The 144,179-nt window shown below is 45.2% G+C and overlaps 1 protein-coding gene across 1 annotated transcript; it reads left to right on the top strand.

Annotated features, from left to right (window-relative positions):
- The first annotated feature begins 36,498 nt into the window (after window positions 1-36,498).
- Window positions 36,499-119,057, top strand: RPS27L (ribosomal protein S27 like). Its single transcript, XM_069222006.1, has 4 exons — window positions 36,499-36,655; window positions 82,244-82,352; window positions 100,963-101,073; window positions 118,855-119,057. Exons 1-4 carry the CDS (start codon window positions 36,650-36,652, stop codon window positions 118,881-118,883), a joined length of 255 nt encoding a protein of 84 aa, XP_069078107.1. The 5' UTR covers window positions 36,499-36,649; the 3' UTR covers window positions 118,884-119,057.
- The last annotated feature ends 25,122 nt before the right edge of the window (window positions 119,058-144,179 follow it).

Below are 144,179 nucleotides of genomic sequence, written 5' to 3'. Positions count from 1 at the left end.
CAGAAATGTGAGGGACATGTGTTTTTTTAGCCAAATTTTGAGGTTTGCAAAGGATTCTGGGTAACAGAACCTGGTCCGAGCCCCGCAAGTCACCCCTCCTTGGATTCCCCTAGGCCTCTAGTTTTCAGAAATGCACAGGTTTGGTAGGTTTCCCTAGGTGCCGGCTGAGCTAGAGGCCAAAATCTACAGGTAGGCACTTCGCAAAAAACACCTCTGTTTTTTTCCAAAATTTAGGATGTGTCCACGTTGCGCTTTGGGGTGTTTCCTGTCGCCGGCGCTAGGCCTACCCACGCAAGTGAGGTATCATTTTTATCGGGAGACTTGGGGGAATGCTGGGTGGAAGGAAATTTGTAGCTCCACTCAGATTACAGAACTTTCTGCCACAGAAATGTGAGGGACATGTGTTTTTTTAGCCAAATTTTGAGGTTTGCAAAGGATTCTGGGTAACAGAACCTGGTCCGAGCCCCGCAAGTCACCCCTCCTTGGATTCCCCTAGGTCTCTAGTTTTCAGAAATGCACAGGTTTGGTAGGTTTCCCTAGGTGCCGGCTGAGCTAGAGGCCAAAATCTACAGGTAGGCACTTCGCAAAAAACACCTCTTTTTTTTTCCAAAATTTAGGATGTGTCCACGTTGCGCTTTGGGGTGTTTCCTGTCGCCGGCGCTAGGCCTACCCATGCAAGTGAGGTATCATTTTTATCGGGAGACTTGGGGGAACGCTGGGTGGAAGGAAATTTGTAGCTCCTCTCAGATTCCAGAACTTTCTGCCACAGAAATGTGAGGGACATGTGTTTTTTTAGCCAAATTTTGAGGTTTGCAAAGGATTCTGGGTAACAGAACCTGGTCCGAGCCCCGCAAGTCACCCCTCCTTGGATTCCCCTAGGTCTCTAGTTTTCAGAAATGCACAGGTTTGGTAGGTTTCCCTAGGTGCCCGCTGAGCTAGAGGCCGAAATCTACAGGTAGGCACTTCGCAAAAAACACCTCTGTTTTTTTCCAAAATTTAGGATGTGTCCACGTTGCGCTTTGGGGTGTTTCCTGTCGCCGGCGCTAGGCCTACCCACGCAAGTGAGGTATCATTTTTATCGGGAGACTTGGGGGAACGCTGGGTGGAAGGAAATTTGTAGCTCCTCTCAGATTCCAGAACTTTCTGCCACAGAAATGTGAGGAACATGTGTTTTTTTAGCCAAATTTTGAGGTTTGCAAAGGATTCTGGGTAACAGAACCTGGTCCGAGCCCCGCAAGTCACCCCTCCTTGGATTCCCCTAGGTCTCTAGTTTTCAGAAATGCACAGGTTTGGTAGGTTTCCCTAGGTGCCGGCTGAGCTAGAGGCCAAAATCTACAGGTAGGCACTTCGCAAAAAACACCTCTGTTTTTTTCCAAAATTTAGGATGTGTCCACGTTGCGCTTTGGGGTGTTTCCTGTCGCCGGCGCTAGGCCTACCCATGCAAGTGAGGTATCATTTTTATCGGGAGACTTGGGGGAACGCTGGGTGGAAGGAAATTTGTAGCTCCTCTCAGATTCCAGAACTTTCTGCCACAGAAATGTGAGGGACATGTGTTTTTTTAGCCAAATGTTGAGGTTTGCAAAGGATTCTGGGTAACAGAACCTGGTCCGAGCCCCGCAAGTCACCCCTCCTTGGATTCCCCTAGGTCTCTAGTTTTCAGAAATGCACAGGTTTGGTAGGTTTCCCTAGGTGCCGGCTGAGCTAGAGGCCAAAATCTACAGGTAGGCACTTCGCAAAAAACACCTCTGTTTTTTTCCAAAATTTAGGATGTGTCCACGTTGCGCTTTGGGGTGTTTCCTGTCGCCGGCGCTAGGCCTACCCATGCAAGTGAGGTATCATTGTTATCGGGAGACTTGGGGGAACGCTGGGTGGAAGGAAATTTGTAGCTCCTCTCAGATTCCAGAACTTTCTGCCACAGAAATGTGAGGGACATGTGTTTTTTTAGCCAAATTTTGAGGTCTGCAAAGGATTCTGGGTAACAGAACCTGGTCCGAGCCCCGCAAGTCACCCCTCCTTGGATTCCCCTAGGTCTCTAGTTGTCAGAAATGCACAGGTTTGGTAGGTTTCCCTAGGTGCCGGCTGAGCTAGAGGCCAAAATCTACAGGTAGGCACTTCGCAAAAAACACCTCTGTTTTTTTCCAAAATTTAGGATGTGTCCACGTTGCGCTTTGGGGTGTTTCCTGTCGCCGGCGCTAGGCCTACCCACGCAAGTGAGGTATCATTTTTATCGGGAGACTTGGGGGAACGCTGGTTGGAAGGAAATTTGTAGCTCCTCTCAGATTCCAGAACTTTCTGCCACAGAAATGTGAGGGACATGTGTTTTTTTAGCCAAATGTTGAGGTTTGCAAAGGATTCTGGGTAACAGAACCTGGTCCGAGCCCCGCAAGTCACCCCTCCTTGGATTCCCCTAGGTCTCTAGTTTTCAGAAATGCACAGGTTTGGTAGGTTTCCCTAGGTGCCGGCTGAGCTAGAGGCCAAAATCTACAGGTAGGCACTTCGCAAAAAACACCTCTGTTTTTTTCCAAAATTTAGGATGTGTCCACGTTGCGCTTTGGGGTGTTTCCTGTCGCCGGCGCTAGGCCTACCCACGCAAGTGAGGTATCATTTTTATCGGGAGACTTGGGGGAACGCTGGGTGGAAGGAAATTTGTAGCTCCTCTCAGATTCCAGAACTTTCTGCCACAGAAATGTGAGGGACATGTGTTTTTTTAGCCAAATGTTGAGGTTTGCAAAGGATTCTGGGTAACAGAACCTGGTCCGAGCCCCGCAAGTCACCCCTCCTTGGATTCCCCTAGGTCTCTAGTTTTCAGAAATGCACAGGTTTGGTAGGTTTTCCTAGGTGCCGGCTGAGCTAGAGGCCAAAATCTACAGGTAGGCACTTCGCAAAAAACACCTCTGTTTTTTTCCAAAATTTAGGATGTGTCCACGTTGCGCTTTGGGGTGTTTCCTGTCGCCGGCGCTAGGCCTACCCATGCAAGTGAGGTATCATTTTTATCGGGAGACTTGGGGGAACGCTGGGTGGAAGGAAATTTGTAGCTCCTCTCAGATTCCAGAACTTTCTGCCACAGAAATGTGAGGGACATGTGTTTTTTTAGCCAAATTTTGAGGTTTGCAAAGGATTCTGGGTAACAGAACCTGGTCCGAGCCCCGCAAGTCACCCCTCCTTGGATTCCCCTAGGTCTCTAGTTTTCAGAAATGCACAGGTTTGGTAGGTTTCCCTAGGTGCCGGCTGAGCTAGAGGCCAAAATCTACAGGTAGGCACTTCGCAAAAAACACCTCTGTTTTTTTCCAAAATTTAGGATGTGTCCACGTTGCGCTTTGGGGTGTTTCCTGTCGCCGGCGCTAGGCCTACCCACGCAAGTGAGGTATCATTTTTATCGGGAGACTTGGGGGAACGCTGGGTGGAAGGAAATTTGTAGCTCCTCTCAGATTCCAGAACTTTCTGCCACAGAAATGTGAGGGACATGTGTTTTTTTAGCCAAATGTTGAGGTTTGCAAAGGATTCTGGGTAACAGAACCTGGTCCGAGCCCCGCAAGTCACCCCTCCTTGGATTCCCCTAGGTCTCTAGTTTTCAGAAATGCACAGGTTTGGTAGGTTTCCCTAGGTGCCGGCTGAGCTAGAGGCCAAAATCTACAGGTAGGCACTTCGCAAAAAACACCTCTGTTTTTTTCCAAAATTTAGGATGTGTCCACGTTGCGCTTTGGGGTGTTTCCTGTCGCCGGCGCTAGGCCTACCCATGCAAGTGAGGTATCATTTTTATCGGGAGACTTGGGGGAACGCTGGGTGGAAGGAAATTTGTAGCTCCTCTCAGATTCCAGAACTTTCTGCCACAGAAATGTGAGGGACATGTGTTTTTTTAGCCAAATGTTGAGGTTTGCAAAGGATTCTGGGTAACAGAACCTGGTCCGAGCCCCGCAAGTCACCCCTCCTTGGATTCCCCTAGGTCTCTAGTTTTCAGAAATGCACAGGTTTGGTAGGTTTCCCTAGGTGCCGGCTGAGCTAGAGGCCAAAATCTACAGGTAGGCACTTCGCAAAAAACACCTCTGTTTTCTCCCAAAATTGTCGATGTGTCCACGTTGCGCTTTGGGGCGTTTCCTGTCGCGGGCGCTAGGCCTACCCACGCAAGTGAGGTATCATTTTTATCGGGAGACTTGGGGGAACATAGATTAGCAAAACAAGTGCTATTGCCCCTTGTCTTTCTCTACATTTTTTCCTTCCAAATATAGGAGAGTGTGTAAAAAAGACATCTATTTGAGAAATTCCCTATAATTCACATGCTTGTATGGTCACCCCGGAATTCAGAGATGTGCAAATAACCACTGCTCCTCAGCACCTTATATTGTGCCCTTTTTGGAAATGCAAAGGTTTTCTTGATAGCAATTTTTTACTCTTTATATTTCAGCAAATGAATTGCTGTATACCCGGTATAGAATGAAAACGCACTGCAGGGTGCAGCTCATTTATTGGCTCTGGGTTCCTCGGGTTCTTGATGAACCTACAAGCCCTATATATCCCCGCAACCAGAGGAGTCCAGCAGACGTAACGGTATATTGCTTTCCATAATCTGACATTGCAGGGAAAAGTTACAGAGTAAAACATAAAGAAAAATTTATGTGTTTTTCACCTTAATTTCAATATTTTTCTTTTTCAGCTGTTATTTTCTGTAGGAAACCCTTGTAGGATCTACACAAATGACCCCTTGCTGAATTCAGAATTTTGTCTACTTTTCAGAAATGGTTAGGTTTCTGGGATCCAGCATTGGTTTCATGCCCATTCCTGTCACTGACTGGAAGGAGGCTGAAAGCACAAAAAATTGCAAAAATGGGGTATGCCCCAGTAAAATGCCAAAATTGTGTTGAAAAATTGGGTTTTCTGATTCAAGTCTGCCTGTTCCTGAAAGCTAGGAAGCTGCTGAGTTTAGCACTACAAACCCTTTGTTGATGCCATTTTCGGGGGGAAATCCACAAGCCTTCTTCTGCAGCCACTTTTTCCATTTTTTTTAAAAAAAACGAAATTTTCACTGTATTTTGGCCAATTTCTTGGCCTCCTTCAAGGGAACCCACAAAGTCTGGGTACCTCTAGAATCCCTAGGATGTTGGAAAAAAAGGACGCAAATTTGGCTTGGTTAGCTTATGTGAACAAAAAGTGATGAGGGCCTAAGCGCGAACTGCCCCAAATAGGCAAAAAAAGGCCTGGCACAGGAGGGGGAAAAGGCCTGGCAGCGAAGGGGTTAAACTAGCTCAAATTATAACAGCTGAATTTCTATGGTTTTGTACGTGTAAATTTAAAACCTAATTATAACATCCCTGTAACCAATATTTTTTTCAGTCATATATATATATATATATATATATATATATGTATTCACTTAAAAAAAAAAAAAATTATAGGGGTGCTATAGTTAGGTGCCGAATTTACTTGCAAAAAAAATATAAACTCAGCAGTTGTAGTTCATATATATATATATATATATATATATTCACTGAAAAAACAAAGGTTACATAGATGTTATAGGGATGTGCCCCCGCCATGCACAGTTTTCTATTTCTATGTTTTTTGTGAGCAAATTCATAACCTAACTATAATGTCCCTATAATCTTTGGTAATTTAATTGAATTTGTATGTTTAAAAAAAAATATATTTCCTAACTAGAATGCCCCGTAAGCTTTGTTTTTTTCATTGAATTTCTATGTTTTTTTAACGAAAAGTAATTGTAATTACTTTGCATTAATCCAACCAATCCTGTATAACCACCCAACCCGCGCCACTCATGGCCTTTGGCCGTGCGCTTTGGGGATTGTTTGCAGGGCCTGGCCACAGGCCAGGTCCTGAGACCCACCCCCTATAACCACCCAACCTCACGCCAATCATGAAGTTCTTTCATCGTTTACATTCATATTCGAGTGCATCAAGAACATGTCTCCAAAATCAGCGGGAAATGCGCTGGGGGGAGGGGTCGTTTTAGTAAGCTGTCCATCATCCTGGGAAAATGGCGGGAAGTTGTTGCATACTAATAATGTATATGAGGTGGAGCCAAAAGAGTGGGGCTTCTAGGCCATTTTTCATACTTGCAGTTTTTAAAAGAGAGAACACAATATTGTCAACACCAGGGCAGTGCGCGCTCTTTTGGCGACTAGAATGCAAAAACCCAGCACTCTCAAAACAACGTAATTTATGCATTGTGCTGATATGTTGTTGTTTAACCTTTTGCATTGCAGAGTTTAATCCTGAAGACTTATTTTTAATGTGTTTACAAATACTGTGCATTTGCAATGTATTGCTGCAGGCGTTCAGTGTGTTAGGGTGTGGTTCCTTTCCAGGGCCTTCCAGAGACTTTCCCTGCAGCATGCCTGGGTGTGGTTGTGGGCTGGGCCAAGACTCTATAAAAGGGAGCCAGCCCAGCTCCAAGTGCTCACTATTCAGAGGTCCCGGTGCAGAGCAGCAGCTACTTCCTGAGCTCCTGTCCCGGTGGCCTATTTGATCTTCCAGGCCTCTGCCCTTCATTCTTCATTGGTGATCCTTGTTCTGGGCGGTAAGACGGTGGTTGGGCTGGCCTCCAGACGCCGTTATCGAGAACTTTCATATTTTTGGCCTAATTCTTTAATGATCAACAGATTACTTTGCACGCTACCATTTCTTGACATTTACATGGTGGCTTACGAATCGGCAAGACGCGCGATTCGTTTCATGATGATTTAATCTTGTTATTCATTGCACGCTGTTATTTCTTGACATTTATATGGTGGCTTACGAATCGGCAAGACGCGCGATTCGTTTCATGATGATTTAACCTTGTTGTTCATTGCGCGCTACCATTTCTTGACATTTACATGGTGGTTAAGAATCGGCAAAAGAGGCGCGATTCGTTTCATGGTGCTTTAATCTTGTTATTCATTGCGCGCTGTTATTTCTTGGCATTTACATCGTGGCTTACGAATCGGCAAGACGAGCGATTCGTTTAATGGTGATTTAACCTTGATATTCATTGTGTGCTACTATTTCTTGACATTTTACATGGTGGCACTCGAATCGGCAAGACGCACGATTCTCTCCTCAAACTTAATTCATGTTGTTCATTGTATGCCACTATTCTAAGACATTTATTAGGTAGTATTTGAGTTGACAAGTTGTGTGATTTGTTTCCTGAATCCATATTGTGTTATTCATGGTGCAAAATCCTTTTATGGTGTTTACTATATATAAGAAAATCTGCAATGTGCGCAATTCCTGTTGAAACATTTCAAGAGAACACAAAAGGCCAGAGTTACTAGATGCAATATTGCATGGTCCTAGTATGCATTCTCAAAAAAGGATTCATATGTCTGGTTCAAAACTTATTCAGAATGTCTTCCTGATTCTCATGTAAAGGAAAGTAATTGAATTTGAAAGTTTCATTTAATCCATCTTGATTCCCTTACAGGTATCCGGCCATCTTGAAACGTAGTCATTTTAAGCCTAATTCTTAGGTTGTTCATGTTTTCAGAATGACTAGGCTAAGAGTCATAGTCTAGTATTGATTTCATGAGATGTAATTTTCATATTGTGTGTTTTAACCTTTTTCTTACTACAGGTCTCCTTCCCAGCTGTTCCCTTCCTAATCCCCTCTTCCCCTCTTGAACTCCCTTAGCCTCTGTGATTTATCTATCAGAGTCTTGGAGCTGTTCAGTGGTGGACGTGTTGGGAACATGCGCAGACCCCGAGGATCTGGTGACTCTGACAGAATAGTGAGCCCACAAATTATTATCCTCCTGTTTTGTGGATGTTCTCAGCATGGCCATGCTGGACGAGTTAGTCAAGGCTATCACCCAGCTCCAGGCAGAGGTGGTATCATCCAAAGAATTGACAACTAGCCTAGCTGAGAGAGTGAGTCAGTTACAAGATAAGGTAGAGAAGAAGGAACAAAGTCCCACAGGTGTGTCTTGGTCAGGTACTTCTTCTCAGACTTCTGGAAGTAATCCGACAAGAATTTCCCTCAATGTCGCTTCCGCAATTCCTTTAGCTCCCCCAGAACGTTTCTCAGGTGACCCTTTGAAAGCGCAATCTTTCCTGGTTCAAGTGGAACTACACTTCACCTGCAGATCACATACTTTCCCAGATGCCCAGTCCAAAGTAGCTTTCTTGTTATCATATCTGTCTGGGGATGCAGCTACCTGGGCAATTCCTCTTGTGCGTAAAGATAATCCCTTGTTGTACAACTGGAGAAATTTTGTTCGTGAGTTTGAGAGCGTTTTCGATCGTAGAACTGTAACACAGTCAGCAGATCGTGAATTATTAGATCTACGCCAAGGGAATCAGGACCTAGTGTCATATTTAGCCAACTTTAACCGGCTAGTTGCCGAGACATCCTGGCCTGAAGAAAAACAAGCGGTCTTGTTTTACAAGGGACTCAAAGAGGAACTAAAAGATATCTTAGCGTAAATCGACCCACAACCTACAGACTGTCAAGAATTAATAAACCTTGTCTTGAGGCTTGATCATCGTTTAACAGAACGTAAAGGAATGCGCAAAAAGACTGAAAAATATTCATGGCGTGTTCATGATAACAGAGACTCAAGAACTTCGAAAGAAAGAACGCCGGAACCGATGGAAATTGGAACCATCAGAAGACCTTTGACCAAAGATGAAAAGGACCTACGCAGAAAAAATGGACAATGTCTTTATTGTGGGCGGAAGGGTCATTTTGCCAAAGATTGTCCAATCAAACCAAAGAGCAAGCAAGGTCCAGTTCAGAAGGTCGCAGCCAATGCACCAGTCGAGTTGGAAAACTAAAACACCCGAGATGCAGAGAAGGGTTGCTCTTGGGTGTCACCGTGGACCCTTCACAATCTAGACATCTTAAACTGGAAATAAGAGTTCAGGTGAAGAAAAAGATCTATTTAAAAAAAGCTCTAGTCGATTCTGGGGCTACTGGGAACTTTGTTGACGCCCAATTGGTTCGTGCATGGGGGATCCTATGTATTGAAAAGAAGACCCCAGAAACCATCCAGGCAGTCGATGGAAAACTCTTGACTGGAGGTCCAGTAACTCTTCAGACTATTCCCTTGTCGATGATTTGTGAAGATAAGAATCAAAGAAAGAAACATAAAGAGAAAATCTTCCTTGACGTGATCCATGCTCCCCAATATGGGATTATCCTTGGCTTGCCATGGTTAACTCATCACAATCCAGAGATCAATTGGGCAGAACGAAAAATCATGTTCTCATCTGCGCTATGTAAAGAACAATGTCTCCAAAAGATTCAAGTACCAAAAGTCTGCAACTCTTACATAGCTACTGCCGCGGAGAAAGAAATTCAGCTGCCCAAACAGTATTCATCTTACAAAGATGTATTTGATGAGAAAGGAGCAGAGACCCTACCTCCTCATAGATCTTATGACTGTCAAATTGATCTAGCCCCAGGTGCGATACTTCCCAACTGTCGTGTGTATGCCCTGTCATAACATGAAAATCAACATTTACGAAAATACCTAGATCAATTTTTGGAGAATGGTTTCATTCGCCCCTCTAAGACTCCTGCAGCTTCGCCTTTGTTTTTTGTTCCAAAAGCTAATGGAGAACTTCGAACTTGTATCGACTATAGGGGATTGAACGAACTCACCATCAAGAATAAATATCCTTTACCCCTAATTCCAGTCTTATTGGAACAAGTAAAGAGAGCAAAAATCTACACGAAGCTTGACCTTCGAGGTGCTTATCATTTGGTCAGAATGAGAGAGGGTGACGAATGGAAAACAGCGTTCAAGACAAGATATGACCTTTTTGAATACACCGTCATGCCTTTTGGTCTGTGTAATGCTCCAGCAGCATTTCAATTTTTCTTGAATGACGTTCTTAGAGAGTACCTCAACATATTTGCCATAGTATACATCAATGACATTTTGATCTACTCAGACAATGAAAACGAACATGTCCAACATGTCAAGAAAATTCTTGCAGCCCTTCGAAAACACCATTTATATTGCAAACTAACCAAGTGTGAGTTTCATGTTACCACAGTTGAGTTTTTAGGGGTTATTCTTACCCCTCAAGGTATGGTTATGGCAGAAAATAAAATAAAAGCCGTATCCGATTGACCCACCCCAAAGACTGTTCGTGATGTACAATGTTTCCTGGGGTTTGCAAATTTTTACCAGAGATTCATAAATCATTTCTCCCAGACAGTGGCTCCAATCACTAAGCTATTAAGAAAGAATGAAAAGTTTGTATGGTCCCCAGAAGCTGACCAAGCCTTCTCTACTTTGAAGGAAGCTTTCTCCACTACCCCAGTCTTGACTCATCCTGATGCGAATCGACCTTTCATAGTGGAAGCTGATGCTTCAGATGTAGCAATAGGAGCCGTCTTATCGCAACGAAATAAAGACACTGGTCAACTCCATCCTGTAGCTTATATGTCTCGAAAGTTGAACGAAGCTGAACAGAACTATGTCATTGCTGAAAAAGAGCTTCTGGCGATTCGTGACGCCTTTAAAGAATGGAGACATCATTTGTTGGGTGCCAAATACACTGTCACAGTATATACTGATCATCGTGATCTTCAATTCATGAGTTCCGCCAGACTTTTGACACCTCGTCAATTACGCTGGATGCTGTTTTTTGCCGAATTTGATTTTGTAGTAACCTTCTGGCCTGGTAAAGATAATCGCAAGGCTGACGCCTTGTCCCGCCAAGAGTCTACCACGTTGCCTGCATTTCAAGCCTCCAGAGCTATCATTGCTCCTGACAAGGTTCTATGTATCATAAAAACTGAAGATTTCTTTGAAGAAATTCACAACTCTTTCACTGTTGAGAAATGGCAAACATGGGCCCAAGCAGACCCCAAAAGGTCAATCAAGGAAGGACTACCCTTTCACGATGCTCGTTTGTTCGTACCCACTACCAAACTTCACAAGATAGTGTTTCATTGGTTGCATGTTATACCTACGGCAGGTCACCCAGGTATTCCTAAAACTCTTGAACTGATCCAACGCTATTTTTGGTGGCCTACCCTAACAAAAGATGTAAAAGCAATGGTAAACAACTGCGAAGTCTGTGCTCGCACTAAAACAAGTCATTCAAAACCAAAAGGGTTGTTACATCCACTTCCAACCCCATGTCGTCCATGGGAACACATTTCTTTAGACTTTATTACTGGTCTGCCAGTGGTTCAACAGCATTCAGTAATTCTGGTGGTAGTAGATAGTCTCACAAAATATGGACATTTCATTGCCTGTAAGAAATTTCCCACTTCTAGTTAATTGGCAACTATTTTACTGAACAGAGTGGTTCGTTATCATGGACTGCCAAAAGTTATCCTCTCCGATCAGGGGTCGCAATTTGCCTCCAATTTCTGGAAGACATGGGGGGTCATTACAAGCTTGGCCACACTCCTGCGGTCCCCATTACAACATCCCCGCTGGGCCGGCCGGCGCAAACCTAGTTTACGTCCGCCGGCCCAGCGGGATTGCGGCCGCAACATAGGAGCCGGCTCCTAATGGAGCCGGCGGTGTTGCGGCCGTGCGACGGGTGCAGTAGCACCCGTCGCGCTTTTCACTGTCTGCTATGCAGACAGTGAAAGCTGCACGGGCCCCCAGGGGCCCCAGGACTCCCCTTACCGCCAGCCTCTTCCTGGCGGTGCAAACCGCCAGAAACAGGCTGGTGGTAGGGGAGTCATAATCCCCAGGGCAGCGCTGCTTGCAGCGCTGCCCTGGCGGATTATCACCGCCGGGGCTAAAACGGCGGGAAACCGCCGGCCCCGGCGGTGCGACCGCGGCGGTCAAAATATGGGTCTCCGTACCGCCAGCCTGTTGGCGGTACAGGCGCCACTTTAGCCCTGGCGGTCTCCGACCGCCAGGGTTAAAATGACCCCCATGGTGTAAAACACTCCAAGTGACATCTACACTACCTACTAGTCACCATCCTCAAACAGATGGTCAAACGGAGAGACTAAATCAGGCTTTGAAACAATACCTACGTGTCTACGCTGAAAAGGCACTTCATTCTTGGACATCTATGCTCTGGTTAGCTGAGTTAGCCTACAATAACTCATTCCACACTTCTATTGGCGTTACACCCTTTTTTGGTTTATTTGGCTATCATCCTGACACCTTGCCCATCACAATTCCTCAAGAAAGTTCTCTTACTCCAGCTGTGTCAGAAACCATTCAGCATTTGCATCAAACCCAGAAACTGATTCAACAGCATTTAGAAAAAGCCAAACAAAAATACAAAAGGCATTATGACAAGAAACACTGTGAGGGACCGCAATATCAACCAGGAGACAAAGTGTGGCTTTCCACAAAACATATAGACTTCAAGAAGAAGCACATGTTAAACCCCAAATTCATAGGTCCTTACACTGTCCTCCAGCAAATCAATCCAGTGACCTATAAACTACAATTGCCCAGATCCTTACGGATTCATCCAGTGTTCCACACTTCCCTCTTGAAGAAGGCAGTCCAAAAGGTCCACCCTCATCCAGCTCCTGTTCTAGTACAAGGGGAAGAAGAATACAAAGTTAAGAAAGTGTTGGATTCTAAACTGAGAGGGCGTAATCTATGGTACTTAATCTCATGGAAAGGTTATGGTCCTGAAAGTAACTCATGGGATTCCGCATCTGATGTTCATGCTCCAGTACTTGTGAGACGCTTTCATCGTCTTAATCCAGGCAAACCAGGCCCTACAGCGCGTCTGGGAGAGGGAAGTACTGTCAACACCAGGGCAGTGCGTGCTCTATTGGCGACTAGAATGCAAAAACCCAGCACTCTCAAAACAACGTAATTTATGCATTGTGCTGATATGTTGTTGTTTAACCTTTTGCATTGCAGAGTTTAATCCTGAAGACTTATTTTTAATGTGTTTACAAATACTGTTCATTTGCAATGTATTGCTGTAGGCTTTCAGAGTGTGTTAGGGTGTGGTCCCTTTCCAGGGCCTTCCAGAGACTTTCCCTGCAGCATGCCTGGGTGTGGTTGTGGGCTGGGCCAAGACTCTATAAAAGGGAGCCAGCCCAGCTCCAAGTGCTCACTATTCAGAGGTCCCGGTGCCCTTCATTCTTCATTGGTGATCCTTGTTCTGGGCGGTAAGACGGTGGTTGGGCTGGCCTCCCGACGCCGTTATCGAGAACTTCATATTTTTGGCCTAATTCTTTAATGATTAACAGATTACTTTGCACGCTACCATTTCTTGACATTTACATGGTGGCTTACGAATCGGCAAGACGCGCAATTCGTTTCATGTTGATTTAATCTTGTTATTCATTGCGCGCTGTTATTTCTTGACATTTATATGGTGGCTTACGAATCGGCAAGACGCGCGATTCGTTTCATGATGATTTAACCTTGTTGTTCATTGCGCGCTATCATTTCTTGACATTTACATGGTGGCTTAAGAATCAGCAAAAGAGGCGCGATTCGTTTCATGGTGCTTTAATCTTCTTATTCATTGCGTGCTGTTATTTCTTGGCATTTACATCGTGGCTTACGAATCGTCAAGATGCGCGATTCGTTTAATGGTGATTTAACCTTGATATTCATTGCGTGCTACCATTTCTTGACATTTTACATGGTGGCACTCGAATCGGCAAGACGCACGATTCTCTCCTCGAGCTTAATTCATGTTGTTCATTGTATGCCACTATTCTAAGACATTTATTAGGTATTATTCGAGTTGACAAGTTTTGTGATTTGTTTCCTGAATCCATATTGTGTTATTCATGGTGGACAATCCTTTTATGGTGTTTGCTACATATATGAAAATCTGCAATGTGCGCAATTCGTGTTGAAACATTTCAAGAGAACACAAAAGGCCAGATTTTCTAGATGCAATATTGCATGGTCCTAGTATGCATTCTCAAAAAAGGATTCATATGACTGGTTTAAAATTCAGAATGTTTTCCTGATTCTCATGTAAAGGAAAGTACTTGAATTTGAAAGTTTCATTTAATCCATCTTGATTCCCTTACAGGTATCCGGCCATCTTGAAACTTAGTCATTTTAAGCATAATTCTTAGGTTGTTCATGTTTTCAGAATGACTAGGCTTAGAGTCATAGTCTAGTACTGATTTCATGAGATGTAATTTTCATATTGTGTGTTTTAACCTTTTTCTTACTACAGGTCTCCTTCCCAGCTGGTCCCTTCCTAATCCCCTCTTCCCCTCTTGAACTCTCTTAGCCTCTGTGATTTATCTATCAGAGTCTTGGAGCTGTTCAGTGGTGGACGTGTTGGGAACGTGCGCAGACCCTGAGGATCTGGTGACTCTGACAAATATCTGGTCTCAGCAGCAGATGACAAGAAAGAACCCACTCGTTATGATCACTACATGATATATTGCACTTGAAAAAGGCAAGGATGCAACACCTCCATCAAGGTTTACAGATAACTTTTCAAAATGGAAATGCAGTGAAAAAATACTTGCTTTACATTGACCATGCGCAAGCATCATGCCAGAATGAATTTTGCCCTGCATATTTATCCAAGAAGAGGCCACCACTGTGTGCAGAATGTCACCCCAACTGGAGTACTTTCTGATGGCTAATTAGTAAATGCTAACTTGTTGGGAAAATGTATAGTGCATCTCCTACACTACAGCTGCTAAAGGACATCGAGATAATGTATCAAGTAACCTTGTGTGTCTGTAATTTTGCCAATGTGATTCTTCTTCAACCATTTTCATCAGATAACTTTTCGAGGTGAAACTGCATCGAAAACACCAAAGTGTGTTTTCTCTGCAGTTCCAACTCAAAAGGTTATGTGATGAAAACAGTTGGGGAACCTTGCCGGGACCACAGTGGGAGCCTCAAGGCCCCTGCGGTCCCGGCTGTCTACTGTCTCCTGCGGGAGCCAGCACTGCTTCTGCAGGCTGGCAGCTGCTTTAAATAGCAGCTTCATGCCTGCAGGAGCAATGTATTAATCTCTTTCCCTGTATGCATGTTAGCGTACAGGGTAAGAGATTAAAACTCTGCTTTCAGCAAAGTGGGAGCTGTTTGACAGCTCACACATGCTGAAAGCAGAATTATGTTTGCTTTTCCTTGGCGGGAGCTGACAGCTCCCATCAAGCAAAAGCAAACAGCTACCTCCTGAAGGTGGGCACCTCGGGAGGTAGCAAGAGCCGGCCCTGGGATGGTGGCAGTCCCCAGGGCCATGTATGGCTCCACAAGGGGGCTGTGCGGCCTCCTCCTTATATTGTATTTGCCCCAGGGAGGTGGTGGTTCTCTGGAGCAGGGGGCCCACACAGCACCCTCCCTGCATGCATTTCTTCAGTCATTGCACTGGGGAGGAGGCAGTCCCCAGGGTGTGGGGGGCCCACACAGCATCCCCTGCATGCATTACTTCAGTCATTGCCCCAGGGAGGTGGTGGACCCCAAGGTGCTGGGGGCCCACATGGCACCCCTCCTGCATGCATTACTTCAGTCATTGCCCTGGGGAGGTGGCGGTCAGTGGGGTGCAAGGGGGGGGGCAGCGCAGGTCCCTGTGGCGTGTGGGGGTCACACGGCCCCCACATACATCTACACACTTTTGCCCTGGAGAGGTGGCAGTCCTGTGGCTTTGATAAGCCTAGGAGGGGGGAACCTGCACCCCCTCCTATATTTTTTAAATGCCCCAGGACGTGGCCCACCTGGAGACAAAATGAAAAGCAAGCATGGGAGACTACGCTTGCTTATTAAAAAAATACACAGTGAAAACTGTGAATATTCATGATTTTTGCCGTGAATTAAAAAATGCTTTTTATCTGGGGGGTGGGGGGGTGGGATGGAGTTTGGGACCCGTGGAACAAGGCTAGGGGTTAGGGTAATGTTTCTTTTTTTTTTTTTTTTTATTTAGCCCCGGCTGAAGTCGAATCTCAAAATGGCTGCCAAAACTTCCTGGTTGAAGTGTTGGCAGCCAGTTAGATCTCTGCACAAGATCAGCAGTATTCCTATATATACAAATTTGGATTTCCTTTAATTTCTCTTAATCTACTGAACGGATTACACCAAATTTAAAAAGTCATCTGCGGACCAAAAGCTACCTTTCTGCTAAATTTGGTAGAATTCCGTCCAGCAGTTTGGGGTGCAGGCATGTCTATGGAAACTAACATGAGAAACACACTTTTTTTTACCACCCGCCTTTCTCTTGACCCGCTCGATGGATCACCTGAAGAGGATACTACTGTTGGAAAATTTCATGAAGATTTGTCAAACGGTGCCAAGGATGTAGGCAAACACTTTTTTTACGGAAACTGGGTCCTAACTATAACTACCTACTAGCAACCACCAGTAGGTAATATATACAGTATGTCCATATCAGGCCTTGAAAAAATCTACTCCCCCACTCGCTATGGTGAGTCATATTTTATCAGGTTGAGCTATTTTTAGGATCTACTCGCCCTTTCTGGTGAGTTGACAAAGAACAGGTGTTCTGTTCAGACAGAAAATGAAAAAGATACCTCTAAATCTTGTTCTTGTCATTTGCTCTGTGTTCAGAGACAGAGGTCAAAAGTCAGTTAGTCTTTCTTTATTCTGACTGTAGAGTTCCAGGATTTTGTAAGGTGACCTGTCTGACCTGATATAAAAAGTGTGAAATTAAAGGCTGTGTGGGTTTTTCCTAACATACAACATTTAAATAACTAAGTCAACTGTACAAACATTTCAAAATACACGTCAGTAGCAGTGAAAGACCATTTTGTGTTGTGTGATGATACTTTAATAGGATGAAAACAAATAAGAACACTTTACTTGGTGATGTGGAAATTATGAATATGTTTTTTGAAACCCAGTTTTCACAGATTATTAATAAACAACATAGTTTTATCAGCAGAGCTGCAAGTTAGTGGGAAGGTTTGTGGAAAGTTTTTGTCTGAAAATGGCAGTGTGCTACCACATCATACTTTAGTAATATATTTATTAAAAGTGAGTGTTTAAACATAAACTGGGAAATACTTCTGCCTTGATGGCAATGCCGTTAGCAAACTAAAAGACAAGCCATGGATCATGTGTACCCTAAATATATGGACTAAATTCTTAATATACATGTTCAAACGTTTAGTCTATTTAATCAAACAAAAGAGCAGAAATGCTGAACTCACATATTTGAAAGTGCACTCATATGTGAGAATAAAGGAAAAGGTGACTCTGTTAAAGCAAACAGGGCAAATAGGATAAGTTGGGTAAGTCAGGGCAGTGATATTGATCGGTGCAGCTCTAGCGCAAAAGGCAGTATCTGCCCAACACACTGCTGAAAAGAACCAGGGGGCACCGCTATTCCTTACTGCTAGCTCTGTTTGCTCTTTAAATCGTTCTACCCATTCTTTTAATCCTATCCAGAGGGGAGGGGGCAGTTATGTGGCCCGGGGGTCAGATAAGACAATCCATGCTGCTTCAATCACCAGTACTGAGGCCTCTGAACAGGATAACATTCCACAAGTGCCCCGTGAAGAGCCCCAAGGACAATCTCAGAGAGCCCTTTGAGAGGGATCAGCATAGAGGCTTTCAACCTGGCAGGATCAGCGGCAAGACCAGTGGCAAGGCCAGTGGGGTTAACAAAACACTGGAAGAGGAGACTGACAAGTACCGGCACTACTGGGAATCCATTATGGGACTGGTTCACGCCTAAGGTGAAATCATTACCTCTTGTTTATCATCGGTCTCAATGCAGATATGCAGGTCTATAGAGGAGCGAAAAGGTACCACGGCATGCAGATTTGCAAGTACCGGCTCTTCAATCTAATCTAGCTCATCACTTGATAACTTCACTGTCTTAGGAGGCTCCCCGCCCTCACCAGCCTCACCGGTGAAAGAAATACCCAAGCCATCTTTATCCTCAATTATGCAGCTGCTTCAGGCTGAGAGGATAGAAGCACAGCAACATTATGTCCAGGTTAGGGATGATAATACGTCAATTCAGCAAGCCCTGCTTGAGGTCAGTTGTAAAGTAACAGCTCTTGCCATGGATGTTTTGGATTTACAACAAAGAGCCTCAAACATGGAGGACTCCAGTTCTATATCTGCAAAAACAGTGGAAGGTCACGATCATCAGCTGGGGTATATTCAGATTGAGGACCTGGAAAATCAACAAAGTAGAAACAACCTACAGGTCTTCGGGTACCCAGAAGGGAGGGAAGGGGTTGATCCAAGTCAATGCATTAGGCAACTATTTGAGAGGGCTTTTCTGGATCTATTAGACTGGGACTTTAACTCTAATCCAGCAGGCACATCAGCTGCTTTTGAGTTGGAGTAGAGAGCCTCCAGGGTAAATCCCAGTTCTATAGCTCCGAGACCAATTCTCATTGACATTGGCAACTATCTGTTAAGACAATCAATGTATTTGAAAGCCTGCCCTGCCCTCCCGGCTGTGATCAATTATATTTCCATTTTTATGCGGTCAGACATGTATGTGTAAATCTACTGTGGATAGAAGATGGAAGATTCGCCAGTTCATAGACTCTTTTAGGGCTGCAGGGGCTCAGGCTTCTTTGCAGGAGCCTGCTAGTCTGAAGGTTATTAAGGATGGTTGAACAAGAATTTGTTTTACAGAGCAAGAAGCTGCACAACTTCTAAGTAGTTAGAAAAGCTCTGGACTTTAAATCTAACACTGTCCCACAAGGTCACTAGAAGGAGAGGAAGTGGAGGGGGTAAGGGATTGTTCTCCTTTCTATAGTAGCGTTTCAAGGTGACTGGGATTCCTCCCTGCTTTTTTTCTCTCCCTTTTTTCTTTCTAGCTCTTCTTTCTGTTCTTTTTTCTTCACTTTGGAGGTGGTAGGCTATGTCGGTTGGCAGCGGACAATAGGTCTGGGGAGGTACTCTGCTGGCTTCCAACGGCAACCTAAAGGGGTGGGAAGGTCCTCCCTGCTTGGTACCGGGATTGGGGGAGGTTTGGGGAGGGAGATCTGGAAGTGAGGGTTGTAAGGGGTGAGAGGTGATGTGAATATGAGCTGTATTCCATCCGATCAGGTCTGGGGGGGAGGTCTGAGTGGTCTTGTTTTTTTGTACGTAGAATTTAAGAGTCTACGGTTCATAATGAGTGGAGGTGCGAGTATGTGCGTGCTCAATAAGGTTTATCTGCTGTTGCGGTAAGGGCCTTTTGATGGGTATCTTTTTTTTTTTTTTAATCAAGTGCATGTGTGGCGTCACTGGTGGGTTATTACAGTCCTCCCTTATTTGGAAATAAACACAAAACTAACATAATACAGACATGGTTTCAAACACTGGTACCCTCTAGTTCTCTTGCCTCAGATCTCGACCATGTGTTCTCTCAGCCGAGAGGAAGGGACGGGATTGTCCCTCAGACCGTACTTCATGCACTTAGCCCGTCCATTTAAATTGAGCGGAAGCTCAGTCTGCCCAGCCTCCTCGTGTCCATTACTAGGGCGAACCCGTGGTCTTCTGCCCTCCTCGGCTCAGGGGAGTCCGTTGATGGGGACTCGGTTGTGGGAATGTTCTCTCTGTCATCTTGATCAAGATCTGGCACATCCTCCGGGGTGTGGCAATGACTTGGCGCGTAAAATATTTTGAAGTGGGATACGTTCCTCTACACTTCCTCTGCGCCTCGCTGGGCATTCACTTTGGTACCATGAATGTGAGTGATGATCCATGGGAAGCTTTCAAAGAGCACCCGGAATTTGCTACCAGGGCACCGGTCCTTCAGGAGCACCTTGTCACCCACTTGAAGGTGACATTTTGGTGCGACAGAACCAACTGGTTCAAGCATTGGTTTGTTGGTGTTTGGTCAGGGATCGTTGATCATTCGCTGGAGAGGGGACCCAGTCAGAGTATGAGTGATATAGTCCTGCACTACCTTGCCCATGAGCAGGAGTCCAGGAGCTCGTCCAGTTGTGGTGTGGAGTGCTTTACGGTATTCACAGAGAAAAGAGTAGACAGCCCAGTCGTAGGGTTGTTAGGTGGCATGAGCAATTCTGACCACCTTGTTCAAAGTCCTCATGAATCGTTCCACCTCTTCCTTGGCTTGTGGCCACCGAGGGGTGGTATTGCAATGGATGACGTTCAGGGAATTTGAGGTACTCCGCTGCCTTTTGACAGTGGAATGGTGGAGCGTTATCAGTTTTTAATTGCGTAGTAACCCATGGGTGGCTAGGACTTTCTCTAGCTTGGGTAGTGTAATGCTGTATTTAATCACCAGCTCCATCTTGATCACTTACTCCATTTTGGTGCTCAGCCTAGCTGAACACACCCTCACATTGGTGGCAAAGGTATTTTTCCGCACACAGCTTGTGCAACGTGTTTTCACTCTTTCTCATTGAGGATGGGCACATAACATGGGGGAGTAGAGATGATTAAATGTACCAGGCTGAGAATGTTTATGGTAAAGCAGGGAACAGCTTGGTCTTGGAAAAACACCTTGAGAGTTGGCCAGTCTCTAGTGTGTTCTTTTCAACAACTGACCTGGTACAGCCAGCATTTGAACAACAACAACTTATTTGATGGGAGGGGAGGTTTCTAGAATTCTCCTCCCCAGTTTGTTTAAAGTATATAAGGGGAGGCAGCTTGACAACCGGGACTAGAATGAACTCATTCTGAGGGGAGGCACATTGCTCTGAAGATAATCTCATTGTGGGTAGTGGTCTCCCTATGCCTTGGTTGCCCGGGTTCCACGACCTGAAGTTGACAGACGAAGGGATGATGTCTGTGTCAAGCCCCATGCTGATGCTTTTTTAATTCTTATTTTTAGCTTTGTGGTGTGCATGCATGAATAAGTAGACACTATATATATATATATATATATATATATATATATATATATATTAGCTCACTGAGGACGGGCACATAATTGGGAAGTAGAGATGATAAAATCTTGCTCAGAAGCTAATCCCATTGTGGGTAGTGGTCTCCCTCTGCCTCAGTTGCCCGTTTTCCATGACCTGAAGTTGGCAGACGAAGGGATGATGTTGGTGTCAAGTTTCATGGTGATGCATTTTTAATTCTTATTTTTAGCTTTGCGTTGTGCATATATGAATACGTAGCCTATATATATATATATACATATATATGTGTGTGTAATAGCCATTGTTGAAATACTGCATCTTCTTTGTTTCTGTGATCATTATTATTCTACTGCTGTGATCATTTTCAGAATTGCACATGTGTTTCTGCATTTGAAATAAAAGCTCACGTTATTCTTTCTGTGCATGAAACTTGGGAAGAGCTTTAATAAATTCATTACTCAGACTAAGAGTGCTGCATTCTTTGCATTCCATTCACTTTGTTTTCCTCTCAATCTGAAGTAGAGCAGAAAAATTTGGCATAGTCGAAGGAGGGGAAAGGTTGAAAAGTGTAAGTTTAAAAGTGAAATATGTTTGGCAAGAAGTCAAAAGCAGTTTCACAAATAATTTCTCAAATTTCATGTGACATTCCAGGGTGGATCAAAGAACCTTATAATGTCTAGGCGAACGAGTGGCCTTGTGTTTCGGGGCTTTCAGAGTCCTCGGATGAATGTCTTAGTCAAGGTGAACTGAAAGATGTACTCATTTGTCTACAAAACGTACCTCTTGAACGTGGTGGTAATTGATCTATTTTAGGTCAGAGGGGATGCATTTTGCTAGCTGCTTATAGAAAAATGCATGAAAAATGTAAGCAGCTGGAACATGAAAACCAGCAATTAGAGAGGCAGCTTGTTGAAACTAGAAATACTGTGATCATGTTATCTTGTCAGAATAAGCTATTGTAAGATAAGGCTGATACCTATCAGTCTGTCGCAGAAAGGGCAGCTGTCAGAGTCGCTGAGAACAGATTTTGGAAATGCAGGGGTAAAATAAATCAAAAGACAGTTCATTTAGCAATTGCTAAAGCTGGGTTAGACTGGAATCCTGACAAATGGGACATGAATATTGTACTGATTTTTCAAATTCTAGTGATGAAGAGGTTAAAAAAGGTGGGGGTCAGTTTGAGTCAGACGAGCCAAAAGTGGTTCACCACAGCCAATATTTAGACAAAAAATACAAGGCACTCCACAGAACCCAGGAGGAGTTGAAATGCATTCTCTAGAAGATTACACCCAGCAAGAAGTTAATGATATTATGGGCAGATTGAAGCAGAAATCTGGAGAAGCACTGCTTCCGTGGATTGTGAGATTGTTTGACATGGGTACTTCAGGAGTGCCATTATATGCAGGAGATTCAAGGAAGTTTTGTAGCACTAATACAAGAACAATTACTCTTAGCACTAATACAAGAACAATTTAGGAGCTATGGGAATCAAGGAGCAACCAATTTGTTACAATTGGCAGTCATGGGATGTAATCAAAAATATCATACTGAATCAGATTGGCCGCGAAATTCTAAGCCTTGGTACACGTTGAGAGATGCTATGCAAAGAATTAAAGAAGAAAGTGTGAAAACTGCTATTTTATTAGATGAAGCTCATAATTTGTTAGAGGCTCCACTAACTATTTCAGTGCGAACTAAAATAATTTGCCTTGCCCCTCCAGTTTACAAGCAAGTAATAATGACTCTCCTAATTAATCATACAGGGCAGAGAATAAAAGAGGTGCTGGAGGCAGTTTGAGAGGTAGGAGAGCTTGGAGCCTGGAGTAAACCAGAGACAGCCTTGAGATCTGAGGGTCGCACAGATAACAACAGAGTATCTAGGAGAGATATGTTTATGGCATTGCTGAAGGATGGTGTCAACAAGAAGCAGATTGATGGGATGGATACAAAAAGTTTGTGGGAGATGTAACGTAAAAGAGGGCTGGACCGAAAAGAGGGTAACAGGAGGGTTAACAAACAAGATAATAAACGGTTGAATCAGGGCCAGCCACAGATGCAGGAGGACGGAAAGAAAAGGGAGAAAAATGTTTCTTCATGAGGGCAAGAGGAGGAAGATCTGGACAGCGAGTGGTTAACTGATGAGAGCAGGGAAGGAAGAGAATATGCTCACAGATCTGAAAGCATATATCCAGACCTGACTTGGGTAAATGTTGACAGGTTTAAATCAGACTAGGAAACTGGCCAAGCTCTGGTACAGGGATGGGCTCGTAAAGATAACAGACCCCATTTTGATTTAGAAATACATTGGAAATACAAAAATGTTCAAAGGGTGCAGGCATTAGTTGACACCGGAGCGGAGCGGAGGCCTCTTTAATTTATGAAATCCAAAAAAGTTTACCTGTCAGCACTACACCATCACAGGGTTGGGTGGAAAACTAACTTCTGCCTTGCAAACTACTGTTCAAATGAAAATAGGAAGAACACCAAAAATAGAATATCTTGCCCCTTCTTGGAATATATATTATGAATTGACATTTTAAAGGGGATGACTTTGTATTTGGATGATGGTTGTTATCAGTTTGGATCAAAGAGATACATTTCAGTGACAGCCATGAAGGTGGGTCATTTAGTGAAGGTGCCCCCAGCAACCAAGGTAATCCTTTTAAAGCAACACCGCATTCCAGGAGGGCATGAGGAAATAAGTAAAACTATACAAGAATTGATTGAGGCTGGTGTGACAGCTCCAACCACCACTGAATGGAACAATCCTTTGTGGCCAGTATGCAAAGTTGATGGACGCTATAGAATGACAGTTGATTACTGCGAGCTGAATAAACATACACTCCCTTTGACAGCTGCCGTCCCCAACACCATCATTTTGATTAAAAGAAAACTAAAACATAAAGGGACCTGGTATGCAACCATTTATATTGCTAATGCTTTCTATTCTATACCATTGGCTCCTGAGTGTCAGGAACAATTTGCTTTCTCACATTGTGGCAGACAATTTAAGATGCAGTCTTTCCATATGGGGTATATACATAGCCCTACCATTTGTCACCAGCTGGTGGCAGAAACCTGGATTAAGTATCTGTCATTCCATGGGTGCAACTGACCCATTACATTAATGATGTTATGATTCATGGAGAGACACAAGAACAGGTTCAGACTCAGTTGGAGCGGGTTGTGGAACTCTTACAGAGTAAAGGGTGTATGATTAATCCAGATAAGACACAAGGAACCTCTCAAAATGTGAATTTTCTAGGAATTCAGTGGAATCAGGGACATAGAGAGGATTTGCTGCAGGCAACAGAAAAGATTTTAGAATTTGACACTCCCTGCACTAAGCAGGAGATTCAGCGATTCATTGGATTATTTGGTTTTTGGAGACAGCATATCCCTCACTTGAGTCAGATTCTGGCCTCTTTGTACAAAATGACACGAAAGAAACTTGAGTTTGAATGGGGTGATTAGCAGAAGTGTGCATTTGACTTGGCAATGGAGGCAATTCAACAGACGTTAGACTTATGGCCAGTACAGGAATAAGACATTGAGTTGCATATGTACCCGTTCAGGGGCAATATGCAAATTGGAGCATGTGGCAAAAACATGGAAGAACGAGGGTGCCTCTGGATTCCTCATCTAAAAAGCTACCTAATGCTGGAGAGTGATATACTCCCTTTGAGAAACAGTTACTGGCATGCTACTGGGCTCTAGTGGATACTGAGCAAATTACCTTAGGTTATGATGTGATTTTGGGACCTGAGATTCCAATAATGCAGTGGGTGATGAGTTCCCCTAAAGCACCCTGCATAGGACATGCACAAGAAGCTAGTATCATATGGTGGAAATGGTACATACAGGACAGGGCCCGAGTGGGACCAGCAGGGACAGCAGCTCTACATGAACAGGTGTCACAAGCCCCTGTGCTGGATGATGAGAGGGTACAGGAGGTACCACAGATAAAAGAGTCACCAGTGAAATGGGGTGAGCCATTTGAATCCTTGTCCTCTGAGGATAGGAAGCATGTATGGTTTACTGATGGTTCAGCCAAGTATGTGGGGGCCAAAAGACATTGGAAAGCAATGTCATATAACTCAATCACCAAGAAGTTGTTAACTACTACAGGAGAATGGAAGAGTAGTCAATATGCAGAATTTTTGCTGTGTATCAAGCATTGAAACAAGAATTCCTTGTCACTTGTCACATTTATACTGATTCTTGGTCCACCGCCAATGGGTTAGCCACCTGACTTCCCACGTGGCATGCACATAACTGGCAAATTCATTCTGAGGCGTGTGGGGCAAACGTTGTCACAGGAAATTTGGGACATGCTAGAGCAAAGTACCATTACTGTGTATCATGTAGATGCTCACTGTCCCACCAATTCACTAGAACGCTAGTTCAATCCCTTGCAGATGACAAAGCCAAAATTTCAGGTGCAGAGTAGCGACAGAGAATTCTGACTTGGTGGGGATGGCTAAATGGACGCATCAAAAATATAGACACCTGGGAGAGAAAGCCGCTTACAGGTGGGCAGAGATTAGAGGGATGCATATTCCCCTAGACTTGATAAAAACTGTGATCATGCAGTGACCAGTTGGGGAGAGGGAAGTTACCAGGGCAGATATAGCAAATTGATTACATTAAGCCACTACCGACTAGTCGTGGGTGTCAATACGCACAGTAATGGGCACTTATTCTGGTTACATAATTGCTGTCCCTTGTAAACGTGCTACTCAGTACAACACTATTAAAACTCTGGACTTGTTAATGTTATAATATGAAGTCCCACTCCAGGTCCAGACTGACAATGGGTTACATTTCAAAGGGAAATTGGTACAAGACTATTGTTTACAACACAATATTGAGTTAATTTATCACATTCCTTATTATCCACAAGCCACAGGACTGATTGAGAGAATGAACGGCTTGCTGAAAGCCCAATTACGAAAACTATCAGATGGAACTTTGAAAAACTGGAGAGAGACCCATTAATGAGAATGTTATCCCCAGCATTACAGATACAACCCCATGTAGCGACCAACACCATCTTGTATTGGAAAATAAAACCAGGAGCCTTGGATCCTTACTGAGCCACACCAGAATCTGCAGTCTTGATCTACAATGCTTCAAAAGCTTACACATTGAAACAAACAGACATGTCACTTCTTGAAACAGGTGTTGGAATACAGATTCCCCCAGAGCATTTCGGATTGATTGCTCCCAGATCTCGGTTGGCACTCAAAGGTATTCAGGTCTTGGAGGGAGTGATTGATGTAGACTACCAAGGAGAATTAAAATTATTCTCCTGAATAGTGGAGACACTGATTTGATGATAAAATCTGGAGACAGAATTACCCAGATGGTGATTATCCCAGTTTATGGAGGAATAGTGAAAAAGGGGACTGCCCCAGCCCTTTTTGCAGTGCGTGGGGAAGGAGGTTTTGGTTCAACTGACAAAAATCCTGGTGCTAAGGTATGGGTAGAATCCCCAAATCATCCTCCTGAACCAGCAGAGATCATAGCCAAGGGCAATGACAACATCCTGCTAGTCAGGAAGCCCAGGAAAGAGAAGTCGGAGCACGTACTAGCTGACAAATGTCTTTTGCGAGAATGATCATACTTGTCTCTTTTACAGATCATACTTCGAGGTGTCTGTGTGGTAGCTGTGCTACGTGATCTCCTTTCGTGTGTGGGGTCAGGAAGGGATTGAAAGCTCCCAGTCCCAAAATGATTTATCTACCACACAGATCGACACCTTTACTGCACTTGACTGAAAATGTTTGGATACATCTGGCACAAGTTGTACTCAACAGGTCGGATTTTTGCATGGCTTCCATGCAGAGTACGGTGGATGTCATAGCCACCTGTCTGGTGGCCACACTGATGCCTACAAAGATTTTACAGGACATTTTTAATGCCACCAACAAGGATGGAGATGTCTGGGAGAGTGATGTGTTATCCCATTTTATTCCCTACGAATACTGTAGGTTTTGCCAAAAAACGATGGATGAAAAATAGGACAATTTGACCCAAGTGATTACTTACAACATCACCCCCGGTGATATATGTTTTGAGTTCACGTGTGATTCACATCAAATTGGAAAATGCACTTAACTGCGCCTAGAGGCAACAATGGAGTCTCCTCAAGTGATACTGTAGGAACAACAAACTATCTCACTACCGAACCTATAAACATTGCAAAAGAATGAAGACCAATATGTCCTGTTTCCACACTGTGACTGCTGCTAGTCACATCAAGCATATCAAACTACCAGTAGGATGGTTATTCTCTTGGGAAATGCCACCTTTACGTACATTCCTGCTAGTATAACTAGTGGACTGTGTTACTTTGCACGACTAGGACTCATGGTGTTTCCATTTCATTCTGTACATACTAGCTATCCAATGGACACCTTTCAATTAGGTGAAGACTGTGACTCTGAAATTCAATTATTATCCAAATCAGAATATATAATATAGAATATATAAGCTTGAGGCTTTCTATTGTGGGAGTACCAGGATTAGCCGTTTATAATACTCAAGTTATTAACAAGGTAGTATGTTTAATGGTTAAAAACATCACTCATACTTCTATTGCTTTAGCTGAGTTGTTGCTAGACATACGAGGTACTAGAAAAGCTGCTTTGCAAAACAGGGCCGCCATTGACTGTTTACTGTTAAAGCATGATCATGGTTGATCAGAATTTAATGGTCTTTGTTGCTTCAATTTGTCAGACCACTCTGAACCTATTCAGGCCCATATTGAGACTTTGCATGAATTGGTGAGAGCAGTAAAACAAGATGTAGACAAAGGGTGGTGGGACCGGTTGTTCCAGTGGTTGCCTGATTTTGGGCAATTATGCAAGGCTTTAGGTGGGATGCTTATAGTGATTTGTATTGTAATAATGCTATGTCGCTGTGTACAATGCATACCTAATTTGCTTATGATGTTTAAACCAAAAAGGGTTACTTTCCAACCAGTATGTTGTGAGAGTCACTGGTCAAAGGGTGGAGTGTATTGCTATCTGTATTTAACCACCAGCTCCATCTTGACCACTGACTACATTTTGGTGCTTAGCTTAGCTGAACACACTGTCACTTTGGTAGCGCAGGTATTTTTCCTGCACACAACTTGTGCAATGTATTTTCGCTCTCTCTCACTGAGGACGGGCACATAATGGGGAAGTAGAGATGATAAAATCTTGCTCAGAAGCTAATCCCATTGTGGGTAGTGGTCTCCCCCTGCCTCAGTTGCCCGGGTTCCACGACCTGAAGTTGGCAGACGAAGGGATGATGTTGGTGTCAAGTTTCATGGTGATGCATTTTTAATTCTTATTTCTAGCTTTGCGTTGTGCATGTATGAATACATAGCCTATATATATATATATATATATATATATATATATATATATATATATATATATATATATATATATATATATATATATATATATATATATATATATATATAGTATCCTTTGTTGAAATATTAAATCTTCTTTGTTTCTGTGCTCATTATTATTCTACTGCTGTGATCATTTTTAGAATTGCATGGGTGTTGCTGCATTTGAAATAAAAGCTCATGTTATTCTTTCTGTGCATGAAACTTGGGAAGTGCGTTAATAAATTAATTACTCAGACTAAGAGTGCTGCATTCTTTGCATTCCATTCACTTCGTTTTCCTCTCAGTCTGAAGTAGAGCTGAACAGGTAGCAAGTCTAGCAAGTCATGTGCACATCTGGACGTGATGAACTATACTTCTGGGTATTTTGAATAGTCATTGATAATCACGATTGTTTAACACCCATCAGGCAGACTACTGAAGTCTAGGCTAGCACATACCCAGGTCCCTGCGGTCCTTTTTCCGTGATCATTGATGCGGGGTGGTGCGATACCAGTTGCTTGGCACCATGGGCACAATCTCACAAGGGATTCCACCTGCTTGTCCATGAGCAGGAACCACAATTGTTGTGTAATCGATTTGTTGTCCATCCCTTGATGGCTGGCATGTGCTAGCTGCACTGTTTGAGCAGTAAGACTGGATGGTATCACCAGGCGGTGTCCGCGGAGTATGCATCCTTCAGGGTCAGTGACCAACTCATTCCATTCGTAATGAGGGCTTTCCATAATGCATGTCCTTTAGGTGTTTTCTGGGCCCACTTGACTTTAAATTGGTGCCACTGGTTGTTGCGTACAACCTCTAGGGCCTGCCGTAGGCAGTCATTTCTTTCGGTGACTTGTCTGATCTGCTGTAGTGATACTGGCAGAGGATGGGAATGATCTACCACATACTGGATGTACTCTTCTGTTTCCCTGGCGCCCTCTTCTTCTCTGGGAGTTGCTGCGCACGGGTGCCTGGACAGGTAGTCCATCGGGATGGTGTGTCCTGGGCGATATTCTACTCGACAGTTGTAGTCTTGGAGCTGCAGCTGCATGAATTTACCACAGTAGTTGACCATCCCCAGGAAGCTGCGAACTTCCAAGACAGTGGTAGGAGGGACTGCTGTCTCGATGTCCTGCACTTTGCTGGGGTTGGGGGGCGACACCCTGGGAGAAGAAGGTGTATCCAAAAAAGCTTAGCTTCTGTTTGAGGAACTAGCACTTGTCTCTGTGGAGGGAGAGCCCCGACTCTCAGATTCTTTGTAGGACACTCTTTAGGCCACTCATTGTGCTGTTGTAAGGATTTTAAATCGCAACGGGGAGACCGCCTAGTATTATCTTATTGTGGTCTACAACACTTTGACAGTGCTGGAAATACCAAAGTTCAGCCTGCGGTACCTTCGTAAACCTATGTGGCTTGAAAAGGGGGTAATGTACCTTCACTCTTTCACCAGTGTGAGCTGATGGTACACAGGCCAGACCTGAGTACACAGGCCACAGGCCAGACCTGAGATCGACCTTAGAGAACCAGTATGCTCCACTTAACTCCCCCATAGAGTGCCATTCCCTTTTGATTGCCACATTAGGCAGCAGCGTGTCCACGCATATGCGCACCTCCCCAGGTTGTTTCGGTTTCTGAGTCACGACAATTGGAGACACTCATGGGGTAGGCCCTGACAATTTTTCTATTATTCCAGTTTTTTCTAGGTTTTCCAGTTCCTTTTCAACTTGGAGTCTTAGGTGGAACACTATCCTCCGGTGTCTCAATGCGATTGGTTGTACTGATCGGTTGATATGAATTGCATTTCCTTTCCTTTTAGGCACCCTATCCCTTCAAACAGTTCTGAGAACTTGTCCAGTGTGTGGGTCACTTCTTCATGGTGTACTCCAAGGACAAAAGTGACAATCCCTAGCGCTTCAGCTGTGCAGCACCCTAACAGCATGCTATTGCCCCCCCTCTGTGACGTAGACCAGGGACTTAATGGACTCATCCCTGTGTGCGATGGGGGTGGGAATTTCCCTTTGATGTCCAGGGGTTTGCTTTGGTCATACGCGAATACCTTAAACACCGTCCTTTGAAGGTGTGGGGAGGTTTAGCTTCTGGTACGCCTCTGCTGACAGCAGGCTGATGGAGGACCCAGTGTCTGCGGTGACCAGTACAGGGTGAGAGCCTCTTTGTATATGGCATTGTGGGAGATTTTGTTGGGTTTGCACCGCAGCCCATACAGTGAATACTGAGTGTACTGCGTGTTCAGTGTCCTCATTGCCATCCATAATGCCGCTGGGTTTGGGTGCATGTCATATGGCGTTGATGGTGGTGCAGCTGTCCTCTTTTTCTCGACCTGTATACTTTGGCGTAGTGATTAAATATCCCAATTATTGCACATTTCTATCCTTTGCTGGGCAGTCAACGGGGGATGTGTGTGTCCTCCACGGTATCCACAGGGCCTCAATAATGGCCCTCTGCTTTGGGTTTTCTTGGGGGAGGTATTGATGCAACCACATTCACTGGCTCTGTTTTGACAGTCTTTTGGAGTGCAACTTCCATATGGGAGGAGGGAGCCTTGGACAATTCCTTCTTCCTGCCCAGTTTTAGGATGTCTAAATTTCCCAGACTCCTCTAGGATTCATTCCCTCAGTTTTGCTGAGACTTATCCTTGAATGATCTGGCCCCGCATTTCTTCTCTCTCATTGGCCTCACCGCCTGGACAACAACGCACACGACAGCAAAGAGCTCTTCAGCATCGTGAAAGAATTCTCCAACCCCAGCGCCAACGTCAACGACATCCCTCCATCCCAAGAACTCTGCAACGTACTGTCCACCTTCTTCCACCGGAAGATCACCGACATCCACAACAGCTTTGACGCCACTCCCATGCCAGACCCCACCCCCGAACACTCCACATGTGCAATCCACCTGACCTCCTGGACCAACGTGAACGACACAGAGACACGCAAGATCATGAACTCCATCCACTCAGGATCTCAGTCAGACCCCTGCCTCCACCACGTATACAACAAAGCCGACTCCACCATCGCCCCCCAACTACGGAAGGTCATCAACATCTCCTTCGAAACAGCGACATTCCCTGAAAAATGGAAACACGCCGAAATCCGCGCCCTCCTCAAGAAGCCCAAAGCAGACCCCAACGACCTCAAGAACTTCCGACCCATCTCCCTGCTCCCTTTTCCAGCAAAGGTGATTGAAAAAATCGTCAACACACAACTAACCAGCCACCTCGAAGACAACGGCATCCTAGACCCCTCCCAGTCCGGCTTCAGACGAAACACAGCACCGAAACCGCCCTTCTCGCCGCCACAGACGACATGAGACACCAAATGGACAACAGTGAAACATCAGCCCTCATCCTCTTGGACCTATCTGCCGCCTTCAACACAGTCTGCCACCACACCCTGAAATCACGCCTCCACGAAACCGGAATTCAAGGAAAAGCCCTTGACTGGATCGTCTCATTCCTCTCCGGCAGAACCCAGAGAGTCCGCCTCCCCCCCTTCCGCTCCGAAGCCACCGACATCATCTGCGGCGTCCCCCAAGGCTCATCCCACAGCCCGACGCTGTTCAACATCTACAAGGCCCCCCTCGCACAAGTGGCCCGACAACACAACCTCAACATTCTCACCTACGCCGACGACACCCAGCTCATCCTCTCACTCACCAAAGACCCGCGCACCTCCAAAACCAACCTCCACAAGGGAATGAAATCCATCGCCGAATGGATGAGAAACAGCTGTCTGAAACTGAACTAAGACAAGACGGAGGTCCTCATCCTCGGACCCACCGCCTCCGCCTGGGACGACTCCTGGTGGCCCACCGCACTAGGAACCCCACCGACACCGTCCGACCACGCTCGCAACCTGGGCTTCATCCTCGACTCCTCCCTCACCTTGTCTAAACAGGTCAACGCAGTCTCCTCCTCCTGCTACAACACACTCCGCATGCTCCGCAGAATCTACAAGTGGATCCCGACAGAAACAAGAAGAACAGTGACACAGGCCCTCGTCAGCAGCAGGCTGGACTACGGCAACGCACTCTACACAGGCATCCCAGCAAAAGACCTACTACGCCTCCAACGCATCCAAAATGCCTCCGCCCGGCTGATCCTCGACGTACCCCGCCACAGCCACATCTCCCACCACCTGAGAAACCTTCACTGGCTCCCCGTGGACAAAAGGATCACTTTCAAGCTTCTTACCCACGCTCACAAAGCGCTCCACGACACCGGACCAGCCTACCTAAACAACAGACTCAGCTTCTACACCCCCACCCGTCAGCTCCGCTCCACCAACCTCGCCCTCGCCGTAGCCCCCACATCCGAAGAAAGACCTCTGGCGGCAGATCCTTCTCATACCTCGCCGCCAAAACCTGGAACACCTTCCCCATCACCCTGCGACAGACTCAAGACCTACTCACCTTCAAAAGACTCCTCAAGACCTGGCTCTCAGACCAGTAACAACAGCTCGTCCCCCCCCACCCCCAGCGCCTTGAAAACCCTCACGGGTACATAGTGTGCTTTATAAATCCTATGATTGATTGATTGATATGATTGATTGGGGAAGCCACATGTGCTCGCTCGTTCTTTCAAACGGGTGCAGAATTTGTCCAGGGATTCATCGGCCTGTTGTCGTGCTTGGTGAAAAATGAAACACTCAGAGTCCTGATTGACCATGGGTGTGAAGTACTCTTTGAGCGATGCGATGAGAGTAGTGTGCGTTTTTGTGGTTGCTTCTGGGAGTGTCTTAGAGATTCTGTGGAGAGCTTTGCCTCCCAACAGAAGAATCATGGCTTGTTTTCTCTCAGTTTCCACTTTCGTTGCTTCAAAGTATAAGTCTACTCTTTCTACCCATTCTTTCCGTCTAGAGGCTTGGGCTGATGGGACTCCTTCAAAAATGAAGGGCTGGACAGGAGGAATGTTGGTCCAGTGGCGCTTCTCATGCCTTAGAGCTGTGTCATTGGGTGAGGAGAAGTCCTGCTGGAAGTGATTCTTGGTACTTGGAGACCTCCCTGGTAAGAGCGTGATTCCTGGGGTTCCTTTTGAGCCCCCAGTATGCGTCTTGGCAGCCGGGGTTGAACAAAGTGCATGGGTTAGGTGTATGTTGTCACCCTTTGTGAGTGTAGCTGCATCAAACCGCTCTTGGACCTGTGAATAAGCAGGCCGTGCTCCTACTGCTGGCAGAGTCAGGCTGTGTATTCCCTCATTTTCCAGCAGGCTTTTCAGCTTTATATGCCAGTAGTAGGAGAGCAGTCCACAATCTCTTGACACGCTTGCAGGCATGTGCGCTTTAGGCGACAGAACATCTGCTTTTGGTTTCATATGCTGCAAGTGTTGCTGTTGGGGTTCCTTGGGCGCTGTGTAAGAGCTCTCTTCCATTCCTGCTTTTCTGCTCTGTGCGGATGCGTCCCTTGACAGCTTGGCAGCCAGGGATTTGGGTGCGACCCACACGGAATGAGCACCGCACTCCTGTAGGGAACGAGCAGCCGCCATCACCAGGTACGCGTGGTTCTCAGCATAAACAAAGGAGGGCTTGACCGCCCTCGTCGCCAATCATATTGTCGGGCAAAGGCGTGTGCTATAGGTGCGCGATACGCACAGCACTCTGGCTTACAAGCCCTGATGACGGCGGTAAGTGACAGACCATTTTTTTTCGAATTTTACGTTTTTCTACTCAGATACCAAGAGTCTGATATTTATTTTTTGTTTGCCCTAATTTGGTGTACATGTTCTTAGAATTTTGGTTACAGAATTTTAGAATTCATCAAATTGAATAGTATGCATTTCCAGTCTGCGGTATCTATGAAATATCTTGGGTTCAATAGGTAATGATTTTTTATTTATTTACGGTTTGGCTTTATGGTCTCCTTTTCTCTGTTGGACGCACCCTGTTAGATGGATAAGTTGTCCACGCTTTGGTCCTTATTATTTTTTTAGGTGATCGAGGGGATTTTTAGGCTCAGTTACCTCCACGTTTTTCAGCATGAGCTTCACATGGGGCACTGCAAGAGTCTATTTGCTATGACACAAAAAGGATTGTTAAGCTTTGAAAAACGTAAGATCATGCTGCCTTTTAAAATTTGTGTTTATTTTCTTGCCTCTTCTTCCTGGTGGTGTGCTGCATTGTTAACTAAAGGTGCTAATATTGACACATGATTACTTCAGGGGCACCTTAAGGATTTTGAAGGCCCTGGGCCAAATATATTTTGGGGGCCCCTGTTCAGAATAGCTTTGAATTTATGATCCAATTTGAGCTATTTCATGCCGTCTTTGCCCAGGTTACTGACAGTGCACAGGCACAATCATCAAAATTCTAAATGTTTTTACATCTAATATTCAGTGATGGTGAAGTGCGTGTTCAATACTGCAACAAAGCAGCAGCTCACTAATGTTGCTACAAATAATCTCTGTGACATCAACCCCTTTCTCATATGTCAGGTACTGTTTAGATATAAAAGAAACTTATTAATGAATGGTGCACAATGCAAAATGTCGGTAATGGATTCAAACATCACCCACATTAAAAATAAATTAAAGGAAAACTGTATTTAAAACAAAATCTTTAAGATTTATTCAAATTCATCAGGGCAAGACTCTCTAGAGGACAGTGCTGGCTCTATCAGGGGCCTCATGAAAGCGTGGGCCCCTGGGTCAGAGCTCACTTTGCGCATCCCTTAAAACGTCTCTGGATTATTTTCCTTTTAATCTGGGCTAGAAAGGGGAAAGGGGACTTTCTACTACGGCAATGCCCTCTACGCTGGCACCTCAACTAGAAACATCAAAAAACTACAACTCATCCAGAACGCTGCCGCCAGACTCATCCTGGACCTCCCAGGCCGAGAACACATATCCTAACACCTAAGGACCCTCCACTGGCTCCCGATTGAGAAACGAATCACCTTCAAGCTACTAACTCACACATACAAGGCCATACACAACGCAGGATCAGCCTACCTGAACCACCGCGTCTCCTTCCACTACCCCCCCGCCAGATCCCTTCGCTCTGCCCGGATGGCCCTGGCCACCATCCCTCACATTCGTAAAACCACCGCCGGAGGATGATCCTTCACCTACAATGCAGCAAAGAGCTGGAACAACCTCCCACTGCACCTCAGACAAAGCCCATCGCTCACTATCTTCAGGAAGAACCTCAAGACGTGGCTCTTCAGATGAGGGCCCTCCCCCCCAGCACCTTGAGACCCTCATGGGTGAGTAGCCGCGCTTCGCAAAAACTGATCAATTGACTACCGTGCTAAGTCTGTGGCGAGGGCGAAACCCCCTTCAGTTGTTAGGACTGGGACGAGGAGGACGCCATGAGGGGGTAATTCCTTTTCAACAGGTTGTCGCTGGGTTTGGGTTCATCTCCAGATGGAACAGCAGGTTAAACGTACGAGACAGTTTAGCAGTTAATCTGCCAAGGGATAGATTTAGCGTAGTGTTTTTATTTTTTCTACTTTTTTGTTGTTTGGTTATTTCGCTTTTATCTGTGTTCTGTATGAATATTTATGTTAAGCAAAGTGATGGGGTTGTAAAATGTGATCTATATAAGACAACTAAGATACTTTTGCAGCTTTAATATTGCCTTTCTAATTATCAATTTCTTTTGGAGCAGAGTTTATCATAATAATTCGTACGTACTCGTAGACATTAGAGGTTAGGTTGCCTATCACTGACTCTACCTTGCTTGACTCCGCCCCCTTTAACTCCAGCTCCACGGTGTCCCTAATTTAGGGTTACCACAGTTATTGTTTTCCAATTCCGCACTACCTGAAAGTAAAGAAAAATAGCGCTATGAAACGGCCAATGCTGTTCAAAATGGCAAAAACAATGAGACAGCCATGAGCTATTTGGCTTTGTTAATGTTTTTAAACCACGTTGTACAAGCATAGTTGAAGGTTAAAAAATAAAAGCGCTATGACGCGGCCAGCGCTGACCGCGCTGCTGTACAGAATGACAACAAAAACACGAAGCCAATAGTCTTTGAGGAAGCCTCTGACTCGAGGGAGGTTGGGGCTGAGGGCAGGCTGGGAGGGCTGGCCTTGACGCCGGGAGATGCCCCGGAGGCCACTCCTAGCAGGCTGATCCTGGCTCTGGACTTGGTGCTGAGACCAGCTTCGAGCAGGGCTGGTCCTGGGGCCGAGGGCTGCCTCCGAGGATGGCCTTAGCGCCTTGGATGGTACTCAGGGCTGTCTCCAAGATGGGATTGGGAGGAGTTACTAAGGTCCGCCTTCGAGGGGGCCGACCCTGGCTCAGGAGAATGCCTCAGATGTCTGGTCTTGGCTGTCCAGGGGTGCACTGGTGTTCGATTGGGGGGGGGGGTGCTCGCAGGGAGTTATGGCACTGAGAGGTGTACCTGGGTGGGGGCTTGCACTAAGACTGGTCACAGCTCTGTGGGGTGTCACCAAGAGGGCAGGTCCTGCATCCGAAGGCTGGCTCGAGGCTGGCCTGGCTCCAGGGGGTGGCGCTCTCCGCGTACACATTACTCTGTTTCCCGTGTGATTTAGAAGCTCCGCCTGCACTGCTTTGTGTCGCATTCACTAACACACTCAGCGCTTGGAAGCAGAGCCGCCTGAAAGACATGCCCGTGAGTGACGGGAGTGGGGGGCTATTTGGGAGGAAAAGATGGGGAGGGTTAATGAGGCATCGACTTCAATTCGGGTCGGGAGTGTGGCTGTGCCTTCACAGGGCCGTTCTGCATCTCACGCTGCAGGGTCCCTCTGGTGACCCTCACTTCGATGCTCGCCCCCTCCGAGGTAACACCTGCCCCTTTCCTTAGAGCACACCTCCGCTCGCGCCCGTTTATATATATGTATGCCACAAAATAGACATATGCCAACTTTTTATAAACTTTGTCCTTCTTGCAATGCCACTCAAGCTAAAGCAAGTCAGTGCCAAAGTGCGATAGCTCGTATTTTTCTGATCCTACGCGCTCCAAGGCTCTTGGCTGAATAATCCCAAATATCTATACATATCATATACATATGCAGTCCCTAAACACGCCCCTCTGCAGTGCCTCAGAGTTCGCACACCGTCCCGAATAATGGCCCTCACACCGACACCCCTATATGTGTTCCTCAAACTGACCCCCCATACCGCCTCTCCTCCACTCAAGTCAGCATTCCCCTTTGCCTCACACCGCGCCATCATCTGCCGCTTCCACCCACAACTAGGCCCCGTTCGGTTCTCCTCGCAGCGCCCAGTCAAAAAACCTTAATACTTGGCTACACCCATTGCCTGGTACTAGGCACCCCACCTCGGCCCTCATACTGGACCTGTATGGGAAAATTCGTGCCTCCTCGCTTGCTTTTTGAAGTTCTCGGACACTCGTTAATCACCTTTTTAAAGGCACATTGAGCAGCTCCTGGGCATGTCTGGACATCTCCCTGCCAATAAGAACGTATGCTGGGAGAACCAACTTTTTATAAGTCCTATTAATGTAGTTTGTAGGATTGTGGTGGGGACTGAGATGCCCTCTTCATGTGGGGGGCAGGTGGGGCGAAGCCCGATTAATGAGGGGGGTATGGGCAGTGTCACTGGAGTTACGCGGCAAGGAAGTATCAAATTATGCGGCAGGGTTGACAAAGTAATGCGGCGTAGTGCGGCACATTTTTTTGATATATAATTATTGAATAATTTTGTAATGTTTACTCATGCTAACGCCGTCTAGGCAAATTGACTCAAGAAATGCGGCACATTTTGTGATATGATTACTTGATTGTTTTGTAATTTGTACACATGGTAACGCCGTCTAGGCAAAGATTTCACTTCAGCCGAACCAGTTCAACCACCAAAAGCTGCAATAAGCAACTGAAACAAGTGTGTGTCGCTACGTTTTTAGTAACTTTTGATCGGTTGGAGCTACAGACACTTTTTTTGTTAACATTTACAGTTATGCTCCATACGATGGATTGTGTGGCGAATACATACAATCCATATGTGTGCTGAAAACGCCATAGAATCGAGCAGGCCCTTCAGGTCATCTACCCTGTCCAGCTCATTCTGGCCCAGTCATTTACTGCGTGCTAAAGAGACATATGGGAAAGACGCAAGCTCCACAAAGGGAGAAAGCAGAAAGCTGCAAGAGTGAGCTGAAGGGGCGAGGAGTGGCTGTAAATGACTTGAAGAGGCCGGAGATGGCTTCAGGATTACGCTACCTCAGTATTCTGTGCTCGCACATTTATTTGCAGCAGCCACATGTTTAACAGGAGAGCTTTGGGCACCGGCACGTTTTTATTTACAAATTAAGCACTGCCTATGGCCTGAGGTCCGCCTTGTCCAGACTGTCCCGGACATGCGCATAGTCTTTCTCTGCCTCCCTCGTTATTTTACTCCTTACTAGGATGAGTGGGCCATATGCCCTGCCTGTCACACACCCCTGCCTAGTGCAGCACGGGGCGCATTCGGACACCTCTCCACAGAGTCGGGATCTCAGCTCCTGACAGAAGCCTGGTGTTGTTGTGTTCCTGCACAGGGCGGAGTCACGTGTCTCTGGCCCACACCCAGCCTTGGGCCGAGGAATGGAGGGCACTGCTCTCTAGTAACAGCTGCTAGGAGTCTTGGGTAGCAAAACCAACAGCCGGGCATTCCCACAGACCCAGGAACACTTCAGGAAGTTAATAATTGTGTATTGAACTAGAAAGCCGCCATCGCAAAACAGGATTTTTTTCTTGTAAATAAAACGATATGTTATCAGTATTTGGAGATCACACTGTCAGTATGTGGCACAGCAGCATTTTCGGATACCGATTCTTTACAATACGGATTTGTTATGTTTTTTATGTACATGTGTGTGGTCACTGAAGATTAGTTTGTCCGTGTTTTTGTTTAGTCTTGGATTGCATTACTGAAAAATACAGTGTTTCCGACTTGGAAACGTACTGTAAATGAAAGCTTGTGCCAAAATGACTTTGTCGTGTATTTGGTGGTGTGGTGGTCCACTAGCGACCCTCATCATTATGAACAGGCGCAGCACCGAGGCTGGGATTGCACGGCGTCTGGTGCACACGCACATTCGCAACCTTTTGGGAGGGGCTGGCACCTGTGTGCTCGTTTGCTGCAGTGGTTGCTTAGGCTGTGGGCTTCGAAAGATCAGTGTCCTGCTAAGTAATGCATGATGTGAATGAAAGTGCAGACACCCAGACCCTTAGGCGCACTGTCTTTTGTGAATGAAAGTGCCTCATCACAGAATACTTGAGCAGTGTACTTTTAGTTTTACACGTGAACCACGCAGTTTGAAATGGACTTCACAACTCCGAACATTTTAAAACATAGCTGGCTAGTGGCTTTATGTCATGTATAACACTTCAGCCAGTTCTGGCATTTTAGCCAACATCACTTAGCATTCTGGGGTTTCGAACACACAATGTATGTCTTAAAAGCAGAACTATAAGCCCCACAATGCAACATGCATTTGTCTGAGACGTCAGGGCTGGCTTATGTTACATGTGGTAATGCCACTTGGCAGACTTGGTAAATACCAAATACAATTGAGATGCTGTTGTAGGAAGTCAAGGATTTACCAAGCTCGTGGGTGAGAGCAGAGATAGCCTTTCAAATGCTGCTGAGAGCATCTCACTGCTAATGGGTTAACATAAACACACCTTGAAAAGCTGGAAACGCTGCAAAAGGATGAACATTATTCTGGCACCTCCCTTCCTACACAGTCCTTAGCCTGGATGATGGTTTGATTTAGGTGTAACAACAATGTTTTGGGCCCTCTTGTACAAGTGCAGGACGTGCTGCAGAATGTGCCCTGCTAGGGTCGCCATTGTGGGGGTGGACGGTTGCCTGCTACCCAGACCACGCAATCTGTTCTATAAACTGGCACCACTGGCAAATTATGTAGCTTTAATGCAATGCTGTGCATGTGAGGGTGTGACTTGTTGAAGGTAAGATGTTCTGATTGATTCTAAGATGTGGGTGAGCTGAGAGGGATGAGCTGTTGAGGTGGTAGCGCATAGCTAACTATGATTTTGGTGTGTATTGTGCTAAAGGAGGTCTAATGTGTACATACAAGTCTTTCTGAATATGAATATTATGAATGGTCGGATGATAAGTGATACTGTGAGTTTGATATGGCATATCTAAAATGATGGGTGTCTGATACAGTCTACTATGGGTTGACTGTGTGTTACGTCTTGGTATTGGGTGCTGTTGTAATAGCAGACGATGATAGACATATGTCTGTCATGCTGTGTACACGCATGAGGATTTCAACATGTTTTGTTGAACGCTGGGAGAGAAGGAGACCATACAAATAGGCACAGCTTTTCAATCAGATCTTTAGATGACTGTACAGCCTGTTCTTTAGGATAAACCATTGAGTAAATCAGATGGCACTTTGCCTTGCATCCGGTGGCGTGAGTAGCCAACCTCCAGTAAGAAAGCATCGTCATAGGCTAGAATTCAGTCATTTAGTGCTGTTTGTCTCTGCTATAAAGATACGAGTTTTTGGAAATAGCAGGAGCATTACAAGGGCCAAGGACTTTGCATCAAGTTCATGTTACTTGGCATGATTATTGTCCTTTATCAGTGTTTGATAACTGATCCTATCACTCTCAGAAGGGTGATACATTGATTGGCCCTGTTGGACTATTGAGCTTGACGTGTTGCTAGAATGGTCTTGTGGCGCATGTTAAAGTTAACTTGTTTTGAATGGATTAGAATGTATGTTGGTGTGAGCAAGGTATTGGCTCTAAGCATCCTTCACTAGCTTGTTCAGTGACACCCACCACCCCCATTTTCAAGACTCGTCTACCAAACGAAATGCCCATAACCTCTTCCTTGATGCGTCAGATGCAATTAAGAATGTAAATAATTTTATCAATGAAATTCCATCCCATATTACCCATAACACTTTGAAAAAGACAACAATGTATTATTATTTAACTGCGTTTTTATTTAAGTGTCATTACTAAATGATATGACTATTGTGAGATCGTATGCATTGTATTTGGTGTATGAGTTATGTTTTGCAAGATTGTTGTACGTGTTATGGATTGAGGAGATAAACATATCTTGAGAATTTCAGTGTTTTTTGTTTTTGTTTTAATTCATAACCATACCTGTACTTTAACTATGCTATTTTTAAATGGCTATCTGAATTGTATTTTTTATTTGTTTAAACATACTTGAAAGTGTTATAGCCAAATGCAACCAATAAACTTTAACCTTGTTTTTCAGTGACTTTTCTGTTTGTTTGATCACATACTGCATCAAACTTGTATGCAATTTAATGGATATTAAGGAAAAGTAACTTTCAGAAAGTTATATTTTCCTTGCCTAAACCTCTGGAGGCCCATATGCATTTGTACTCCCACTTCTGCCAGCATTTGAAGAGGTGTGAAAACTGGCAACAGAGCAGAGAACTACAGACTGGGCGTGGAGAGTGTAGTTGTTCCTTTGACAGGACGGCCAATATATTAAGGCCCAAGAACTGGATTTTCTTCAAAGATGTCCCCCCACATCCTTTGCCCCACCCAGCCTGCAGGCTCCAATTACTGTTGGCCTCTTTTTGACATTACAGTGTTGAATATTGTTGAAGTGTCAAACCCTGCTTGACAGGTCTGTGGGGTTTTACATATAACACACTGGGGTGCACTTCAAGGGTCAATAACACAGTTCTGTTCTACTACTTTGCTGGCTCTGGCTTTATTGGAGGTACAGTGACTGCCCCAAACTGGACTTTAGTGTTAAATGTGGGAGGATACTAGGATTATCATAATACACTCGCCATACACACTCCCAGCCCTCCGAACCGAAGTTGAGTGTTGCCAAAGACATTCACCATCTTGAAAATGCCAAAAGTGTGTAGGGTTAGGCCCGGAAACTTTTACCCTATTGGTTAGGGCAAGCCCAGGATTTATTCTCTCCCACTAGCTAGTGCTAGGCATAAATGTTCCACCTCCAGGCACCTAGTCCAGAACACCTCCTAAACCCGTGGGAGATCAGAAGAGGACTGGACGTGCTGTCTGTGACCTGAGAGGAACTCTGAAGGACTGGACCTGCTCCCTCCTGTACCCACTACACAGAATTTGACTCCAAGTGTCATATGGCTGACCCCCTGCTCAATCTACAGGGAGACAGCAAGCTGCAAAAGGACTTTTCCTGAAAGTACGCAGCTGACCGGTGGCAACTGGACCTGGACTGGCCTGTTTAGCCTCTGCCTTCCACCCTGCAAGTGTCTAAGTGCCTCCCCTGAGGTCCTAGTGGGCTTTAGAAGTGTACTCCTGTGGTGGATTTAAAAGACAAAAGTCAGATAGTAAAATATTTTACCAGGACGTATCTGGTTGGTGTATCAGACTCACACTCCATCGATATCAGTGTCAAATGGCTCCCAGGTCACAATTTATCGCAACCATTGAGTATCATTGCCACTTTGTGCTTATTGTGCTATTGTACTTAAAACCTCATATCTATGATTCCCCCTATTGGATTTCTGCCATTTTGGTGTCATTTTGTTCATTCATTTTTAATCTTATTTTTCTAATTTGGTTTGGGATATTTATTGTGTTGCATGTAGCCTTCATTACTGTTTTGGTTTGGTACTGGATAAATACATTACACATTACCTCTGAGCTAAGCCTGTCTGCTGTGTACCATTTCTACCAGGGGTTTGACCTCGGGTTAATTTAGTGACTTTGAGAGTTCACTCTGACAAGGGTTGTGATTGTTCCTTGAGGTAAATAGTCACCCACACCAAATAATAAAGTAAATGTACCTTATGTACACATAGTTTGCAAAGAAAGCCATCAAATGTGGAGGTCCTTTACTAGCAAGGAGGAAGACTTTCATTTCTGCTCCTCCCCCACCTATGTCACTGCTGCTTTTCCTTGTACGAACCTCAAATGCCATGTTAGAGATGTCTGTCTAGACCTGGGGCCAAGCCACATCTCACTAGAAGGTCAGGAGAAAATGTATCAGGAGACTCACTCAAGTCTTTCAAAAGGTGCCTGGCTAGTTAAGTCTCATTATGATATCTAAAACCTTCCGTACCATCTAAGTTTGAGTACCTACCCTAGCAACCAAGCAATCACATTGTGGCTTCAAATACTCTTCACTTCAGGTTTAACCCGCAGAGACTCACTTGTGAGAACTCGTAAAAGAACATGAGTCACACAACAGATGGCAGAAGGGGACAAACAATCACAGCTACATTGCTTGACAATGTGAAATGGTTTCCTTGCACAGTTCTACTTATTTTGCTATGTAACTGAGCCCCTTGATTTTTAGGTTTTGCCTAAAGCGCACACGCACTATGAGAGAAAGCTATTGTTCTTAATAAAAAAGGCTTAAAAGGGGCTTAGAGCCTGTCCCTTACTTACCATTGGTTGGGACCCACATCACTCTTGTTTCCTTGCTTGCTGTTGGTCAGGGCCTCCTCCTCAGCTCTGGCTTCCTCCTGGGCTGGGATTCAGTCTTCATCCCTGCTGTGGAGCAAGGACCAAGTACTGCTTCCTGTGGCAAGTGTCCTTCTACTGGCCACAGGCTTGTTAAGGTACTTTTTTTTTCCCTTTTATTTACTTTTCAGCACCCCCGTCGTTCTCTAACTCCGTCATGTTGCTTTTTAAAAAACATTTTTTTTTTTTTGCAGTTTTGTAGTGCAAACTCAGCCCAAAGGTATTGAAGCACTTTACATGAGCACCATTTATTTTACACAAGTGTACATTCATTGTTTTGGTTTTAGGCACAGGAGTTTGTCATTTGCCCAGATTCACAGGATGTCGAGTCTACACTGAGATTGGAACCTGGTTCCCCAAGTTCCATAGGTGCCAGTTCTGGCCACAATACCACATTCTCTTCAAAAAAACATTACCAAAGCCAGATAGCTTACACAAAACTCTTTGGCTTTCTTAGTGTTTTTTTTTATTTTTTTTACAAAGGTTGCACACCAGCACAGGCTGCTTTGCAACATACTTAAAACAAATGTTTTTATTGGCATTTCTATGATTTGGTTACAGCAAATACTTATCAGGCAACTTTAACAACCAGTTGCAAAATGCAGCATACTTATCTTGTCATAATATCACCTTCAATACTGGCTCCAGCAATAGTGTCATTGTTAGTGAATGAACTGCCACACCCTCCCTTCTCCCCCCAAGCTTCCAAGCTAGATGATAGTATTGTAACAGCTCTGTGTTTTGGCACAGTTACACTGGTCCTCAGTCCAAACAGGTCTTTGTGTTTCCTCCCAATACCATTATCAAAGCTTGTGTCATTGTCTCCCACCCCAATAGGTCATCATTTAGTTGCTCATCTAGCCTAGCACATTGCATATGCACTTCTTCTGCACCCGCCCATTCCACTAGGTCCTCTCTCCATTTGAGCAGCTGTGGGATCCTAGGACTTAGCCAATGTATTGCTATTCTTCTTTTAGCGGCTATCAACCCCAACAGAGTATACTTTCTGCTTAGTTTCTTTTCGGGGTTTAACTGGAGTGCACCTATGAGACCTTGCTTAATCAGTAAGGGTACCGCCCAAATTGTTAGCTCCTGGATATGGGTCACAATTGCTTCCCAAAACTGTGCAATGTGAGTGCATCACCATACCATATGAAGAAAGTCTGCATTGGGCATACCACACCTTAAACATCATGAGTCTCTGTCAGGGTATATTTTGTTTAGTCTCTTTGGAGTGAGGTATACCATATGGATGTAAATGTATTGTATTAACTTTACTCCTGCGTTAACTGCATTTTTTTAAACTCCTGCATCTATGTTCTCCCACTCCCTGGGTGTCATCAAGTCACCCCCGTGTCTCTAGCCATTTTTCCTCGATGCGAAGGGGCGGACTACTTCTATCCTCTTGTAATGCTTGGTATATATGTGCAATCAGACGCTGACCATCCGCATAAGCCACCAGGGTGACCCATGTTTGTGTAGGTGTTGGTGCATCTGGAATAGAGGGCCACCACTGCCTAGCAGTGGCTGCCATCTTAGCATATTGCAAGAATTGTCTGCTTCCCAATCTTAGTGTAACACATGCATCTCGTAGTGTGATGAAGCAGTTGTCTGGATAAAGGTCTGAAATCATGATGCATCCCCTATCCCTCCGTCTATCCTCCGACATTATGTGCGCAGATGCCGGCGGTATCTAAATCTGAAGCATTTGGTGTGTAGCGCAGTGCCCGCCGCACAGTCCTACCCCAGAGTCCGCAGGCATACCTGTTTTAGGTAGATTAGTGAGTGGTTGCTCAGTTAGCCTGCCCAACGGGAAAAGTACAGACTTGCTCTCATTAACCCATAGTCCAGAGTAGTCCCTGAACAGCATTGGGCGGATAAATCTGGACGCCAGAGGTATATCAATGCGTCATCCGTGTACACATGTTCTGCACATCCCACATGGATACCCCAACCTCCCATTACTGTCCGGAGACAACACGCCAGTGGCTCAATTGCCAGTGCGAATAGCAACTGTGACAATGGACACCCGTGCCTTGTTCCCTTTTGTAGTGCAATCTTGCTAGAGTCAACATGGCCCATGCACACTCTTGCCACTGGGTTTGCATACAGGAGTTTTATCCATTTGATATATGCATGGCCCAGGCCAGAGGCCTCCAGCACCTGCTATAAGTAATCCCAACAGAGTCGAACGCTCGTTCTATATCTAAGAACGCCAGAGCGTAATCATCGTAGAGTAAATCAGGCGTATGCATCACATGGGTTAGTCGTTGGATATTATGTAAAGTGTTCCGGTATGGAATAAAGCCCGACTGGTCTGAGTGGACCAACTAAGACAGGAACTGCAGGAGTCAGTTTGCTAGCACTGTGCTCAATATTTTAATGTCAACATTAAGTATGAACAACAGGTGACATGACCCGGTTTCAACGGGTTTCTACCCAGTTTTAAGATCGAGACTATGGCTCTCATTATAACTTTGGCAGTAACTGCCGCCTACCGCCACGGCGACAGCCGCCAACATACCGCCGCCGTGGCTACCAGCCGTCCACGCGTCTTATGACCGTCGACGGTATTCCGCCAGAAGGCTGGCGGAATACCGCCGCCGGTCATGGCTGCGGATGGCGGTAACGTGGCGCTGCTGACAACAGCACCGCCACGCCAGCAAAACACCACTGTCCGTATCATGAGCAATGATACGGCCTGGCAGTGTTTTGCTGGCAGATGCTGCTGCTGACAGCAGCGCCGCGTCCCGTCTCCAGCGGGAGGACCCCCTGCAAGCAGGTAAGTTGGGTTCTCCGACAGGAGAGGGGGGTGGGGGGTGTTGGGTGTGGGGATGTATGGTTTGGTATGTGTGCATGCTGGTGTGAGTCGCGTTGAATGAGTGCGTGAATGACTGAATGTGAGTGTATGTTGTGTGTTGTGAATGTATGTGTGGGTGGTTGTGGGTATGCGTGTGTGCATGTGTGTATATGGGTGCGTGTGTGGGTGTGTATATGTGCGGGGGACAGGAGAGGGAGGGGGAGGGAGGGGGTGGGCTCTATGGAGGGGGCAGGGCAGACCCCTATCAGTGCCTACCGCCATGGTTTTCTTGGAGGTATGATTGGCACAAAACCATGGTGGCAGGCCGGCTCATAATTCTGAGAGTGGGATTGTGACAGCCGCCGGGCTGGAGGCTGAAATCTCCAGCCCAGAGGCCGTTAGCACCCAGGCGGTCGGTGTGTTAAAGTGGCTGTCTGTGTTGGCGGTTACCGCCAGGGTCATAATCCCATTTTTTTTATTTTATTTTTTTAACCGCCGGACTGTTGGCAGTATTACTGGCGCTTTAACACCGACTGCCAGGGTCATAATGAGGGCCTATGTGAACTCCCCTCATGTAGTGGGGAGCGTTCCCCTTTCCAGCGCCACTTCATATACTGTATGCAATTTTTCTGTCCGTACCTCAGCGTAAGCTTTATAAAACTGCACTGGGAGCCCGTCCTTCTTTGGAGATTTAGCAGTCTTAAGGTGTTGTATGGCATTAGAAATTTCCTGTCTCGTCAGCATAGCCCCCAATGTTTTTCTGTCCGCCTCATTCAAGGATGGCAGAAATAACATATTCAAATAGTCAGTCAATTTTTCCAGCTGTGTAAACCATACGCATATGGGCTGCCAGGACAGCATTAATTTCTTGCTGTGTCATTACAGTGTGCCCAGCTAGTGTTTCTACTGCAAGTATCAAATGTGCTAGTAACCTACCAGCCTTATCCCCTTCCATATAGAGCCTGCGTCTAGCGTGTTTACGAGTAGATTTTTCAAGTCGGTTACAGAGCTCATAGAATTTAAGTCTTTGTCGATCCCAGTCCTGTGCATACTCAGGGCATTCAGCCCATTGTTTTTCCAGGCGAGCCAACTCCTCTTCACCTTTTTGTAATTTCTGCTCTAACATACGACCCACCCCAACTGTGGTGGAAAGGCAGACACCCCTCAGGACTACCTTGAGTGCCTCCCACGCCATTGCACTGCTTGTTGCGCTTTCCCAGTTGACCTCAAGGTATTATTGTAGTGTTTCCCTTATTGTCACAAGGAAGGCGGGGGCAGCGAGGGCCTCTGCCTGTATCTGCCAAAGTGGCACAGCAGGGGGTTGTCTTTGAAATAAATATGTCAACAGTAGCAGCGTGTGGTCTGCGATATACCGTCCTAAATAGGACACTGTGCGCACATTATGGATTGCCTGGACTAAGAAATAGTCAATTCTACTGTGCGTATCCGACACCGGTGTATAACAGGAGTATTCTTGTGCCCTGGGTTGTCTCAAGCACTATACATCTACTAATCCTACTGCATCCTGGAGCTGGGCCAGTGAGGGAGGGATACAAGCTTTCATACCATCTTCAACACAATTAAAGTCCCCAGCAATTACTACCTCCATATCAGGAACGACCCCCATTGACTTTAATAATTGACCATAAAATGTCCCGTCATCCACATTTGGAGAATATACATTTACCAGACATAAATTGTTGCCATCTAAGCTTCCTTCCAGTAGAACATACCTCCCTTATGTGTCCATATGTGCTTTAGTTTTTCAGTAAGGGTGCCCGGTGCCACCCACACAAGCGTTTCCTGGGCATCTCCCAGTCCGGCTTCCGCAAGAACCACAGCACCGAGAACGCTCTCATTGCTGCTACCGACGACATCAGGAGAAAGCTTGACAAAGGGGAAACCGTGGCCCTCATCCTCCTTGATCTTTCTGCTGCCTTTGACACCGTCTGCCACCACACACTTCGCACATGCCTCCACGACGCTGGAATCCGCCACAAGGCCCTGGACTGGATCACATCCTTCCTCTCCGGCAGAACTCGGAGAGTCCGCCTCCCTCCATTCCTGTCAAAAGCCACCAAGAACATCTGCAGAGTTCCCCAGGGATCCTCTCTGTCCCACCCTTTTCAACGTCTAGATGGCGCCGCTCAGCAACATCGTCCGATGCCACGGCCTTAACATCGTCTCCTACGCAGACGACACACAACTGATCCTCTCACTCACGAAGGACCCCGCCACCGCCAAGACCAACCTCCACACCGGACTTCACGCCATCGCCAACTGATGGAAGCAAAACACCTCAAACTGAACTCGGATAAGACCAAGATCATCATCTTCGGCTCCAACAAATCAGCATGGGAGGACTCCTGGTGGCCTGCCACTCTAGGAGCCGGCCCAACACCCTCCACCCACGCACGCAACCTCAGCTTCATACTGGACTCATCGCTCTCTATGACCCAGCAAGTCAATGCTGTCTCATCCTCATGCTTTAACACCCTCTGCATGCTTCGCAAGAACTTCAGATGGGTCCCCATCGAAACCAGAAGAACGGTCACCCACGCTCTCGTTAGCAGTAGACTGGACTGCGGCAACACATTCTACATGGGAACAACAGCCAAGCTCCAGAGAAAACTACAGCGCATTCAGAACGCCTCAGCACAACTCATCCTTAACCTCCCTCGCCACGAACACATCTCCGCCCACCTCAGAGAGCTCCACTGGCTCCCCGTCAACAAAACGATCATCTTCAAACTCCTGATCCACACTCACAAGGCTCTCCACGACGCCGGACCTGCCTACCTCAACGAGCGGCTCAACTTCCACGTCCCGACATACCAGCTCTGCTCCCCCAACCTCGCCACTGTTCCCCGCGTCCACCGTTCCACAGCAGGCGGCAGATCCTTCTCCCACTTTGCCGCCAAGACCTGGAACTCCCTCCCCGTCAACCAACGTCTGACCAAGGACCTTCTGACCTTCAGGAAGCGTCTCAAGACCTGGCTTTTCGGGCAGTAGCAGTCCCCCCACCCCAGTGCCTTGAGACCCTACCAGGTGAGTAGCGCGCTTAACAAATAACTGATTGATTGATTGGCATAGACAGAGAATGAGGTGGCATATATCTGTCCTCCATTTTCTCTGTGACGCTTGTATACAATATTCCCATGTATGTGTTTCCTGCGAGAAGGCCACATGCACCGCATACCCGCGAAGGTAAGAGTACACCTGCTTACGTTTTGCTGTGTTATTTAAACCTCTCACACCCCAGGTGAGAAATTTGTAAAAATTATGTTTGTCCCCCATTTGTAAAATGGTTTGAAGGTGCCTTGCCACAATATTGTAACCACCATATATAAATACTTGTATAAGAAACAGAGTGAACAATGGAAGCTTCCTTTAGAAACAACCCCAACAACAACAGTATTATTACTTCCCCATCTCCTCCCAATATGCTGCCTCTCTACCCGCCGCAAATGTCTTCTCCGAAAATCAGTACCCAACCTTTATAGCAACTGTGCTGACAAGTAATGCAACATGTATGTTGGTTTGTAGGTTTTGTCTGAGGTACCACCACTCCGCCTAGGCCCCCTTTCCTGCCAGAGACTCGGTAGCCGTACAGCAGGGCCTGGCCCCCAGACCACCACCCCCGCAAGGGTACAAGATACAGTTAGGCTGTCATTCCCGTGTGATCCAGTTTAGTCCAAGGTAGTCAATTGTCCTCACCATATGGCAGCAGGTTCAGTATGTGTCCGTCAGGGAGATCAGGGTTCAGAGGTCCATTATTGTCCCCCCTTCCCTCCACATCAGTGCTATCGCTCAAGAGTTCCTGACTCTCCCGCAGCTGCCGGAAGGAGTTTTGCGTGGACCACCAAGTACGTGTCCTGGAGCGTTCCGCCCTCACAGACCACACGTCCTCCACTCTCCGGCAGCTTCGGTGGGAAGATTGGCCCGAAACAGTCTTACGTCTCTGAAAGCGCCGTGGTCCTTGTCTTCGCTGTTCCATCCAGTTCCTATTCCTTGTTGATTGAGCCGTTCTGTTGCCTCTGCAGCTGTTTCAAAAAAATGTACCGTGCCCTTGTGGTGGATCCGAAGTTTTGCTGCAAACAGCAGTCCGTATTCGATATTATATTCTCGTAGGGGTCGTTTGACTGGAAAAAGTGGTTCCGAAAGTCTATTCGGGAAAGATTAGAATCTGTTTATCCCATAGGTTGGTGGGTGGTGGGTGGGAGGGGAGCAATGCACACGAACATGTTGTAGGATAGCTTTGAAACATAACTTATAGTAAACAAAAAAAAAGCGCTATGACGTGGACAATGCTGGCCGTGCCATAGTGCTTTGTTTTTATTTACTCTGAGTGATGTTGCACAGCAGATTGCGTTACTGTGCACCACCTTTAAAAAAAACATTTACAAAACCAAATACCTCCCGTAGAACTATTTGGCTTTGTTAATGTTTTTTTTAAAGATGTGGCGCAGAAACACAGGATGCTGTGCTACATGGCTTAAAATAAAATAAAATAAGAGCTACGAAACCGCCATCGCTGACCGCTTCACATCGCTTACTTTTCATTTCCTTTGAGCCATGTTGCACAGCAGCGGGGGAGCTGCTGTGCAACAACTTAAAAAAAAACATTGATTACGCAGAGTCTCGCATAGTCAAAAACTATTGGCTTTGCCAATGCTTGTTTTCTTCTGCTACCAACAGTCAAAAGCCATATTAGAACTCTGCTGCCGGCCTCGAAACTCTGAGGTTTCTAATCTCTGTGAGCATCAACCCTGGCAATAAAAAGAGTATATATTATTACGATGTACATTTTTATGGGAGAGCACAAAGTGCTCGTCCATAATGTAATCTCTTTTTGGGCTTGAACCACGCCCAATCCACGTCACTCACTTACATTGGTTCGTGGGCTTGCCTTTTAAAATCCGCTTGCTTTCATTTGTGAAAGGCATGCATACTCATGCCTTTTTTGGTGTTTAGCCCACCTACACAGCACCGGTAAAGTACCAAAAACATACGAGGCTCGATGTTTTCAGCCTGGAGTCCAGACTCCTTTCTGTTTATTTTCCACGCTTGTTTTACAGCGCTAATAGCTCTAATTTGAACAAATGCGAGACCCGTTGCATTGAAAATGCTTGTTGATAGAGTGCATGTTTGCCAGTTACTTGGCCCCTCTCACTTTTCCTTACAGGTGTGGGTGTGTGTCTGCGGGTTTGGGTTTGCTCACGGTGGGTGGTTCTTAAGGCTGTCCTTGGAACTGTGCCCTTTAAAGTGAGAATGGTGATATGGTGTATGTGGGGTTTCACTGTGGTGGAGGGAATCAGTGTGTCCTGCCTACCAACCATATGAGATACTTTTAGGGGTCTCTCTGTGCGGAGTATAACATTGGAGCTGCGGATCATTGGACTCTGTCTAACGTGTCAGTCTGTGTTCTTGGGGTGTTTGTAGATTTTGTGCTCTATGTGGTACATCTGTATTTCTTTTTGACTGTGAGTGCTTGGGTGAGGCTTATGTGGCTCACGGTATTGCAGAAGATGTTTTTAAGTTGATCCTAAAACCAGGCTGCTGGTTTGTTGCTCTGTGCAGTGCTAGAGTAAGGATTTCCATTTGTTTTCTAGGTCGGTCAAAGTAGGTACGTCTCTGCAGCTATGATTTGCTCAGGGCTGCAGTTTCCTGGTAATCTACCTCACTCTGTCTCCCTTGTTTTCTATTTCTACTTTCCCCACTTTCTGTCTTGTTATCCCAGTTCTCCCCTCTCAAGAGTTTCCTAACATGTGTTGGATATTTATATAAGACACTTATTACCAATGACCTGGCCTGTTGGTGCTTTACATTTTCATGGGAACACTCATGTCTGCAATTGTAGGTTTAACAGCCACGGTGTCTCCTTGGCGGGGAGGGGGCTAGAGGGAGGGCATGGGATTTCAGCCTTTCCCAGGCCAAATAAGTATGGTTGTTGGTTTTAATATGAGGCATGTTCCTATGATGCTGCTTCACGGTAGTTGAAAGGTCATGTAAAACCCTCTCTCTCCTAATTCGAGCAACTCATAGATGTTTTGCAAGGCACAAAGTAGAGCAAGGAGAATGGAAAACTCCTCTGGGCAGGGGTTACTGAATTTCAGAAGAAATGTATGGCATTGTTGTGGTGATTGGGTGTCAATGAGAATCTAGTAGATGTTGAGGCAGAGTTGGCATAGACTTTGCAAGGCAGAGTTTGAGTTGAAAACATGTTTAGCTTTACTGGGACCGTGACAACAAGAAACGATGGGTGTTGATTCACCAGAATGCCAGAGGTAGTGGAAGTGACATTACATACCCTTTGACTTTAATGACATCACCGGAAGTGACATCATATAGACCCTTGGCCCTGTTTTTTCCAAGCAGACATGTCACATGACCCTAAAAGCACAGCCACACTCTCTTAAAAAGCAGATATGGTGCATTGTTTCTCTGTCCCTTTGACGCAAGGCCGAGAAGTTTCTTTGGCACAGCATTGCCTTGTGTCAAAAATAGTAAATCTCGGCCACAATCTCACTCACTACCTTTCACTGACTCTCACTCACACAAACGCACACACAAACGTATACATTCGGACACATGCTGACACACGTTCTCTCAAAAATACTCATCTGCAAGCACGCACACAACATACATTTCAAAAACAGTTTTACTTATCACAGCTGCCACCAAAGGTGTTGTGTTTTTTATTCCACTAATAGTGAGTACTAGAATATTATTCACTATTAGTATAAAGGAAGCTGCCCCTGTGTTATTGGCACTGAATTTGCCACCTCTGAGGGCAGAGATTGCAAAGGCAGTGCCAAGGGTTGCCAGGGGCAAGTAAAGGGTCGTATCTGAACATACTAAATGATGTCCATGTAAGAAACATTATTGATGGATGGAAGTGTCGTCATGTAATATTAAGTCATGTCCCATCATGTGGCACCATTATGTCATTTGATGGAATGGTATGTGAGGTACACTGGTGTTTTTGGTTTTGTTACTTTTAGCTTGTAGGTGGTAGTAGTATAGTATGTTATTTGTTATGTTGTAGGGGGGGTAGCTTATAATGTTATTACATGTTGTGGTTTACTATGTTATGGAGCACCTTGGTACATTATGGTTTGTTTTGAAACGTCATGGTGGAATATCATGGTATGCTAAGTCCTGGTGGGGTAAGGTATATTATGCTATGGTGTAGTGCAGTGAGTGATGTGGTATGTTACGGTATACTTTTTATTGTACTATATATATTGTTTTATTTGTTTCTTTTTTTGATTTGCTATGTTATGTTGTATTATGGTATGTTTTGTTATGGTGTAGTATGGTATGGCTGTTATGGTTTGAGTGGCGGGGCATGGTATGATGTAAAGCAGGGGTCTCCCACACTTAGATTAGCAGAAGCTGCTTCTGATGTATGAAACCTATCTTGAACTACTGCTGTATATATGGATTGGATAAGACCACAAAAAATACACTTCACTGGCCCTTGAGCATCCAGTCCTGCTGCAGCCAGCACACACCATTAATGGCAGAAGAGCTGCATAGTGAACTGGTTATGTGTAGTCTTCAAGGAGTAGTTACTTCTCTTTACACTTTAAGAATTCTGTGAAAAATGAGTGTCTCCATTGAGTTTATGGCTTCTTGATCTTACAGGATATGTGATGACACTACTCTCATTAGAATAGCTAAGTTCGAATCATCTTACCAACGGCCTTAAAGTCCACAGGTTGATGTCGAAAATCAGCCCTGCCTCAATGATGAGGACTGGGTATATGGAAACTTCATTGTGATCTGCCAGTAAACATATCACTGCAGCGACCCTAGTAGTGGCAAGTATACCTATGAGACAAAAATGCTAGACAAATGAATCAATGAAGAGATGACTTTAGGAAGTTAAGTAGGTTTAAAGAACAAAATAAAGAAAAGGAAGAAAGAAAACGAAGAAAGAAAAGGGAAAGAAGGAAGAAAAAGACGAATATGAGGAAGAATGTGAGGAAGAAAGGAAAGCAAAAAGAAGGAACCAAGGAGACAGGAGAAGGAAAGATGTAGAGGAAACGGACGGAGAAAGGAATAGAGGGGGCAGAAACAAGAGGGGCGAAGGAGAGGTGGAAAAGACGAAAGGTGATGAAGGAATTTAGACAGGAGAGGATGGAAGGAGAAATAAAAGAAGGAAGGAAAGTGAGAAAGAACAAAAAATCTGAACAAAAGGTAAAGGGGGATGGAGGAAAGAAAGAAATGGGGAAAATAGCAAAAGAGGAAAAAAGGAAAGTTGAAACAAAGCAGAGAAGGCGGAAAAGATTGATCACAGAAAAGAAAGAAAGCAAAGAAGGAACAAAGATGATACAGAGACAGAGATGCAAAAAAAGAAAAAGTGGAGGGGAAAAAAGAGACGATAAGAGAGGAACAGAATAAAAAAAAAACTACTGAAAATGAAAAAAGAAAGAGAAAAACAAAGAACAAAAGAAAGAGGGGAAAAAAGAGATTTAAGTGTAATGCGACTCCCTTCATAACATATTACTGCCATTGCCTTTAAGAACATAATCTTCTCTTGGATACCATTTTTCTTTTTCTTTTACACAACAAAGGTTTTCGTACAATGTATTCGTAATGTGAGATGTATTTATTGTTTATTTAAGGCTTCTTATCAAGCAGAAACTACACGGTTACATTTCTGGGCTTCAATCTTTGCCTATCTTCCTTTCCTCTGTAAAAGAGAGCTAATGCTGTCTGCAGCTGTCACCGTAAGTGGGAAGAGCGCAAGAAGTGCTGGTGTTAGTAGGTTACGAGGTAGTCTTCCTCTCCTAGGTCCTTTTTCTCTGTTGTCTGTGAATGGCGTTTGAGGGCCTCCTTAGGCCTGAATATAATTGTCAACCCTGAGCACATACATTACGACATGGGGCAACCCTAGTCCCACCATGATTCTGCAGCTTCCTGTCGCTGACCGACCAGTGTGTCTCTTCCTGCAGCAGGTGGTGCCTGAGCGATTCCCTTTATCTGAGGTTGCCTGTCGGCATCACCCACCATCCCTTTGATCCACTGTCCAGTTCCAGTGTCTCCTCTTCTGTTGTATTGTGGACATGAGCACTCGAAAACCTGAGTAGCCACTGTGAGTCAAGCCGCCAGTTAAAAAGGTCAGGAGAACTCACAAGTGACCAAGTAAGACTGACCTACACACAACCACATCTGAGCTGCCCAAGCAAGCCTTGCCGGCATCACCCACCATCCCTCTGATCCACTATCCCTCTGATCCACTGACCAGTTCCAGTGTCTTCTCTTCTGTTGTATTGTGGACATGAGCACTCAACGACCTGCGTGGCCTCTGTGGGTCAAGCCGCCAGCTAAAAAGGTTAGGAGCACCCACGAGTGGCCAAGCAAGACTGACACACGCACAACCACATCTGAGGTTCTCAAGCGAGCCCGACACGCATCGTCCAAGCCTTGGGCCCTTCCCAGCCTACACTGAGATCAAGGTGCATAGAGTGGTAGAATCCAGAATGTACATGCATTTGACTGTGGAGCTACCGGCTGTTACTTTTCTGTTGACAAAGTGACAATTAATAAAAGTCTTATTCTTTTCATAAAGATCTAACGCTGACTGGTCAGTGCAGTTACTGAGTGGTGTTTTCGTGGTACCTGTAACTGATCTCTAAACCACCCACCCAGTGCTTGAAATGTAAATACAGAAGTGCAGGTACTTATTACCCCAGAGCAGTGCTTGAAATGGGCAGGTACTGTCCAGTACTGAGAACCTGCACTTCTTTAATTTGCAAGGAAGAGCACCTGCACTTCTCAGCACTGCTGCAATCAGCGGTCGAAGTGCATTGAAATAAGTATGGGAACTGTGATGCTCCATGCAGTGGGGGCAGCGTCAGTGACCATGGGGGTGGGGTCAAAGGTGTGGATAAAAAAAAAAGATATATTGTGTACGTTTTTTTTTTTTTTTTTTTTTTTGGTTTCTCACCGTCAGGTAGCTACATATAAAATAACATGCAGCTTAAAATTAAAATAATTACGTTGTTACTTATTGGGAAATTCACTAAAGTACATCATGAAAGCTCCATTAGTTAATGCACTGCAGAGGTCGGTGTTCGTTATCAGAGAGAGACAGAATTAAGTCTTGGTTGGTGCAGTGGATAAAAGTGACGTGTATTTTTAGTGCTATGAGGTCACAGCTTGTGACAGAAAGCACTGTGAATACATAATTTATTTTAAACTTGCATTTCACACAGTATAAGATAGACTGCTCCAAAATGCGCAAAATATTTAAGATAAAATGGTGCTTCCAAAATATACATTTTAGTAATACCCAGAGTATATGCAATTTTTTTACATTACTGTCCCTTCAACAATACAAGCACAAAAGAATAAATCTTTGTCATCACGCAGCTTTTAGTGTTTAGGTCACTTATAGTCAGAAGCAGCGCCAAAGCATCCTTTACATTTGCAGATTAACTCGTAGCGCATATTGGCATTTCCTTCAGGCCAGCAGACACCCTGGCAGGAAGGCTTGCTTAGCTGTCTGCCCGGCTTTGGTTTCACTGCACAGGAGACTCACTGAATGACACTTCAACCGAGGCATTTAAACTATCAGGCTTAACCATCCCATAAGAATTGTCTTTTTTAATGAAAGTAGGAGAACGGTGTTTCATAAAAGTATGGGCATGTTGTGCCCCTCCAATCCTGCCCACTTCGACCACTGGTTGCAATACATATAATGGGAGACTACTGGCACTTCATGGGAGCAATCAAGTACTCAGACTATAAAGTACCTACACTTCTACATTTCCATCTAAAGCACTTCCTCAGAGTACCTCGTACTACTCTACTGAGAAGTGTTGGGACTCTTCCATTAAATGTATTGCACAAGTGCTGAGAAGTGCGGGTACTCACCCGATTTAATTAAAGAAGTGCAAGTACTCATTACTGGACAGTACATGCCTATTTAAAGTATTGCGCCTACCCTTCAACAATAAGCCTTGGCTGTATGACCTTACCACCGTCTGAAAGTAAAAACTTAAAGAGGAAGTACTTGGCAATACATTTAGCTTGCACTAGTATCTGGTCCTTTATACCTCTGTGGCAACAAGCTATACTTGCTACAAGAATTGTCCAGCTAACTCAGAGTTTCTTAGACCTCAGAGATCCAGCCGGACACGGGTTGAGCGGCCGGATCCAGAAGCCAGACGTCTGAGAGCACTAAACAGCCAGTAAGGTTCTCTATGTTCACTAGTAGGTGTTTAGTAAAGTTGTGGCTAGCCATCGTTTTGAGGAAGTGGGGTGAAAGCTACAACCACTGATGAGTTGAGAACCAGGAAGGTTATGCATCAAGGGTCACATTATGCAGCTTATTGTGGCGGAGTCTTTAAAGTGGGCTCCAATCAAAGACATGCCAAACCACTGGACAGTGTATTTCTTATAGGCCCTCAGGTTTATGTACAGTGTGAATTAATCAGTGGAAGAGTCTCATTGGTGCTGCAGTAGATTAGCCTGCCAGTCACATTTTGCAGTTAGTGACCTGTGTCTGCCACAGATGTTCTATCTATCTATCTATCTGTCTGTCTGTCTGTCTGTCTGTCTGTCTGTCTGTCTCTCTCAGCAGCAGTTGTAGCATGCTGTACATAGCAAACAAGTTTCCCAGTACACAAGTGAAGATCGGTTTTAGTGGATAATAAACAGGATTGGGCTATGGTAACTGGTGAATGAGTCAATACAATACAGTTATCTGGACATGGGGCAGTGGGGGATGGATAAAGACTCAGTCTGAACTGGTACTAAGGGATTAGACAATAGACCCCTCTTCATTGAGAAATTGTGTTTTAGGGGTTCGAAGATAAGGCATAGTACCTGGTATAGTGCTTGTTTTTGGTCTGGTGACTGTTATCTGAGGTAGGAGTGTGTTTGAGAAAGTTATATTGAGTTCTCACTGTGAAGTTTAGAACCTTGCCTTATGTAAGAATGACTACCCAGGGACATATACTAGTATACGCCTGCTAGTCTAGTTTACTTAGAATCAATGTTTTGGCTGTGCAAAGTGGGTGTTCGAATTTACAGCTATGCAGCTATTGGTACCCGGCAGCAGCAGCTACAGTAATGCTGAAAGATTCCATGCCTAAAATGTGATAAAACTATGTGCTAAGGTGTCTAGTCAGATGTGTCAATATGAGAGTGTTATGTGGCAACATCATAAAGTAAGAGATATTGACAGACTTTACAGGGAAATTCATAATGTCTGTCTTGGTTGTGAGTGCCGAGTGAGCTCCCATGCTGGATAGTTGTGGGTACGTTGACCACCTACCTCCATCTTAATACGAAAAGTGTTTCCAGTCCTAGACTTTGTGTGATGGCCTTATGTTTTCTGGGTGTGGCAGTTTTGTTCCATTCAAATACCTAGACTAACATAGCCCAAATCAAAGATTTGTAGTTGAAAGGTTCTGGATTGGGGACAGTGTCTGTAATATCCTGGAGTGAGGTGGGTACTCGAGCTTTGAGGCGATCGAAGGCCCGAGCATGATGTGGGGAAAGTTAAACAAGGACAGAAAAGTTGGTTATCATCCCTGTGGAGTGGACAGGATACAGCTAAACAGAGATGACAGTATAGTCCAGAGGAGGATGAAATGTCAAATAGGGCCAGATGATACAAAGATTCTGAGTGGCGGATTTGAAAATGGGGTGAATTCAGCTGCAATTGTGGGCTGTCAAGCAGATAGATTGATGATGTTTGATTCATGCTGACGGTGGGATATAGGAAGAGGTGTTGTTGACAACAGTGTTGGGAGGGTAGCTCTGCTGACTGCAGCTTTGTAAGAAAAATAGGAGACAAATCTGACGTTTGAGGGAGGCAGGTTGTCCAGGATGTGGGTTAGAGATATCAAAGTAAAGACAGTAATCAGTGGATACACTTTGCCATGTGTAGTAGCATTAGGTTTTGGTGATGGGACATCAAATAGTCAATTTATTTGACTGTAGGTGTGACATGACGTGTAATGTGTATCTTCAAGTACACGTGTTGCTAGGAGGACAGTATCCTGAAGTTCAGCAGGTGAAAGGAGAGGGCACAGAGGAGCCTGGCACTAAACTGGTCAACACTACCAGCAAAAACCTCAGAGGAAGGGTAACTTTAGGTGACTGGAACAACACTCGCCAATGATGAATTAAAGGATGTAACCACCAAATAAACTAATCAAAAGTCCCTGAGCCACAACCTAATATCTTGACAAAGAACAATGTCCTTCAAGTTAGTTTGGCAGTTTGAACTTCTCAGCCTTCCCCTCTAGGAGAAACACAGGTGCAAAGAAGGTCATCAAGCCTGGCCCTCTAGGTTCTGAAAGGGGGGTGAAGTTTTCTCCTGTTCAACATAGAGTTGTAAAAAGTCAATCAGTTCTTTTTATCTCCACCTAGACTCTTGAGGTGGAAGGGGCCAGCAAGTCTTCCAGACATAGGCGCAGAATGAGGGCTGAAGATCTTCCTAAAAACCTTTGGACTAAATCTCTGTTAAAAAAGAAAGCCCATGAACTCCCCACAACATGCGGAATTGTCCAACTGGTGGGTGTGATCCACACATGGATCGTCTGGGCTACTGATTGGCAGTCTTCAAGATGATGTTTAGATGCTACATCCCTGAACTCTTCTGATCAGGGAAGAGAGTCAAGTGGTACGTCTTTGAGTTCTGATTGGGGAGGAGAGTCAAGTAGGTCTCTTACGCCACTGGTTGTGTTGGACCACGGTGATCGCTTCTGCTTCAAAATCGTGGATTACACCCATTTCAGATACCCTTCGTTAGATGATCCTGTATTCCTTGGTGCCTGAAAGAGGTCTGGATCTTTTGGCAGAGAAGATAAATGTATCTTGTAGCATATCTGAACAATGTGCTTAGCACACAGTTGAAACTTAGGCTTACCTAGCCAACAATTAATGCTTGGAATATCATAAGGCCCAAACTGGCTTGTCCTGAGTCTTAAGACCAGTGCTGTCAGGTTAGCAAGGCTCTCATGCAGTGGCCAAGAATCTTTTCATGGCACATATTTAGGTGGTCTGCCTAGAAACCTATTGTTAGGGAGTAGATAGGACCTTTTGGACTGACACCTCGAGAAGAAAGACCTTGGAGGAACCAGACTTGTGATTTCACTGGAAAGGAAAGGTAGTAAAGACTTCCTGTTGTTTAAGGTCGTATGGCCCAGGTACCTCATAAATACATATTCAGGACTTCAATATTTTGTGCCAGAAATTGCATTTTAAAAAGATATCCCCTCTGGAATCCCATCTCTTTTACTTGTGAAAGTCGATAGAAGTGTGGAAGATATGAATGTGTCAACCACCAGGGATGAGGCATTTAAACCAGAGAATAACTGTTATGTCAGCGAGTAATCTGACCTCAGTCTCTATCTGTTCAAGAGGCTCCAGATTATTGTGAATCTCCTGTATTCTGTCTGTAAGGTCCCCAAAATAATTTACCAAGAGCTGTTCCAGCGATATTCCGATCCAACCTGTTACAGCCTGCAGTGCTAGGGAAATATACTATAATATTGAATTGTAATTTAGAGGTTGAATCAAAATCACATATGGGATATGAGCAAATGCGGAAAAGAATGAATTCTGGGGCCACTAGAAGCTGAATAGAGCTTGAATAGATGAGGGCTATAGTTAAGAGGTGTCACATTTTTAAGGCAAAATGTATCTTGTCATGTGACATATACCAGTACACAATGACTTCCAGATAACTTCGGATAACGTATACCTTGGCTTATAACTGTTGAAAGGGGTTCATCGACCACAGCCTGAAAAGGAAGCAAAAAAGGTGTGTCTTTTGCTAGTGCCAGAGTTGGACTGGCCTAAAGAAGCCCAGACTGTGCTATGCTGGGGCCTAGTGTTGCTTTCAGGCGTGCATGGCTATAACCATTTCTCTGGAGGCAGAACAGTTTTCTTGTAGAAAGATACACAATTTGCTGCAGTGTACAAATGCACAGGGGCACTGCGACAGACCTTGAAGCATTGGAATATTTCAAGGTCCTTATAAAAAGCGACTGTAAAGGTGGTGGTGTTTAGCCAATATTTGGGTGGATAACCTCCCTAGCTCCTTCAAGCCGACCTCAGAAGGTTTCGACTAGCTATCTATACTCAGTATATAATAAATGCAATTGGTATAGGCCTGCTTTGGCGCCTTTTCCTGAGCTGCTTTTAGTTCCCAGTCCAGTAGGTCTGCTGTGAACACCCTTTTAAAAAATGTTTGAGGTCTTTAAAAATATGCATTCTCTGAGATTTTTATTCAGTACCTGCTTGTAATTCAGATATAATGTAGGGGCTAGAGCTGCCGACTTTGGAACTAAGGAGCCAGGTTCGAGCCTCGGCTGACCATCCTGTGGCAAATCACCTAATATTACCCCCCACCCCCGCCCCCCCTCCATTTTGCTGTGTAACTGGTGCTCTTGTAAAGCGCTCCAATACCTACCGTCGGGTCCAGGTCGCGTTGAATAAAACTATTAAAAAATATGACCGTTTTTGCTTCAGGCCTGCTCTCCTATATTTGAAAAACTCTTCTTGCCGGGAGCAGCCACTGCAAGTAAGGTGTGCCTCTTGCCTCGAATACCTGGAGCCAACACACCCAAAGCCACGTAGGCAGAGGAGGCAAGGTCCACGTGAACGTGGCGCGCATGCGTAATATCCTGTAACTACGGAGACACGTCCTTCAACAGTGGTGCTGGCTGCCAAGGCCCGGTGCCTGGTTTGCACAGAGGCCGTCTCCCTGGTCCCTTCTGTACTGCGCAGCAAACGGAGGTCTCGGGTTCTTCCACGTCACAACGGCAATCACTCCTCCCGTTGAGGTTTTCCTTTACCCTTTACTAGTTACAGAGAGGTGTTTTTTCAACACACATTTAATTAACCTTTCATGTAACAATAACGTTTTTTTTTAATGTATCGTTTAATATTGTAGTTGGGAGATTTCTAAACGCTGTAAGCAAAAGGTGCCGCTGCCACCCAGGGTATTGGTTCCGAGTTAAGTGACCTCGGATGGCTACATACTACAGGACTCTTTTGATATATACTCAACATTTGAAAAGGTCACAGTCAAACTCTGACATTTGAATTATATTTCTATACGGTGGAACATGCTCAAAATTCCACTTCCGACCAGTGCTTGAAATTGGCAGGTTCTGTCAGACACTGAACACCAGCCCTTCAGAGCACTGTGCAATAACCTTTAATGGGAGAATGCCATTAAAAGTAGTAAAGAGATACTCAGACACAGTATCCACACTCAAAACCTGAATGTAAATCCCGTGAGGAAACTGCGCTGAATCAAGACGAGGCAGCATAAATGATACCTTCAGTTAGTTATCGGCGAAACATCTTCAAGTCTGCTGAAAAGTGTAGAATGCTGTCCAAAGTATTAGCTAGGTAGCCAAACCCCTGTGGCAACCATCTCACAAAAGATCTAAGATTAAAAGAGGATCACAAATAAAGTGGGTTCTTAGTTTTACACAGGTTTTGGATAGTAATGCATAGATATTAGAACAATGAGCGCACCATATTAGGCCCAGTTTATACAAACCTTACCTCTGTTCCTCCTTCTAGGGGATAGGTGACGAATCTTGGAGAAAGGTAGCCATTTTACTCGATTTCTTTCTGCTTTGCTAATAGGAAACATGGCTTTTGGTACTAACATGCATCACCAAAATGATTTCGGTTGCACCCCCTTTGATTTTCAAGAGAGTAAATGCAATAAAGTGTTCAGAAGACCTTTTTGTCAAGCAAAATGTTCTGCCTCGATAAAGAATGCCCCATCATGGCACCCCACTCCATCTGCAAATCTCCCATAAGTAGTCCCTAGATGGAACAATGTCTTGAAGGATGGAATAAATCTGCAGATTTTGCTCTTTGCCGAGTCCTCAACTGCTGCGATGTCAGCGACAATAAAGAGCTAGTTCAGAATCTTCTTCAGCAGCACAAGCCACCCTCAACCTGATGTATGTTTACGTTTTGTATTGTTTGTTATATAAGAGATACCTAAACTCGAGATACAGGCTAAATTTAAACATGCAAATTGAACTATGTTGCAGTAGGAAACAGAAGCACTGTACAGCCCCATACCTTTGTTATTCAGTAAGTATCTTGGTATATAGAATTACGACCCCCAATGAAGCAAACTACTATAACATTATGAATATGTTTACTTACAGTGTTTCTAGTGTGGCTTTGGATTTTTAGACAAGAAGAAACAAGCAGACATTTGACACCCAGTATAAACCCATTTGGCTTATGTGAACAAGACTTTAGAGCTCACATTATCTTGGAGTTACAGCATTGACTGTAGGAATTCATTCTTGTAAGATAGATCTGCCAACCCTCACCATTCCTGCTTCAGTTTAAGAACACCTTTTCTGCAGAATACTGTACCCCCTACATCTTTTAGCCAGTCTTCCAATAAAGGGCTTTTTTTGCTCATTAGTTTAAGAGCAGTCATATGTCTGGCTAACACCAACGCCAATAAGTGTCCCTACTTTGTCAAATCATTTTAAATGAGATACTCATATGGCAGATCTTCTGCATTGTATGTACACAGTTTAATAGTCATAGCAAATCTATCATTCACCATTTCCCACAACTATACAATGTTTAGGCACTTCCATGCACACGATTGCTACAGGCATTCTGCATTTAGGACATAAAACTAATTTTGCGATCTGCAGCATCAAAGAAGTCAAACACTGCTTACATATCCACATGTCCAGTTCTTACTTGAAAAAAAGTCCAACCAATAAACACAACTTATTTGCCATGAACAAGAAACTATGCAGACCTGGCTCAATGACACAAACTTCGATGGCTTTGAATCCCAACTTTCACAGAATGCCTAGTCACCAAGGATATCAACCTCACTCTCAAGGAACACACTGCCCAAAATAAAAAAAAAAAATGGACTGGTAGAAACTCTCTTATAAAGAATGTGAAACTGTTTATTCCAGAAAGAAATTTCAGAACTTCTGTTCAAGTCATCATACTCTTGGATCTGGATGGTGGTAATGCCCTTCTCCATGGCCTCCCAGACTCCACACCGGCACCCCTCAAGGGCATCCTACACACTGCAACATGTTTCATCCAGTGTCTGAAGAAATAGGATCACATCACCCCTATCGTGATGGAACTCCATTGGCTCTCCTTGCTGGCCCACACCATCTTCAAAACCTGCTGCATATTTTACAAAGCCATCACAACCAGCAATCTCACTTATCTTGCATACACGCATACCGTCGCTATGGTTCTTGCCATACACACAGATGGGACACCGTGAGACTGTAGACTAAGAAGTATAAAAAAAGGAAAAAGAGGCCTGTAGAGATTTTCAGTCAATGCACACAGGATATAGAACATTAGTCCCATTCCCATTAGGACCACCCCAACACTGTTCCAATTTAGGAAAACGTTGAAGACTCACCTCCTTTTAAGAACACTGTTTTAGAATCTATTAACCGGTCACAACCCAGCTACCTTTTGTATCACGCAATGACTATATGCTTATCTGTGAACCTGTACAGGACTCCATTTCCTTTTGGCTAGGTTTGTCCTATTGAAATACCATATACATACACACACGTGCCATTTTCCACTGCAGAACTGGTGATTTTTGTGAATTGTTGGGTGTTTGACTGCAAAATAACTTTGTACATCAGACCTTATGTACTGTGAATAGGACGAAGGTTGATGGGCTAATGGAAAATAATTGGTTGACACAGTTTGCAGTACACTTTCTGACATGTAAGAAATTGGCAGTGTTTCACTGGATTTGTTAGAGTTAATTATCTTATTTTGTTAATTTCATAATATCAATTGTCTGCTGTCAGCTGTTCCAGTTTTCTCTCCAGGGAAGGTGGTCTTTGGTACACAGATAAGACTTTATGAATGTTTGTTACCAGTTTATGCGATAATGCATGTATAACTGGCAGAGTGTGCTTCTTTCCTCCCTGGGGCAAAGTGTATTGTAGCGTTGAGAACCAAAATATATGTTGAGTTAAGCTGGATAATATTTCACTTTTTCAGATTTTTGAGAGCTTTTGGATGATACTCTCTTGGAACCTTAGGTATAAAATGTCCATAGTGACATCTCACTTGTTAAAATAACTAGTCATGGTATTAGTGTGTACCTTTTGCTTAATCATTTTGAAGGTTATGTTCCAAATGTAAACTGCTTATTAAGTAGAGTGTGATGAGATGATGCCAGAGGATATGCCCTTACATTTAAAGATGTTATTTATTTATTGAGTCATTTTATATAGCGCTATGTGTTGCCTGTTGGTCATTCTAGAGCACTGTCTTGAATTTAAAAACAGTAAAATGTAGGAAAGTTAAGATTGTGTTTGGTGGAGTGTTGCTACGGTTCAGTCAAGGAATAATATGTCTATGAGGCTTTGTTGGAAGTCCTGACAAATAGGGGTTCATCTTCCTATCTTGCAACATAGCCGGTTTAAAGAGGAATTTAAAAGTGCTAACAACTGTTCTGAAAGAGAGAACAATTACAATCTTTACACTAAAAGAAACCTGGGTCATTGAACAAGTTGTTGTGAATGATTTTATGGTATATAACCTGTTGGAAATGGCCCTTTTTGGAGGGTTATCGCCAAACCTTTTGCCTTCCTCCTCCTATTTTTTCAGATCTGTTTTTTGCTGGTTTATTGTCTCTGCGTGCTTTACCACTGCAGATCAGTGCTGAAGTGCAAGTGCTCCCTATGTAAATTGTATTGGTGAGTGGTTTATCCATGATTGGCATATTTGCTTCACTGGTAAGTCCCTACTGAAGTGCACCAGAGGTGCCCAGGGCCTGTAAATCAAGTGCTACTAGTGGGTATGCAGCACTGATTGTGCCACCCACATAAGTAGCCCTGTGAACATGTCTCAGACCTGCCACTGCAGCATCTGTGTGTACAATTTTAAACTGCCAATTCAACCTGGCAAGTGTATCCAATTGCCAGGCCCAAACATTTCCTTTTTATACATGTAAGGCACTGCTAATGTAGGCCCTGGGTAGCCCCATGGACAGGGTGCAGTGTATGTTAAAGGTGGGACATGTACTGAGTCCTAACAATGAAATACTGCCAAATTATGTTCTCATTGTTGCAAGGCCTATCTCTCTCATAGGTTAACATGGGGAGGTGGGGGCTGACTTTAAATATCCCTAAAGTGCAGTTTCCCTTTGAGAGCAGCTAGAAATATGGAGTTTGAGGTCCCTGAACTCACAATTTAAAAATACATATTTTAGGGAAGTTGGTTTTTAGATTGTTAGTTTGAAAATGCCACTTTTAGAAAGGAGGCATTTTATTGCTTAAACCATTCTGTGACTCTGCCTGTTTTTGGATTCCACGTCTGGGTCAGACTGACAGTTGGGCTGTTGTGAATTCCCTCTAGACAGTGACACAAAGGGAGCTGGCGTGTAGCCTGCATATCCTGATGGGCTATCTGGGCTAGCGTGGAGGGAGGAGTGGGGACTTACACCTGAAAGGGCTGTGCCTGACCTCACACAATGCAGTCTCTGACCCCTTGGAGTATGTCTGGGGCCTGGCTTGAGGAAGGCAGGATCTTGTGAACAACAGAGACTTTCCTTTGAAGTATGCCTACTTCAAAGGCAGAAAGGGGTATAAGTAGTGGACCCAAAACCCCAGACTTTTAGATTCTTTCTGGATCAAGGAAAACCTCTGCCAAGGTGAAGAGCTGGAGGAGGAGTACTGCCCCTTAGCTGTATTGCTTTGCTGGGTTAGCCTGCAGTTGCTGCTTCTGCCTTAAAAGAGCAAAGGATGAACTTTGCTGTGTATCCTGCATGAGAGAGCTCTCCAAGGGCTTGGAGTAGAGCATGCCTCCTGTTGGAAGTCTCAGGGACACCAAAGACTTCAGTTTCATCTGCCTATAGCACTAGGAACTGTGTGTTTTGTGCTGTTCAAGAAGAAAAACCACTGCGCTGCCGCCAATGACGCCACTGACCTGCACCGTGAGCTACCGACGACGCACTGCTCCGCTTTGCACCGCAACCCTGGTCTCACTGACGCTCCCCTCTGATGCCGCCACCGAGCCACTGCTTGCACCGTGACCTGTGGGCCCGCACTCCGGCATCGCCTTGCTCACACTGCAGCCTGGTTATCCCCGAGGACGCTGTTCCTGCTGACACCGACGCCACTGCCTGCACCGTGGTCTGTGGACACTGCTCATGAGGTACACAAAGCACCGTCCCGCACTGCACCGCAGCCTCGGTCCACTGACACCAGCACCATTGACTCCAGTGTCACCAGGTGTCCCTGCCTGTACCACGACCCGTGGACGCCCCACAGAGCATGTCCTGCGCCACACCGCAGACTTGGGCCTACCGACAACAGTGCTTCAGCAACAACGGCGCTGCCTGCACCGTGACCTGGTGACATCGCACGTCGCACTGCCGCGCTTCACTCGGCAGCCCTGGTCTCACCGACACAGCTGGACGCCGTCACCAAGCTGCTGCCTGCACCGTGACCTGTGGGCACCGCACGTCGCATCATCCCGCTTCACCCCGCAGCCCCAATGCCATCCACGCCAGCGCTCCTGACTTCATCAGCCAGAGTTCAATCTGCAACGCATGTGACTTCAAGGGCCCGACGACCCCCGCACCGACCTCCAGAACTGACGCCTGCGACGCTGCTCTCCGGATCTCATCGCGAGGATCATGACGCCCTGCATTTCCAAGGTACTGTTTGCGGGTCTTCCTGACACCGTAGCTGGCCTGCAACGCCGTGGCCAGCCTGAGCTGTTGGTTTTGTTGATCACGATGCCGTGATAGCCCCCTGTATTTTTAAGAATTTCTTGCAAAATTCATATCTTTATTACTGTATGTTGGATTTTTCTCATTTTGGTCTCTTTTATATAGATAAATATTGGCTATTTTTCTAAAACTGGTCTGGTATCCTTTTGTGGAGTTTTCACTGTATTACTGTATGTTATGTGGAAATGCTTTACACATTGCTTCTGAGATAAGCCTGACTGCTCGTGCCAAGCTACCAATGGGGTGAGCAGGGGTTATCTGAGCGGGTATCTCCCTTTTCCTGACTAGAGTGAGGGTCCATACTTGGACAGGGTGTAAACAGACTGCCACCTAGGGACCCCAAACCTAACATAACCAAAAGGCTGTGAAGGGGAAATTTGGCAGAACAGCAGGTGGTCTTATAAGCTTAGTGGCAGTAAAATATATAATTAAGGGCCAGGTTTACTAACATTAAGAATACCGATTTCCTAATTGCGATTATCTCTGAATCGCAATTAGGAAATCAGTATTCCTAATGTATGAAATGTTTTGTTCCCAAATAGGGATTCCTAGTAGATCACAAATTGACCTACCTCATGAATATTAATAAGGTGCGTCGCAATTTGTGGCCCATTAGGAATCGGAGTCATCACAGGGATGGTGGCCTGCTGTGTTCAGCAGACCACCATATCTGTGATTGCGTTTAAATAGTGCAATCCTTTCCTCAATGGAAAACAGGATGCATTTAAAAAAGGAAAATTACACTTTTAAGTTTCATTTTTTATGAGCATACAGGGGTCAATATTTGTTCTTAAACCCAAATTGCAATTTTGTAACAAGTTACTGAATTGAAATTTGGAGTTTGTACATTTCAGAAAGCATTTTTGCGGTTGCAGATGCCTTGATTCTGCGAATTGAGCTGTTTGTGACAGCAAAAATGCTTTGTACATATGGCCCATGAAGTTTTAGAACCTTCAATGAATCTTTAGATTTCTTAACATTTGCAATTTTCTGGCCTAATCTATGATGAAGACTGGTATAGATTTGATAATTGTGTACACATATTTTGTCCCTGAAAAAGCACATGACCGGCCTTCTCAAAAGAATAAGATCTAAGTTTTCAACTGTTGCAACAGTTATACTCGGAGACCTCAATGCCAAAATCCCCTGTCAAATGAAAGTGGATGATTTCCAGTTAGCAAAAGAAACTGGATTGTATATGCCAGCTCAAATATTTAAAGATATCCAAGGTGATGTTAAAGGGAAAATACTGGGGGAGTTGTTGGATGGTTCAAATTTGATAATAATTAATGGTCGGCGTAAAGGTGATTAGCCTGGTTAACATACATTTAATAATGGGAGATGGTGCTTGCTCATAAATTATGCAATTATATCGGCAGAAGATTTCCACCTGGGGGATGACCTCGAAGTAGGGGCTAAGGCTGGTAGGGACTGTACGCCTCTTTTACTGACCTTAGCAAAAGTAACACAAAGAAGGGCTATATGGCAGAATACAAACCAGGCCAGATGCATTAATGAACGAAAGATAACATGCTTAGTATAACTAAAAAGGCAGAAATAATAAAATAACTTTTATTATCAAACAAAGACCTGACACCCTATGCCATCAGGGAAGAATATGAAAATGTAATAGCTAGAAGTCATAGCCTAGCAGGTGAGGCAGTAACTAGAGATAATGTGGTTAAGGATACACCTCGCCACCAAAAGGATTTGGCAGAAGCCAAACTGAATAGAAAAATAAGGGAAGCATTTAAACTGAAGCGAGGTGAAATGGAGGCAACTATGAAACAACATAGGAAATTGTCCAGAAGGGAAATCGGAAGACTCACTTGTTCTAAGAATGATAATTTATGGCTACAGGTTAAAATAGCCCTGCGTAAAGGGGAAAAAAAATGTTTTAGAAACTGGTCACTAAAAAAAAGTAGAAGGTTTGCCATTATCTGAGGGGGATTGAATAAAGTATATCACAAATCTTTAGAGTGTGAATGAAAATGAATGGAATCAACTCTCTAGGACGCTTGTTGAAGCCTATTTATCTGATGTTACAACCTCCAAAGTGGAACTATTCATACTTTCATTACCAGAAGCTAAGTTGAGAAATCATAAAGTAAATGTCTGCAGGCCCATGGTCCAAATGGGCTATGTGCTAATGTCGTGGATCCATTTTAGTTTGCCTGGGTATAGGAGTTTAGCTTAACTTTGGCTTGCAGGCCTGTGCCCTTTTACCTAGATAAACATGCTTTGATTTATTATTCATTTTTATTTCTTTTACCATTGCTTGCAGTTCTTGCATTTTAGAAGAAATGTTTTTATTTTATAATCAGTTGCCATTCAGTGAAAGCATCATTACTAGTAATGTACGTATTGGAATGTCATCATGTTCCTTTGGGTCCCGTTGGACAAGAACAGAATGTGAACATGTCAGGCATTTTGTTATTATACTGCCGATCCAACTTAGCACACACAATCTAACTCTTAGGTATATACCCATATCTGGATGTCCACACGGACAATAAAATGGGCCTTATAAAACACTCTTGGAGACCAAGGTTATTAGAGGGGGTGTCACCCAGGATATTCCATCCATACTGCATGTCCCTATGCAACAAACTTCAGCCTTTGTGTCTCTACACTGCCTGATTTGGAGACTGGAGGCCGACCTTGTCCTAAGGTAATGGGGGTTAAGGCACTTCTCATGGACATAGCTTGGTGTAGATTAGGTTTATCGTACCTTGCTCTCTTTAGGGTAGACACTACACTTTAGGGAGGAATTTGTATGTTCGTGTTTATTGCAAAATGTTTGCATTGTTCATACTCATCGCTTATTCTCACAATCCTGATTTTGTCTTTTGTCATTATCCTAATCATTGCAGCTCATACATTTTATTATAGATTGCAGTCTTTTCAATAATTATTTTGAAAACTATCCTGCACCTTCTTTCTTGCCTGTGTGTGTGTTTGTGTGTGTATGTGTGTGTAACAGACTCATTTCTAACGAGAAAAAAAAGGGTAAAACTTGTTGCACTACGATTTACCTGAGAGGATTTCAGAGTCCATGTGCTTGGCTGCCAGAAATCACCTTTACTGTTGGTGTTTTGGTGAGGTGCTGCCAGAAAGCCGGAAAGAGCAACCAGCTGGCCGCCAGCTGCCAGCTGGTTGCTTACAATCCGGGGTGCTGCTGCCCATAATCCAGCAGTCTTGTAGATATACAAGGGTCCCTATGAACCTAACATACTGAAACAGGATCCTAAAGTGTGGGCTCAAGTTCTCACCCAGCATTTCCCTCGGTAATAAGGTCTCATAAAATGCCCGAAACCACCAGTACACACAAGCTGTAACGACAGTGTGCATGTGCTTGGTGAGGGGTGACCCGGGGGTAAAATACATGCTGCAGCCCTTGGGGACCCTCCCTGGTCACATGGCCCTTGGTACCAAGGGTACCTTTTACAAGGGACTTAACTGTGTGCCAGGGGTGTACCAATTGTGGAAACAAAGGTACAGTTTTTGGGAGAGAACTCTGGTGCTGGGGCCTGGTTAGCAGGATCCCAGCACACCCTCAGTCAAGTTGGCATCAACATCGGGCAAAAAGTGGGGGATAACCATGCCAACAAGTGCATTTTCCTCCACTTTTCAACTATGGTGATAGTTCAGTGTTTCGTAGGAAAAACATGGTCAAACAGCTGCTAAAAAGAAAATCTATTGAAATGGCTCTAAAGAACTGCCAAGGAAGACTAGCTTGCTTATTGTCATGTATTTTAGAGGGCACTGACAACCTTATCTAAAAGATATAAAGAAAAGGCAAATACGAAGATAGATGTTGAAGCTGGGACTCGACCAAGCGCCCGCTTTTATAAAGTGGAGAAAGAGTGTAGGAAAGTACCATCTTGCCTGGCATGTTACCCCCATTTTTCACTGTATATATGTTGTTTTAGTTGTATGTGTCACTGGGACCCTGCCAGCCAGGGCCCCAGTGCTCATAAGTGTGCCTGAATGTGTTACCTGTGTTATGACTAACTGTCTCACTGAGGCTCTGCTAATCAGAACCTCAGTGGTTATGCTCTCTCATTTCTTTCAAATTGTCACTAACAGGCTAGTGACCAATTTTACCAATTTACATTGGCATACTGGAACACCCTTATAATTCCCTAGTATATGGTACTGAGGTACCCAGGGTATTGGGGTTCCAGGAGATCCCTATGGGCTGCCGCATTTCTTTTGCCACCCATAGTGAGCTCTGACAATTCTTACACAGGCCTGCCACTGCAGCCTGAGTGAAATAACGTCCACGTTATTTCACAGCCATTTTACACTGCACTTAAATAACTTATAAGTCACCTATATGTCTAACCTTTACCTGGTAAAGGTTGGGTGCTAAGTTACTTAGTGTGTGGGCACCCTGGCACTAGCCAAGGTGCCCCCACATTGTTCAGGGCCAATTCCCCGGACTTTGTGAGTGCGGGGACACCATTACACGCGTGCACTACATATAGGTCACTACCGATATGTAGCTTCACAATGGTAACTCCGAATATGGCCATGTAACATGTCTATAATCATGGAATTGCCCCCTCTATACCATCCTGGCATAGTTGGCACAATCCCATGATCCCACGGGTCTCTAGCACAGACCCTGGCACTGCCAAACTGCCTTTCCCGGGGTTTCACTGCAGCTGCTGCTGCTGCCAACCCCACAGACAGGTTTCTGCCCTCCTGGGGTCCAGCCAGGCCTGGCCCAGGAAGGCAGAACAAAGGACTTCCTCAGAGAGAGGGTGTTACACCCTCTCCCTTTGGAAAATGGTGTTAGGGCTGGGGAGGAGTAGCCTCCCTCAGCCTCTGGAAATGCTTTCATGGGCACAGATGGTGCCCATTTCTGCATAAGCCAGTCTACACCGGTTCAGGGACCCCTCAGCCCTGCTCTGGCGCGAAACTGGACAAAGGAAATGGGAGTGACCACTCCCCTGACCTGCACCTCCCCTGGGAGGTGCCCAGAGCTCCTCCAGTGTGCTCCAGACCTCTGCCATCTTGGAAACAGAGGTGCTGCTGGCACACTGGACTGCTCTGAGTGGCCAGTGCCAGCAGGTGACGTCAGAGACTCCTTCTGATAGGCTCCTTCAGGTGTTGCTAGCCTATCCTCTCTCCTAAGTAGCCAAACCCTCTTTTCTGGCTATTTAGGGTCTCTGTCTTTGGGGATTCCTTAGATAACGAATGCAAGAGCTCATCCGAGTTCCTCTGCATCTCTCTCTTCACCTTCTGCCAAGGAATCGACTGCTGACCGCGCTGGAAGCCTGCAAAACTGCAACAAAGTAGCAAAGACGACTACTGCAACTCTGTAACGCTGATCCTGCCGCCTTCTCGACTACTTTCCTGGTGGTGCATGCTGTGGGGGTAGTCTGCCTCCTCTCTGCACTAGAAGCTCCGAAGAAATCTCCTGTGGGTCGACGGAATCGTCCCCCTGCAACCGCAGGCACCAAAGAACTGCATCACCGGTACCCTGGGTCTCCTCTCAGCACGACGAGCGAGGTCCCTTGAATCCAGCAACTCTGTCCTAGTGACTCCCACAGTCCAGTGACTCTTCAGTCCAAGTTTGGTGGAAGTAAGTCCTTGCCTCCCCACGCCAGACTGCATTGCTGGGAACCGTGACTTTTGCAGCTACTCCGGCCTCCGTGCACTTCCGGCGGAAATCCTTTGTGCACAGTCCAGCCTGGGTCCACGGCACTCTAACCTGCATTGCACGACCTCCTAAGTTGTCCTCCGGCGGCGTGGGACTCCTTTGTGCAACTTCGGGTGAGCACCGTTTCACTCCACTTCGTAGTGCCTGTTCCGGCACTTCTGTGGGTGCTGCCTGCTTCTGAGAGGGCTCCTTGTCTTGCTCGACGCCCCCTCTGTCCCCAGACGCAATTGGCGACATCCTGGTCCCTCCTGGGCCACAGCAGCATCCAAAAACCCTAACTGCACGATTTGCAGCTAGCAAGGCTTGTTGGCGGTCTTTCTTCAGGAAAACACTTCTGCACGACTCTCCACGGCGTGAGGGATCCGTCCTCCAAAGGGGAAGTTCCTAGCCCTTGTCGTTCCTGCAGAATCTTCAGCTTCTACTGTCCAGTAGCAGCTTCTTTGCACCCACAGCTGGCATTTCCTGGGCATCTGCCCATCTCCGACTTGCTTGTGACTTTTGGACTTGGTCCCCTTGTTCCACAGGTACCCTCGTTTGGAAATCCATCGTTGTTGCATTGCTGATTTGTGTCTTTCCTGCAGAATTCCCCTATCACGACTTCTAAGTCCTTTGGGGAACTTTAGTGCACTTTGCACTCACTTTTCAGGGTCTTGGGGTGGGCTATTTTTCTAACCCTAACTGTTTTCTTACAGTCCCAGCGACCCTCTATAAGGTCACATAGGTTTGGGGTCCATTCGTGGTTCGCATTCCACTTTTGGAGTATATGGTTCAGGGGTGTGGAATTTATTAAAATATCTACTTGTCCAGGGGACAGGTTGCTTCTCAAATCTACTTGTCCTGTAAAAAGATCTACTTGTCCCTTTGGTGCCATGTAGTGTGGCGACAAATTATGGCAGCAATTAATAGCTTCTCTGAATATGCCAGGGCTACTACCATAGTAGGGCTTGAATACTTGGAGTTTCAATCCCTACTGTAGCAATTTCCTTATTTTGCCACCTTTCTGCAGATCTGCATACTGGGGCTGGAGGAAGCAGTAAGCAATAGTTCCAGGGCTGGAATGCCTTTGAGTCTGCAAACCTACTAACCTGCATGTTTTAACGATTTTTACCAGCTTCTCTCTAATATTTTCCCATAATAAGAAAGGTTGGACATTTACTCCTGACAATGGCAGAATTAGAACTTCTTCCAGGGTTGGGAAGAAAGTGGCTGGAGGGAAAATGAACTTGCAAATGCTCAATAGATTTTCACATGAGCAAATCTACACATCGTATTTACCCACGCTAAAATACAGTTCACAAATATTTTATAGGGGTACGACATATACCATGGGTGCACTTTTGTGACTTTCTTTAAGAATTTGGGGCCACAAGTAGGTAGGTTCAGATTTGTGACCTGCAAATTGCGAGTCGCAAATCCGAATGTAGGATGGTGTCCTTGACACCATCTGTGAATCGCAAGGGCTTCGCAAATGCCCACATCATGAATAATCATGAGGTGGGTCGCAATTTGCGACCCCCTCACGAATGGTGGCCTGCTGGAGACAGCAGACCACCATGTCTGTGACTGCTTTTCAATAAAGCAGTTTTTTTTGGGTTTTTTTGTAATGCACCCAGTTTTCCTTAAAGGAAAACGAGATGCATAACAAAAACGAAAAATGAAACGTTTTCGTTTCATTTTTTCAGAGCAGGCAGTGGTTCTCAGGACCACTGCCTGCTCTGAAAAAATGTTTACAGTGACATTCACAATGGGGAAGGGGTCCCATGGGGATCCCTTCCCTTTTGCGAAAGTGTTAGCACCCATTTGAAATGGGTGCAAACTGCGATTGGTTTGCGCCCGCGTTCGCGGTCACAAAACAATCCTACATTGCACTGCGAGTTGCAATTAGGAAGGGAACACCCCTTACTAATTGCGAGTAGCAAACCCATTTTGTGATTCGGTAACCAGGTTACTGAATCGCAAAACTGGGTTTGTGCATCGCAATGTGCTTTTTGCACGTCGCAAACAGCGAAAGTCGCTGTTTGCGACATGCAAAAAGCTACCTACATGTGGGTCTTGGTCCCTAATTAGGTCTGGTGTTAACAAAGACATTTTGTTTTTATTAAACTTCTATTTCTCTCTCTTTCGGCTGGCTTTACTGTGAGTGATCGCATTCTGCTCTTCCACAAGGAGCATATTGCCACACAAAGTAGTTTTGTTCAGTGTCAGGAACTACAGTGGCAATCAGTGACGTAACGAAACTGGAGGGTGCCCCTTTGCAAAGAACATGGAGGAGCCCCCTCTCCAGACTCACTCAGGGCAGGTGCTGTGCTGACGGGGCCCCCTGGAGGGCGGCTGCGGGGCCTTTGTTATGCCGCTGGTGGCAACGTGTGCTTTAAGAGTTCAAAAACTTTTGGGGGGGTTTTTGCCAATGTTTGCTACAATGTTGAGGGCCTGGTAGCTCCCACAACAATAAAGTGTTACAAAAGCCATGTCAAAACAAGACACGCATTGATGAAACTAAAAGACTTATAAAAGTATGTCAGATCAGTTGGCTTTGTCAGTGTTTGTTTATTTTCATGCTTCCCATAATCGTGTTGAAAATGGTTACACTGATTTTCCATTAGAAATATTTTTCGGAAATACTAGCATGCATCAACACATTTTACTAAATGACACTTCATTTGCATATAATCAGAGAGCATTCTGGGAGCATTATACTTAGCCTCTTAGCCTAAACTTTTCAAACATGTGTGTACACGTTTTTTTTTGTTTTGTACTGGAACCAACGTCAGTAGTGAAGTGTGACCTTAAAACATTTATTTACAGCATGCACCCTAATAATGAAGGCTTTCAAATAATGAACCATAAATACAAGTTCGAACAGCATTATCTTTTGGAAACACATTACCTCAACTGCAGAGAGTTCAACTCTCTGTAAACAGGCAGCCAAAGGGTTTGTGCTGCAGGGGGTTGGGCCTACTTGTCCCAAGGACAAAGTAAACATAAAAACTTGTTGCCCTTGACCCCAAACAAGATGTCCTCGGGCGATAGGAATTCCACATCCCTGTGTTGCCCCTATCCCTATGTGTCCCCATTGCATCCTATTGTAACTATACATTGTTTGCACTGTTTTCTAATACTATTACTGCATATTTTGGTATTGTGTACATATATCTTGTGTATATTTGCTATCCTCATACTGAGGGTACTCACTGAGATACTTTTGGCATATTGTCATAAAAATAAAGTACCTTTATTTTTAGTATATCTGTGTATTGTGTTTTCTTATGATATTGTGCATATGACACTAGTGGTACTGTAGGAGCTTCACTCGTCTCCTAGTTCAGCCTAAGCTGCTCTGCTAAGCTACCATTATCTATCAGCCTAAGCTGCTAGACACCCTATACACTAATAAGGGATAACTGGGCCTGGTGCAAGGTGTAAGTACCCCTAGGTACTCACTACAAGCCAGTCCAGCCTCCTACAAAGAGTAAGAAGGATAACGGAATAGTGAGTGCAAATATGATCAGTCGTCCCTTTTGCAATTACTGTGAACTGACATTGGTTTATCTTATTGTCTTTTGTATTGCTTTTGGTGGGGAGAGAAAGAAAATGCTTTTGCCAATTTTTTGTGAATCCAAAATCTGTCACTTAAAACATGGATAACATTTAGTATGAAATGTAATGATAGTCGTTTATGATATGCATTGGGTAGATATCTTGATATTTTTATGATTAAACAAGAATAGGATAGAGTGTTTAAAGAAATGATTATCATGGGGGATTACGACAAGCCAGCACATTGCACTTCTCCCTTATTATGTAATTTATTGAATGTAAGAAGGATGAAACACTGACTAATTTAGTTAGTATGTTTTTTTATGGCTGAGATTATATGGCGATTCAATACAACTTCTTTTTAGGGGTGATACCTGTGGTGGAATTGTTGTATCTTATCTCAGTTTAGCTGTTAGATTGGTAGACTTGCTGGCTGACAACCAGTAACTAAGAAATGTGTTCATTAGAGCCAGGGAATATTAAGGTACTTGCACTTTTTACAGTAATTTTGATTTACTGTTTTTGTAGTTTTTAAGGACAGTTCGAATTGGATATTAAGCACATTGCACTTTCTTCTCTGCTGAATCAGATTTTAATATTGACCTAAAGATGTCATATTTTTTAGAATAGATAGAAGAGGAGTATGATATATGTGATGCTCTCGAATAGATACTTATTAAATGAAATGTTTGTATATCTGATGGCAGAGTAATAACGCAGAATTTAGGTTTTATGCAACATAATAGTTTTTAATCTTTTATGAAATGTTTTTGAAGTCCATTACATGTTGCATGTTTGTGTTGCCTTATCGGCACAATAGCAAACTACGAATAAATTAAACTGAATTGAAACTAAAAGATCCACCAAATCAAAACCATTACATCACTACTTCCTGAGGAATGAGATTTCCTTTGCTGGGCTCTTTGGGTGATTGAATGTCTGGTTACTGACCAAAGTATCATGTTTGGTCCGTAGTGAGGTGCTAGTCAGACATCCTGGCCCTTTACTTCAGTCTTATGGATAGTGCAGAATACCTTGAATTTGATCCTTCCATCCATCGGGAGCCAGTGGAGTGCTTTCAGAACAGATTTGATGTCATTTGCTGGACGAGGCATGCGCAAGTGCTCTTGCATATAGATGTGTCTTGCAGTTGAAAGTTTATGTTCTTACAGTGAAGTCTATGCCCCCCTATTTACTTGTCCCAGGCCTCTGACTCCGCTGTCATTCGTGACCTGCCCACCATTTATTGTCACTAGTGTTTTTGTGTGTCGAGTGCATTCTATAATAGGTATGGCTACCTTCTTTCTTTACGTACTGAAAGCTACTGTACACTTTTCAGCAAGTTCTGTAACCTTATAGATAGTCAAATAACTTGGATGATGATTTTTGGGATCTACTGCAACCAGCAGTGATTATACGGCTCACTCCCTACCACAATTCGGGCACAGGACCAATAAGGTGGTGAAAACTCAAGACACAGCTAGATATGCCCTTGTCTTCTCTTCTTGTGCAAACTAACTACCAGAGCATCTAGATATTGTCCACCTGGACCTAACCCCCATCCAGTGCTTGATTTGTAAATAAAAAGGTGCCGGTGCCCAAAGCTCTCCTCTTAAACACGCGACTGCTGCAATTAAATGTGTGAACATGGAATACTGAGGCGGCGTAATCCTGAAGTCATCTCGGGCCTCTTCAATCCATTTAAAGCCACTCCCTGCCCCTTCAGCTCACTCTTGCAGCTTTTTACTTTCTTCCTTTGTGACGCTTTTTCGTTTTTTCCTTCATCCGTCTTTCTCATATGTGTCTTTTCCTCGCAGCAACTGCTTAAGGCCGAAGAAAGCCCCGGCCCTCAAAAATAAGTGCTGGTGCTCAGCACCGGAAACAACAAGCACAAATTAAGCACTGCCCCCATCCCCCAATTGTTTTGGTCCGTGCACCTGGCCAATTAGAACACTCTGATCCACCCTTTTACATGATGTCTGGCTGTCCCATTTCCAACCATATCCTTAGCCCGGCAATACAGACAAAACCAAATGCATGAAAAACAAATAATACTGTTGGATGTACGGAACCTAAAGGGCAAGTGAGATTGTACTACTGACCGGCATGTGATATCGAGAACATAATATCAATGGACAAAATATTGAACAGTGAGTACATATAGGGCAATATAGATTTACTATTCCTAACCCTAAAACTACGTACCTGAAAGAAATACGTACAGTCTAGGTAGATATATGTGGAGATAGATACTTACCTTTGGATATTTTATTTTCCATATTCTGTCCTCGATATTCTGTTCCATCAGTATCAGTACTGTTGATTCAACGTTCAAGAGGCACACCCAAATGTGATAATGGGCCTGAAGATCACTTGTCTGATGAGTCCCTAATTTCTACTATCGATCAAGCTCTATATTTAAATTATCTAATTATCAATTACGCGCCCTACCCCAATCAATCAATCAATCACTGCATTTGTAAAGCGCGCTACATACCCACAAGGGTCTCAAGGCGCTGGGGGGGGGTGCTACTGGTCGAAGAGCCAGGTCTTGAGGAGTCTTCTGAAGGCCAGCAGGTCCTGGGTCTGTCGTAGGATGGTGGGGAGAGTGTTCCAGGTCTTGGCGGCGAGGTAGGCGAAGGATCTGCTGCCGGCGGTGGTTTTTCGGATGCGGGGGACTGTGGCGAGGGCGAGGTTGGCTGAGCGGAGGCTTCGGGTGGGGGTGTGGAAGCTGAGTCGGTTGTTGAGGTAGGTGGGTCCGGTGTTGTGCAGTGCTTTGTGTGCGTGGATCAGGAGCTTGAAGGTGATCCTTTTGTTGACGGGGAGCCAGTGCAGGCCTCTCAGGTGGAGTGTGATGTGGTTGCGGCGGGGGACATCGAGGATGAGTCGGGCCGAGTCGTTCAGGATGCGTTAGAGTCGTCTCAGGAGCTTGTTTGTAATTCCTGAGTAGAGGGCGTTCCCGTAGTCGAGTCTGTTGGTGATGAGGGCCTGGGTAACGTTTTTTCTCGTGTCGAGGGGGATCCATTTGAAGATCCTGCGGAGCATACGGAGGGTGTTGAAGCAGGACGCGGAGACGGAGTTGACTTGCCTGGTCATGGAGAGAGTGGAGTCGAGGATGACCCCCACTGCGGCTGAAGAATGTTTTTCCTACCCAGTAATTAACTGTACCTCCTCAACTAGCCCTTTCCCAAAATCTAGACCCTATTTGTTCATTATGAATTGTCAGTGCGCAGACTTAGTCTACGTAAAGCAATACCCACTAGAAATAGGGTTTCACCAATCCTGTTGTATGAGCTCTAGGCAGCGTCAAGTATTTTGAACTCTAGACCACGTCCTGCCTATAAAAGGCTGGTAAAGCTGAGGAGAAGTCTGGCATTACTGGTACTGGGCTAAGCAGGCCGAGACACTTGGAGGGGTGTTATGAGCTTGCTGATTCCCACGCCCCCCAAGCACTGCTTCCTGCAGGCAGAATCATGTGTTGTATGGTAAAGTAAAACTCGGTTGCATTATGAATTGCGGACTGTGTTCCCAGTATTGTATACACCTGTTGGTATTTTACACCTTTATGATTTCCCAGTTCCATGACTCTTCCTAGTCCCCTAGACACAACCTTATTCTTCTGTTTTCATTCAAGTACCCCTGGAAAAATAGGCCCACTAGGTAGGCATACATTAGTAAATATGGGAAAGGGAAAGTCTGGTATGTGTGGGGGTTTGGAGCAGGTGTTGGATAGTGTTGGGAAAACTCCGAAATTCAGAAAATTGTGGGTATTTCCAAACATTTTCCATGCATTTGTCATTCTGAACAAAGATGGAAATGTCCTATTCCATTAGGTAGCAGTAAGTGTGCTTTCAGGATAGAATTGTTGCAGATCGCTATGATATTTAGGGCCAGATGTAAGTACTTTCTGAATTGCGACTCTCAAATTGCGAGTCATAGAGACTCACAATTTGTGAGTCGCAATTCAGAATGTAGGATGGTGCCCCTGACACCATCTGCGACTTGCAAGGGGGTCACAAAGGCCCACCTCATTAATATTAATGAGGTGGGTCGCAATTTGCTACCCCCTTGAGTCTCGCAGCACTCACAGGGATGGTGGCCTGCTGGAAACAGCAGACCACCATGTCTGTGACTGCTTTTAAATAAAGCAGTTTTTTCTTTTATAATGCAGCCCGTTTTCCTTAAAGGAATTTTTTCAGTGGTCCAACTGCCTGCTCTGAAAAAATGTTTTCAATGCCATTCACAAAGGGGAAGGGGTCCCATGCGGACCCCTTCCCTTTTGCGAATGGCTAGCACCCATTTGAAATGGGTGCTAACTGCGATTGTTTTGCGACCGCGTTCGCGGTCACAAAACAATTCAGCATCACGCTGCGACTCGTAATTAGGAAGGGGAACACCCCTTCCTAATTGCGACTCGCAGTCCCTTTTTGCGAATCGGTAACCAGGTTACCGACTCGCAAAACGGGGATTGGGTATCGCGATGTGCTTTTTGCACGTCGCAAACAGCAAAATTAGCTGTTTGCGACGTGCAAAAAGTTTTGAACATCTGGCCCTTTATGATGATGCATTCAAAGCTGTTCTTCTACAGGGGAAACATTTTCGCTGTACAGAAAAATCAACTTTAAAAGTGCTTAAATGCATTGAAACCCTAAGGCTACCTGATTTACTAAACCTATTAGATTGCCAGAATTTTGCCTTGAGACCATTGCAGACAAGGATAAGAAGCCAGAAGTTTTGCATAGGCCTGCTGCTTTATTTCGTACTATATTGTGAACAGACCCAAAGATCAAAGCTCTTCTACAAAGTTATTTTAAATGATTAAATGTAGTAATCACGGCGATCTGTCAAATTCTATTTAGAATAACTTGGCGTGCATACCATTCTAGACTTCTGGTCTGCGTGTACCTCGCAAATGGAGGTCTGTGCCCCGAAGAAAACCATTTATATTTCTAGAGATGTAAATCCTAAATCCTAACTTTTGTTTGGTTCTCTTTCAGTTGGCAAAGGACCTACTACTTCCTCCTCTTGAAGAGGAGAGGCGAAAACACAAAAAAAAGCGCCTGGTTCAGAATCCTAACTCCTACTTTATGGATGTCAAATGTCCAGGTAAATAAAGTTATTGTTCATAATACTCTACATCAACCTATTGACTTACTGGACACCTTCGTCTGGAGGCCCCTTACAAGTCCTTTTTTTTGTTTTGAACCAATGTATTTCTTGAGAAAACATTAACCTTCTGTGCAGTTTGTAGAGACCCACATTGCATAACTTTTTCCAGTTGCATTTCAGACATCTCCATATGATTTCAGAACCCCTGATCTTCCAAGAGTTAGATGAACTCTGTCTTCCCTGGGACCTGCTACAAAACCTTCACTGCTCTATGTGGTTTCTCCAAAAACTTGGTGATCGAATCCATCTGGAGCTCTTCTTTTTCTCTTCTCGGCCTCAGTTGTTAAGAAATTCACAAGTAACTGTCTTCTACAAGATGTTTAAACAAATGTAGTACTAAAATTAGAGATCCATCTCCTGTATGTGAATAGAAAATACAGATGAAAACATACACTTAGTGAAATTGAGAAAGATAAAAATGATCAAAATAAAAATTTGAGTGTTATTTACATTGATTGGGTGTGATTGTGAAGAGCTTTGAAAATAAGACATAAAACCTTAAATCATATCAGTTTATCTACAGGAAGCTATTACAGTTTTGTCAACAAAGGGCTTACTGACGAAAACCTAGTTACAGCTAAGATGAGCTGGGCTGCCTCATTTTGTACTACTTGGACCTCCATAATGGTATATATTGGTAGACTGAGAGATAGGCCATTGGCGTAGTCCAATCTGGACATTCCAGTAGCTGCCACCACTACATTTGTCCCTACTTTTGTTAAGAAAGGGAGGATTTTCTGGAGTGTACGTAAGTGGGAAAAGAATGATGACAACCGTGGAGAGCTGGTTCTTTAGTTTGAGTGATCCATCATACTTAACTCGTAGGACATTCACAGCTAATGATGGCCTAGGACATGGACCAAGTTGGGAATCCCAGTGTTCCCAGTATGTTGACTGCCATAGGTTGGTGTTACCATTAAGCACTAAGACCCCTGTTTTCTCTGCATTTAGCTTCAAGCGGCTTATACTCATCCCCTTCCATATCAACGCCATTACGCATTAGAAGGCCTGATGCGTGGCTGAGAAGTTGGATAGTCTTACCAATATGTTGGAGTCCACAGCATGCATATACGTTTTAAAGCCATTTATTGCCAAAGCCCTTAGTCTTTATAAAGATGCTGTGACAAGGAAAACCCATACAGCACTCCTTACGTTACTACTCATGGTGACGTACAAAAGCCAACTAACTTTTCAGTTTGCCTGTGTTTAATCAAAACAGCCTGATACTAAGTTCAGTGTCCTCCAGGCCAACCGCTGCAATTTGATTAAGTAGGATAACATGACTCACCGTATTGAATGCAGCTGACAGGTCCAGGAGGGCAAATTCATTACTCCAACCCAAATAACTATCCATGCGGAGATCGTCCATTATGGTGAGAAGAACTACGTTGGTGTTGTGGGCTGGGAGAAAAGTTCCTTGCATGTCATCTAAGAAACCTGGGGCAATATGTATGAACACTTTTTCCATAGACACAGAATGGGTAAAAACCTTTGATACATCTGGCCCCTGATGCCTTAATATGGTTGGAGATATGTTCTGTCACATGATGGTTCATAACATTGGCCCCAAAAGGGGCAAAACATTTTTGGTTCTGCCGGATCTGTCCTTGGTTTCTTTAGCAGAGGAGTCACTATGGTGTCTTTAAAGGCCCTAGGTACTAAGCCTTGTTCAAGAGACAAATCAACTATGGCTAAAAAGGCATCTGCTACAATATTAGGCAAGTGCATGATTTTTCGGGGTGGGGTGTGGGAGAAGTGTCCCCCAGAAAACCATATTTTACTTTTAGTAATTTCATGAGAAAATCTGCTTTAGGGAGGGGATCTAGGTCTGTCAAATTACACAGTTATCTCTGCATTTATATTTGACATTTTCTCTGTGAATTACTACTATTATTGCAGAGCTACTGCGTTGGAGACATAGGCCCTCATTTCAACACTGGTGGTCGGTGTCCGCCAGGGCAATAGTGGTGATAGTACCGCCAACAGGCTGGCGGTACTTGTCACCTTATTTGGACCGTGGCGGTTCTGCCGCTGTATACCGCCATGGTGGTCCCGGCGGCCGTAATTCGCCAGGGCAACGCTGCAAGCAGCGCTGCCCTGGGGATTTCGACTCCCCTTATCGCCAACCTGTCCGTGGCTGTAAACGCCGCCATGGAAAGGCTGGCAGTAAGGGGACTCGGGGTGCCCCTGGGGGCCCCTGCACTGCCCATGCACTTGGCATGGGCAGTGCAGGGGCCCCCAGGCACAGCCCCATCGTGCATTTGCGACGGGTGCCACTGCACCCGCTACAGATCAACATTGCCACCGGCTCTATTGCGAGCCAGCGGCAATGTTGATGTGACTTTTCCGCTGGGCCAGTGGAAATGTCGAAATAGGGAGCCAGTGATACCGCCAGCACTGGCAGTATACTGGTGCCCACAGCCTCGGCGGTCTTTGGGAAAGACCGCCAAGGTTGTAATGAGGCCCATAGTGTTGTTGACTGGTCTTGGCCTCGGAGATATCAGAAAATTTGTGATTGTTTGAGTCCTGACTGAGGTGGGCCTCCTTATAAGCCTGCCTCACTGAAATTATTAGTGTTTTGTAATCATCTACCCCCTTTCTAAACCTAAGTTTGTCCTGATCAGTGTATGCTTACCTGCAAGCCTCCTAAGGTTGGTCTTACCCTGGGCATGTTCCCTGAATACTAAGGCACTGGCTTATGAAGAGTTGATTGTCAATTAGCCTTGACTGGTACAAATCGTTCCACTGCAGATGCTAACCGGGCATTAAAGGCCTCACATTGTGATTCAACAGAGTCCTTTTGAATACACCTCGTCCGCTATAAATATATTGTAAAATAATCAAGGTTGACTTTCATCCAATTATAATATAATGTGCAAGTAAGTTTTGTACATTTTTGACGCATCATATTGTAGTTTCATTTGTGCAAGTAGAAATAGAATTAAATAGTGCTTTACCTAAATACATGGAGAGAGCAAGAGTATATCACTATTGGGCTTAACAACCCACAGATGAGCTAACATATTGCTGTCTTCCTGTGAGGAAGTTTGGATGAATTGAGTAAAACTGGGGTAATTATTCATATTATTCTTTATCCTTGCAGTTTTCTGATCATTATCATTTAGCACCTCATCACAGTGTCTGCTTAGAGACTTTGAGCCATATTTGCAAGCAGCTTGCGCCGCCGGTGCATCACTTTTTTTTTACGCACTGACTGTGCATGCTGCAGACCCATATCTATAAGGCCACGCAAAGCCACTTTGCGTGGCTTTTCATGGCCTTGGCGATATGGAGTAAGGCAGTGCAGCGCAAGTTGCTGCTTTGCCTTACCCCGCATCAAAGGGGCGTTCCATGGGTATTGTGGTGGCTTTTCCCACGTAACATAAGCAACCCAAAAAGGACAAAGTTGCTGCTGGCTTTCTTTATGGAAGGCTGCATTGCCCCCCACAGTTGAGACATTGTGCCAGGCCACCCTTAAGTGTGCCGAGGCTGAGAGTAAAGGATTGCACAACGAGGAGACTAGAGGTGTACACAAGCACCCGATTGTGGGAGAGTAGGATCACCTGTTGCTTACCTTGAAGGAGAAGCCAAAGGACAACAGCTTGCATCCGTGAACTCCCTAAGTGGCTTGGGCAGTCATGCTGGGCTCCTTAGAAAGAGCATGTATTAGTTCGAGGACCTGTAGGCGGTATTTGTGGGCCCGCATGTAATATGACAATGATTCCTTATACTGCAACTCCTAGCTCTTATTCTCCCCACCCTCGTTTCATCCTCGTCCCACCTTCCCGGTTGGCACTGGTAGTTAGACACTCCCTTGCCAGTACTGACTACTGCTACCAAGCATTAATCTTCAAATTTGCCCACCCCCTGCCTAAATTGTGTATTACTTGAACTAATGTGTATTCGCTTCATAAACCAACCTGAGATGAGGTGGCTGGCTTTGCTACCGCACACATTTTGCATGTGTAGCTCATCTCGTTGATTTAAAAAGAAAGAAAATTGTCTATAAAGATGATTTTTAAGAAATGGTCTTCACTCCAGTTTAGGGGTTCAGGGCAGCAATATTTCAGCTGCAATATCCTCTTCTCCAAAGCCGCAACAGCAGCCAATAGCTCTGGAAACTGAGCAATCGACTGCCTCTGAGATGGTGTAATCACAAGGAAGGTTCTGCACCTCCTACGCCGCTGTGTAAAAGGAGTTGTGCCCTTGCATTTTTAAATTGATGTATGTTAGGGTTTAGGGAGTGTGTGAACCAGTGTTATATACAGGGCCACAAGGATCCAGATAGCTATTGAGGGACTGGACCGTAATAACACTATGCACTTTATCAGAGCCGGCCTTTGCTAGGATAGCGCCCTAGGTGTGGGCAGAGAAAATTTTTGCACCGTTGCTGATAGTAGTGAATTAAATGAGGCAGCAGGGGGACATTTTTGTTTTCACTGGTCAGTACCTGGATGAGCAGCGCCTGGCCCCTGAACACAAAAATTCTTGGACCTCCCCCAGTTCACCTAAATCAGCATAGCTGTCTCACGCAGATGATGGTTTTGTTGATGTGTGTCAGTAGGGGTCAGAGGAAAAAAGGAGGGAAAGGAAGGGGGCTAAAGGGGTGTTAAAAACATTGTCTGTGGTATGATAATGAAGGAATAAAACCAATTTAAACTGGCAAATCAGAATAAACAGAACAGGCAGAGACAAGGCTGGACCAAGATGAGAAGGATGCTGCTATTGGCATAACCGTAATGCTCATAGTTCCATGCACCCCTCAAAATATTGGCGCCCTGGGCCTGGGACCAGCTCGCCCATGCTAAAGGCTGGCCCTGCACTTTATATTCTGAAGACTTCGGCCTGGCCAGTTTTCAGTGAATGGCATGAGCATACATGCCAGCATTTTAGAAGTAGGAAGTGGGAGATTTAAAAAAAATGATCAGGAGAATGTATTTCTCCCATTGATGGAGACACAATTTCAGGCGGGAGACAGCTAAAATAAAGGCATTTTTTGCTTCACAAATCGGGAGTCTCCAGTCTGAATCGAGCAGCGTGCTTTAAGGACCCTGGTTGTGGTGTCATGCTCCAGACCCTGTGGCACTTGGCTTAACACAAATGTTCTCTTTTAATTAAACTTAGCTGCTGAATGCTCAATTCACTGGGTACTTGCTCTCCTGCTCCTTTCATAAAGCGAGCAATGGTTGCCATGCCTGGCTGAGAAGCCAGAGAGCTCACTGCTCCACTACGGTGCAGTAACGTTAGCGTCCGCTGGCGGTCGGAGGACCACACCGTGGAAAAAACACAGCCCTGTTTTGTGTTCACGCTGCACAAAGATCATTGCCTATGGCAACTTATAGGGTTCGAAAAATTAATACAGTAATCCAATAAATAAACCATTCTTGAATAAAACAATATGACAGAAAGCAATAACACAATGAAGGGGTACTTATCTGCTGCTGGAGCAGCGAAGAAAGAGAGGGCACAGGAAGTCGGAAAGCCTAATTAAAGGGGTAGACGATCATGATTAGCTAGGAGATTTTTTTTGTCAAATTAAATAGGAAATGTAGTTTATGAAAGTTTTGAATTTGGTGCTGCTGTAAAACTAAATGGGGAAGGTTAAATCAAATGTTTTCACCCCGGCACCAGATGTATCAATATAAACGACTTTAGCTCGATCACCAGTTGTTGTCTACTTAACTAGTTATACCATTGGACTTGGATGCAGTCAGAAACTGATTTAATATCTACTGACTCTAAGCAATTGGTTTTATTCAGAATTTGTTGCTGTAATCCCAGTACTGTACCTACATCCTGAACCTGTCTATAAAATTTCATTAATAAGTTCCTCACTAAAAAAAAATGAACACCTGTTTTTCACGGGTATATAGCACACTTTGGGCCATATGTAGGAAAGCTTTTTCCCTTAGACACAGAATGGGTAAAATCCTTTCGTACATCTGGCCCTTTGAAACATATTTTGGCTGACAGTGAGCATGATGACCATCTCAGGAACACAATTCAAGGATGTGTGGAATCCTTTCACCTTTAAGTGCTCCTGTTCCTTTAGAAGGAACATTGGAACTAGTAGCCACTGCATTACAGATATGTACTAGGTTGTAGTAAACTGCAGTATGCCAATGGTAATCTCTGATTTATTATTTCGAACTGTACCTAGGCTTCTGAGCAGCGGAAATGCATTTAGTGAACTGTAATGTGAATACATCTCTGAATTCCCTGAAAGAGCCATTTAAATGGAGCTATCCATGGTTATGAAATGCAGCACATGCATGCAAACTGCATCATCCGTTTTAATTGTCCTACTTGAAAAGTTAGCATTGGGCATTGCAGGTTGATTATATTTAAAACTTGTTTTCTTCATGGGTTCAAAATAATTGCACACAGGGTCACTACTTACCTTGTATTCTGTATTAATGAAAACACTTCTCTCAAAAGTGTGTACCACAATTAATACTCTATTCTACATGGACTTGGATAGAAATTCTTCTGTTCCTTAGATGATGTTAATGGGGCACACAGACTGTTTCACTGTAGAACAGATGCCTTAGCCAGACACTAGTACATAAAAAGAAATATATCTGTCCCATCTAGTTTGAAACAATCAAATTAACAAGTCCTCCATCCACCTACGGACTTATCGTCCAAAAAGCACATGGCCTTGAATATTACATTTACTTTGCTGCCGTGAAACAAATTCATTTATGAAGAACCAACTTTCTTTCTTAAACAAGTACACCACTGATGGAGCATTTTCTACATGCTCTGAACTTGAGGCCTATGGTCTCTTTGTTCTCTGTGAAAGGATTAACCAGGAAGTTGAGTAACAAATCACTCATCAGAATTTACAGTGTAACCAATTTAGCCACACAATGAAACCCAAGTCGGAAAAAAATTTAAAGGGTTTTATTACAAATTAACACTCAGGTTAATGTAGACAAATCTCAAAATTATACTATAGAGATCCCGAATAACCATAGGGTAGCCAAATCTCCTAAAGAAATTTAGACAAGTCAACATAAGGCAAACCAATATTTCAGTGACAGCAATACAAAAGATTAACAACAGAAACTGGTGTTCAGAAAACAGATGGCGGTCAGTTCTCTTACACATTAGTGCCAGTTAAAAGCATCTTACTAAGTTGGACTATGGACAAATAGGAAATCTTCCAAAGAGTCTAGACTATTACAAAAAAAATTGAACTGAAAGAAATAAGATCAAAAGGTGAGGAGCTAAAAATAGGACAAAAAGGATTTGGGAAAAAGAAAAAGAAAAATGAAAGGGAAGGTGTCAGCATTTCAGAAGCTCAGTCAAGAGGCTTCTTACAGAGATTTAAGTGCAGGCCTAAGCCACACTCTATAAAGCATGGTGACAAAGGAAAAGTCACAGCTCTGTACCTCTCAAAGTCCAAGGAAATCTGCTCTGCTGCCAGGCAGTGTAAGTCCTATTTAATACTGCACAATCCATCAGATAACACCTTCCATATCACATCATAATCTTCTCCATCGTAGTCTCCTGTCCCATGGTACAGTTTGCAACATCACCTCTCGATCCCACAGCAGTCCTGAGAACACGGTTGTCCTTGGTTCTCTGGACATCATTTGCAACGTGTATGAATAAGGGACAGTCATTTTTTCTCTTGGTGTGTCTCTACTTTTCACGGTTTTGTTCCCAGAGTCCCTTTGAATAAAACAATAGTATGTCAATTTCCAAACTGACATTTTATGTCAAATGTGCCTACAATGAAATGACATGTTAGCAAAAATTGGAAAACAGTTTCTCATTTTAAAGAAATTCAGGCCTAGTAATGTCAGTGTTAAGCATTTTTCTCTAATGCACATTACATTTTACATTATATTGTGCACACATTAGTTTCTTCATGTATATAATGTTGATTGTACTTTCTCATATTAATCTTTAGGTTACATTCAACATAAACAAAATACATTTTTAATACATGTACTTAAATGTGGCCGAGGTCGATATTTCTCAATGTCAAACATAACCATTAGTGTAGCTCTCTTACATAAATTGTTATTGTTTCTAATGCAAACACATTCATATAACATAAGGATGATTATATTATTCCACTCAAAGATTATTTTTCACTGAATAAGGTTAAGGCACACCATACATAATTTCCTAATACTACAGTGAATGCATTCTCTTATTTGATTCAAATGCACCACTTTACATTAGTTTCATATTAATTCACATATTATGCTCTATATTATGGTCACTTATAGATCAACATTGTAGCGTCAGGGGTCCAGCAAATCTACGTTGCTCCACCACCCTATTGCCTTCAGAGACAATTAAGGGACTCAGAGTATCAGTCCCACCACCTAATACTCGCAAGACAGACCTAATGCCCACAACCAGCAAAATCTTGTGCCATTTAAAATGTTTAACAAAACAATGAATCATTGAAAATAAAGTGATTCAGTACTTTTTGCAAACAAAACGAAGAACTTTATGTATTAGGAAGGTCACCATTATTCCCAAGGGCTCCCTTTGTGAAATTCTAAATTTCAGTCCCACTGAGAATGGAGGATTTATAACTATTGTCAGCATATTATTTCTCCTTCCATTAATCATGTGAATTATTACTGCCCATTGTATTTGCATGCACTCCTCAAGTTTAATCTTGCAACATTAATCAAAGATCTCGTTATTTTGATTACCAAAGTAATGGCAAGTAAATTTTCTTTGGATAAAGTTTGCATTACTGAAGGTTCAAGGTTGGCCTTGAAAATATATATATATATGTATATATATATATGTGTTCGATGGCATGTGTAGCTGCAGATACACATGCTGTGCATTATCCTGCCATCTAGTGTTGGGCTAAGTGACATTTTCCATATATATATATATATATATATATATGTCATAAAAATAATTTTGCACATTTTGAAGTTTCTTGATTCAATTTTTTTTTTTTTAGAAAAATAGAACATTGTAGCCAGAATATACATAAAAATGCTTGCTAGTAGAGAAAGGTACTTGCAGACGTTAGCTGCATATGATCAACATATTAATCACGACATGGTATGATAACATCAAATCACAAACGAACAGAAAATAATACAAAGAGTCGAAGACATTGAGAGCTATTACACAACTGTCTTGAAGATATTATTACACATCCTTTGTAATGCCGACATATGTCAATTTTGCTAATGCACTGCTGGGTGCAAGGTCCTTTTTTAGATATGCACATCATACAAAATAAAGCAGGCTGTAGGGGTAAAACGTGGAACCACAGACGAGGCAATAGTCTTGGATGCAAAGTTGAGTGATGGCCAGGATTTAGGGGCATGGGGAGGATGACAGGGTACTTAAATGATTCATCTGTGTCTGTTCTATTGTCACTGCACTCCTGTCAGAACCAAGGAATGTTGCCTGTTGCATATCTCTAACTGTTAGAGCTATGTGTTGTAGAGGATTTTGTGTTTTTTAGGTTGGTTCAATATTTTTGTATTTCACCTAGTTATTTTGTCACCTTTGCTTTTAGTCTCTGTTGGTTTGTAACCACATAAACGTCTGTTTCCACTCATCTGTGTAGCTCCCTATTCCATTCTTCCCATGTAGCCGGACCATCAGCCTTCCATTTCTTCACCAAGAGAATAAACCTGGTCTCATACTTATGTTTGAGATTGGGCATCAGACCCAAAAGAAACATCTACAGGGGGCAATCCATGGATTGGTTATACTTGGTATTTGTTGTGTGATGCATTTACAGCTATCTGAAATGTTGCAAAATATTGTGCTCAGTGAGGCAGGTATGTTATGTGCGGTGGATAACATTTTGGTGTATTCATTGTAAACCGGGAATTTCTTGATACTGTTTTTGGGTAAGCTAAAGCTTTACCCCTTTCCTGCTGCTCAGATATATTGTTTTTTAAGTCTAGATCCCAAGTTTATCTCAAGTCACGAAAGTCTAGTGTGGTCATTTGTGTAAGTGATGTATAGTCTGTTGATGACTTTCTTGGTGTTAACAATGTCAAGCACGCTTTCAAGCACAGTGTTGGATGGAGGAGGCTCATTGTGTTGTGGCCAGCAATTTTTAACAATACTGGTCATTGCGCTGAACAGTAGCCATTGTCCTGCTGAAATGGGATATTCCAGTTGGAGGATTTGAAAAGAATTATACACTGTATCATTATATGGGTCACCTAGATTGGTGATGCTGACATTTGCCCAAATCAAATGAGCGCATTTCGATGTTTAGAAATAAAGTCCACCCCAGAAGCCATTATAAAACTAAAACAATGTGCTTTATTTGCCGTTCAATATTCATCCTATTCAGCACAGACAACAGAATGTGATAATTTGTTCCACGAGAGAGAGCACAGATGTGTACCTATAATCTGTTAATTCTGATCGACTCAAAATGTAGCTCCTCAGCATGGATAATATTTCCTCATTTTTCTTTGAGCACATCATTCATAAGACAGCAGCAGCAGCACATACACCCTCTACATTCTCTGTCACCAAAAAGACCTTATATGTCTGCCTTTTTCAGGGTGATCACAGTGTGGACAGTGTCTTTCTGCAGTTTGGGTGTCCCTCAGTTGCATCTGCGCCTCAATCTGTCATTGATCAGTACAAGCCAGGACTTGCTGTGGCAGTAGAGATGGACTCTGGCCTCCTCCGCCTCTGTGTCTGCGGCTTCTGATGCTGCTGCTGACCAGAAGATAGTGCAGAAATAGAAGAGGAAGACGCGGTGTGGGATTTGCTCTCTTTAATTAGTATAAACGCACAGTGTTATCACGAGCAGTAGAAGAAATAACATTCTTCTTCCTTTGAAAAGGAAACCTGGGCATCCTTATGATTCACTGCCTAAAATCTCAAAGTGAATAAACCGAGTTGCATAAACCTCTTTGGCCTTGCAAGCAAAGCCTTTTTCTTCTCGATTTACAGAACAGTTTAGACGTGGGGTGATGCTTGGCGTCTTAACTCTGAACACATCCACTGAACAAGGCCAGAACAGAGAGGCTGCACTCTGTTTGAAAGGTGCATCCCCATTGTGGAAGGTTGCCTTGTTGCATTGGCTCAGGAAAGTGGAAGAATACAGAGGCACCTAGAAGTATTATAGATATCAATTTACTCTTGTGTAAATTAAAACATCACATGCAAGTTTGCTTCAGCAAGGAATTTGCTATGATTAGGGCTGTTCGGTGGGCTTGTGAGTGGAAAATTACTGACATGATCCCGCTGCTTGTACTTACATGTTGTATGTTCTGACCCGTGTTTGAAGCAGTACTTCGTAAGTCGCTTCACAGCCTAGGCGTAGGCTGAGAGAGTTTGCAAACATTTAAGCGACGAACTGCCAGAGCATTTGAGGTGTAGAAATCACGGTCATGGAGTGGCTTTTCAGTCTTTGGCGGCCATTAGTCCACAATCGATTGTCAGTTTCCTTCTCGTTCCTTCACAGATCTATAGCTTCCAACCAACACAGTTCTTCTCAGTCACATTTGAGTGGAGGCTGTTCTCTCCGACACCTTGCAGATTACTTGCAACACATAGGCAGATGTGCATTTGTAACACTGTCACAAAAATTAAACCTCTCAGTAGATCACGGCAGTTTCAATCAATGCATTTTATTTTTTGGGGGGGTATTCCGTATAATGCACAAGTAGCCCAGAGAAGCACCCAGTCATTTTGTGTGTGTTTTTTTTTTAATTAGCAGAAGTAGCTCTAATATTAGACTCTGTACAAACAATGTGGTGTGTACTGGCGCAGATGAGATACGTTTACAGAAACCAGAATGCTCTGTGGGTGGGGACATATAATTGGGACAGTACTTGAGGGCTTACCAGTTTAAGGAACACTTGCATAGCAAGCTTTGAGCAAGGTACCGGAATCTCATATTATAATCCGCTGCAACTGCCAGGAGTGAATTCCCGCCTCCGTCTGTGCAAGGGAAGTTTAGCTGAGCTTGTGCAACCCGCTGGCATATATTAATGCACATATACACTGGAGCCAGAGTACTAGTGACGTCCAAAGGATGTGAACGAGTGAGGGCAAGAGCTTGTCACGGATGAGTTTTCTGATTTGTGCACTGATTACGATTTCTAGTCAAGAAGATCACCAACTGATCACTAACTGTCCGCTCAGGTATGTGGTGTATGAACTAACTAATCAGTGTAAACAAGAGTGCATGAGCTTTATTAAGGACACTAACTTTAAAGTATGCATTTAAAAAAAGATACTGCAGACATTGAAGCAGAACCCATTTGCTTATTGCTTCTGAGGCAATGGAATTAGACATTACCAATCAGTTGTAGGTTGAGTTTACCTAAGCATTAGGGCGTATTCTAGTAAGGCCTATTACGCCTTCAACATTGCTTGCTGGCCAAGAAGCTCAGCATGTAACCTGATAATAACATTTTGGCAGTGTAGCTAGGGTAAAGTTCACCAATTCACGTGGTGTTGTAATGGATCCCATAAATTCTAAATGGAAATGCTTGTCGGGCAGCCCATTTCCGGGAAACTGAAATCCAGCCTAGTTGCTCACCGGCTATTCTAGGAAACCAGAGAGTGCTCACTAAATCATTGATAAACTAATGAGAGCACTGCTCTCTGCTTTGGGTACACTGCAAGCACTACAGGTCCCTGCACAAATCAATGGCTAACATGGCTGAGGATCTGAATCTCTTTGGTATTCAGAAACTATGATGCAGGAGAGATTTACTGGTACTCAAATACATTGGTGTAACCTAAAAGTAAAGATTTTCTAACTGATGACAGTACCTCTTCAGCTCATTCAGGGCCATGACTTTTCCTTCAATATTTTTTTTTTATTAAAGGTGCATGCCTTCTTTTCTCCTCTTTATTATTTAAACTGTGCTATCTAGTCCTTCATGACCCCACCTATTGATTTTTCAACATTAAGGTCATTTTGATTTTGTGAAACTAGGCCATCCTGTTAGACACACACATCAGTAATGCAACTCATTCCTTGTATTATATGTATTGAGATAAACTATATAATATATGATATGAGAGAGAACTTCCCACCACCCTATTGCAAGTCCAAATCAGTGACTACTCCCCTCTTCATGACTACCATTCAGGTTCAGTTTACTTTGCAGCAGTGTCAGCAATCCATGTTGTGACAGTGCCGTCTTCATGATGGGGTACTGATTGAACGCTTAGTGTCCTACAAAAATGTCAACTTTATAACCCTACTGAAGACTATCCCTTATCTCTCCAGTCTGCAGCAACTCATACCGATGGGAACCTCCGAATCAGAATGGCCCCGGGCACCCATCCTTTCAAGGTGACAGTGGGATAAAAATTTGTCAGTTTGCCCAAGACTGTCAACTCTTACTTAAACTTTTAGCAAGCAGGGACTTCTGCTTAACCATGACCTTCAGGCCCTTATAAGATTGGGATGTCCATCACCTACCTCAAGTTGAACCCCACCAAGGTTGAATTCATTCTGATCACAAAAAACTCAAAACAAACACAGATCGAGAATGTGCTCTCCAATTCATCAGCAAAAAAATCTCCCTAGGTTCCTCATTGGGAACAACCTCCCTTTACAAAAGACCACAGTAAAAAAAATTGCAAAGTGCCTGGTAGCAGCTATTGCTCGTCTGCAAAACCAAACCATATCTCCATAGGCAGCATTCAGAACCACTGTCTCAGAACAAGTTATTTCCCACCTAGATTCACCCATGCATCTGGCTCCAACCAGGAGTGCCACAGCCCTCAACCCATCAAGAAATAAGACCACTTCTCTCTGAACCTAAAAAAACTACACTGGATGTTATGGTCAGAGTCCAAAACCAAGCATTCACCCAGGAACCTGTGCCTGGAAGCTGCGCCTCAGATAGGTATGCTGGAGCCCCACGCTGGATAGTGATAATTCAGCTCAGATTCCCCCCCCCCCCCCCCCCCACCACACACATGCATACTAGAAGAAGCATGGCTGATTTCAGGCAAAATGTCCCTCCCTTCTCATAATCAAATCCTCCAACCTCTGGACATAGGTGGTGCTAAAGGCCATTTTGTGAATACTTGCTGCCTTTGTGCCTTTGATGCTGTACGTCTTCTCACCTAATAAAGCTCCCATGGTACCAGAATATTGTTGTTAGAAGATTATCTGACATAAGTATCATGTCCTAAGTATCGTCTATAAAAATATTGCCCTACTCAAGAGATGCAAGAGGGAAGAGACCAGCAAGCAAGTCATCCTAAGTTGAGATCTCAGGCTGTTGAATAACATGACGTCATGGCTTAAGCTTGCTTCTTCACATCTCTAATTCAGGAAGAAGCAGGAAACTCATCTTTGCAAGGAGCACCTCATCCAGCAGCAATAGAAAAACCACTGCTTATCACACTGCGGAATGAGACTATGAAGATATTCCTCTTCTCTGCTTTTGCTAAATCTTAAATCAATTCCTTCTCCACTTATAGTTGCATTGCTGTATTACATCCTATAGAGAATCATGCTTTTTAAGTCCCTTTACAGAGTGGAGGGAGGGAAGCACACATGTGATATTTATATTATATGTATATATGTATATATATATATTTAATAATATTTATATTATATATGTATAATATTAGAAAATATTTTGACCTCCGGTTTGTAGGATAATGTAGCATTGTTGAGGAATTTGGTAATAAAAAACCTGTGAGATCTCAATGACGGACGATATATGCACAATTCTAGATCCATACTTTGTTGAAATTACATACACTTCTGTCTTGAATTTCCTTGTCAGATTTCCATCTCAATGGCCTTCTTGAACCATAAGTGTTATGAACATCTGTAGTTCTGTCCCCACTCTGAGCCTATGGGACTTCAGAACCCCATATTAAAAACTCCCTTTAGCTTCTCCACTATTAAAGAGTTTCTTTTTAGTTGGTTCATTGTTCTCTAATTCATGGCAAATAAAATACACATCCCAGCTCATATCACATATTGATAAGACTGGCACTAATAGCCTCATAGAGAATTATTAATAAGGGTCATCAAACAGGATGAGAAAATATGGAAAAAGGTACAGCGAGCAATAAGGTTCTTAGAGAGAGCTAGTCATAATTACCTTCAACAGACATAGCAATGACTATCATGCAGAATTGTGGCCCATTACTGTGCCTGCCATGTAGTTATCTATTCCACCCTGTCTTTGCGAAGACCACCATCCACAATCAACCCAGCCATAACAGCTGCCACCCTTTTTTTAAATATTTTACCCTGTTCCTCCAGCGTTTGTCAGCTAACCATCCTAGAGGCCAAGTCCTATGACATCTGCAGTGTATTTATACTGTGTATGCCCACTGCATTTGTCATCTATAAATCCCACTCTGTAATACCTAATTCACCCAGTTCCACAGTGTCGGCCATCTCTCATTAGACCTGGCATCCTTGGTGTGATCTCTCCTAACCTTTTGCCTCTACTTCCCAAGTTGTTGCTGTGTGCTGGACTCTGTTTTTGCTGTTTTTGTTACTCTGGGCACTTCACCACTGCTGACCAGGGCTAAAGTGCAAGTGCTCCCTATGTGAAATTGTATGTGTAATTGGCTTTTCCATGATTGGCATATTTGATTTACTAGTAAGTCCCTAGTAAAGTACACTGAAGTTGACCTGGGTCTCTAAATCAAATGCTACTAGTGGGCCTGCAGCACTGATTGTGCCATCAGCATGAGCAGCCCTGTATACATGGCTCAAACCTGCCCCTGTAGTATCTGTGTGTGCAGCTTTAAACTGCCAATTCGACCTGGCAAGTGTATCCATTTGCCAGGTCTAAACCTTCCCTTTTTATACATGTAAGGCACCCCTAAGGTAGGCCCTAGGTAGCCCCATGGGCAGGGTGCAGTTTATGTTAAAGGTGGGACATAAACTGATGTGTTTTACGTGTCTTGACAGTGAAATACTGCCAAATTCAATTTTCTCTGTTGCAAAGCCTATCTCTGTCATAGGTTAACATGGGGGGGCTGCCTTTAAATATAAAGTGCAGTTTCCCTTTGAGAGCAGATAAAACAATGGAGTTTGGGGTCTCTGAACTCACAATTAAAAAATACACCTTTTAGTGAAGTTGTCTTTTAGATTGTTAGTTTGAAAAAGCCACTTTTAGAAAGTAGGCATTTTCTTGCTTAAACCATTCTTTGACTCTGCCTGTTTGTGGATTCCCTGTCTGGGTCAGACTGACAGTTGGGCTGTTTGTGAATCTCCTCTAGACAGTGACACAAAGGGAGCTGGGGTGTAGCCTGCATATCCTGATGAGCCATCTGGGATAGAGTGGAGGGAGGAGTGGTTACTTACACCTGAATGGGCTGTGCCTGCCCTCACACAATGCATTCTCCAAGCCCCTTGTATGTGTCTGGGGCCTGGCCCGGGCAAGGTAGAATCCTATAAACAACAAAGACTTTTCTTTGAAGTTAGGCAACTTCAAAGGCAGAAAAGGGTATAGGTATTGGACCCAAACCCCAGACTTTAGATTCCTTCAAGATTTGCTTCTGGAACCAAGAGGAACCTCTGCCAAGGAGAAGAGCTGAGGAGAAGTGCTGCCCCTGCCTGTGACTGTGCTTTGTTGGTCTATCCTGTAGTTGCTGCTTCTGTCTGTGAAAGGGGTCAAAGACTGGACTTTGTGGTATATTCCTGCTTGAGAAAAATCTCCAAGGGCTTGGACTAAGCTTGCCCCCTGTTCTGACGTCTCCGGGCCATCAGAGACTTCCTCTGCCAGCACCTGGACTCTCTGCTGAGATTTCTGCCCTGCTTAGTGGTGCCTAATCCAGTCCCATGACCCTTGAAAGGAGAAGCTGGTGGAAAAACCAAGAAAAACCAAGTGAACCGACTTAGGATGACTCCAGACCAACGCCGCTGCCGTGACACCACCTGCAACTGAAGCAGTTGGTCCTCGCTGGAGTGCGATGAACCTGCAGGCCCGACATAGCTGAAATCCACGACTCCGTGGAAGTCACCGCACCACGTTGTACCTGCCGGATATCTACTCTGCCGGAAGTGCGCTGATCCAGTGCTTTGCACCGATGCCGCCTCACCTCCACTGCTCTGCAGCAAGGACCTGATGCCTCTTCGTGACGCCTCCACTCCTTCACTCCGCAGCACCGGAACCAACGCCGCCTTGGATCCAGCAACGCCGTGATCCCCGACTCCGTGCCCCGGCGTGTTTCCATATTTTCACAAGGTACTGTATCTGGGGTTCTGTGTGACTCAGTGACCGGCACCATTGGCGTCGGATTGATGGAAATTACTCCGTTACGACGCCGTGATATCACCTAATCAAAGCATTTGTGTTTCTGAGTGCTATTTTTGTGTTTGATCTTTAAAATTTCATAACTTGACTTATGCATGTTGGATTTTTGTCAGTTTGGTCTTGTTTTGTTCAGATACATATTGGCTATTTTTCTAACCTGGTGTTTTCATTTTGTAGAGTTTTCACTGAATTACTGTGTGTGTTTTGGTACAAATACTTTACACATTGTCTCTTGGTTAAGCCTTTCTGCTCGTGCCAAGCGGGTGACTTTTGCCCTGACTAGAGTAAGGGTCCTTGCTTGGACATGGGGTAACCTGACTGGCGACCAAAGACCCCATTTCTAACATCTCTCTATTCCACAAAGCCCTCATGGTGGCTGCCTACTGCTCACACCACTCGGCCCCCAGGCTACGCCTTCCAAAAGTCAATTTAACCATTTGTGCCACACAGATCATATGGCAGCCACCTCAATCCTTTCCTGAGAACCAGGTCTACAATGTCTGAGACCAAGTATGACCACATGCCATTCACTTGTACCACTCCAGCATCACACCATGCCCTTTTCATCAAAATGAACCATCGGTAGCCCCCTTTATTCACTTTGTATCTAGTAATCTATACTGTCCAGGCCAAGCTAACCTCGGATATTAAATTTTTTTGTCAATTTCTGTCAACTACTTAGAGCACACGTTTTGAGAGCCTTCTTGTTTAGTACTGTGTGCTACAAGAAAACATTTATAGGCTAGTGTGCAGTCAGTTTGGGCATAGGCACACCTGCATCCAGAACGCCATCAGACTGGATACTGAAGAAGTGTAAGAAGAAAACACAGAGGCCACAGCACCATCTACACAACCAGGATCTGGAATGCCATCCTAGTGTGCGTCAGGACCACACCTGTGCTCCTTCAGCTTGAGAAAAAGTTGAAGAAACACCAATTTAAAGAACACTACATCTCGAAACCAGTAAATAGGTCACCTCCCCTTTAGAAACCCAATAGTGTAGCTTCGATTCACTGTCTAATTGTATCTTCGCCTTCGACCCTGTTCAGTGCCCTGATACCTCTATTGATTGTTATGTGCACAGACTAATAAGTAACTATCTTTTCCTCTTTGGGTAGGTGCGGTTCACAAAGTACCTTATGATTGCACTAGTACATTATTAAACTATACTACTGAAGATTTCTTACCACCCCAATGTATGCCATCTGCTCCACACAAACAGCATCTCACATAGTACCATTTTTACACTGTGAACGTTTGATTGTACTGAGAGACACTGAAATATTAAACAGTTACAATATTTCTTTCAGGCTGCTATAAGATCACCACAGTGTTCAGCCATGCACAGACGGTTGTGTTGTGTGTAGGATGCTCCACTGTGCTGTGCCAGCCCACGGGAGGAAAAGCCAGACTTACAGAAGGTAAAGCAATTTTGGACGCAACCCTTTGTGAATGCTAGTGTTTCTATGTACAGGGTTTTTACAGATGTGTTTAACCCCTTCGCTGCCAGGCCTTTTCCCCCTCCTGTGCCGGGCCTTTTTTTGCCTATTTGGGGCAGTTCGCGCTTAGGCCCTCATAACTTTTTGTCCACATAAGCTAACCAAGCCAAATTTGCGTCCTTTTTTTCCAACATCCTAGGGATTCTAGAGGTACCCAGACTTTGTGGGTTCCCTTGAAGGAGGCCAAGAAATTGGCCAAAATACAGTGAAAATTTCGTTTTTTTCAAAAAAATTGGAAAAAGTGGCTGCAGAAGAAGGCTTGTGGTTTTTCCCCTGAAAATGGCATCAACAAAGGGTTTGCGGTGCTAAACTCAGCAGCTTCCCAGCTTTCAGTAACAGGCAGACTTGAATCAGAAAACCCAATTTTTCAACACAATTTTGGCATTTTACTGGGGCATACCCCATTTGTGCAATTTTTTGTGCTTTCAGCCTCCTTCCAGTCAGTGACAGGAATGGTCATGAAACCAATGCTGGATCCCAGAAACCTAAACATTTCTGAAAAGTAGACAAAATTCTGAATTCAGCAAGGGGTCATTTGTGTAGATCCTACAAGGGTTTCCTACAGAAAATAACAGCTGAAAAAGAAAAATATTGAAATTGAGGTGAAAAAACCATCAATTTTTCTCTACGTTTTACTCTGTAACTTTTCCCTGCAATGTCAGATTATCGAAAGCAATATACCGTTACGTCTGCTGGACTCCTCTGGTTGCGGGGATATATAGGGCTTGTAGGTTCATCAAGAACCCGAGGAACCCAGAGCCAATAAATGAGCTGCACCCTGCAGTGCGTTTTCATTCTATACCGGGTATACAGCAATTCATTTGCTGAAATATAAGGAGTAAAAAATTGCTATCAAGAAAACCTTTGCATTTCCAAAAAGGGCACAAGATAAGGTGTTGAGGAGCAGTGGTTATTTGCACATCTCTGAATTCCGGGGTGACCATAGTAGCACGTGAATTACAGGGAATTTCTCAAATAGATGTCTTTTTTACACACACTCCTATATTTGGAAGGAAAAAATGTAGAGAAAGACAAGGGGCAATAGTACTTGTGTTGCTAATCTATGTTCCCCCAAGTCTCCCGATAAAAATGGTACCTCACTTGTGTGGGTAGGCCTAGCACCCGCGACAGGATATGCCCCAAAACACAACGTGGACACATCACAGAAAACAGAGCTGTTTTTAGCAAAGTGACTACCTGTAGATTTTGGCCTCTAGCTCAGCCGCCACCTAGGGAAACCTACCAAACCTGTGCATTTCTGAAAACTAGAGACCTAGGGGAATCCAAGGAGGGGTGACTTGTGTGGCTCGGACCAGGTTCTGTTACCCAGAATCCTTTGCAAACCTCAAAATTTGGCTAAAAAAACACATGTTCCTCACATTTCTGTGGCAGAAAGTTATGGAATCTGAGAGGAGCCACAAATTTCCTTCCACCCAGCGTTCCCCCACGTCTCCCGATAAAAATGATACCTCACTTGTGTGGGTAGGCCTAGCACCCGCGACAGGATATGCCCCAAAACACAACGTGGACACATCACAGAAAACAGAGCTGTTTTTAGCAAAGTGACTACCTGTAGATTTTGGCCTCTAGCTCAGCCGCCACCTAGGGAAACCTACCAAGCCTGTGCATTTCTGAAAACTAGAGACCTAGGGGAATCCAAGGAGGGGTGACTTGTGTGGCTCGGACCAGGTTCTGTTACCCAGAATCCTTTGCAAACCTCAAAATTTGGCTAAAAAAACACATGTTCCTCACATTTCTGTGGCAGAAAGTTCTGGAATCTGAGAGGAGCCACAAATTTCCTTCCACCCAGCATTCCCCCACGTCTCCCGATAAAAATGATACCTCACTTGTGTGGGTAGGCCTAGCACCCGCGACAGGATATGCCCCAAAACACAACGTGGACACATCACAGAAAACAGAGCTGTTTTTAGCAAAGTGACTACCTGTAGATTTTGGCCTCTAGCTCAGCCGCCACCTAGGGAAACCTACCAAACCTGTGCATTTCTGAAAACTAGAGACCTAAGGGAATCCAAGGAGGGGTGACTTGCGGGGCTCGGACCAGGTTCTGTTACCCAGAATCCTTTGCAAATCTCAAAATTTGGCTAAAAAAACACATGTTCCTCACATTTCTGTGGCAGAAAGTTCTGGAATCTGAGAGGAGCCACAAATTTCCTTCCACCCAGCGTTCCCCCACGTCTCCCGATAAAAATGATACCTCACTTGTGTGGGTAGGCCTAGCGCCCGCGACAGGATATGCCCCAAAACACAACGTGGACATATCACAGAAAACAGAGCTGTTTTTAGCAAAGTGACTACCTGTAGATTTTGGCCTCTAGCTCAGCCGGCACCTAGGGAAACCTACCAAACCTGTGCATTTCTGAAAACTAGAGACCTAGGGGAATCCAAGGAGGGGTGACTTGCGGGGCTCGGACCAGGTTCTGTTACCCAGAATCCTTTGCAAACCTCAAAATTTGGCTAAAAATACACATGTTACTCACATTTCTGTGGCAGAAAGTTCTGGAATCTGAGAGGAGCCACAAATTTCCTTCTACCCAGCGTTCCCCCAAGTCTCCCGATAAAAATGATACCTCACTTGCGTGGGTAGGCCTAGCGCCCGCGACAGGATATGCCCCAAAACACAACGTGGACATATCACAGAAAACAGAGCTGTTTTTAGCAAAGTGCCTACCTGTAGATTTTGGCCTCTAGCTCAGCCGGCACCTAGGGAAACCTACCAAACCTGTGCATTTCTGAAAACTAGAGACCTAGGGGAATCCAAGGAGGGGTGACTTGCGGGGCTCGGACCAGGTTCTGTTACCCAGAATCCTTTGCAAACCTCAAAATTTGGCTAAAAATACACATGTTACTCACATTTCTGTGGCAGAAAGTTCTGGAATCTGAGAGGAGCCACAAATTTCCTTCTACCCAGCGTTCCCCCAAGTCTCCCGATAAAAATGATACCTCACTTGCGTGGGTAGGCCTAGCGCCGGCGACAGGAAACACCCCAAAGCGCAACGTGGACACATCCTAAATTTTGGAAAAAAACAGAGGTGTTTTTTGCGAAGTGCCTACCTGTAGATTTTGGCCTCTAGCTCAGCCGGCACCTAGGGAAACCTACCAAACCTGTGCATTTCTGAAAACTAGAGACCTAGCGGAATCCAAGGAGGGGTGACTTGCGGGGCTCGGACCAGGTTCTGTTACCCAGAATCCTTTGCAAACCTCAAAATTTGGCTAAAAATACACATGTTACTCACATTTCTGTGGCAGAAAGTTCTGGAATCTGAGAGGAGCCACAAATTTCCTTCTACCCAGCGTTCCCCCAAGTCTCCCGATAAAAATGATACCTCACTTGCGTGGGTAGGCCTAGCGCCGGCGACAGGAAACACCCCACAGCGCAACGTGGACACATCCTAAATTTTGGAAAAAAACAGAGGTGTTTTTTGCGAAGTGCCTACCTGTAGATTTTGGCCTCTAGCTCAGCCGGCACCTAGGGAAACCTACCAAACCTGTGCATTTCTGAAAACTAGAGACCTAGGGGAATCCAAGGAGGGGTGACTTGCGGGGCTCGGACCAGGTTCTGTTACCCAGAATCCTTTGCAAACCTCAAAATTTGGCTAAAAAAACACATGTCCCTCACATTTCTGTGGCAGAAAGTTCTGGAATCTGAGAGGAGCTACAAATTTCCTTCCACCCAGCGTTCCCCCAAGTCTCCCGATAAAAATGATACCTCACTTGCGTGGGTAGGCCTAGCGCCGGCGACAGGAAACACCCCAAAGCGCAACGTGGACACATCCTAAATTTTGGAAAAAAACAGAGGTGTTTTTTGCGAAGTGCCTACCTGTAGATTTTGGCCTCTAGCTCAGCCGGCACCTAGGGAAACCTACCAAACCTGTGCATTTCTGAAAACTAGAGACCTAGGGGAATCCAAGGAGGGGTGACTTGCGGGGCTCGGACCAGGTTCTGTTACCCAGAATCCTTTGCAAACCTCAAAATTTGGCTAAAAATACACATGTTACTCACATTTCTGTGGCAGAAAGTTCTGGAATCTGAGAGGAGCCACAAATTTCCTTCTACCCAGCGTTCCCCCAAGTCTCCCGATAAAAATGATACCTCACTTGTGTGGGTAGGACTAGCGCCCACGAAAGGAAAGGGCCCAAAACACAACGTGGACACATCACATTTTTTTATAAAAAGCAGTGCCTACCTGTGGATTTTGGCCTGTAGCTCAGCCGACACCTGAGGAAACCTAGCAAACCAGTGCATTTTTGAAAACTAGAAACCCAGGGGAATCCAAGATGGGGTGACTTGCGGGGCTCTGACCAGGTTATGTTACCCAGAATCCTTTGCAAACATCAAAATTTGGCCCAAAAAACACTTTTTCCTCTCATTTCGGTGACAGAAAGTTCTGGAATCTGAGAGGAGCCACAAATTTCCTTCCACCCAGCGTTCCCCTAAGTCTCTCGATAAAAATGGTACATCACTTCTGTGGGTAGGCCTAGCGCCCACAAAAGGAAATGGCCCAAAACACAACGTGGACACAACATATTTTTTCACAGAAAACAGAGGTGTTTTTTGCAAGGTGCCTACCTGTGGTGTTTGGCCTGTAGCTCAGCCGGCCCCAGGGGGGGGGGGGCAGAAATGCCCTAAAATAAATTTGCCCCCCCAACCCCCACCCTCCCCCGCCGGGAGCGACCCTTGCCTACGGGGTCGCTCCCCCTGCGTGACATTGGCACCAAAAAACAAATCCCCAGTGCCTAGTGGTTTCTGCCCCCTTGGGGGCAGGTTGACCTAAACTCAGCCAATCTGCCCCCAAGGGGGGCAGAAATGGCCTAAATACAATTTGTCCCCCAGGGGAGCGACTTTTGCCTGATGGGTCGCTCCCCATCTCTAAAAAAAAAAAAACAAAGAAAAAAAAGAAAAATTCCCCTGGCGCCTAGAGGTTTCTGCCCCCCCCCCCCCGGGGGCAGTTCGGCCTAGTAATAGGCCGATCTGTCCCCCGGGGGGGCAGAAATGGCCTAAAATAAATTTGCCCCCCCAACCCCCACCCCTCCCCCCCCGGGAGCGACCCTTGCCTACGGGGTCGCTCCCCCTGCGTGACATTGGCGCTAAAAAACAAATCCCCGGTGCCTAGTGGTTTCTGCCCCCTTGGGGGCAGATTGACCTAAAATTGGCCAATCTGCCCCCAGGGGGGCAGAAATGGTCTAAATACAATTTGCGACCCTTGCCTGATGGGTCACTCCCCATCTCTAAAAAAAGAAACAACAAAAAAAAAAAAAACAAACAAAAAAAATTGCCCTGGCGCCTAGAGTGTTCTGCGCCCCCCCCGGGGGCAGTTCGGCCTAATAATAGGCCGATCTGTCCCCCGGGGGGGCAGAAATGGCCTAAAATAAATTTGCCCCCCCAACCCCCATCCCCCCCCCGGGAGCGACCCTTGCCTACGGGGTCGCTCCCCCTGCGTGACATTGGCGCCAAAAAACAAATCCCCGGTGCCTAGTGGTTTCTGCCCCCTTGGGGGCAGATTGACCTAAAATTGGCCAATCTGCCCCCAGGGGGGCAGAAATGGTCTAAATACAATTTGCCCCCCCAGGGGAGCGACCCTTGCCTGATGGGTCGCTCCCCATCTCTAAAAAAAGAAACAACCAAAAAAAAACACACAAAAAAAAATTTGCCCTGGTGCCTAGAGTGTTCTGCCCCCCCCCGGGGGGCAGTTCGGCCTAATAATAGGCCGATCTGTCCCCCGGGGGGGCAGAAATGGCCTAAAATAAATTTGCCCCCCCAACCCCCACCCCCCCCCCCCCCGGGAGCGACCCTTGCCTACGGGGTCGCTCCCCCTGCGTGACATTGGCGCCAAAAAACAAATCCCCGGTGCCTAGTGGTTTCTGCCCCCTTGGGGGCAGATTGACCTAAAATTGGCCAATCTGCCCCCAGGGGGGCAGAAATGGTCTAAATACAATTTGCCCCCCCAGGGGAGCGACCCTTGCCTGATGGGTCGCTCCCCATCTCTAAAAAAAGAAACAAAAAAAAAAAAAAACACAAAAAAAAAATTGCCCTGGCGCCTAGAGTGTTCTGGCCCCCCCCCGGGGGCAGTTCGGCCTAATAATAGGCCGATCTGTCCCCCGGGGGGGGCAGAAATGGCCTAAAATAAATTTGCCCCCCCAACCCCCACCCCCGCCCCCGGGAGCGACCCTTGCCTACGGGGTCGCTCCCCCTGCGTGACATTGGCGCCAAAAAACAAATCCCCGGTGCCTAGTGGTTTCTGCCCCCTTGGGGGCAGATTGACCTAAAATTGGCCAATCTGCCCCCAGGGGGGCAGAAATGGTCTAAATACAATTTGCCCCCCCAGGGGAGCGACCCTTGCCTGATGGGTCGCTCCCCATCTCTAAAAAAAGAAACAACAAAAAAAAAAACACAAAAAAAAAATTGCCCTGGCGCCTAGAGTGTTCTGCCCCCCCCCCGGGGGCAGTTCGGCCTAATAATAGGCCGATCTGTCCCCCGGGGGGGCAGAAATGGCCTAAAATAAATTTGCCCCCCCAACCTCCACCCCCCCCCCGGGAGCGACCCTTGCCTACGGGGTCGCTCACCCTGCGTGACATTGGCGCCAAAAAACAAATCCCCGGTGCCTAGTGGTTTCTGCCCCCTAGGGGGCAGATTGACCTAAAATTGGCCAATCTGCCCCCAGGGGGGCAGAAATGGTCTAAATACAATTTGCCCCCCCAGGGGAGCGACCCTTGCCTGATGGGTCGCTCCCCATCTCTAAAAAAAGAAACAACAAAAAAAAAAAACACAAAAAAAAAATTGCCCTGGCGCCTAGAGTGTTCTGCCCCCCCCCCCCGGGGGCAGTTCGGCCTAATAATAGGCCGATCTGTCCCCCGGGGGGGCAGAAATGGCCTAAAATAAATTTGCCCCCCCAACCCCCATCCCCCCCCCGGGAGCGACCCTTGCCTACGGGGTCGCTCCCCCTGCGTGACATTGGCGCCAAAAAACAAATCCCCGGTGCCTAGTGGTTTCTGCCCCCTTGGGGGCAGATTGACCTAAAATTGGCCAATCTGCCCCCAGGGGGGCAGAAATGGTCTAAATACAATTTGCCCCCCCAGGGGAGCGACCCTTGCCTGATGGGTCGCTCCCCATCTCTAAAAAAAGAAACAACAAAAAAAAAAAACACAAAAAAAAAATTGCCCTGGCGCCTAGAGTGTTCTGCCCCCCCCCGTAGGCAGTTCGGCCTAATAATAGGCCGATCTGTCCCCCGGGGGGGCAGAAATGGCCTAAAATAAATTTGCCCCCCCAACCCCCATCCCCCCCCGGGAGCGACCCTTGCCTACGGGGTCGCTCCCCCTGCGTGACATTGGCGCCAAAAAACAAATCCCCGGTGCCTAGTGGTTTCTGCCCCCTTGGGGGCAGATTGACCTAAAATTGGCCAATCTGCCCCCAGGGGGGCAGAAATGGTCTAAATACAATTTGCCCCCCCAGGGGAGCGACCCTTGCCTGATGGGTCGCTCCCCATCTCTAAAAAAAGAAACAAAAAAAAAAAAAACACAAAAAAAAAATTGCCCTGGCGCCTAGAGTGTTCTGCCCCCCCCCCCGGGGGCAGTTCGGCCTAATAATAGGCCGATCTGTCCCCCGGGGGGGCAGAAATGGCCTAAAATAAATTTGCCCCCCCAACCTCCACCCCCCCCCGGGAGCGACCCTTGCCTACGGGGTCGCTCCCCCTGCGTGACATTGGCGCCAAAAAACAAATCCCCGGTGCCTTGTGGTTTCTGCCCCCTTGGGGGCAGATTGACCTAAAATTGGCCAATCTGCCCCCAGGGGGGCAGAAATGGTCTAAATACAATTTGCCCCCCCAGGGGAGCGACCCTTGCCTGATGGGTCGCTCCCCATCTCTAAAAAAAGAAACAACAAAAAAAAAAACACAAAAAAAAATTGCCCTGGCGCCTAGAGTGTTCTGCCCCCCCCCGGGGGCAGTTCGGCCTAATAATAGCCCGATCTGTCCCCCGGGGGGGCAGAAATGGCCTAAAATAAATTTGCATTCACCCCCCCCCCCCCCCGGGAGCGACCCTTGACTACGGGGTCGCTCCCCCTGCGTGACATTGGCGCCAAAAAACAAATCCCCGGTGCCTAGTGGTTTCTGCCCCCTTGGGGGCAGATTGACCTAAAATCGGCCAATCTGCCCCCAGGGGGGCAGAAATGGTCTAAATACAATTTGCCCCCCAGGGGAGCGACCCTTGCCTGATGGGTCGCTCCCCATCTCTAAAAAAAAAAAAAAAAGAACAAAAAAAAAAAAACACAAAAAAAAAAATTGCCCTGGCGCCTAGAGGTTTCTTCCCCCCCTGGGGGCAGATCGGCCTAATAATAGGCCGATCTGCCCCCAGGGGGGGCAGAAAAGGCCTTCCCAAAAAATTGCCCCCCCTGGGAGCGACCCTTGCCAAAGGGGTCGCTTTGTTGCGTGACATTCGCGCGCAAAAACAAACTCCCTGGTGTCTAATGGTTTCTGCCCCCCTTGGGGGCAGATTGGCCTTATCAAAATAGGCCAATCTGCCCCCAAGGGGGGCAGAAATGGCCTAAATATATATTGCCCCGTAGGGGAGCGACCCTTGCCTAAGGGATCGCTCCCCACCTAAAAAAAAAGAATTCATCACAAAAAAAAAAATAAAAAAAAAATGGTCCCTGGTGCCTAGAGGTTTCTGCCCCCCCTGGGGGCAGATCGGCCTAATAATAGGCCAATCTGCCCCCAGGGGGGGCAGAAAAGGCCTTCCTAAAAAAATGCCCCCCTGGGAGCGACCCTTGCCCAAGGGGTCGCTCCCTTTTGCCAATTTCAAGAAAAAAAAAAAAATCCCTGGTGTCTAGTGGGGTTTCAAAAGCCGGATTGCAAGCAATCCGGCTTTTGAAACCTGTGAGAGACTTCAAAGGGAAGGAAATACATTTCCTTCCCTTTGAAGCCTCTCGGGGCCTCCCCCATGGGATTGAAAAAGAAATGCAAAAGCATTTCTTTTTCAATCGCGCTGGAAGCTCTGCTTCCAGCGCGATGGGGGAGACCCTGTGACTAATCAGCACGCGCTCGCGCGCTGACGTCACAGGGGGGGTTGGGGGGTCGGGGGTGGGAGGGGAAGGGCTTCCCCTTCCATCCCTGACTTGGGGGGGTGGAGGGGAACCCCACAGAGGGAGCGAGAGCGCTCCCTCTGGGCTGTGTGCCGAGGACGTAGTGGTTACGTCCTCGGCACAGCAGCACTGTGCCGCAGGACGTAACCACTACGTCCGCGGCACAGAAGGGGTTAATGCCGGTGCAGGGTGTTTTACTATACATTTGTGGCCCACTACTGTGGGCTATAATGGATGTTAAAGGCTTTGAACCTGGGATACAGGTGCGAGTGCAAGCCAGGACTTCTAAAGAGTGTGAGGGCTATGCAAAAGTGGCAGACCGAGGCAGAAGGGCTATAGTGCTATTACCACCCACTAAGGGTAGAATGGTCTAACTTAAAAATGAACAAATAGAAAGACAAACATTGGAATGTTGAAGCTGAAAGTTTGTACCAGCCATTTGCCTGCCCACTAATGTCCCTCTGGAAATTCCCGCTTCTCCCTCCTGGATAAGGTATTCTTGCTCCAATTTTCTAAAAGATAGGAATGGGGTAGGAAAAGGAATAGGTTAGACTTTATTATTATGCACAATCTTACTGCTCCACAGGTTTGTATTGGTCATCGGCCCGGTTACCCAACTGCAGAGAACCCTCCGGTCTAACATCTGACCTACGGGTTCAATCCCAGACTACACACCAAGCCCCTAAGGGGACCATTCTACTCCTTTCATAAAAGTGCACTGATCAACATGCGGTCTTTAGATAAACATGCTCTTGAGATATACAGCGCACTGGTGTCTGAGAAAGTTGACTTGCTCTTTATTACTGAACCCTGGACTTCGAATGGCTCGACTCTGGACATGGGCTTTGCCTGCCCTCCTGGATTCAATATGGACCCGTGCAGTTTTAGGCCCATATCCCTTCTTCTGTTCCCCCTGAAAACTATACTTGTCAATAAAATTCCCTCTAATCTTCTGTAAGATCATAATGTACTTGAGCCGGCACAGTCAGGATTTCCCCCAGCTGACGGCACTAAATCTGCCCTGGGAAGACAGAGAAAATAATCTTGTGTGAAATGATGAATGCATGTCACCTTTCCAACCAGGGGAACCAACTTGTGAATAAACCTTAACTGGATTCCCCGGGCAGCATTTACTAATAACTAAGATAATGTCACTAATTAAAGTGGCAGGTGATTACTAAAGTTTGGCAAATTGAGAGATCTCCAGCCATTCTCAAAGAAAGATTCAAACTGTATACCCATGGCCAATACACCTTCAATTCAACACGAGATGAGAGTATCATTGTTAGAAATGGGGTTTGTGGTTGGCTGGGGTAGGCACCTAAGCCAGGCAGAACCCACCACTATAGTCAGGGCAAGTAAATCACACACCAAAGATAACCTGTGTTCATCCCCTATTAGCTTGGTGCAGAGCAGTCAGGCTTATCCCTAGACGTCATGTGTAAAATGTTTGCGCAAGCCACCCACACCAGTGACACAATAAATACACCACAAAAGAGATTCCACACAGGAATATATAAACCTATGTTTCTATATTGGAAATACATAACTTGGATCAGAAACATCATAGATCATAAGTATGCTCGGCTATAACACTTATTACAATGGAACTTAGTATCGTAATAATGCATGGGACAAACCAGCATACAACATTCCATGACTACATGAAGAGGTAGCAGTTGTAAGAGTATGGACCATCACTTAAGTGCTAATCTGTAAAGGCATATATCCTAAATATCATGCATATGAGACAGTTACTGACATAGGGCACGGGATCCTGTTCATGCAGGTACCAAGACGATATGTATAATACCCCCAAAATGCAGTAGTTTGGGTAAAGAAAACACCCACATCACAGACCAACCAGCAGATTAGGTCCATAAATCTCCAGGTGTCATCATGAGGTTACCTCCAGTGGTGAGATCACACAAACATCAGGGCCCCCTCCTGCTCTTCTACTAGTGGGGTTACAATACTACTGAGGACCTGGTGAAACTCGGGAGGTAGGGCATCCAAGCACCGGGGCACCTACTATGTATATGTTAGTCTGGTTCCTAACGTGTCACCAGGAGGCAGTTGTTATGATATAATGGGAGTACTGTTAGCCCCCTCAGGAATCAGATGCATAGTGTGGGGGGCTACAGGATGGGAGGCACCCTCCGGTGCTGTACAACAATTGAGGCAATTGTAACACAGGTGATCAGGGGCGCAGGAGCTCCTGCCCTCCCATTAGGGTTATACAGCGATTCCTAACTCCTCACTGGGGTGAGGTTTCCAAGAGCTCGTGCTGTGAGGAAGCCTTCGACATGGTACTTGGGGTGGCATCCCTGCTGCAACACTGAGGTTTGTGAGCACCCCTCCCTGCAGCAGCCTGAGGGACCCCTGGCTCTGTCCCAGGTAAGGAGAGGAAGTGGGAGGCACAGACACACCTGGTAGAGTGTTGTGGGAAGACCCTCCTTGGGCCACCCCGCATGTAGTCACTGAGGAAGCAGCTGCCACGAGCTGTCAGTCAGGTCGCGAAGGTACCAGCAGCAGGTCCGGGCACGGGGCAAAAGGATTGGCGGTGATGTCTTCTGAGGTTGGTGCTTGTCCTCAGGTGTCCAACGGGGGCCGACCGCAGCACCTGACTCCTCGCTCCCTAGGGAGGCAGTGCTAGCAGACCCCAAAGTGCTTTGCCATTTAGTCTATGGGACACTTCTCCTAACAACAGGCGCCTCATCACAGGCGCCCGTTTGGCTGCACCCATTGTCGGTGCTGCAGCACCAGTTTTGGCCAGGTAGCTTTTATTATTACCAGGATCGCTCAACATGCGCTGGAGGGAGCGATGCAGATGGTGGGGCTCACGGGTCCTTCTATATCCTCACAAGCCTCCACAAGAGCAGGGAAGGGCATGCCCACAGTCCCTGGAAAGCACTGGGGGCACAGAACAGGATGCAGAAAGGCAGGCCAACACATCAGGTCCTGGTAGGAAAGTGAAAGTCCTTCTTGAGGCTCAGTAGGCCACAGGTTAGCACATCATAGCTAGGGGTTCAAGTGGCAGTTCCTCCTGGCAGTGCCTAGGGGACCCAAAGTCATGGAGCAGCTGGCAGCAGGCCAACAAGCAGAAAAGCTATTCATTGGGTCCTTTATGCCACCCAGCAGCAGCAGGTAGCAGAGCAACAACAAAAAGAGAAGTCCAAATGAGCCCTTCGGTGCAGTGCAGCAGTCCCCTCTGACTGAGGTTCAGTCCCAGTTCCAAAAGTGCTCTAAAATCATAGGGTCCGAGCCCCTGTGCGTATACTCACAATGTCTTCTAGGAAAGGGGTGTCTTCAAAGTAACCCTTTCAAGTGTAACACAACACCTTTCAACCCAGCCCTGGTTCCAGACATCTAATTCAGCCCATTGTGTGAGGGCAGGACACAGCCTAGTGACATGCAAGATGTGAACGACCCTCTCACTCCCCAGCCCAGGATGACTATCAGTATGCAGATTCCTTTTCTGTCACACCCAGCCCCTCCTGTCTTGTTGCTGTCTGGAAAGTATGCATCAAGTGGAGCTGTCACTCTGCCCTAGACATGGATTGGAGTCAGGCTGCAAAGCACTTAAAGTTATAAGCACAGAGAAATGCCCACTTTCTAAAAGTGCCATTTCTAAAATAGTAATGCAAAATCCAGCTACACCAATAAGCAGGATTTCTCACTACCATTCCAAACATGCCCACACTACTCCTCACAGATCAGAAATTACCACTTATATATATAGTGTAATTTTCAATTTTAACCTATGAGTGGAGCAGCCCTTACAGTAGTGAAAAACAAAATAGGCTGTTTGTCACTACTAGGACATGTAAAACATATAAGTACATGTCTTACCTTTTACATACACAGGATCCTGCCCTTAGGGCTATCTGGGGCCTACCTTAATGGTGACTTGGGTGTAGTAAAAAGGGAGTTCAGGCCTTGGCAATTAGTTTGAATTGCCAAGTCAATGTGGCAGTATTCTGCACATGCAGGCACTGTAGTGGCAGGCCTGAGACAAGTTTGAAAGGCTACTTCTGTGGGTGGCCCAATCAGTGCTGCAGGCCCCCTAGTAGCAATTACTTTACAGACCCTGGATATATGGTATACATCTTTACAAAGCACTTATAGGTAATTTAACTATGCCAAACAGATGTAAGCCAATCATACCAAGTTTTAGGGACGAGAGCACATGCCCTTTAGCACTGCTTAGCAGTGTTAAAGTGCCCAGAGTCCTAAAGCCAACAAAAAGAGAGTCAGAAAAATAAGAGAAGGAAGACAAAAAGTTTGGGGATAACCCTGCAGAAAGGCGCAATTCCAGTAATAATTGATAATACTGTTGCTGATGTCGCACATGCAGGGAAGAGGCTGTACATGTTCTAGTCTCAGTTGTGTGTGCAGAGCTCGTGGTTCAGGTCCACTTTGTCTGTACATCTTCTTCAGGTCTCGCATGGATGTTCTAGATGGAGCAACAATGTCTGGAGAAAGTAGCAACCAGAGTGGCACATGATTTTGGTATATCAGTAGGGTCACTGGAGACGAATAAAGGACTGACATAAAGCCATAAATATCAGATTTCCAGATTTGTTTGCTTCTGTTTTTGAGAGAAGTAGCCATAGAATGCAACAGATATTGGATCTATATAGGAAATAAATTGGAGAAATAAAAGCCTAATTTAGTGGGCACTGGAAATATCGAGGAACTCGGTCATGTCGGACTGGAGAGAATTTGTAAACTTGTTGCTAGCCAGTGAAAACAGGAATTGGCCGAAAAGGAAGCTTTCCCTAAAGTTTTATGTGGGAATCAACAAGAAGAAAAACAAAGGTGTGACTACCAAAAGGGGCGACGACCCATCTTCACTTCTGGTGTTAGTGTGGGCATGAATTAGAAAAATGCTTATTTTAAGATGGATCTAATCAACAGGGCCAAATATAGGCAGCTCACCTCCATCTAGAAAAGAGGATTTAACTGAGTTGTACCACATAGATTATCCTGACACATATTTCCCAAGATTCAGATGCCCATCAAAAAACAAAAACACCCAACTGGCGATACCAACAGTCAGATCACCGAAACTTGTAAGGCCTCTAGACCTACACTATTCACATACTGACCAAGAAAGGACCCCCCCTGAATAGAAGTCCAATTAACACAGTGTTATCACGGCATATCAGAGCCCCCTCATTGCTTCTCGAGTTCTGCAGTGAGCTGGAAACCTGGCTCTGTGATTACCCTCACAAGGCGACAGTTGGATGCCCACCTGCCAAGTACGTGGGTACCCTCGGGGGTGATATACAAATACACCCCACATAACAGGATTTCATTACATTGTGAGTGTGGCCCTGGTTAAAGACTAATATTATAATCCCAAACATTCTGAAAGGTATGAAGCTTGGAAGGTGCGTAAAAGATGAATGAAAATAAGGTACTACTTGTATGAGGGAGAGGGCGAAGATAAAGGGTAGATGGCAGAGGGGCTAGAGCAAATAATGGATGATAAAGGTTCAAAAGAAGAGGGTGATCTGCAGGGCGCACAAAAGACTGAACTCGAGCACAGTGTGGACGCATCTTCTGACTTCCCCCTACATTCCTTTGTGTTTTACTTCATCACAGAACTATAACGGAACTACCGTTCTGCTGTTTGGATACGACAGTACCATTTTTCTGTGTGGAGGATTACCACCTGCTTTAGGGCTATTCCATGAAAACAACACTGGAATCACTTATTCAGCATGGTGTCCTGGCCAGCCAATCAGGAGCAACGAAGACAATACAGATCGATACATTATACTGTGTCTGTGCAGAACATATATTGTTTGGCTAAGTTTCGCTATAGTCACGTGGAGTACTTTTCAAATAAGCAGAGGGCTCGGGCCTCGGTAGCAGACCCAACAATGACCGAAGGTTTCTGCTCTGTGCCGTGCAGGCATGCCAAACTCTATCATACTGCGAGCAAGTGCTAGACAGATCGTCTTGGGTTCTTTAATTTAATTTTTGAATTTGCTTTGTCAGGGTCGGTTTACCGTAGTCCGCTTTTGCTTGGTTACAGCAGCACCACTTCTTCAGGGCTGCCTCTGTGCTTATGCTCTTGCCTCAAAGGATTCTGCCATGTGATGCTCGCCCACTTGGCATTTCGAAGCACCTAAAACAATCGATGGTTGCGTCTGCGTAGCTGACACACATACCACGTGCGCCTTTTCAGGGCAATTGCATGAGAGGAGGCAATCTTGCTCTTTTAACAGCAATAATAATGTGATTCCTATTGGATTGTAAAATTGGATTTCACTTTTAGGGAAAGAGAGATAGGGATATGCAGGGAGCGACTCCTACTTTTTATGGGGCCCCAAAACTTGTTCCGAAGCCTGGGAGGTTCTGCTCCTGGACCTCCTACACATGAAATATATGACTATCATGCTTGATAATGCAAGATCATTTCAGAGACGTGTGGTTGAAGTCCATTTCCTAATCATTGCCACCCTCCTATCCTAGTGATCTCAGAGTCCTGGTTAAATATTGCCCGTGGGACACGTTGGCCACCAGGCATTAAAACCTACATCCAGTAAGGGACTTGCCTCATCCAGGAAGTGGGGCAGTAGCTAGTTTTTATTTAAATTGCCGTTGTCACAACTTATGATGAAGGCAGAAAAGTTGATTGTGAAATGTCCTGCCCTGCTTAAAGGTCTTTGTGATAATAATCGTATATAGAACTCCAAGCCTAATTAATTTAGGCAGCTTAGTCATGAAAATATTGCTTCACACAGCTGGTGCGTCATCTTCTGATACCTGAGGAGTCCTCTTCCTCAGCACTATTTAATCAGCTGATTGCCCGGTTGGTATTCAGCTTGAGTTGCAGCTGATATGCTGCACCATGAGAAAGACCATAGCTTAGATTGGCCATCCTCTTTTTTTAGATTTGTCTCCTGCACCCATCACCATTTCCTCGTACCTGGTCTCAATGGTGCACTGTCAGGTTTGTGTAGTACGAGGGCCCTAAATGCAAGAGTCCTAAAAAAATGTGTACTTAGACAAAAGACTCAAACATCGTCGACCATGGCTAACTGGGCCAGCCTGCAAGTGTCTATATCCCTTGAATTGAGGGTTTAAGATATTGACAATGTCTACAGTGATTAACGTGAACGGATTCACTCATCGTGAGGGCTTGAAACTGATAAAACGAAACACCTAGTATAACAAGGAAGGCAGAGCTTTGTCACCACTGCGGCGAGAAGTGTGCAACAGAAGCAAGATGGCGTGAACCAAACCTGTGAAGCACCTATGAAAGGTGACATTATAATTATAAGGATGTCTTGGTGGTGGCACCTAACATTTCATACATGTGGACTGGATGATCCTCCAGTAATTGGAAAGAGATCTTCAGCGTCATTTGTGTTGTCCTGGTGGGCCCCTAAAGTTAAAGGGACCAAGCTCGGGGACAAATTCAATCTTCCAACACTTCAAGTGGCTGGCATGGTGTTACAAACTATTTAGGGCTGCGAAATGTCAAACTTTAAGGCTACTGTCTTTCCTTAGCCCTCTCGGTGAGAGAGCAGGTTTCACAAACAGCTAACCTGGTATTGTGATACTTGATTTTGCTTTCCTAGGATCTTTTGCCTTTCCACTCCATTTGTCTTCCCATATTGTATTGATGTAATATTTCTAAATATAGTGAAAAAGTAGTGATCGCAAACCGTGTTAAGTCACACTATTATAGGCATGAGGATCACAATCTGGTGTTCTAAAATCATTACCTATATCACAATGTCCACAAGCAACTAGCAATAGTTAGCAGTGTATATCAAGTGTAAAATGGGTGCCTTGTGTTTATATATTTTGAGTTTTATAGAGTCCTAACGTGACCTTGGCTACTTCTGTTTCATTTAAAATATGCTTTACTGTAACAGTTTGTAGAATTCCAATTGTATAGTTTACTGTTTTATTGGACATTTTTTAAATATTTTTATTTAAGGTGTTATTGAAATGTTTTATTGTATATAAGTCTTGCTGGACTTAAAATCTCTAATGCAGTTGTGATCACCGTTATATCTAGACTCAACCCTACACTGCCTTTTCTGCGCTATACCTGGATGCGCTACCCAAAAGACTCGAGGAGGCTCAGCAGGCCAGGTCCACATCTTATCCCAAGTACCTGGGGGCCCTGCTTACTAGGAGTGACTCGCAGACTATTCTGAATAACAAGGATAGGGGAGACACCATGACATGCCATAATTCTTCACACCATGCACAAGTCCACTTGTGCAAGGGCCAAAATACCAACAGACACTAGCCCCGCAGCACCGCCTGGCTGGAAATCTACCATAAGGCCTGGATGAGAAATCCAATAGACTCGACTGATTATTTTCAGTACAGGAAACCTGAAAAAGCCTGCCATTAATCTAGTTTCATCAAACACCCCATCAGTTCCCTTGATAAGTAGAACCAGTTTTGGCTCTAGTGTATGTATGTATGTATGTATGTATACTGCTTAGGAGACAGGTCTCCACGTCTTATGTTCTGTACAATCTTGACAGGTAGCGGCAGTAAAATAGCAAGACCCTATATGCACTGCAGATCAAAATCAATTTTATAATGTACTCTTTTGAAATGTCTTTTCAGGATGTTCATTTAGAAGAAAACAACACTGAATGGCTCACCATGCCTTCGTGCCAGTCGTGACGTCCTTTAACTTTCCGGATGACTCTTTGCTAATCTAAATAGCCAGTGATTTTGACATACTGTACACTCTGGGACATTACAGAGTGCTCGTCCGCAGCTGTATGTTCATAATTTTCAATAAAATCATAATTTTGTGCATATTATTTGAGTGGTCTGAATGCAGTAAGGTTTGTGCGTGTTCTATTTCTTCTGTATAAAATACAACATAGTGTAGAAATTAAGAATATTCATTAATCTGATCTAGATGCAATGCCAACAGTTCGATTAAGCGTAGCAAGTATTTCACCAAAACAATGTCCTAAATGGAAAATTATAACATCTATAGGAAAAGAGAAGAAGAGAAAAAGTGTAAAATAAGAATCAATAGAGACGTTGGTAATCTTGGCAGAACCACAGGCATGTAACCCAGGAGACAGTGGTTTGCAAAATTACTCATTCACCATGTTATCTAATTTACCTAAGTTCAGCACATACATAAATGTAAAGTTTTCCTTCTGAAGGTGTCAGCAAATGTCTCTTTCAGCAAAAAAGCGACTAGAACTTCAGTTCTTCTAAGAACCAAAGAAAATAGATTTGAATCATGCCAGGCTTCAGCTATAGGCTAAGTGCCCAGTAATCAACGACAATGAAAATGAGCCATGTGCCCAGCAGTCCATTACATCGAGATAGCCTAGAGAAGCATAGGTTAAAAAGATATTTTTTCTTAAAAACATCTACGCTGCCACCACCTCGTTTTGCCTAGGTAGAAAGGGTAGTAGACACAAAAGAGGGGTACACTTTGGGTGCACCCTCAATCTTCAAGCCTATGTCGAGGGCCTCTTAGTAGGCGTGCCATCAGTGGGGCCCACTGTCGAGCACACTGGAGGTTAAAACGAGAAAGTCAAATAGAACAAGCAAAGTCAAATCCAATAGGTCGCACCTTTGAAAGGGGCTGGTCAAACTTTTTTTTTTGGCGTTGCCAATGGTTGTTGCTGATGCTAAACAGCAATGCCAAAAATAAACCTAGGCTAGCTTGCCCCATGAGATGATGTGAATGTCAGCTGTGAAATGATGCAAGTAATCAGTTGAACGTATAGTAGATAATCAATGCTTTTAACCCTAAGAATAGGAAGGAAAGCCATGCAAAAAAGAAGCATTAAATGAGATTGGCAAGGCAGGAAACCAATGATAAACAATGGGCTGACCCAAGCCTGCTTTTTTAGGAACTGGTATAGTATACTATAGGGATAAAGCTAAACCTGTCTAGGCTATCCCTAAAAACCTGTCTGTAGGCAATGTAACACCTTCCCCAGCCTGGTACTCGCTGAATGACTAGGCCACACATGGAGCTGTAAACCACTTCTTTATTTCTCTGCGTGTACATTTGAACCCAATATTCTAAATCAAGCTTTCATTACATTCTATTCTACTGATCACGTCTCACTGATACGGAGTCCTTGGGGAGCCAGAAAGGTTCTGTCCTAAATCATGCAAGACACTACATCTCCCCCTCAGTTAAATGAAAAATGACATTAAAAAAAAACATTGGATGTATACAAATATATATACATATAGAAATATTGTACAACTATATATCTTCAATTAATCATCTTGGCGCTTTGGTTAGTTGATCTGATCTGGTTATTGTACTCTGTCATCTTCAGTGTTGGAAATTGCTAAAGATGGTAGGGAATCAGCAACAGTCATTGGGTTTTCAGAACCGGTCTTTCTGTCACCGTCTTGAGTTGAAGACCGATGAAATACAGGCCTGCAGTAAGAAGAGTCTCTGGTAATAGACTTCCCGGGGCGCTGGGCAGCCAGCATGTGTCCTTTGGAAGACACTACTTGGAAAGGTTCAGCATTAAAAGGAGCATTGGATTTTCTTTTGTGTAACTGTCGAGCGCTCACAAAACTTTTTTTTCTGAATCAGAGGTCTTTTACATGACATACTACAGCCAAACTTTCCTTCTCAGAGTGTGAGTAAGCATGTTCTGTTGAGGCAAACTTCTACTAGCATAGGCCACAATATGTTGTCTGGCATTTGGTCACCTACTATGCTGTGCAAGTATAACGCCTAACCCGACGTAAACCATAATCTCTGTATGAAGCTTTGAATTGAAGTATGCCATTTCCATAGCATTTTCAATGGCGTGTGTGATTCTCTTGAAACTGTTTTCACATTCTTGTGACCACGTAAATGAAACATTTTTCTTTAACTCTCGTAATGGAGCACTAACAGTGGCAAAGTCCTTTATGTCTCTTGAACAGTAACTAGCTATTCCGAGAAAAGAACATACCATTTAAACATCTTGTGGGCGTTCAGCATTTGACAAAGCTTGCACTTTTGCAGGATCGTGCATCATACCCCCATCAGAAAAGATCTGGCCAAAGAATTTCAGTGTTGTCCTATTGAACTCACACTTGTCTGCATTTAAGGTTAAACCTGAATTATTGAGTAATCGACATACATGTGTGAGGGCTTTATTAGGCAATTCACATTTTTCTGAGGTAAGCATTGACATGGCACAATCACTTTCTTCACTTTTACTTACTACTGAACTGTTAGACGATGATTTATATGACGATCAACTTTGTTTAGAATCTGTTTAACTCAACGGATTTGCTGCTTGGCTTTGCGGGCACACATCAAGCATTGCTTCTGGAATGTTCTGGTGAGCATTGTCTTCGCGCCTTGACGCACTTTTTCCTTCGCTCTGTTGATTGTCACAAAATAGTTCTCTTTACCCCAGCCTTTGCTTATCTGACCAAGGGCAGGGCAATATTTATTTATGTGAAAACACAAATCCACATCTGAAACACATCTTCTTTTTTTCGTGAAGACATCAGTTTACATCCTTCAGTCTTGTTTCAAATTACTTTTCATACTTCTGACTGACTCGCTGTGGGCACCTCTAGCCTCCATGTCTGCAGCTTGTCGTTCAGCAAGTTCCTCAGCTCTGGCAGCCATCAACACTCACACCAGACTAAGAGTTTCTCTCAGTATTTGTTGTCTGAATGAATCTGGCAAGCATCCATCGATCACTCTAAATCTCATCAATAAATTCACTGAACTTACAATGTTTGACTGTGTCAAGTCTTTCCATGAATTCATAGATTACTTTGCTAACTCTTTGGCATTCTTGACTGAAAACATATCATTCATAATCAATGTTTGTAGGAGGCTGGCCTGGTTTGTAGTGGGTACCTTGAGTACTTAAGCCTTATACTAGGCCCAGTTATCCCTTATTAGTGAAATGTAGTAGTGTTGTAGCAGCTTAGGCTGATAGAGGTAGCTATAGCAGAGCAGCTTAGGCTGAACTAGGAGGCATGCAAAGCTCATGCAATACCACTTATAGCTACACAGTACTTATACACAAGTAAAGACAATACTCAGTGTTACCAAAAATAAAGGTATTTATTTGGGTGACACAGTACCAAAAATATCTTAGAGACAATACTCCTTCTGGAGGTAAGTATTATACACAATATATTCACTAGACACCAAAATTAGACAAGTAAATAGTCATAGAACAATGCAAACAGTAGGAAATCCTATAAAATGGTATGGGAAAAAATAGGTCTAGGGGCAACACAAACCATATACCAAGAAAGTGGAATGCGAATCACGAATTCCCCCCTAGACAAGTGTAGTGTGTGCAGAATCGCTGGGAACGTAAGAATACAGTAAAGGTAAGTAAATTACCCCACCCCAGAGCCCAGACAAGCAGGAGTAAAGTACTGCAAGTTTCCTTAGGACACACTACACCTCGTGTTTGGGGTTTTGCAGCAGCCAACCAAGTCTGCAACAAACAATTGCTAGATTATTGGACCTGAAGATCTGCAAAGGAAGGGGACCAAGTCCAGAAGTCGAAAGAAGTTCCAGGAAGGTCAGGAGCCCCTGCCACCCTAGAAGAGGGTGCAAACGAAGAGTCCCTGGTTAGTCAAAGACTGCAGAAATGCACCCTAGGAAGATGCCAGCGGGTTCCTGTGTGATGCAAGAGATGTCCCACGGTGTGAAGATTGTTGCAGACGAGATTTCATGTTGGATGTCGCCAACAAGCCTTGGCTACGACAAAAGTGCGTTTTGCGTCAAAACGGCACTTGATGGACCCAGGAAGGACCTGGAGGCCTCAACTCTGTGTGAGGAGGAAGAGGGGGGCTCTCAGCACTTTATAGAGCCCTCAGGATGCCAGCCAGCACCCCCAGGAGTCACAGGATCCGGGTTCAAAGGAGGTGCAAACTGCGGTTGATGCAGTACAACAAAAGAAGGTCTCTTGCCGCCGGAGAACAACTCAGAGTTGAGCGATACAGGATATAGTGCTGGGTACCTGGAGCAGGCTGTGCACGAAGGAATTTTGCAAAGAGTGCACAGAGGCCTCAGGAGGCGAAGAAGATGCAGTACACAGGGGTAACGTCGCTTCAGGGAAGGCAAGCTCTTACCTCCTCCAAATTGCATCAGCAGGACCTCAGGACAGTCTATGTCGATGGTGTCCACCCTCTGTGTCCTTATGAGCACGCTTGTCGCTATGAGAGGAGTCCCAGGGTACCAGTCGTCGTCTTGGAAGGTGCCTGCTTGGAGCAGGGGAGTGACTCCGTCACTCCACGGGAGATTTCTTCGGTCCTTCTGGTGCAGGATGAAGACAGGGATTCCCCAGAGCATGCACACCGTGGAAACTGTTGCAGTTGCTGACTTGGAGCTGAGGTTGCTGAAGAAAAGTGTCTCTTATAGACACTTTGTTGTAGTTACAGCGTTTCTTGGAGCAGGCTGAGGTTGATCCGAGGTCAGAAGAGTCTGAAGTTGTTGCAGAGGATTCCTGAAGGAAACTTGCAAGCAGAATCTGCACAGAACCAACAGGAGAGACCCTAAGTAGCCCTGAGAGAGGGATTGGCTACCTTATCAGCTAAGGGCCTATCAGGAGGGGTCTCTGGCGTCACTGTAGGAAAGTACCATATTGCTTGGCATGTTACCCCCATTTTTCACTGTATGTATGTTGTTTTAGCCCTTGTGTCACTGGGATCCTGCTAGGTAGGACCCCAGTGCTCATAGTATGTGCCCTGTATGTGTTCTCTGTGTGGTGCCTAACTGTATCACTGAGGCTCTGCTAACCAGAACCTCAGTGTTTATGCTCTCTGTGCTTTCTAAATTTGTCACTGCAGGCTAGTGACTAAATTTACCAATTCTCATTGGCACACTGGTACACCCATATAATTCCCTTGTATATGGCACTTAGGTACCCAGGGTATTGGGGTTCCAGGAGATCCCTATGGGCTGCAGCATTTCTTTTGCCACCCATAGGGAGCTCAGGCAATTCGTACACCGGCCTGCCACTGCAGCCTGAGAGAAATAACGTCCACGTTATTTCACAGCCATTTTTCACTGCACATAAGTAACTTATAAGTCACCTATATGTCTAACCCTCACTTGGTGAAGGCTGGGTGCCAAGTTACGTAGTGTGTGGGCACCCTGGCACTAGCCAAGGTGCCCCCACATCGTTTAGGGCAAATTCTCTGGACTTTGTGAGTGCGGGGACACCATTACACGCGTGCACTATACATAGGTCACTACCTATGTATAGCGTCACAGTGGTAACTCCGAACATGGCCATGTAACATGTCTAAGATCATGGAATTGTCACCCCAATACCATTCTGGTATTGGGGAGACAATTCCATGATCCCCCAGGTCTCTAGCACAGATCCCGGGTACTGCCAAACTGCCTTTCCAGGGTTTCCACTGCAGCTCCTGCTGCTGCCAACCCCTCAGACAGGATTCTGCCCTCCTGGGGTCTGGGCAGCCCTGGCCCAGGAAGGCAGAACAAAGGATTTCCTCTGACAGAGGGTGTTACACCCTCTCCCTTTGGAAATAGGTGTGAAGGGCTGGGGAGGAGTAGCCTCCCCCAGCCTCTGGAAATGCTTTGATGGGCACAGATGGTGCCCATCCCTGCATAAGCCAGTCTACAACGGTTCAGGGATCCCCCAGCCCTGCTCTGGCGCGAAACTGGACAAAGGAAAGGGGAGTGACCACTCCCCTGACCAGTACCTCCCAGGGGAGGTGCCCAGAGCTCCTCCAGTGTGTCCCAAACCTCTGCCATCTTGGATTCAGAGGTGTTGGCGGCACACTGGACTGCTCTGAGTGGCCAGTTCCAGCAGGTGACGTCAGAGACCCCATCTGATAGGCTCTTACCTCTCTTGGTAGCCAATCCTCCTTTCTTGGTAGCCAAACCTCCTTTTCTGGCTATTTAGGTTCTCTCCTCTGGGGAATTCTTCAGATAACGAATGCAAGAGCTCACCAGAGTTCCTCTGCACTTCCCTCTTTGACTTCTGCCAAGGATAGACCGCTGACTGCTCCAGGACGCCTGCAAACCCGCAACAAAGTAGCAAGACGACTACCAGCAACATTGTAGCGCCTAATCCTGCCGGCTTTCTCGACTGCTTCCTGGTGGTGCATGCTCTGGGGGCTGTCTGCCTTCACCATGCACTGGAAATCCAGAAGAAATCTCCTGTGGGTTGACAGTCTTCCCCCTGCTAACGCAGGCACCAAACTTCTGCATCACCAGTCCTCTGGGTCCCCTCTCATCTCGACGAGCATGGTCCCTGGAACACAGGAGCTATATCCAAGTGACCCCCACAGTCCAGTGATCCTTCAGTCCACGTTTGGTGGAGGTAAGTCCTTGCCTCCCCACCCTAGACTGCAAACCTATGTACTGCGTGATTTGCAGCTGCTCCGGCTTCTGTGCACTTCTCCAAGGATTCCTTTGTGCACAGCCTAGCCTGGGTCCCCAGCACTCCATCCTGCAGTGCTCAACCCCCTGAGTTGGACTGTGACGTTGTGGGACCCTCCTTTGTGACTCTGCGTGGACTCTGGTTCACAAATCTTCTAAGTGCCTGCTCCGGTACTTCTGCGGGTGCTGCCTGCTTCTGTGGGGTTCTCTGAGTTGCTGAGCGCCCCCTCGGTCTCCTCCTCCAAGGGGCGACATCCTGGTCCTTCCTGGTCCCCAGCCGCACCCAAAAACCTCTACCGCGACCCTTGCAGCTAGCAAGGCTTGTTTGCGGTATTTCTGCGTGGAAACACTTCTGCAACCTCCAGCACGCCGTGGGACATCTTCCATCCAAAGGAGAAGTTCCTAGCCCTTTTCGTTGTTGCAGAATCCTAGGCTTCTTCCACCCAGAGGCAGCCTTCTTGCACCTTCATCCGGGGTTTCCTGGGCTCCTGCCCCCGGACACTATTGCGACTCTTGGACTTGGTCCTCTTGCCTTGCAGGTCCTCAGGTCCAGGAATCAATTTTCAGTGCTTTGCTGGTGTTTGTGGTTCTTGCAGAATCCCCCTATCACGACTATTGTGTCCTATTGGAGTAGTAGGTGTACTTTACTCCTACTTTTCAGGGTCTTGGGGTGGGGAATCTTGGACACCCTGACTGTTTTCTTACAGTCCCAGTGACCCTCTACAAGCTCCCATAGGTCTGGGGTCCATTTGTGATTCGCATTCCACTTTTGGAGTATATGGTTTGTGTTGCCCCTAGATCTATGTTCACCTAATGCATCCTATTGTAATTCTGCACTATTTGCATTACTTTTCGTACTATTACTTACCTGTTTTGGGTTTGTGTACATATAACTTGTGTATATTACTTACCTTCTAACTGAGGGTACTCACTGAGTTACTTTTGGCATATTGTCATAAAAATAAAGTACCTTTATTTTTAGTAACTCTGAGTATTGTGTTTTCTTATGATATTGTGCTCTATGATATAAGTGGTATAGTAGGAGCTTTGCATCTCTCCTAGTTCAGCCTAAGCTGCTTTGCCATAGCTACCTTCTATCAGCCTAAGCTGCTAGAAACACCTATATTCTACTAATAAGGGATAACTGGACCTGGCACAGGGTGTATGTACCACAAGGTACCCACTATAAGCCAGGCCAGCCTCCTACAGTCACCTGCTGGCACTGGCCACTCTGAGCCCTCCAGAGTGCCCACACACCTTTCAAACCAAGATGGCTGAAGTCTGGGACACACTGGAGGAGCTCTGGGCACCACCCCTGGGGTGGTGATGGACAGGGGAGTGGTCACTCCCCTTTCCTTTGTCCAATTTCCTGCCAGGGCAGGGGAGAAGGGGTCCCTGAAACCGGTGTAGACTGGTTTATGCAAGGAGGGCACCATCTGTGCCCCTGAAAGCATTCCCAGAGGCTGGGGTAGGCTACCCCTCCCCAGCCCGTAACACCTATTTCCAAAGGGATAGGGTGTAACACCCTGCTCTCAGAGGAAATGCTTTGTTCTGCCTTCCTGGGACTGGGCTGCCCAGACCCCAGGAGGGCAGAACCCTGTCTGAGAGGTGGCAGCAGCTGTGGCTGCAGTGCAAGCCTCAGAGAGCTGGTTTGGCAGTACTGGGCGTCCATGGTGGAACCCCCAGGTTGCATGGAATTGGCTCCCAATACCAGATTTGGAATGGGGGTACCATTCCATGATTTTACATGGCCATGTCCGGAGTTACCATTGTGAAGCTACATATAGGTATTGACTTATATGTAGTGCATGCATGTAATGGTGTCCCCTCACTCACAAAGTCTGGGGAAATGGCCCTGAACTATGTGGGGGCACCTTTGCTAGTGAAAGGGTGCCCGCACACTTAGTAACTTTGCACATAACCTTCAGCAAGTGAAGGTTAGACATATGGGTGACTTACAAGTTACTTAAGGGCAGTGAAAATGGCTGTGAAATAATGTGTGCGTTATTTCACGCAAGCTGCAACGGCAGGCCTGTGCAAGGGTTTTTCTGAGCTCCCTATGGGTGGCAAAAGAAATGCTGCAGCCCATATAGATCTCCTGGAACCCCAATGCTCTGGGTACCTAAGTACCATATACTATGGATTTATAAGGGGGGGTCCAGTGTGCCAATTGAAATTGATAAATGAAGTCACTGGCCTACAGGGACACATTTAAAAGCAGAGAGAGCATAAGCACTGAGGTTCTGATTAGCAGAACCTCAGTGACACAGTTAGGCCCTACACAGTCATACACATTAGGCCATGAACTATGAGCACTGGGGTCCTGGCTAGCAGGATCCCAGTGAGACAGGCAGAACACATTGACATATAGGTTTTTATCTATAAGCACTGGGGTCCTGGCTAGCATGATCCCAGTGACACTGTAAAAACACACTGACACACACTCAGAAACAGGCCAAAAGTTGGGGTATGCGGAGCAGGGGTAGGTTATCCACCCGGTGGCCACACGAGCGGGTTGTCTATACAAACCTGGACCACTGATGCTTATCGCTATCCCGATGGGGCCCATCCTTTAATACAAGGAGGGTTTTTGTGGTACGAAAAAATCCCGTATTGGGTTATAACATGTGGATTAGGTAAGTTTTTTGGTCCTGACGAATCGCACCGATCTTAACAGACATTTTTTGCAAGAAACATGTTGACCCCGATGATAGAAGTATAGTTAGTTCTGTACTCTAACTCTCCACATTCCCCTAATTCAGGGACTGACAGTTTTTTTGTTTTTGAGGGTGGACTAGACATAACTTCTAATCCTTACCCACACTCTGTTTTTAATCATGACAGGGGTCTGGGTTGATTAAATACGATATTTACAGACCTCTAGCCATTTTTATTTTCACATACCCATATACCAACCCCACATACTAGCACTCAGCTACCGGCATTCATTACACTCAAAAGATCTCCGGCAAAGAGCCCCCGCGAGGGGCCCGTCAGGCATTGCAGTGCCGGCCTGACAAGGAGCAAAAGCCCGATGATGAAGCATGTCACCATTTGGTGAGTGAGGGCTCTTGTTCTAATAAGAGGAGACTCATAGACTCTATTACTTACTGTTTACATTTGTACTAGTCGATTGGCTGGAACTGGGTACTTTTGGTTTTTTTTTAGCAAAAGTTGGGGTAACCATGGTCGAAAGATGCTACTTCCTCACAATGTTTTGTACTGGGTTAAACTTGAGATTCAACTCATTCTTAATCTGACAGTATGAGACATTTATTTTGTCAGTTCTAGGCATTTTCTTTATGACTTCTTTCACACAATCATCAGCAAGATTTTCCAGATATTTGATCATCTTCCTATTATCAGTTTCTTCAAGTGCATCAATGACATCTTCAAATGTCTATCCAGGCAGTCCATTTGTCGCCAATATTTAGCTTTTTGGCGGTGTTGAATGGTGGTGGCGGTTTTACGGAGGCAGCAGCATTGTAGACCAATGTAGAACATACAGACGTAGGTATTGGAGCTCTCTTTGTCCCCTTTGACTGGAAATCAGGATCAGTTTCATTCATGCTCCGGCCCTGGCTATGCGACGGATTAGCCTTGGGGTCTTCCTTCAAGGGCTTCATCAGCAAAGTGTCACTCTCCCATAGTTCTTTGCACTATAGACATGTACTGCTCCCTTAGCACAACCTCGGGCACTTCCCTTGGGGCCACTGTCAACTGGGGTATGATCTCCGTTTATCTGGCTCGGTAAATCACCTATTTTTTTTTTTTCTTACACTTCAGTTTATATTTTATTACATCTGGTTAATCTCTGCCTTGCAGTGCTTCTTTTCACAGTGTTATTCGATAAATGATGTGTCTTTAACTGTGCTTTGTAAACCTGGTTAAATCCACCTTCAGCATGAACGCTTAGTATACTGTATAACATTATTTTGCGTGGCAGTGTGGTAACTTTTTGTATGATCTTGGTCATAATTTCTTGACCCACGATGCAGAGACGTTCTGGGAAACTCCCTGTCCATTCACACGCTTACTGGAGTTGCACTTTGACTCCTCATACTCCAACAGCCAACTCAGCATTTTGACAAAGGGACACGTGGCATGGACGAGCAGTTTGCTTGGACAATGGCAAACTCTCCAGGAGAGCACTTTCTTTGTGTTACTTATCCCTTATCTCGTCACAAGTTGTAGCATCTTCCTCCTCTTGATAGCTTCTAGATGACTAGGTCGCACACGGAACTGTAAATCAGTCTTTATTTCTCTGCCTTTATCTGTGAACTCCAACATTCTAAACTAAGCTTTCATTACATTCTATTCTAGCGATTATGTCACAATGATACAGAGTCTTCGGGGAGCCAGAAAGGTCCAGTTCGAAATCATGCAAGACACTACAAGCAAGACCAAAAAAGCATGATGTTTTTTGACTTATATTCCAAAAAGGGTAACACTGTCAACAGACGTCCCAGGAAAACAGACAAAATACATGAGCGTAAAGAGGGGCTCCTGTAAAATTAAATGTGGGCACACATTAAAGACCAAGAACAGACTGCTCATTAATGCGATCTAACAAAAACCAGATGCGCCAGGGTGCATAAAGAGATTTCAGACTGGGTCTCCACTGCTTTAGGACTAGTGCACTGTAGATTGTCAAGTTCCTTTTTAGCATCTCTTAAAGGAACATGCTTCTGAAATTGATTTTTGGGGCGTCTTTGTGCTGCATCTCGAGATAGGGGAGGGAAGATGGATTGGGAGGGAAAGTAAGGGAGGAAAACCACAGGAAGTAGCGATCCCCTCCCAGAGATGCTGCACGAAGGTGATGGTTTGGGGAGCATGGGCATTGAGTACCTAAAAAGAAATAAAAGGAGCGCAGAAGGGTGTCTCCCTCCCTCATTTTCCTTACCCACGGATTCCCCCCTTTTTTCCCTCCTCTTTGTTTTCATTTGCATGCACATCACCAGAAATACCACTTACCTGATCATTACCTCGGTTTCTTCCCCCTTTGTTCACCTGGCGGTGATATTCGAGGAAGGCGAGAGAAATCCCTAGAAAAAAAAGACCAAAGAAGTGTCAAAGAAACCCAAAGGGACTAAACAACTTTCAGACCAGTAGGACACAAATATAAATCAGTAATAACATACAATAAAAGGAGAGACTGAAACCTCGACCCAGTGACTTGTGTGTGTGTTTTGCGTAGAAAGATACTATTTAAGGAAATAACAAAATCTCCTCCTCAGATAGCGCCCCTCCATTGGAAGCCCGTGACAATACTCTTAGTGTTATTTAAATTGTTTTCTTAAAACAGTTGCTAACTGTCCCTGCTTTGGAAAGCATAAAAAGGGAAATCCCACCATTTTCAGTCAAACCGGAAAATGAGCTGAATTTCCCTAAATTTGCTGGGACATCTGGTGAACAACCGGGACTGTCCCGGCAAATCTGGACGCCTGGTCACCCTACGATGAAAGGACTACCGGATTGCATTAGGTTAGAGTCTTGGTTCGATAGATGTGAATCAGGCTGCATTCTGCATAACTACATAAAGCATGTGGATTGAAATAAAAACTGGCAGTGCTAGCTTCAGGGCAGTGTGGGTGGTTCCACCGCACCAAGGCCCGTATTTATGCTTTTTTTTCGCCGCATCTGCGTCATTTTTTTGACAATTGTATTTTGTTGGTTTGCGCCCGTTTTTGCGTCAAAAAGCAGCGCAAATGCGGCGCTAAAAAAGTATAAATACGGGCTAAATGCCAAGCTCGAGGAGCGCCAATTGCAATCTTATTAAAATTGAGTGCTGCCCGTCTTTCATTTCCACCACGTCCGTTGTTATGGAAATAAGACATACAGTGGTTCTCATACAGCCCTGTGCCAGCATTATGCCCCATGGGCTGCCTGTGTGATGCTGGAGGGCGTTGTGCTGTAGGAAGCCCCTCTTTAGTATTATAAGGAGAGGCTGTCCCAGGGCTTAACGGGGCCCACTTATATGGTGATTAGTTGTTTATGAGTTTCTTTGGATAGTAATTAATTGTCTCTGTATAATATGAGCCTGTGATGTAAGCGCTCTTGGACCAACTTTGGGATGGGTTTGGTATTGCCGAATTTATGGAATTCAATGATACAATGGATATATTTTATCTAATTCTTTAGGATGCCCTGAAGCTCTTATTTGTCGCAGCCAGAAATGGAGGGCGAATTGACGATGACAGAGGAGAGGTACACAAACACCATATTCAAAAAGGACCATGGGACGGTTGCCAAAGTGGGTGCTGGACTTTGGATGCTGTCAGACAATAGATGAGAAAAACAGCACATGGGTGACGCGGCTTGAGGAGCCAAAATGGCGGACGGGCTTTGAGGGAGCTACGCCACAGGGTCCCGTTTATCCTTCTTTTATCCATCTGCAGGCGCTGCATGTGGAGGTGCAGAATGGTGGATTGGTGGAACTAATGTGCAGCCTTGTTGCCAAAGGAGACAACCGCGACCTGTGGCGCCAGGAGCACAGGTGTTGCTGACGCGCAAGGCCTATTGGCGTGTGCGGGAGGAGGTGGTTGCCAAGGCAGGTTAGTGGAGGAGTGGTGGAGGCGGGGGACAGAGGCGACTCTTCGCCATGGCAGATGACGGCTGCGGGCTTCGTGGGTTTAGTCGCTGCCTCCGGTGCACTTGCTGGGCTGCTGACGAGATGGAGGAGGCGTGAGGACTCGCCGCGTGACATGCGGAGGGAGAGTTGCTGCACTGGGCTCTCCCTCACGGCCCTGTTCTGGTCGGGCTGGGTGGGCCCCCTTGAGAGTGGATGTGGTGACAGACCCTGAGTCTTCCCCTCCTGAGGCTTGGGAGGAGAGAGGGACTGGGTAATTGGCAGGCTGATTGGCTGGTAGATTGGCCTGCGGTGGGGGCTCGCAGGAGTGCACCTGAACTCCCCAAAGGGGTTGAGCGCTCACGCCTGGAGCTGGGCGTCAGACTGGAGGCCACCGGGGCTGGCAAAGGCCGGGAGTGGGGACGGTGAGACGGCCCCCTGATTGGGTGGAGGACTCTGTGTGGCCTAGCTGCTCGGGTCAGCGGGTGTGGACCTGCGTACACTGCGCTGACTCCCACCCCCCCTTGGTGGGAGATGCTGGGAAGGCCTGCCACACATGAGTGAGGGGGTGCAGCGACGGACAGTGCCCCCGCCCGCCCCTTCGGCGAGCTGTTGGAGGAGGTGGGCTCTAGATCGGTCTGGTGTGGGTTTTTTCCCCTGGCAAGGAACTTTGTTGTATCTGGATTTCTGGGAGTGGAGGTGGACAGCTGGCTCCCATGTCTGCTCAGCCCCTTACATGCTACGACCCAAAACAACAACAGAGACCATGCTAATTATTGCTACTGTGGCATACATGGAGCATCTGAAGTGGTAACTCTCTGGTTTACTGTACCAGCCACTACCATTGGCCCTTCTGCATTGGCTCGGCGAGGCAGACGCTGCTCTCCCGCATTAGAAAATGTATAGAGGGGAAACCTGGGTTGCGCTCTCCTGTGAATCATGGTGATTATGTGAATGTGACTGCGCAGCACTGGAGGACTGAGTGGTCGGCCGCAGCTGCCAAATTATAATCAGCACCCCATTTGGACACGTTGTTCGGAGTAATCTGTCCTCTGGAACTGGTACCATGGGGCAATTGCGCTCCAGGGCAGGCAGTGACTCCTCAGCTCCGAGTTCTGGCTCTCTGACATCAACAACCCGTAAACTAGACGCAGTATTAGTGGTGGTAGAGGGCCTTGGTGCATCTTTGGATCAAACCAGAACATCTTTGCAACATAAGATCGACACTATGGCGGCTGATAAGACTCGCTTCATGAAACACACTCTACACAAACTTACCCCTAACACCCAATGAGTGGAAACCTCAGTGCTATCTCTACTTGATCAGGTAACTGCCCTGGAATGTAGAGTGGAAGACTCTGAAGGATGCTCTAGGAGAAACAACATCTGAGTGGTGGGCCTCCTGGAGGAGGTTGAGGGAGGCGATGCTGTGTCATACGTGGAGAGGTAGATACAGGAGTTGGTCCCTGCTGGGGCGCTCACACCGTTCTTACAGGGTGCCGGCATGACCGCCACTGGGGACGGGCTTGCATCCTCTCTTGTTCCGCTTACTTCACTATGCAGACAGGCACTCAATACTGCGTGAAGCAAGGGCACTCCTAGACCTCCAAGTTGACAGTGCCATGGTCATGCTGTTCCCTTATACCATGGGTGTATAGAAACAAAGGAGCTCCTTTTTTTTTTTTTTTGTGAAGTGTCAGCTCCAGAATTTTAATTTGAAGTACTCTCTCCTTTTTCCTGCGAGGCTACACGTTGTGGCTCTGAGACAATCGCAATTCTTTGATGCTCCTGAGGCTGCTTGGGAATGGCTGGAGTCATTGGGCCAGGCTCATTGGACTGGATTGCCGGAGACTCGGGCAGAGCACAGCGGGCACGAACTGGCCGTCGGCAGAGCCAGGGACGCTGCAGGACTTCCTCTCGACGTTTGGCCCATGCTCCTGGCCTGGAACAGATCATACACGATCGACGTCGTGCTCTACAAACTGCAGCAGCCATTGGAGAGCCGGCACGGGCCTCGGCCCTGGAAGGGGGTCCTGGAGATGCTGGCAGCGAGGATGACTCCCTGAATGGTGATCATTCAGAGGCTGAGTCTGTGGCCCCTCCAGACACCGCAGACAGCAGATGAAATTGTTTGAGGTGGCAATTCTCCTCAATACTGCTTATTCACTGACACTGTATCTCACTATCACTGTTCTGATTAGCATGTTTATACATCTGCATAACCATTAATTATCTGCAATGCTTCAGGATTCTGGAAAATGCTTTCCTGGTCTTTGTCCTTGATCATGACCTCCTTTACCTGGCCTTCTCGCTTTCTGTTCTCTTTCCCCTTCCTTCCCTTTCCTCGGCTCCTTACAAAAATGGTGTGCATTTCCCATAGGTGATGCTGTAAAGAAGGCAATGTTAAATTCCCCTGTTTTTCTTGCCTACATGCAGTAGACAACTGAGACCTCTGTTGTTGCACTCATCTTGACGAAACCCCTTTTAGGTACTTTCTTCCTTACTTTTAGTTGGGCCGACTGTGAAGTTCGGAAGTTTGGGCAGAAGCCGTTTGTCCCTCTGCCCTTATGGTATTCGTATTATGAGTTTTAGCAGCACTTGTTCCTGTTTTGCCGCATTGGTTTGTTACTAGAAGGAGCCCGGACCCCTGCTTTCTCCCTGCAACCCCTCCACTGACTATAGGGCGCTCACGTAGGTGCCCCACTCCTGGATATGATGCTGCCCCCCCACTAGCTACTAATGTCCCCTGCTAATATTCTCACGTGGAATGTGAGAGGTATGCATACGCCAGCATGCAGATACTCTATTTACTTATACCTCAAAAGGCATTCCGTTCACATTGGATTTTTGCAGGAAACGCACCCCACATTGTCAGAGGCTACTAGGCTGCAGCGGCACTGGCACAATAGATATATGCAACACACTTCTCTTTCTATGCTAGGGGCGCTCTTATATGGGTTAGACCAGGGACCCCCCTTTGTGGCCGAGGAGCGGGTAGTTGACAATGAAGACTGTCCTGTATTTGTACACGGACAATTAAATGGGCGCACACTAATTTTAGGGTCTATCTATGCACCAAACACAGAACAAGCTTCATTCTTCCATAGGCTATCTGGGGTATTCTCCTCTGGAGTGGTATCCCGTGGCTCATGGGAGGGGACTTCAACAGTGTCATTGACCCGGGACTTCACCGCTCCTTTCTGCGATTGCCCTCTGCACCTGCGATACACGCTGCATGCTCGCTGCGTAATTGAATCTAACTCTGGCACTTGACTGATATTTGACGCCACTGAAATGACCAAGTTCGAGTCTACTTGTACTATTCCACCCCACACAACCTGCAAGTTAAACTAGACAGAATCCTTTATACTGACAACCTAATACCCACAGTGTTACACATGGACTACCTAGGTCGTACCCACTCGGATCATAACGCACAATACTTACAGCTGGCAGGAGACACCTCTGCTCCTGTCATTCCCACCTGGCGCCTGAGACCTGGGGCATTTGAGGATGTCCCCTTTCGGGAGTCTCTGGATAGAGCCATTACTGAATACTTTAATAGCAATGACCAGACGGCCTCATCAAGACATCTGGAGTGGGATGCATTCAAAGTCGCCATGCGGGGCCATTGTTTGGGAACACAATGGAATATGTGCAGATCAATTGAAAGGGACTTAATAGGGGTGAAGGGAGCACTTTTGAACCAAGAAAAACGTGCTGCAGGACCCAATAAGGCAGCATGGACTAGCGGACAGTCACAGGGAGCGTGTATGCCTGCTGGAATGTTTATGTTGCCTTAACTATGCGGCACAACCAGCTTGTATGCACGCTGCGACAGATAGGTCAGGTTGGTTACTGTCTTGGCTGATACGCCAGGAACTCTTCGCCACCCCAATTCTGGCGCTGCACTCCGCAGCGGGCTCCCTGCTCCACACCCAACAGGAAATACATGAGGAACTCACAGACCACTATGCACTCTTGAACCAATCGCCGGTGCTGGCGAACCTTGTGGATTTCAACGCATTTCTCTCCCCACTCCCCCTGTCCTGCCTTATAGATGAGCAGTAAGAGGAACTGGAAGAACCACTAACGTTGACTGAGCTGCAAGAAAGCATATGAGCTCTTACTACCAGAAAGACCCCAGGTGCTAGGCTCTTATAGACCGCTGACTATGCTCAACACAGATTATAAGATTCTGGCTAAAACACTGGCGGCCCGCTTAGCGCCCCTGGTCCCCAAACTGGTTCACCCGGACCAAAATGGGTTTGTACCAGAGTGCAGCACATCCCTGAACCTCCGGTACTTCTTTTGTATCATGAAATACTCCACGCAGGCCTGGCCCACTACTGGATGCCTTGTACTGGATCTTGAAAAGGCCTTTAATTCACTGCAATGGCCATTTATATTTTATGCCCTGCGCCACTACGGTTTTGGCCGTCGCTTTTGCAACTTGTACAGCTGTTATATACACAGCCTTTGACCAGAGCCAAAACTGGCTCTGCCATATCTGGACCGATCCCAATTGGTAGGGGAACCCGTCATGGCTGTCCCCTCTATCCCCTACTTTTCTCGTTAGCAATTGAGCCTCTGGCAGCGGAGCTTTAAGTTCGAGTCTACTTATATGGGGGGTGGGCTGGGGCATCCCACTGTAACATGGGCTCCATGTTGTGTATCTATAAGCAGATGACCTCCTCCTTTATTTTAGAAGTATCTCTGATGTCCCCGCCGAAGTCGCTGAACTATTGCAACCTATCGCCTCCCTATCTGGCCTGCACATTAACTGGGGTAAATCAGGCTTGTTCCCCTTTAACCTGGAGTCATGGGACCCGGCCCTGGTGCATTCCGGCACTCCGGTCCTTTGGCAACCTAGAACATTAACATACCTTGGGATATGAATAGATCACTCACTGACTGATTTGTATGATGGGAATCTTAAACACATGGTCACCTCTATTTGAACTCAAATGTCCTTCTAGCAGACATTGCCACTATCGGTGATGGGCCGAGTGGCCCTCTTGAAGAATGTGGTGCTCCCCGTCTCTTATATTACTTTTCTCCAATCTGCCTGCTTATGTCCCGGCCAAGTTTTTCAGAGAATTCAAACCCACAATCAGGGAATTTATTTGGAACACAGGCCGCTGCCAAGTAGCACTGGTGAAATTTTATGCGCCGTTGGACCGGGGTGGCCTGGCAGTACCTAATCTGGAACAATATTACCTAGCCTCTCAATTGCAGTGGGTAGCTAGATGGCTCTCTGGCCTGCAATTATCGGACACAGCTACTACGCTGCCACCATGGACCTTAGCCAGTGTGTCTAACTTATTCCACCCAATCACGGCGGCTATAGCACTGTAGCCCCTTCTCCTAGGCATGGCGTACCAATGCTACCGTAGGAGTATTTACCTCACGCAAGCATTGATTCCCTATGCACTAGCCATGGTCTTACGGGGTATCCCCAGGATCCCCACATCCACATCTGCAGCAGAGCTGGAAACCTGGCATGCAGCAGGATTACACACACTGGGCAATTTGTATCAGGACAACACTCTGACCCCCTTTGACACATTGGCAGCAGAGACTGGTTTACCACTGGGACAGTTTCTTCTTTACACTTCTTTATGGGCATCCCAGACACAATACTGGGGGTACATATTGACAGAACTGCCAACTCATGTGACGATACAATACCTGCAGGTTATGGGCCAGGGTAGACATTTGGTGCACTGGCTAGCTAGCTCGTTGCAAACACACACTGCATCAGAGCTTTCTGGATTACGTGCCAAATGGGAAGGCGATCTTAGCCAACCCTTTACGGACAGGGAGTGGGCGATGGCCCAAGAAAGCCCCACCCGCATCCCGCATAACGCGCAATTCTGCCTGATCCAATTTTATATACTGCACAGGGCTTATCTCACCCTGGAAAAAATTAATAGGTACTTTCACCACACTAATGCGACTTGTCCCAGATGTGCGCTGGTCATGGCAGATTTCCTGCATATGCTTTGGTCCTGCCCCTCCTTGCATGCTTGCTGGCAGGGAGTGACATCCCACCTCTCCTCCTGCACAGCGTGCCCGGCACTACTAACCTGGGAAGCATGTATATTGGGTCTATTCCCTAGAACAAAGAAACATAATCAACCTCTAGGTTCTTGGACATAGGCGTTTTGACAGCTAATCACTTCATCACCTAAAGGTGGAAAGTATCAGAACCCCGCTCACTAGTAGCATGGACGCACTCCTTTCTAGTGTGGGCACAGGTGGGGGGGCGGTGCTGTGTAGGGAAGATAATATGGGGCCGCGCAAATACCCATTGACTTCTAGCTGGGAAGGCATGCTAACTGAATTTAGGGCGCTACTGGATGAGACTGAGGGCGAGCCCTCGATCTAGCAGGAAGAATTACACAGTTGCACAGTTCTGGATGGGCAACCCATAACCCCGTCCCCTGTGAAGTATTGCAGGGCCCTGGCAGGCCCAAACCTGGCCTGGGATCTGTTGCTGGCGTCCTGGAGTGTCTGAATGTTATGTGTGGGATGGGGCGCAGGGGACTGGAGTATGTGTAAAGCTATAGTTATGGGCTCTAGTTATAATTGTCAACACTGTTGTTGCCAGCAACTGTTATTCCAAGTTATACAAAAAGACAAATCCATCCACTATGTATGGTTATCTATTATGGGACTACCAAGACATGACTGCCACTCCACACTAGCTCACAGTCTGATGACTTGAGCCATAAGGGACCCCCACCACCGCAGCTGTGCTACCCTCCCATCCATGTACTTTATATTTGCTGTTACGGGGGACCTATATGTACTGGTCACTCATGCATCGGTTGGTGGGGCTTAAGCTAATTGGGGTGTATCCTTGACTGTCATTTGTCATGCCTAAAATGTCTGGCGTGAAACTGTCTTATACTTGAAAACTTGAGTAAAAAAGATTTGTGAAAAAAATGGGGAAATGCGCACAGATTCCGTGCACAAAGGCTAAATGGAAATACACATTCATTTGATAGGGTCTAAAGAGCATAACATGAGCTTTCGCATTCAAATACAAGGAAAAGGCATACACATTTAGGAATTTTTACAGATCGCTCAATGCGAGAGTGGTGAATGAGAGCTAGCCCAGGAAAAGTTCCAGGACAAGCTGACAGCCTGGTCACATCTTAATATATTGTGCCATGGAAGGGTGGTGGCAATTCCAATGAATGTTATTCCTAGGCTGCTCTACATTTATCAGGCCTTCCGTGTCACGTAGAACAATGTGCTAGATTTACAAGGTCCTATTGCCTCCGGAGCATCACTTTTCGCGACGCTCTGGTGGCACTTACCACTGCTCCATATTTATAAGGAGATGTAACGCCACTTTTTGTGGCTTTACGCCTCCTTGTAAATATGGGCCCCTTCAACAGTTTTCCATGTCAGAGGGGCGTGCAATAGGTGTTGCAGTGGGTGTTCCATCACAATACCGACTGCTTTTGATGCTGCCCCAGATTTACGAGAAATCGCAAATCTGTGACAAATATTAACGCCACCCCACAGGAAAATTAAAGCATTCCTCCTCGTTTTTTGCTTTTTCTATGTGTGCTGCATTTTGCAACACACGCGGAAGAAGCAAAATGCCATGGATGATTGTTTATGTGCAGGAAGGTGTCCCTTCCTGCACATAAACAATCATTCAAAAATGACGCTTTGGTACTGCTATGTGTGCTGAATTCTGCAGCACACATAGAAGTGCCAAATCACCATTGTAGATTGTTTATGTGCAGGAAGGAATGCCTTCCTGCACATAAACAATCCTTCCCCTCAACGCAGAAACCCTTGCAGTATGGTGCAAGGTTGCCTGTGTTGGTGCAGACAGCTTCGTTTAGTACCAGAGTAGGGGGAAATGCAGGGCTGCACCGTATTCTTATAAATACAGCGCAGCCCTGCGTTTCAAAACGAATGCAGCGCAATGGATTTTGGTGCAGCACCACACTGCGTTTCTTGTAAATCTGGCCCAATTAGTCTTACAAGACTTCCAAAAGGGAGATTCTGTAGTTTGTGAGGCAAGGGAGGCTTTCCTGTGTGTTGACTGTGGTGCCGAAAGCTCTGAAAAAGGGCTGGTGAGTTGTGACTCCCAGGAATTAGGAATTGCTTATTATACGCATGATGTTTCAACGTGAACCCAGTAAACACTGGGCCCCTACGAAGTAACATACTTCAAAGGGGAAGAGGGGGTTACAACACAAGACCCACACCCAATTCTTAACAACATGCAGGCAAAAGGCCTTTCTGTACTACAAAATAAATATGTATAGCCTCTTAAATGTCAGAGATCTAGTCTACTTTAACATTCTAGGTCACAGGGAGACCCAAATGCCTCTCCAGCTGTCATTTATTTCTAATGTATCCAATGGACCTTACTACACAGCCATGCAAACACCATGTTCATAAACATGCAAAACAGGAAGGAACAACATGCAAAATAGGCAAGAAAGGAAAGGTACCATAGGAGCCCTAATGAATTAATACTGTCTGTTATACCAGGCAGAATTCACTACTGTCAGCGTTGGCACCATTTCCACACTCATCAACAACCAACCAGCTCATATCATCAAAATGACACTCCGGGTATCACTTTCCTTCCTGCTAGCTCCTCCAAGTTGTTTGTGGTTTGCTCTGTACTAAATAGTCTTCAATATTGGTACCTCATTTAAATGCTAATCTTGGCTTCTCTAGAGGTTCATCGCCTGTGTTTAGAATGCTAAAATTCTTCTTAGTGGTGTTCTTGAGCTGGTGAGTTAGAAGAGTGTATGTAATACCTAATGTCATTGTAAATCTATTTCATATTTCATGATTGTGTCCAACAGTTCTGCTTTGTTATTGTTAAGGGCTCCCTTGAAAGCTTTCTGTATTATTTTAAAGGGATGGACTTGTGCCAGAAGCCTGCCTTTAAGGCCAGTTCCTTGGTTAAGTTCTAGGCACAGTAGGGCTTTCCAGTGACCTCGAATTTAAAGGCCAAATGGACAAGCTCATTGAGGGGTATAATCTGGTTGTCAAAGTGGCAGAGTGACATATAACCATATACCACAGTGAGGCATACCAGTTAATCTTTACCTGAAAATTGACACAGCCAATGAAAAAGCGATGTTTCAGCAGTGAAAAAATGTGGATTTCTATATTAAAGATGACCTTTTTCAAGGTAAGCAAATTCAACAGTTTGGGGTTACAAAAAGACAATTGTGGTGACTAAGAGGGAACATTTTTCGTTATTTTGAAGTGGGTCACATGGTGACACATCCCACAAATAGAGAAGCAGCGACTAGACCCAACATCCCTTTGAGAGCATGAGAACAACTTTCATAGGAACTTGTGGGTTGGAATTTGACCTTCACAGACCGATTACAACCTCCTCGGGCAAGACTAAAAGGCTAAGTAAAAGTTGAAGAACATACGGGAAACACCACTGAGCACATTGAAATCCAGCGACCTTTGGGAAAGATTGTGCAAATCAAATGCAACATGCAAATGAAAGGTATGATGGGTTGGTAGCAGAAAGCTGATTCATGTTCTGGGTGATCCAGATGGGTGTTGGAGACAGTGAGAAGGGGTGTGCACACGTGCATGTATGTTTTTTTTAATCCAAAGCTAAAACTCTTTGAAGGAAGTGCCTGAAGCCAGCCATTAAAGATAGGAATTCCCAACCCTCACAACCCTTACACTGCAGAGGAGCTGGTACTAAAGGATGGAAGCTGTATTGGCCCTTTCGGTGTCCAAGGCATTGGAAGTAACACGCCAGCCCAACACTTTCCATGTAGCTGAGGAAGGTATGGAACACCGTGGCCATGGAAACCTCTTGTGACTCTTAATAAAAGTGTCAGAGGTTTTTGTGCTTTCATATTTTTGCGCATCTTTAACAACATGCAGAATGTGGATAGCTCTTAGTAATATATATATATGTATATATATATATATATACACACACACACACACTGACATAGTGCTATTGTCTTTTAAATGAATTTCCTATCAAACGTAGCTGTTGCTAACTAGGCCTCAATTTAGGCCTGTTTGACATCTTTTTATTATTTGTTGTCTTCCCCCTGCACATTTCACGGTTCATTATTTCTGTAGCACACAGTCAAGCAGAGCCATGTGTTTTTTTTTAATTTCCATTGATATTGTTCTTGCTGTTCTCAATGATCAATTACTAGCTTGATCACAAAACTGTATCTTTCTCAAGGAACTTCTGCTAGTTCACTGAACCCTTTCAGTCAAAATAGTTCGCTGTTATTCATGTAACTGCTTTGTCCCGCCAGGTTTGGATAACATTAGTTTAAAGTGGGCAGAATCAATATTCATGAAGTGGGATTAGAGTTTAGGCACTAAGACATGACGTGTAATAAAACTGCTCTCTGATTTTCGAGAATGGAAAATTTTGGGTCGTACCATGATGATTTAGCAGTTTTAGTGATTTAATATGTGCATATAGTTTATATAAACCCTTGGCTCACCTTGGGGGGTGATACAGATTCTTTTTGTGGCTACTAGAGATCCTGCTCATTTCTTTTTGATTTTGCTGCTCTCTTGGAACTTAGAATAATTTTGATTCTGCGGTACTCTGTAGTGCTCTGTTTGCTGAGAGCCTTCATGTCAAAGACTTTATGCTGACTTTGTACTGGATCCTTTTACATTTGTAATAAATCATTTACATTTATTTATTTGAACTAGAACTAAATTATTGTGTGGGCCCTTACTTGATTTACTGTGATTCTGATTTGTTGGGAGGTGCCTTGCCTTGCGGACGTATTGCCTCTTGAAATTGGGGTTTAACACCATCTCCAGTTTATCAGCCCATGGGCAAGTTGTTGGTGTAAATTTTGGGGAGTTCAAAGTTAGGGGTTCTGCTGTTCTCACAAAAGGCAGGGATTATTTCCTGGCTTTGACTGATCAGGAGGTTAGGTGGGATACTAAGACCTATCATGCCCTCTTATAGTTGTTCAATTAAATTGCATCTCCTTACCGGTGTTATTCTGGGAAGAAGAAAGTAATTTGAGAAAAGTTTTACTTTTGTCTCAGGATACTTCTGCTGATGGAAGATGGGGAAAGGAAAGGAATTTGTTAGACAGTTACAGAGTTAATTGATTGTTAGAACATTTTCAAGGTTTTGTACATGCGGCTTACACAGTCACTTTTCAATAGTGTTGATAGTGGTATGACCTACACTTGCCAATAAAGGAAGATGCCTTGCCAGTGGGTGGATTACTACTCTGCTGTATGTAGATCTGGTCTTCCTATCTCAACAGAATAGGGAATGCAAAAGAGCAATCACACAAAGCAGATCACGTCAACATATACAGCATAAAAATAAACAAAATCATGCTATTACAAAAAAAGGTGCTAACTAAAAACAACCAATAACAGTTTAAAATAAACAAGGACAGCATCGAACAAACAGCCAAATACACTAGTGGGAATCACATTCTCAAAAAACGTTACCCAGTTCCTAAAAGACCATGCTTGCCTTCTTTACCATGAAGACAAAACTAAAGCGACTGAACCTGTCATCCCCACATGACGAAACTCCAGATAGCCCCATGTGGGGCCTGCATGCAACCAAGACTTCACCTAATGGAATACTAGCCCAACAGAAAGCACACTCCTGCTATTCTGTAAGCAGGTACTGAAGGTCCAAGCGAATGCCCCAACAACCCGTCAAGCACAACTGGAACGACATCCACTATCACTAGATATAAAACCAGAATTAATTTAATACACTTTCTGAAAAACAGCAACAACAAAGTCCTTGAGAGAACGCCACCTCACAACAGTGGCAGAGATACAGACTTCTCAAAGAAACTAGAGATCCCTAGAATCCCACTACCTAAATCAACAGGGGTTAAATAAAACACTAATCAAAATGAATTGGGACAGAATAAAGGTACCCCTAAAAAAAGCCAACTGATGACAAAGCATACCGAGCGCCCACAGAGTAAAGACTGAAAGATGAAGAAGCTG

This window comes from Pleurodeles waltl, chromosome 3_1 (genome assembly GCF_031143425.1).
Source record: "Pleurodeles waltl isolate 20211129_DDA chromosome 3_1, aPleWal1.hap1.20221129, whole genome shotgun sequence".
Taxonomy (NCBI): domain Eukaryota; kingdom Metazoa; phylum Chordata; class Amphibia; order Caudata; family Salamandridae; genus Pleurodeles; species Pleurodeles waltl.
The sequence above is the reverse complement of the archived record's forward strand: the minus strand, read 5'-3'. Positions and strand labels throughout refer to the sequence as shown.

Excerpts from the sequence above, each read along its gene's own strand:
- RPS27L (XM_069222006.1), top strand. Across the intron at positions 82,353-100,962 it reads TATGGATGTCAAATGTCCAG|GCTGCTATAAGATCACCACA; the intron begins GTAAATAAAGTT and ends TATTTCTTTCAG. Across the intron at positions 101,074-118,854 it reads AAAAGCCAGACTTACAGAAG|GATGTTCATTTAGAAGAAAA; the intron begins GTAAAGCAATTT and ends ATGTCTTTTCAG.